The 144,179-nt window shown below is 42.2% G+C and overlaps 1 protein-coding gene across 1 annotated transcript; it reads right to left on the reverse strand.

Moving 5' to 3' along the window:
• Positions 1-9,785: 9,785 nt before the first annotated feature.
• Positions 9,786-85,639, reverse strand: LOC120065905 (low-density lipoprotein receptor class A domain-containing protein 3-like). The gene is made up of 5 exons (XM_039016949.1): positions 85,624-85,639; positions 84,277-84,402; positions 83,291-83,425; positions 13,364-13,757; positions 9,786-13,162 (listed from the first exon to the last, which is right to left on the reverse strand). The coding sequence occupies exons 1-5, from the start codon at positions 85,637-85,639 to the stop codon at positions 12,961-12,963; spliced, it is 873 nt and encodes a 290-aa protein (XP_038872877.1). The 3' UTR covers positions 9,786-12,960.
• Between the last annotated feature and the right edge of the window lie 58,540 nt (positions 85,640-144,179).

The following is a 144,179-nucleotide window of genomic DNA, read 5'->3' on the forward strand; positions in this document are numbered from 1 at the left end:
TCTCTCCCCCAAAATCAAAAGTCTTCTCAGCCCCATTTGACACCAATTCCCTCCCAAACACAAAGAGTGACAGTGGTGAGTGCATTCCCTCCCTACTGCAGTCTATCAGGCCAGCCGGGGGGCTTTGTCTCTCACACAGACCACCCGCTGTAAGACAGCCACCACACGCCACACTCTCACTACCCAGAGACAGCTAACATACCTCTCCTTGCACATCCCGGACAGAAGGGAAAACTAAGACAAACGCCAATTTTACGCCCTTCAGAAATCCATCAGGGCCTAGCAATCCACTGTTTGCAGCCCAGGAGAAACAAGCCTTTAGGATTTGTCAACCTGCTGGCTAAAGCAGGCCCATCCAGGCTGGTGGATGTCACCCAGTGCCCAAAAAGAGACATTGGCGGTGGGTTGTGTGGGGACAAAGGTGGCCTGCCCTGGGGATTAGCTATTAGCATGCTGGTGTATGTTTAGGCCTGGTCTGAATGGGGAGGGCAAGAGGCAGGGACCTGGGCTATTCTTAAGCAGGGAAGTGTTACTGTTTCAGCTGCTAATGCCGTCCCCCTGAGAACTTCTTGAGAATACAGGGGGTGCTGTTTTCGCATTAGCATAATTTGCTCTACAGATTAAACTGCCTCTTATTCAATTATTGCTCTTACTATATGCATATAAATAATACCATTGGAAAGAAAACAATCTCTAGTTTCTAAAACCGTTTCAATTTTGTCTCTGAGTGATACAGAAGTCATTTGACAGCACTTTCCATGACCAAGAAGAAAAAAGCAAGATGTGTATGCCAGCTTCAACGCTCTGCCTATATATGGTCGTGCCCCCTATGACCCGAAACACACCTCATTGGCCTTCCTCTGGGTGTCAAGAGGACGTCAGAGGAAAAATATCTTGTTTATCTGGGACTGACGTGAAATGAGAGCTAATTCTTTGGGGTGACCGACAACTTCCGGTTGTCTAAATCGTGCGACTTGTAGCTGCGATTGTCTTCTGTTGTGCGGCCATTATGGATGAAAACTATCTCCGTCTCGAAGTTTGTTTGATACATGTGACCAGATCATCGTAATGTATGTTTTTTCAATATAGTTTAATCAGATTATTTGAATTTTTTCGGGAGTTTTGTGGTGTTCCGTTGTCTGAATTTATTTACGTTTGAGAAATCCGTGCCACTCGACCAGTACCTGTGCTAAATGGAGTGGGAAAGGAACCATTCTGAACGCAACCAACGACTCATCTTGACAAAGGACACTTTGATCAACATTCTGATGAAAGATCAGCCATAGTAAGACCCAATTTACGATGTTATTTCATATATCTGTCGTGCATGTGAACTGGTCGTGGGCGCCCAGCTGGTTCTGGCTGGCGTGGCTATGCTAATTTAGCGCTACATTTTGTTTTCGCTATAAAACATTTAATAAATCTGAAATATTGTTTGGATTCACCAGATGTTGGGCTTTCAATATCTGTACGCTGTGTATTTTTCTGAAATGTTTTAAGATAAGTAATTAGTTATATGACGTTGGTCTCTGTAATTGTTCTGGCTGCGTCGGCACTATTTCAGATTGCAGCTGCAATGTAGAACTGTGATTTATACCTGAAAAATGCACATTTTTCAAAAAAAAACTATGCTATACCATAAATATGTTATCAGACTGTCATCTTATGAAGTTGTTTCTTGGTTAGTGGCTATATATATTTTTATTTAGTCGAATTAGTGATAGCTACTGACGCAGGAAAAAACTGTTGGAGTAAAAAAATTGTGTCTTATGCTAACGTGGTTAGCTAATAGATTTACATATTGTGTCTTCCCTGTAAAACATTTTAAAAATCTGAAATGGTGGCTTTATTCACAAGATCTGTATCTTTCATCTGGTGTCTTGGACTTGTGATTTAATGATATTTAGATGCTACAATTTACTTGTGACGCTATGCTAGCTATGCTACTCAGTGGGGGGGGAGTGGGGGGTGATCCCGGATCCGGGTTGGTGACTCGTTAAAGTTAAGCATACATCCATATATATGAGAGGATCATGATTATCTATCGGTATGTGGGTTTTGTGCTGCACTGACATTTGGGTTTTAGGAATTACATTTTCTCAAACAGGAAATATGGTGTATAAATGAATTAGTGTATTTGAATGGTATGTATTAAATACTTTTAAAACAAATGACCAATACTTTATTGATGATGAGGATTGACACCTGCAATGTGTAGATCAAATCAAATCAAAATGTATTTGTCACATACACATGGTTAGCAGATGTTAATGCGAGTGTAGCGAAATGCTTGTTGGAGCATTAGAGCATTAGAGCATTAGATGACATGTGAATGATGAAGGGAGGTAGCAGTTGTACTGTCATTGACACAGAACAGTAGCCCTTTTCTTCCTTCAGTAGGTAGTCTTGGGCCATCCACTTTGCACAAAATAGAGTAGGACTGTAGCAGATCCCAAACCTATTGGTACAGAGACCCACCTATAGCTTGTGGACTTTGTTATTTTACACTAAGACACACACATAAAACCAATGACTCTGGCCAGGATGCAATTTTTAGCCCAGACCTAAAACCCAATTAAGCCAGGAGAAACTGCCATAGGGAGATACTGTATTAAGGTCCTGTCAGTAGGCTGGAACTCTCAGATAGACCAGAGCAAACACAGCTAACTGGACCTATACATACACACAGAGACTTAACACTCTGGATTAGACTGGAGCAAGGCACAGATCTTTAAACAAGATATGTCTAACAGTGGCAATTCAGGCTTGTTTTCTACAATCCCAGTCTGTGAAAATCAGTGAATGCTGATAACACCACTTTTGGCAGTCTGGGTGTTTTCCATAATAACTCCGAAACAAATAGAACAGTGGTCTGGCTACTGATCTGCTCTGTGTGAGACCCTGGCACTTAGACTGGGAAAAAATAGACTGCTTGATTTAAAAAACAAATCTGTCTGTGTGTGTTCCTGTGTGTGTTTTGAATGTGAGTGTGCGTGTGTGTGTATACAGTATGTGTGAATGTGATTAACGCGTCTGATGTGTGTAATCATGTGTGTGTGTACTGAGGCATGCTGGTTGGTGGCTGAGCTTGATGCTGGTGTGTGTCAGTGTATGATTGCGTGTACTCCAATATGTGTGATTGAGCTTGTTATTTTGGGATTGTGGTGTGTGTGTGTGCTTAGCCTCGCTGTCCAGAGGCTGATAATAACACGAGACTGTGTGTTTGTGGACTTCTTAGCGTTGGGCTTTCCCATCGTGCTCAGTGTGTCTGAGCTCTGTGTGTTTTGGGGTTGCACGCGTGAGTCCGCCAGCTGTTCTATTCTCCCCTCTCCCAGTCTCCTAGTCCCCCCCACCCTCCCTCAGAGGCCTGCTCTTCATCTGATAAGGGTCCAGCTCGCCAAGCCCTCAGCGAAGCCCATCAGAGCCACGCCACACTAACAACACACCCTCCTTCCCCTCTCCTGGCCCTCTACAATCACTACATTTACATGAGAAAACACAGTCTTATGTCCAGTTCACTGGAGCTATGGATGAGCAGCCCAGTAGAACACTGTGGGCTGTTTTTGAGAGTGTAAGTGAGTGGGAAGAAGAGTGTGTGTGTGAGCGCAAACGGCCGATACTTCTTACCTTCTTACCTTACTCTTTTTAACATGAACACTTTTATATTCATAGATGATGCTGCTTTTAGTGTCTGTGTCGTTTTATAGTGTATTTATTGTTGATGTATGTTTTGGGTGGTGCAATCACATTTAGCCTCTGGGGGATGAGTACATTACTATCTTAATGTGTGAGAACAGAAAAGAGAGAATTTTTAGATAATTTGTTGGTATTTACTGTATGTATATTATTTTGTAATCATGAGATGGAACTACTAGAGTCTCATGACTCAATAATGCATTTTTCCAATTATTTGAAAGGAAATGGGGCATCAGCCAGCTGCATCACACATGTAGTGCATCCAACAGCCATGGGCGGTAATGTAACACAAAGGAGAGTCCAGGAGCGAGGAAGCCCTTGCCCCTTAGCTATTTATCCTGTCAACCTGCCAACTTATTATAGTATCTGCATCATCACACTACCACCACCACAATCATTACCACCACCATCATCACTACCACCACAATTACCACCACCACCATCACACTACCACCACCACAATCATTACCACCATCATCACTACCACCATCATCACACTACCACCACAATTACCACCACCATCATCACACTACCACCATCACAATCATTACCACCACCATCATCACACTACCACCACCATCATCACACTACCACCATCATCACACTACCACCACCACAATCATTACCACCACCATCATCACTACCACCATAATTACCACCACCATCATCACACTACCACCACCACAATCATTACCACCACCATCATCACTACCACCATAATTACCACCACCATCATCACTACCACCATAATTACCACCACCATCATCACACTACCACCACAATTACCACCACCATCATCACACTACCACCACCACAATCATTATCACCACAATCATTACCACCACCATCATCACACTACCACCACCACAATCATTACCACCACCATCATCACTACCACCATCATCACACTACCACCATCATCACTACCACCATAATTACCACCACCATCATCACACTACCACCACCACAATCATTACCACCACCATCATCACACTACCACCACCACAATCATTACCACCATCATCACTACCACCATCATCACCACCACCATCATCACCACCAGCATCATCACTACCACCATCATTACCACCAGCATCATCACACCACCACCACCACCACCACCACAATCATTACCACCACCATCATCACTACCACCATCCTCACACTACCACCACCACCACAATCGTTATCATTACCACCACCACCATCACACTACCACCACCACAATCATTACCACTACCATCATCACTACCACCATCATCACTACCACCATCATCACTACCACCATCATCACCACCACCATCATCACCACCAACATCATCACTACCACCATCATTACCACCAGCATCATCACACCACCACCACCACCACCACAATCATTACCACCACCATCATCACTACCACCATCCTCACACTACCACCACCACCACAATCGTTATCATTACCACCACCACCATCACACTACCACCACCACAATCATTACCACTACCATCATCACTACCACCATCATCACTACCACCATCATCACTACCACCATCATCACTACCACCATCATCCCTACCACCATCATCACTACCACCATCATCACTACCACCATCATTACCACCAGCATCATCACACCACCACCACCACCACCACAATCATTACCACCACCATCATCACTACCACCATCATCACACTACCACCACCACCACCACCACAATCATTATCATTACCACCACCACCATCACACTACCACCACCACAATCATTACCACTACCATCATTACCACTACCACCATCATCACTACCACCATCATCACTACCACCATCATCACTACCACCATCATCACCACCACCATCATCACCACCACCATCATCACTACCACCATCATTACCACCAACATCATCACACCACCACCACCACCACCACAATCATTACCACCACCATCATCACTACCACCATCCTCACACTACCACCACCACCACAATCGTTATCATTACCACCACCACCATCACACTACCACCACCACAATCATTACCACTACCATCATCACTACCACCATCATCACTACCACCATCATCACTACCACCATCATCACTACCACCATCATCACCACCACCATCATCACCACCACCATCATCACTACCACCATCATTACCACCAGCATCATCACACCACCACCACCACCACCACAATCATTACCACCACCATCATCACTACCACCATCCTCACACTACCACCACCACCACAATCGTTATCATTACCACCACCACCATCACACTACCACCACCACAATCATTACCACTACCATCATCACTACCACCATCATCACTACCACCATCATCACTACCACCATCATCACTACCACCATCATCACTACCACCATCATCACTACCACCATCATCCCTACCACCATCATCACTACCACCATCATCACTACCGCCATCATTACCACCAGCATCATCACACCACCACTACCACCATCATCACACTACCACCACCACCACCACCACAATCATTATCATTACCACCACCACCATCACACTACCACCACCACAATCATTACCACTACCATCATTACCACTACCACCATTACCACTACCATCATTACCACTACCACCATCATCACTACCACCATCATCACTACCACCATCATCACTACCACCATCATCACTACCACCAGCATCATCACACCACCACCACCACCACCACCACCACAATTATTACCACCACCATCACTACCACCATCATCACACTACCACCACCACCACAATCATTATCATTACCACCACCACCATCACACTACCACCACCACAATCATTACCACTACCATCATCACTACCACCATCATCACTACCACCATCATCACTACCACCATCATCACACTACCACCACCACCACAATCATTACCACCACCATCACACTACCACCACCACAATCATTACCACCACCATCATCACTACCACCATCATCACACTACCACCACCACCACCACCACAATTATTACCACCACCATCATCACTACCACCATCATCACTACCACCATCATCACTACCACCATCATCACTACCACCATCATTACCACCAGCATCATCACACCACCACCACTACCACCACCACCACAATCATTATCATTACCACCACCACCATCACACTACCACCACCACAATCATTACCACTACCATCATCACTACCACCATCATCACTACCACCATCATCACACTACCACCACCACCACCACAATCATTACCACCACCACCACCACCACCACCACCACCACAATTATTACCACCACCATCATCACTACCACCATCATCACTACCACCATCATCACACTACCACCACCACTATCATCACCCCCCATCCCCTAGCACACCACCTCCATCACCCAACCAACCCCAGCTCCGCCATCATACCCCGGGCCATTAAATCTGAGTTATGGGTTTGCTTTCATTTCCTTGGGGACTCAATGAAGGTCATCAACTCCAGATCACGGGCCACACTGAATCAACACTTCATCTGTGTCTCTGTGTGTTGCCACGCCGCCTCTCATTTCCCTGGGTAGCTATTGGATGGCCGCTCTCCTCCACACCAGCTGTCTGCTAGGCCTGGTCTGCCTAACCCTGATCTACAGATTACAAGGTCCTAGCCGAGATGGAGACACAGGACAGAGAGCGAGAGAGAGTGTCAGAGACAGAGAAGTCCTTTAATTAAGGCTTGTGTGGCTGGGTTGGGGCTACGCAAACAGGGTACCCCGCCATCAGTGTTTGGGTAGAGGGGAGAGAGAGGCAGAGGGTGAGAGAAGGGAGAGGGGGACAAAGAGTTAGACACAAGGACAAAGGGGAGAGGGGGACAGAAAGGGAATAGAGGGTAGAGAAGGGGGGCCAGGGAGTGGGGGAAATAGAAGATTAGGGACAGCCTGATTTAAAGATGTTATGATGCTATCTGTTGTGTCATAATGTGATGGGGAAAGAGGGGTGAGGAAGGCAAGGTGGGGGGCCTGGGTGTTCAAACAATACCTTAATAAGGAGGAATGGGTGACCGGCCCAAAGGCAATATACCCTTTCTCTATGACTTTACCATTTCATCAATGTTTTCTTCAAATTCAAACCCTTGACAAATATTTCATGCTTTTCCTCTTGTGCCCTGATATCGATCAAAGCATAGGTTAGGTTTAACACAGGTTAAAATATCAAAACAAACTCTGAACCAATGACATTAATTTGGGGACAGGTCGAAAAGCATTAAACATGTATGGTAATTTAGCTAGTTAGCTTGCACTTGCTAGCTAACGTTAATTTGTCCTATTTAGCTAGCTTGCTGTTGCTAGCTAATTTGTCCTGGGATATAAACATTGAGTTGTTATTTTACCTGAAATGCACAAGGATCTCTACACCCACAATTAATACACACATAAAACGGCCAACCGAATCGTTTCTAGTCATCTCTCCTCCTTACAGGCTTTTTCATCGTTTAAATTATATGGTGATCGCATCTAAACTTTCATTGTATTACCACGACTACCGGCAAAACAGTTCGTCTTTCTATCCCCCACGTGGGTATAACCAATGAGGAGATGGCACGTGGGTACCTGCTTCTATAAACCAATGAGGAGATGGCACGTGGGTACCTGCTTCTATAAACCAATGAGGAGATGGGAGAGGCAGGACTTGCAGCGCGATCTGCGTCAGAAATAGGAACGACATCTATTTTAGCCCTTGGTGTCGCAGACGCTCGTTGGCGCGCGCAAGCAGTGTGGGTGCAATAATTGAATAACATGGATTTCTAAATTTATTTTGCGACGCTCGCGTACGCGACGTGTCCGGTCTGGTCAGCATGTTAAGCAGCTGATTGGTCGGCCCCATCGCTGATTGGAGCTCTGGTCCTCCCTCACGTCAGGGGAAACAGCTGTCTCGTCAATTACCAACTCCTTCTCTAGCTTGATAAAAGCCAGTGTTCCTCCAACAGAGAGGAGAGCTTCTTCTTATGTCCTGTGTTGGTTAGCCGCTCCTTCAGAGGTATGTCAATAGGACTTAGTGTTTTTGGTTATTGAAATTGTCCATGTAAATTATTCTTTAATTTGTTCCCGGGGGGGAAGGGGAACTCACCTTGGGAGTGTTTAGTCAAGAGGCCTGCGGGCATACATAACCTGTTGTATTTACTCTTCCTATGTACACTAGGTAAGACCTGGGTGGAACACCCCCTATATTTTGGTTAGCGTGCCAGGTGGTACTAAATGTTAGGTAAGAAGTGGGAAGGAAGATAAGGTAGGAGAGGGGACTCTTTCATTTTTACTTATTTGCTTTGGTTCCGTCCAGCCCGTTTTCCCAACTTTACCGTGTTAAGGAATAATAAATTCCCTGTAAACGGTATTTTTCTCTGCCTCTGTCCTTCCCCGCACCTACGATCACAGACTTTTTCACTCCACGGTGAGTTGAGATGTAACAGGGTGTTGCTTTCCCTCCAAGAGGCGTATGTAACAATCATATTTTTTTTTAATGTGATTGTTTTCAGTTAAAATGGTCAGAAAGAAACAAATGGCTTGTTTGCAAAGAGCAATTTCTCAAGGACTGTCTGGGAGTGATGTAAATGGAGAGGGGAACACTGAAAACTATATTTTATTGGCAGAGAGGTTTGTAACTTCTTATTGGTCTAACTAATTACCGCCTGGTGACGTCTCCCATCTGACCAAAACTGAAATGTTAGCTCCTACATGATCATTTTTGCAATTTCAGTGTCGAAATATAAAACAGGAAAATCATGTTTTTAATAAGAGTTGTATGAACTAAGCATTCATCTCATGTTAGTCTCCAGTTTAATGAGAGCCTATAGGGAGAGTTAGCACAAACCTGCCCACACAACAGACATACACTGTAGAGGTGTAGACTTCAGACAAGTTGGTCATCTCAAACCCAGGCCAATTGTATGGAAAGAGGGACATCTGGTGGTAGGATAAGTGAACTGAATCCCAGGCACAACCATGTGAAATAAAACAACAATTACACTTTACATAGACTATGATGGGAAACAAATACTACATTTTATGAGAGAAAAACCCTTGACACATCTTTGAATCAGAAACACTTTATATTACTTTCAATGTACAGAATATATTTCATTAGAAACAAAAAGGTGGTGTCATAAATGATACAAACACGAAACAAGTCTCCAACAGGATGGAACAACAAGTCAGTAATCACTGTCACAAACCAAACGGATATAGTGACGTGAAAAGTGTAACAGTGTGTTGTAACTGAAACGCAACAGACCAGGGCTTTATTCATTAGTGCAAAACGTTTTGCAACGGAAAATAAACACTTTATTGGACAATTTCAGGTAGTCATCCCCGTTTCAGCCTGTTTGCTTCTGATGGTTCCTCGTGAATAAAACCCAGCTGTGAGCAGATTCATCCTGAGACTGAGTATCATTCTCCAGTTATCTAGTGATGAGCAGGATTTCCCCCTTTGTATAAGAGTAATACTACTCTTCATTCTCTAGTCAGCTAGGTATCTGAAACAAAACGAGGCACAAAACTGTTTTTGGATATGACTTTGGAGAGTAAGGCTTATCTTCTGGGTTTTATGGGGATGATGAGTGAAAATCTTTGGTTTCCAGGTTGTTTAATAATGCCACCAGCCTGATGACTGCTGGGGATATGGACAAAAGACAGGGGTACCATCCAAAGTAACACGTTTCATAGTTAAACATTATATTAGTTTAAAGTCTAAATATGCTGCTTTTAAATAAATCTCTCTCTCTCTCTCTCTCATACATGGTCACATGAAACCCTTGACAAGTTCTGAAATTAAATGACACGACAACCACAATACATATGCACAGATCCTTCAGATAGGCGTTTCACCAGTCAGTCAATGAATAATACTAGTTACTGGGCGGGCGGGCGGGTGGACAGACAGAGACAGAGAGACAATGACAGTCTTCTCTCTCACATCATCTGTACAGCCGAGACATCTGTTATGCAACTTACACATTTATAAACATACATGAATTGGGACACTTATAGAAAAAAAAGTGTCATTTTCTTCTTTATCCAAACAAACATTATTGGGTGAACATTATTGGGTGTCAATTGAATCGGTCAGATAGCTATGGTGCAAATTCAGAAAATAATCTGCATAATAGGAATGGCAGTTAGAGAATTTGGGATCCTATGAGTCAGTTGGAATCCTATCAGTAAGTGATTGAGTATGAATCAAAGAAATACAGTAAGAGAGACATTTGAACCAAGGCACTGTAGGTAAATCAGTCACTTCTAGAGCTCCATACAAAAATGCTTGTCTAACTTTATTTACACATGTTTATTTTAGTAAATATTTCCTTAACTCTTATTTTTCTTAAAACTGCATTGTTGGTTAAGGGCTTGTCAGTAAACATTTCATGGTAAGGCGCATGTGACAAATAAAATGTGATTTAATTTGATTTGCCTCAACAACCCAGTAAGGACATTGATCTCATACAATTCTGTTTAAATAAGCACTACAAAGGGTTAACATGTTAATATGTATGGAGTCAAAACTGTATATAATGAATGTATCTGAATGTAATTCATGGAGCAAAAAATACATTTTCTGATTGACATATCGCATTGATTGAAATACACCAATACTATGACCAACCATTTATGTGACTATCAACAATTTCAGTTTGTCAGGAAAAACATGGAGGCAGGTGGTACATGGTGCAGTCAGTAACACATAATTATGGAACCAAGGAGAAAATGGCTGATCTTTTTGTTCAGTGACTACATAAGAGCCAATTGAACAGCTTCTGTAATTAGTTACTGACTTGAATGATGTTTTTAACTTGAGGATCCCAAATGCTTATTTCAATCTACCCATTTGTGTTCCAAGGTACCAAGTGGAAGGGTCTTTGCTCCAGTCATAGGAGAAGCACTTTATGATGTATTCTCTATGGTTAGATATTCTAGCTGTGGGGATGTTCTCGTCATTTGTTTTCCTGCCAATAAAGTTACTACTGATGTATTTCTACACTTCCTCTTTATGCACTAATGAAAATGAATCCTTAAATTTATTTTTATCTTCCCTGCCAAAATGTTTGTCTTGTGCTCTCAGGCAGCAGAGTGTAACATTAATACACATGATAACACTAGTCAGACGAGAAGTTCAATCTGAACATTCTTCTCCTCTGCCAAAGAGTCTGGACAGATATAATATCAAAACAAACCAATATGGAGTGTCCTCATGGGCAGTAGAACATGACCTCAATAAACTTCTGTCAAACTAGACCCCGAGTGGGACAGTAGACAGTCGTTAAACTTATATTTGAGTGCTTTGAAAAGGTCCAGATACCCTGAAAACGAACTTGCTTTGGGACTTTAGTAGGAGTATTTTTTATCCAAACGTTATCTTCCTCAAATAATACTTCCATTTGAGTTCATGGCAAAACATGAATTACTTGTAAACCCAGCCATCATAAGTGCTCTATGACAGAGAAATACAGTTCTCCCTATGAAATGAAAGAGATGGCCAATGAGAACATTGAAGATTGAAGAGAACCAGCATTATGCAATATGGATGGGAGGAAAACCTGCCCCATATCCATGTGTCCACTACCCACATGTTTCTGTGGCTAGCTGGTTGTCCTAATGTGCTAAATTGTAACATTACAGATCTGACCCTGTATCTCTTTCACTATGTTTGCACAGCATATACATCTGCTACTGTAACACCATGTGACATTTGACCCTTTATGAGTACCACAAACAATGTTAGTTACTGTGAGTTCTACTACATTGTTAATGCATGACTGTACTATAAAGGTTGACCATCCATCTAGTCAACACAACCAAGCTACGGGATCTCGCACCAACCAGGGTCTTCACCAGTCCAACAGGAGATGCATAGTGTTGGGAGGCTGTGGTAGTTTTTATTTTGTCTTCAGAAGTTTAGACCCTTGAAGTTGTTAAGCACACTGAGAAATTCATTTATAACAAGCACTATATAGCCACAGATGAAATGCAATTGACTGATGATTGATTGATTGAATAAGTGAGCAACCCAGTCAGGGGATATGTAGATAAATCTCCAGCAGAGGGTGCCAGCATATAATAGCAATAATTCCAAGTGCCTTAGTCAGTTGTAGTTATCGGTAGACTAGAGCCTTGTCTCTCATTCTCACATTAGGCAGGACAATCCATTGGGTCTTCCCAAATTGAACAGCTCCTCTCTCTTCAGCCTTCCACAGCCCTGAGGCTGGGTATTGTAGTCCTATGTACATGCAGTCATCAGAGGAGGACTACAGCTAGTCCCACTCTTCTCTGGAGCTGAAGCTAGGCCAGGACAAGCTGGGGGCCACAGTTCTGGATGTGGGGGGCTCAGAGAGACGTGTGCTGGGCTGAGTGGAGGGCTCTGTGGGAACTTCGTACTGGGGCAGCTCTCCTTCTGACGGCAGCTCCCCGTCTGGGAGGTAGGGAGGCGGGGGAAGGTCGAACCAGGGAGGCCGGCTGGAGGCATGATGGAGAAGGAAAAATAGATACAGGAAGAAGATCACGCATAAATTAACAAATGATGCTCCGAAGTATTCTGAAATCAATTCTAGAGGCAGATCAATCCAAAAAACACATTTAAATAGGCAAAGCTACAGTTGGCAAAACAATTAGCCTCACGCTACTCCCTCCAGGACAGTACATTTACTGTATGTCTACCTGACATCCAGCACGGCCTGGGAGTAGGAGGGTGGCGTGTCCATGGACATGTCAGCAGGGTAGAGGGTCCTAGACAGCATCTGTAGCCCCTGTGGACCTGCACTGAACTGGGCTTCTGCAGACCGGGAGGTGGGGGAGAGGCCAGGGCCAGCTGGGTGGATGTGTCCCCGGTCTAGGATGACCACGCGGGATAGCAGCAGGGGCTGATGGTGGTGGTGGTGGTAGGAGGACCGGACCTCCCGGGGCAGCAGCACGCTGCGCTTCCTCTGGTGGTGCAGAACCAAGGCCAACAGCGCCACCACCAGGACAAAGATGACAGCGCTGCCGATTACTGCGTAGGTGATGCTGGGGTAGTTGCGGTAGTCCAGGGTTACAAAGTCCTGGCCTGGAGCTTCTGGAGGAAGGAGGGAAAATAGAATAAGAATGGTTAAGTTTTATGCTACTGTCATGTTTAATATTATAATGCCACATTCATAATTGTTGAGGAATTTCAGTTGTTCCCAGTGGAGAGAAGAGCAAGATCTAGCTCTAAGGGGGAAATTGGAGAAGCAAAAACTTTGCAGAGTTCAGGAACTTACAGTATCTGAGATGAAAACAGAAAGCAACACTACAGGGAAACTCTGATTACTGCTGTAGAGGAGAGAGCAACACACACACACTCTTGCTTGTCCGCACACACACACACCAGAAAGAGTAACAATTAGGAACTCACAGCTCAGGATGAAAAAGTGAATAGTTGGTGGTCAAAAACGGAACAGAGGGAGTTGCCACACTAATAAGGAGCACTGTGCCTTTTTATTCCAGGGGAGTGGAAGGAATGGCACTTAAACATTTCCTCTAATAGTACTGGCTGAGAATTTCAATCAGCTGCTGGGGGTGAGATAGGAGCCCAGTAAGGCATCCATATAAGGACTTACCGGTACGGAATCTTATTACGATTGACAGGTTCGGTATCCATATTAGGACTGACTGGTATGGCACCCATATTTGGAGTGGCGTAATGCTGCTTTGGTTTGCGGATTACTGCTCTGAGGCAGAGAGAAGAAATCACATTGACTGGCTAGATGAGAATCAAGACCAGTCCCAGTAAGGCTTATACATTTCTGTTACAGTCTGAACAAGACATTAAGGAGTAGGATTACTGGGGTCCTTAAAACTTCTTGTCAATAGGGGGGCGCTGTTTTCACTTTGGAAAAAATCGTGCCCAAATGAAACGGCCTCGTACTCTTTTCTAGATCATACAATATGCATATTATTATTACTATTGTATAGAAAACACTCAAGTTTCTAAAACTGTTTGAATTATATCTGTGAGTAAAACAGAACTCATTTTGCAGCAAACTTCCATACAGGAAGTGAAAAATCTGAAAACGAGGCTCTGTTTCAGGGCCTGCCTATTCAACTGGCTTTTATTTATCGATATGCATGCACTTCATACGCCTTCCACTAGACGTCAACAGGCAGTGGAAGGTGGAATGGGGTGTCTAGCTTGATCTGAGGCCGAACAAGAGCTTTTGGAGTGACAGGTCCGGAATTTTCTTTGTCTTAGAAGGCGGGCGGCGGAGCTCGACACTGTCTTCTGAAAAGCGTTCGGTTTACACAGCGAATATCTCCGGCTCTGATTTTATTTGATACATATGATAATAACATCATAAAGTAGGTTTTTTCAACCGAGTTTTATCAGTTTATTCAACGTTTATTGGGACTTTTGGAGTTTTCCGTTCTTTGCGCCAAGAGAGGATGGGAATGTTAGCAACCTTGGCTAGCATTGTGGCGCGAATTCGACAGAAGAAATGGACATTCTAAAACCAAACAACGATTTATTCTGGACCAAGGACTCCTTGTACAACATTCTGATGGAAGCTCAGCAAAAGTAAGAAAACATTTATGATGTTATTTCGTATTTCTGTGTAAAATGTTGAGTCCTATTCTCTGCCGTTTTGGTGAGCGCTGTCTCGCAATAACGCAAGCTGTATGTTATGGTAAAGTTATTTTTAAAAATCTAACACAGCGGTTGCATTAAGAACCAGTGTATCTTTCATTTGCCATACAACAAGTATTTTTATGTAAAGTTTATGATGAGTTCTTTGGTCAGATTAGGTGAGTGTCCAAAATATCTCCGGAGATTCTGGTGAATCGATGCCACGTATTCACAATGTATAATCAGGATTTGTAGCTCTAAATATGCACATTTTCGAACAAAACATAATTGTATTGTATAACATGATGTTATAAGACTGTCATCTGATGAATTTGTTCAAGGTTAGTGATGAATTTTATCTCTATTTTGTCGGTTTTGTGCAAGCAAATTTTTGAGGGGAGTAAATTGCGTTGTGTGTTTGGCTACTGTAGTGAGCTAATAGAAATATATATTGTGTTTTCGCTGTAAAACACTTAAAATCGGAAATTTGCTTTCACCCTCTGGAGAGCCTTGTGGTTGCGGACAGTGTAATTGTCGTACCAGGCGGTGAACAGCCCGACAGGATGCTCTAAATTGGGGAATGTGTAGAATTCTGTGAGGGTCTTAGGGGCCAAGCCAAATGTCTTCAGCCTCCTGAGGTTGAAGAGGTGCTGTTGCTCCTTCTTCACCACGCTGTCTGTGTGAAGGGACCAGTTCAGGTTGTCAGTGATGTGCACGTCCAGGAACTTAAATCTTTTCACCTTCTCTACTGCGGTCCCGTCGATGTGGATAGGGGTGCACTCTCTCTGCTGTCTCCTGAAGTCCACAATCAGCTCTTTCATTTTGTTGTCGTTGAGGGAGAGGTTATTTTCCTGGCACCACTCCCTGTAGGCCTACCACTGTTGTGTCGTCAGCAAACTTGATGATTGAGTTGGAGACGTGCATGGCCACGCAGTCATGGGTGAACAGAGAGTACAGAAGGGGGCTGAGCGTGCTGCCACTGTGGGGCCCCCGTGTTGAGGATCAGCGTGGCGGAGGTGTTCACCACTTGGGTCGGCCCATCAGGAAGTCAAGGATCCAGTTGCAAAGGGCGGGGTTCCCACCCAGGGCCCTGAGCTTAGTGATGAGCTTGGAGGACACTATGGTGTTGAAGGCTGAGCTGTAGTCGATAAAGAGCATTCTTACATAGGTATTTCTCTTGTCCAGATGGGATAGGCCAGTGTGCAGTGCAATGGCGATTGCATTGTCCTTTGATCTGCCGGGAAATGCGAATTACAATGCGAATTGTAGTGGGTCTAGGGTGTGGGGTAGGGTGGAGGTGATATGGTCCTTAAAAACCTCTTGACGCTAGGGGTCAGATTATTATTTTGTTTTTAAATAACGTTCCCAAGGTAAACGGACTATTTCTCAGGTCCAGATCGTAGAATATGCATATAATTTACAGATTAGGATAGAAAACACTCCAAAGTTTCCAAAACTGTCAAAATATTGTCTGTGAGTATAACAAAACTGATTCTGCAGGCGAAAACCTGAGAAAATCTAACCCGAAAGTGATTTTCTTTAAAAGAAATCTGTGTTTCCTGGCCCGTCTTTCTTCCATTTAAAGGGGTATTAACCAGATTCCTTTTCCAATGGCTTCCTCAGGCTGTGACCAGGCTTTAGACATAGTTTCAGGCTTTTATTTTGAAAAATGAGTGAGATTTTTCAAAACTAGTCAGGTGTCCTGTGATTAGTTCCTGCGCGCGAGAGGGGTAGCTCTCCATTTTATTTTTCTCTCTTATTGAATAGGTTACGGTCCGGTTGAAATATTATCGATTATGTTTGTTAAAAACAACCTGAGGATTGATTATAAAAAAACATTTGACATGTTTCTACGAACATTACGGATACTTTTTGGAATTTTCGTCGAACGGAACGAGGCTTTGGTTTTCTGAACATAACGCGCAACCCAAATGGCGTTTTTTTTGTTATAAAAGTAATATTTATCGAACAAAAATAACATTTGTTGTGTAACTGGGAGTCTTGTGAGTGCAAACATCTGAAGATTATCAAAGGTAAGCGATTAATTTTATTGCTTTTCTGACTTTCGTGAGCATGCTAATTTGGGGCTAGCTGTTGTAGCATTGATTGATACACTCACAAAAGCTTGGATTGCTTTCGCTGCAAAGCATATTTTCCAAATCTGACATGATAGGTGGATTAACAACAAGCTAAGCTGTGTTTTGGTATATTTCACTTGTGATTGCATGATTATGAATATTTTTAGTAATATTTTGCGCCCTGCAATTCAGCGGTTGTTTAGGAAAATGTTCCCGTAAAAGGGATCCGTAGCGCAGAGAAGTTAACCTCTCCAGGGTATGTGAGACGGTAGCGTCCCACCTCTTCAACAGCCAGTGAAACTGCAGGGCGCCAAATTCAAAACAACAGAAATCCCATAATTAAAATTCCTCAAACATACAAGTATTTCACACCATTTTAAAGATACACTTGTTGTAAATCCAGCCACAGTGTCCGATTTCAAAAAGGCTTTACGACGAAAGCACACCAAACGATTATGTTCGGTCAGAGCCAAGTCACAGAAAAACACAGCCATTTTTCCAGCCAAAGAGAGGATTCACAAAAAGCAGAAATATAGATTAAATTAATCACTAACCTTTGATGATCTTCATCAGATGACACTCATAGGACTTCATGTTACACAATACATGTATGTTTTGTTCGGTAAAGTTCATATTTTGTATCCAAAAATCTGAGTTTACATTGGCGCCTTACGTTCAGAAGTTCCTAAACATCCTTTGATTTTGCAGAGAGCCACATCAATTTACAGGAATACTCATAATAAACATTGCTAAAAGATACAACTGTTATGCATGGAATTTTAGATGCACTTCTCCTTAATGCAACCGCTGTGTCAGATTTCAAAAAAGCTTTACGAAAAAAGCAACCCATGCAATAATCTGAGTCGGCGCTCAGAGCCCAATCAAGACACAAATATATCCGCCATATTATGCAGTCAACAAAAATCATAAATAGCATTATAAATCTTCACTTACCTTTGCTGATCTTCGTTGGAATGCACTCCCAGGACTCCCACTTCCACAAGAAATGTTCGTTTTGTTCGGTAATGTCCATCATTTATGTCCAAATAGCTACTTTTGTTAGTGCGTTTGGTAAACAAATCAAAAGTCACGAAGCGCGTTCACTAAAAGCAGACGAAATGTCAAAAAGTTCCATAACAGTCAGTAGAAACATGTCAAACGATGTATTGAATCAATCTTTAGTATGTTTTTAACATAAATCTTAAATAATGTTCCAACCGGAGAATTCCATTGTCTTCCGAAGTGCGATGGAACAGAGCTCGCTCTCACGTGAACGCACATGGTCAGCGCATGTTCAGGTCATGATAGACCTTACTCATTCCCCTTCTCCTTCGGCCCCACTTCACAGTAGAAGCATCAGACAAGGTTAAGAAGACTGTTAACATCTAGTGGAAGGCTTAGGAAGTGTAACATTACCAATATCACATTGTATCTTCAATTGGAGCTGAGTTGAAAATCGACCAACCTCAGATTTGCCACTTCCTGGTTGGATTGTTTCTCAGGTTTTTGCCTGCCATATGAGTTCGGTTATACTCACAGACATCATTCAAACAGTTTTAGAAACTTCAGAGTGTTTTCTATCCAAATCTACTAATAATATACATATTCTATATTCTTTTATGGCTTTGTAGCAGGCCGTTTACTCTGGGCATGCTTTTCATCCGGACGTGAAATTACTGCCCCCTACCCCAAAGAAGTTAAGAATGGTCCATCACCTGAAGGACATCCAGCCATCTTGACACAACTGTGGGAAGCATTGGAGTCCCTGTGGAACGCTTTTGACACCTTGTAGAGTCCATCCCCCGACGGATTGAGGCTGTTCTGAGACGGGAGTATAGAGCACAGAGTATAGAGACTCTGCTAGAGGTGATGATGTCATCTGGGAAGGGGAAAAGCTACCCTATTAGTGGTAGCACAGCTCCTTCCTTTGTGTGAAGAATTTCACGGTATGTAAGGGGTTAAAACACAAGCAAGAGGCTTGGAGCAATCACACACACAGCGGGGGGTAGAGACAAGACACTACCTCCTTCCCCTGACAGCTAGGGAATTGCTGTAGAGTAAAAAATAAACCACCTCTTTCTTTCCCTTTTCTGTCTCTCTCTTTCTCTCACTCTCTTGCGACGAGTTTGTAAAACCCAGCAGGCATTCCAGTTAGGCCCTCTATTGCTAAAATCCCCAAATCCCAACCAGTTGTTTATGCGGGGGCATTATGAGTTCCCTTTGTCTGTGAACTCTGTGAAAGAGGCCATTGAGGCCTGGCGGGCGGGACTGGTGGCAGCGGTGGGATCCTTTTATCAGTTTTTTTATGAGGTAATTACTGTAATAATTTCTCTTTGTTTTGGACCTCTCTCTGCAGAGCTCGGTGCATAATGAATGGAACCAGTGAACTGAGGAAAAGAACAGCCAGGTCCGAGTAAATGAGCATAGTTCTAAGAGAGAAAAGAAACCCATAGCCCTCCTCCTCTCTCACTCTCTCTCACACAGACACACGCACACGCACACGCACACACACACACGCACACACACACACACACACACACACACACACACACACACACACACACACACACACACACACACACACACACAGTTTACCATCTATACAGCTGGAGATACTCTTGATGCAAGCTTTGTCCTCTGTTACAGTAGCTGAAGTGCTTTGAGAGGCTAGTTAATACACACGGGAAACTATTGAGTGTAAAAAAAACAAGCAGTTCTTGACGCAAACCGGTGCGCCTGGCACCTACTACCATACCCCGTTCAAAGGCACTTCAATCTTTGTCTTTCCCATTCACCCTCTGAATGGCACACATACACAATCTCACAGTCTCAATTTTCTCAAGGCTTAAAAATCCTTCTTTAACCTGTCTCCTCTCCTTCATCTACAATGACATCAATAAGGGATCATAGCTTTCAGCTGGATTCACCTGGTCAGTCTATGTCATGGAAAGCGCATGTGTTCTTAACTTCTCTAGGGTAGGGGGCACCATTGGGAATTTTGGATGAAAAGCGTGCCCAAATTAAACTGCCTGCTACTCAGTCATAAAAGCTAGAATATGCATATTTAGTTTGGATAGAAAACACTCTGAAGTTTCTAAAACTGTTTGAATGATGTCTGTGAGTATAACAGAACTCATATGGCAGGCAAAAACCTGAGAAAAAATCCAACCAGGAAGTGGGAAATCTGAGGTTTGTCGTTTTTCAACTCTTTTCCTATCAAATACACCGTGTCTATGGGGTCATATTGCACTTCCAAAGGCTTCCACTAGATGTCAACAGTCTTTAGAACCTTGTTTGAGGCTTCTACTGTGAAGTGGGGGCGAATGAGAGGGGAATGAGTCAGAGGTCTGCCAGAGAGCCACGAGCTGACCATGCGCCTTCACGTGAGAGTTAGCTTGCGTTCAATTGCATTTCTGAAGACAAAGGAATTCTCCGGTTGGAACATTATTGAAGATTTATGTTAAAAACATCCTAAAGATTGATTCTATACATCGTTTGACATGTTTCTACGGACTGTAACGGAACGTTTTGACTTTTCATCTGCACCTAGTGATCGCGCCTCATGTATTTTGATTACTGGGCTAAACGCGCTAACAAAAAGGAGGTATTTGGACATAAATGATGGACATTATCGAACAAAACAAACATTTATTGTGGAACTGGGATTCCTGGGAGTGAATTCCGATGAAGATCATCAAAGGTAAGTGAATATTTATAATGCTATTTCTGACTTCTGTTGACTACACAACATGGCGGATATCTGTTTGGGTTGTTTGGGCTCTGAGCGCTGTACTCAGATTATTGCATGGTGTGCTTTTTCCGGTAAGTAAAAAAAAAATCTGACACAGCGGTTGCATTAAGGAGAAGTGCATCTAAAATTCCTTGCATAACAGTTGTATCTTTTAGCAATGTTTATTATGAGTATTTCTGTGAATTGATGTGGCTCTCTGCAAAATCACCGGATGTTTTGGAACTACTGAACATAACGCACCAATGTAAACTCAGATTTTTGGATATAAATATGAACTTTACCGAACAAAACATACATGTATTGTGTAACATGAAGTCCTATGAGTGTCATCTGATGAAGATCATCAAAGGTTAGTGATTAATTTAATCTCTATTTCTGCTTTTTGTGAATCCTCTCTTTGGCTGGAAAAATGGCTGTGTTTTTCTGTGACTTGGCTCTGACCGAACATAATCGTTTGGTGTGCTTTCGTCGTAAAGCCTTTTTGAAATCGGACACTGTGGCTGGATTTACAACAAGTGTATCTTTAAAATGGTATGAAATACTTGTATGTTTGAGGAATTTTAATTATGGGATTTCTGTTGTTTTGAATTTGGCGCCCTGCAGTTTCACTGGCTGTTGACGAGGTGGGACGCTACCGTCCCACATACCCTAGTGAGTTACACTCAGTACACTCAGTGTATATTATACACTCAATACAATATACAGCCATCTCTCTCTCCCATTTCTCCTCAATTTATGTTTCCCTCTCTCTCTCCCTTTTCTCCTCCATGATTTTTCCCTCTCTCTCTATTGCTCATCCCATTATCTGCTGTCTGCATCCATCTCATTAGCTGTGCTGTGGAAGGAGAGAATTATAGGGAGAAAGGTCAGACAGAGACCAACAGGAGGAGAGAGAAGGATATGGAAGAGAGAGGGGCAGTTAGAGACAGAGGGAGAGAAATAGAAAGAAATATAGATCAAGATAATGCGAGAGTGAGAGGGAGGAAGAGAGGAAGAGACAGGAAGGAGAACCAGGGTGAAATACAAGATGAAAATAGAGATAGATAAAGTATAGAGACAGCGTAAGAGTAAGAGAGAGATTGATAAAGTATAGAGGACAGTGTAAGAGAAAGACAGAGAGATTGATAAAGTATAGAGACAGTGTAGGAGAAAGATGGAGAGGGAGGGATTGCAGGAGGTAGTCATGCCATTGTAAACCCTATTTCCCTCCTACAGCAGAGAGAGACTTTGACTATATACAGACTCAGTGAGCCTTGCTATTGAGAAAGGCCGCCGTAGGCAGACCTGGCTCTCAAGAGAAGACAGGCTATGTGCACACTGCCCACAAAATGAGGTGGAAACTGAGCTGCACTTCCTAACCTCCTGCCAAATGTATGACCATATTAGAGACACATCTTTCCATCAGATTACACAGATCCACAAAGAATTTGAAAACAAGCCCAATTTTGATAAAACTCCCATATCTAATGGGTGAAACATCACAGCAGCAAGATCTGTGACCTGTTGCCACAAGAAAAGGGCAACCAGTGAAGAACAAACACATATTGTAAATACAACCCATATTTATCTTTATGTATTTTCCCTTTTGTACTTTAACTATTGCACATCGTTACAACACTGTATATAGACATAATATTACACTTGAAATGTCTTTATTCTTTTGGAACTTCTGTGAGTGTAATGTTTACTGTTAATTTGTATTTTTTATTTCACTTTTGTTTATTATCTACTTCACTTGCTTTGGCAATGTTAACATATGTTTCCCATGCCAATAACGCCCTTGAATTGAACTGAATTGAGAGAGAGAGATCCATGCCCCCAGCCGCTGTGGCCAGGACCTCAAAATGACAGCAGGACATATTCCCAGGCCGTGAGCAGAGCAACAGGCCCAACCGCCACTATTGCACCCGCCCAAGCCCCATCCTGCAACCTAAGAGGTACGTATCAGATGCTCAACATGCTCTGCTCACACCTACTGTGATGGTCCGGGCCTAAACCACAGAAAAACAACACTAGACACTATGGAACACAAAGCTTTTACTATTCTAAACAAACAACAACGCGAAGAGTAATCTATCCAAAATGGAGATGTATGGATAAACCTCTTCTCCAATCTTTTTGTCTCTATAACAAAGAACAAACAGCAAAAACATATACATGAGTTAAATACACATCTTAGAATCAACTATTATAGACTACCAGAACCCATTGGATTCTCCAATTACATCGAATAAACTACAGGACAAAATACAAACCCTCCAACCCAAAAAGGCCTGTGGGGTTGATGGTATCCTAAATGAAACGATAAAATATACAGACCACAAATTCTAATTGGCCATACTTAAACTCTTTAACTCCATCCTCAGCTCTGGCATCTTCCCCAATATTTGGAACCAAGGACTGATCACCCCAATCCACAAAAGTGGAGACAGATTTGACCCCAATAACTACTGGGGGATATGCGTCAACAGCAACCTTGGGATAATACTCTGCATTATCATTAACAGCAGACTCGGACATTTCCTCAGTGAAAATAATGTACTGAGCAAATGTCAAATTGTCTTTTTGCCAAATTACCGTATGACAGAACACATATTCACCCTGCACACCCTAATTGACAAACAAACCAACCAAAACAAAAGACAAAGTCTTCTCCAGCTTTGTTGACTTCAAAAAAGCTTTCGATTTAATTTGTCATGAGGGTTTGCTATACAAATTGATGGAAAGTGGTGAAAAACCTACGACATTCTAAAATCCATGTACACAAACAACAAGTGTGCGGTCAAAATTGGCAAAAAACACACACATTTCTTTCCACAGTGCTGAGGGGTGAGACAGGGATGCAGGTTAAGCACCACCCTCTTCAACATATACTTCAATGAATTGGCGAGGGCACTAGAACAGTCTGCAGCACCAGGCCTCACCCTACTAGAATCTGAAGTCAAATGTCTACTGTTTGCTGATGAACTGGTGCTACTGTCCCCAACCAAGGAGGGCCTACAGCAGCACCTAGATCTTCTGAATGAATTCTGTCAGACCTGGGCCCTGACAATAAATCTCAGTAAGACAAAAATAATGGTGTTCCAAAAAAGGTCCAGTTGCCAGGATCACAAATACAAATTCCATCTAGACACCGTTGCCCTAGAGCACACAAAAAACGATACATACCTTGGCCTAAACATCAGCGCCACAGGTAACTTCCACAAAGCTGTGAATGATCTGAAAAACAAGGCAAGAAGGGTCTTCTATGCCATCAAAAGGAACATAAAATTCAACATACTAATTAGGATCTGGCTAAAAATACTTTAAATCAGTTACAGAACCCATTGCCCTTCATGCTTGTGAGATCTGGGGTCCACTCACCAACCAATAATTCACAAAATGGGACAAACACCAAATTGAGACTCTGGATGCAGAATTCTGCAAAAATATCCTCAGTTTACAACGTAAAACACCAACTAATGCATGCAGAGCAGAATTAGGCCGATACCCGCTAATATCAAAATCCAAAAAAGAGCCGTTAACTTTTTCATATGTGAGTTCCAAATATCTCTAATGGTTGCCCCAGCGTGAGTTGTTTTATGCAAGTGATGTCAGAATGCCCTCACTGTCGAAAATGTGATTATTACGCAACAGGACAGTTAACACGCACTGCCTGCTAATTATCTATAGGCTATGTTTCAACTTCTCCATTTCAAATTATTTTCCAACAAGTTGTGATTTCTAACAACAGTTTGAATTGAGGTGTGTTCCACATCTCATTAATTCACATAGAAGTAGCTCATTTCAGCATTGCGGACAATTTAGGTTTGAGGCTTTACTGAGCCGGACAAACTTCTCTCTTCCAAGAGAGCCAACACACTTCACCAATGTTTGCGCAGATCAAGTATGCAGACATTTGCGCAGTCTTGCACAAATTGTACAATTTTCTGGCTGGCGCTTGCATTGCCTTCCTTGTTGTTTTCTTTACAAATAATAGCTTTGGAAATGTGTGCGTTCCTTTCAAAGTAAGTTCCTGATTTTCTGTATATCGTGTTTACCGTTTTATTCACGTTTTGTAGTACCAGTTACAAAAAATGCATTCCGATTCTTGCATAGATTGTAATGGACACATATAATGTGTGTAAAATACTTTTTTGAAGGATATACTGATTATAATGAGCTAATGTTAAGCTATTTGACAACTACAGTTGAAGTCGGAAGTTTACATACACCTTGGCCAAATACATTTAAACTCAGTTTTTCACAAATCCTGACATTTAATCCTAGTAAAAATTCCCTGTTTTAGGCCAGTTAGGATCAACACTTTATTTTAAGAATGTGAAATAGTAAAGAGAATGATTTATTTCAGCTTTTATTTCTTTCATCACATTCCCAGTGGGTCAGAAGTTTACATACACTCAATTAGTATTTGGTAGCATTGCCTTTAAATTGTTTAACTTGGGTCAAACGTTCCGGGTAGCCTTCCACAAGCTTCCCACAATAAGTTGGGTGAATTTTGGCCCATTCCTTCTGACAGAGCTGGAGTAACTGAATCAGGTTTGTAGGCCTCCTTGCTCGCACATGCTTTTTCCGTTTTGCCCACATATTTTCTATAGGAATCAACTTTGGAAGTATGCTTGCGGTCATTGTCCATTTGGAAGACCCATTTGCGACCAAGTTTTAACTTCCTGAATGATGTCTTGAGATGTTGCTTTAATATATCCACATCATTTTTCTTCCTCCATGATGCCATCTATTTTGTGAAATGCACCAGTCCCTCCTGCAGCAAAGCACCCCCACAACATGATGCTGCCACCCCCGTGCTTCACGTTTGGGATGGTGTTTTTCGGCTTGCAAGCCTCCCCTTTTTCCTCCAAACATAATGATGGTCATTATGGCCAAACAGTTCTATTTTTGTTTCATCAGATCAGAGGATATTTCTCCAAAAAGTACGATATTTGTCCCCATGTGCAGTTGTAAACCGTAGTCTGGCTTTTTTATGGCGGTTTTGGAGCAGTGGCTTCTTCCTTGCTGAGCGTCCTTTCAGGTTATGTCAATATAGGACTAGTTTTACTGTGGATATAGATGTAGATACTTTTGTACCTGTTTCCTCCATCATCTTCACAAGGTCCTTTGCTGTTGTTCTGGGATTGATTTGCACTTTTAGCACCAAAGTACGTTCATCTCTAGGAGACAGAACGCGTCTCCTTCCTGAGCGGTATGACATCTGCGTGGTCCCATGGTGTTTATACTTGCGTACTTTTGTTTGTACAGATGAACATGGTACCTTCAAGTGTTCGGAAATTGCTCCCAAAGATTAACCAGACTTGTGGAAATCTACAATTCTTTTTCTGAGGTCTTGGCTGATTTCTTTTGATTTTCCCATGATGTCAAGCAAAGAGGCATTGAGTTTGAAGGTAGGCCTTGAAATAGATCCACAGATACACCTCCAATCGACTCAAATGATGTCTATTAGCCTACCAGAAGCTTCTAAAGCCATGACACATTTTTCTGGAATTTTCCAAACTGTTTAAAGGCATAGTCAACTTAGTGTATGTAAACTTCTGACCCATTGGAATTGTGATACAGTGAATTATAACGTGAAATAATCTGTCTGTGAACAATTATTGTAAAAATTACTTGTGTCATGCACAAAGTAGATGTCCTAACCAAGTTGCCAAAACTATAGTTTGTTAACAAGAATTTTGTGGAGTGGTTGAAAAATGAGTTTTAATGACTCCAACCTACGTGTATGTAAACTTCCGTCTTCAACTGTGTGTGTGGCACCATGTTTGTTGACATTATACAATTGCATTCTGGGTGTCACGTAAATGTCTGTCTGACCAAAGATGTTATAATGAGATGGAATGATTCACTCAACTTTCAGGTAAACTTCCGGAAGTTAATGAAGGGAAGTGAATGATGGTAGACGACACACCCCCTTCAACATGCATACTATAAACAGATCAAACTCATCTTGTCTCCTCTTATTATCTTAGGTTGATGCAAAAAACAAACATGGCCGCGCATAAACTGCTCATCTTTGGATTACTTCCGATTTGTAGAAAGTGTATTACTCAATTATTTCGATCAATGGTGAGCTCACCCATGATGTGATTAATTATAAATAGTAATTGCTATTAGCTAATTTATATCGTAGTTTCTGTCAGCCGAGAGTTATAAAAATATGACTGCTTGTGTTACGTCAATCTTTCCTTAGTTAGCGCTAGGACAAATGTAGCCTACATTTTGTGGTTTGGATGCTTGCCTCTTCTGGGAATGTCTGAACATTGCATCCAAAAATAAACTGGTCACATTCAGGACAAAACTTTGTAAGGACTGTGTTTTTGCTAAATGTTTCTGTGAAAAAACAGTGTGGCCAGCTCAAACGCTGATTGTTGCGTCAATCGGAACTGGACGTTCTAAATAAGCATTCTACTCACACCGGTTTGAGCATACGCTGCAGGGACCACTATGGAATGATCACACCCGTTTGTTGGTACATGTGAAAAGGTTAAATTGCATAACTACCTAAAAGGAAGCAATTCCCAAACCTTCTATAACAACGCAGTCACCTACAGAGAAAGGAACCTGGAGAAGAGCACCCTAAGCAAGCTGGTCCTGGGGCTCTGTTCACAAATAGACCCCACAGAGCCCCAGGACAGCAACACAATTAGACCCAACCAAATCAAAACAAAAAGATCATTACTTGACACATTGGAATGAATTTACAAAAAAAAAGCAAACTAGAATGCTATTTGGCCCTAAACAGAGAATACACAATGGCAGAATACCTGACCACAGTGACTGACTCAGTGAGCATAGCCTTGCTATTGAGAAAGGCCCCTGAAGGCAAACCTGGCTCTCAAGAGAAGACTGGCTATGTGCACACTGCCCACAAAATCAGGTGGAAACAGAGCTGCACTTCCTAACCTCCTGCCAAATGTATGACCATATTAGAGACACATATTTCCCTCAGATTACACAGACCCACAAAGAATTTGAAAACAAATCAAATTTTGATAAACTCCCTATTGGGTGAAATATCACAGTGTACAATCACAGCAAGATTTGTGACCTTTTGCCACAAGAAAAGGGCAACCAGTGAAGAACAAACACCATTGTAAATACAACCTATATTTATGTTTATTTATTTAACTATTTGCACATCATTACAACACTGTATATAGACATAGTATGACATTTTAAATGTCATTATTCTTTTGGAACTTTTGTGAGTGTAATGTTTACTGATAATTTTTAATTATTTATTTCACTTTTGTTTATGATCGATTTCACTTGTTTTGGCAATGTACACATATGATTCCCATGCCAATAAAGTCCCTTAAATTAAAATTTAAAATTGAGAGAGAGAGCGAGAGACCAACCAACCACGTCCTCTATGCTTATTGTTATTGTTAAATGTATGGTTATTTTGACCCTTGGTTATTGTTGTTACTGTTGTCCAATTGACAATATTTATTATTATTATTAATTATGTTAATATTGTAAATCTCCAAAGTAAGCTTTGGCAATATGTACATTGTTACGTCATGCCAATAAAGCACATTTTATTTAATTGAGAGAGAGAGAGAAACACGAGTGTGTTCTTGTCATTTCAACAGAGAGGTGGTGGTGTGGGAGGTAGATCCTTTGTGTCATCACAGTGTGTGTGTGTGTGTGTGTATAAAGGATGGAAACACACGTTCACACACCATGGGCAGAAACACACCGGTAGTTACAGTATGACACATAAACCTAAAATCAAAGCCTGAAACTAAAGTAACCTAGTTAATCTCTCTCTAACTCAAGGACCAGATGCATAGATAGGAGGCACAGACAGGAGAGTGAGACACAGTATTGGAGAATGCCTGATGTATTGAGTGACAAACAAACTGAGGGCCAACATTGTAACATAATAGCCTATTGAACATGCAGTGGTTACAGCGAGCAACCCTGAAACTCCTCTTTGTCTGATCATATCAAACTATGCAGCTACATCAATGGAACACTGCAGTTGGTTGCTGGGATACCAGGGCTTTTTTTGAAGCACATTCCTTTATCCTGATTAGACACCTGCCTGCGAGTATTCTAATGAGAAACATGAATGAGAATTGAGAGAAGAGAGAGAGAAAGAAAATAAAAGAGAAAGAGAAAAAAGTAGCACCTCATCCTAATTGCCCCTCTTTATAAAGCCTATCAACAAAAAGAGGGAGCTGGGAATACTGGAAGAGAAACATTTTCCCTGCTTATACTATAGGGGAGGAGGACAGCATCTATACAAATAATGATTCAGAACTTAATATATCCATTTAACTTCTTTGGGGTACCCCCCCCTTCTTCTCAATTTCCGCCTAAAGACATACCCTAATCTAACTGCCAGAAGCAAGGATATGCATATTCTTGGTATCATTTGAAAGGAAACACTCTGAATTTTGTGGAAATGTGAATTGAATGTAGGAGAATATAACACATTAGATCTGGTAGAAGAAAATACAAGAAAATAAACATACGTTTTCTGTTTTTTATTGTTGCTGCATCATCTTTCAAATGACCAAGAACAGCCAAACATACAGATAGGATGCTGTGGATGATTTGAATGAAGAACATAAGATGGCAACAATAGCTGAGCAAAGTTTTAGACATATAACTTCAAAAACGAGCGAGCTACATGACATTGAGCATGAAGTCACCCAGGTGTCCCACACAAATGTACCCAAATGTACCCAAGTGGCCGAATTGGTACAGTGATACATTTTGAAGGAAATAACTATATACAAAATACATAAATGCTATTCTAACACACCCCAAAAAATAAATATATATATATATATGAAAAAAATAATAAAATAAATAAATAATAATAAACGAACAAATAACAAGGGTAACTATTTACACATTTTCTATTTACAATATTGTGAAGACCCTCAGTCCTCTACACAATATTGTGCTGCTGGTGCCATGGCCCATAGCAGTCTCTTTCTGCTGTAAAGCAGAGGCTTACTGAACAGGTGGTGCAGGTGATGGGGCATTTCCTGTGACAAAGGGCACAACGACGTCTCCCTACTGTGCCCTTTTTGCCCTGAGGCACATTCATGCCTGTAGAGATGAATCTGCGCAGGTGAACACCACTGGTTGGAGCAGAAGGTGCTGCAGTGGACTTGCTGTAGCTAGCAAGCTCCTGGATGAGCAGCTCCCTGAAGGCTAGCTGTGAGATGGGGGGCTGTCTCTATCAATTTCCTCTATAATTTGGGTTAAATCTGTGTACCTAGACTTTGTGTTTGAGCTTTTCCTGATTTATTCGCCATAATTTACATATATAAACTTGTTGAAAATGCTATTGAATATGTACTGCTATGCGTAACACTCGTGGCTCCGTCAAGTCAATTTGCAATGGCGAATGAACCTCTTTTACGCCAGAGTTTACGAGAAAGGCTGGTCTTCAAACGTATAACCATTACATATTGCCGTTTACCTCAGGTCATTGGCTATCTTCCAAGCTAGATTTCAAGATGATCAGTGGTCATTGGGCCAAAATACAGTCAATCAACGATAGACCGGTCCTACCATTGGTGCGCAATGAGGTCATTGATTGGTGTCTTCAAATCGGTTTGTTTCGGTCAATACGTCCCGGGAAAAGAATCATCATGTATGGCTGTGTTAGTAACAACCAGAGGATTGCAATGAAACCAACCATGACTGGATAAATGTTTGTTTAGTGTGTGTAATTACCACGAACGCTTCGTCCAAAGTTGAATGAGATGGAAATCACGACGCAACCGGTTTACAAATGTTTCGTGTTAGGCTATAAAAATGTATTTTATCAAACAAAACGAACATTCACTGTGTAGTTAGGACACTTGGCATTGCCACCAGAGGAAGATCTTCAATGGTAAGCAATTTATTTTATTGTTATTTCTGACTTTCGTGACGCTAATGCTTGGTTGGAAAATGCTAGTAATACTTGTGTGTGTGGGGCGCCGTCCTCAGAAAATCACATGTTTGCTTTTGCAGTAAACCTTTTTCAAATCTGACACAGCGGCTGGATTAATAAGACGTTCATCTTTTAAATGATGTAAGATACATGTATTTACAAGAATGTTTAATACAACGAATGGTGTATTTAAAATGTTAGCTCTCTGCAGTTTCACCGGATGTTGGCCTGGTGGGACGTTAGCGTCTCACCTACCCTAGAGAAGTTAAGGGTACGATCATAATTCCACTCTGGCTATCTACTCCGATTTCAGAGCACTCTCATGTGAGTGTGCCAGAGCGTAGAATAACTGATCATTTACAATTTCTCAACACCCGTTGAATAAAATGGTCAGAGTGAGGTGATCTCTCATTTTTGTCTGGAAGTTTCTAGCAAGCTAGCTAACCTTAGCATGTCAGAACGCTCGGATCAACCCTACTCCTCGGCCAGAGTGTCCAGTGTGCACCCTGAACGCTCCGAGAGCGAAACACTCTGAATTTACGGACAGAGAATCTGACAACGCTCTGAAACTATGAATGCTCAGAACGTACTCTGAGGTCACTTTGGTACTCCAGATTGAATTTACGAACAGAAAATAAACAGAAATGGCATTGACAAAATTATTGACACCCTAGACCTAATATTTGGTAACACAGCCTTTTGGTAAAAACAAACCTGCAATGAAGCGTTTACTATAGCCATAAATTAGCTTCCAGGACCTCTGTACTGGCAGTCTGGCCCACTTATCTTGTCCAAACTGCTCATGTTTTCCCATTTTTGAAGGGTGCCTTCTCCCAACTGCTGTTTTCAGATCTCTCCACAAATGTTTAATGGGATTTAGATCTGGATTCATTGCTGGACACTTCAGAACAGTCCAGTGTTTTGTCTTGAGCATTACTGGGTGCTTTTTGAAGAGTGTTTGGGGTCATTGTCCTGCTGGAAGACCCATGACCTTCGACGGAGACCTATCTTTCTGACACTGGGTCCGACATTGCTCTACAAATATGCCTTGGTATTCTCCTGATTTCATGATGCCATTCAAATGTTCAAGACACCCAGTGCCAGAGGCAGCAAAGCAACCCCTAACATCACTGAACCTCCACAATGTTTGACTGTAGAAAAGGTGTTATTTTTTCTGAAGGCTTCATTTTGTTTTCTGTAAACCTAGAGATGGTGTGCTTTACCAAAAAGCTTTAATTTGGTCTCATCTGTCCACAGGACATTATCCCAGAAGGATTTTGGCATGTTCAGGTGTGTTTTGGAAAATTGCAGTCCGCTCTCTTATGTCTCACTCTCTGCAGTGGGGTCGTCCTGGGTCTCCTACCATATAACCCCCTTTCATTGAGTTGGTGACAGATGGTGCGAGTTGAAACTGTCGTACTTTGTGTCTGAAGGTCAGCTTGAATCTGTGTGGCAGTTGATCGAAGTGCTTTCTCCACCATTCAAACAATCCTTCACTGCAATCTTCCATCAAGTTCTCTCTTGCTGCCATGGCCAGTGAGGCTGGCTATAGTGGCATGGGCCTTACATTTCTTGATAACATTACGTACGGTGGAAACGGGAACATCAAGGTCTCTGGTGATGGACTTGCAGCCTTGAGATGGTCCACGCTTGGCTACAATCTTGTGTCGGACCTCCTCAGATAATTATCTGCTTTTCTTTCTTTGCTCCATGCTCATTGCGATACACACAGTGACACAAAACAGGTGAATGAGTCCTTTTCTCTAGTCAAACTAGTTGAATGAGTGATTTTTATATTGCAGGCACCTTCAACTCACCACAGGTGAGCTCAATTCCAAAGTAAAAGAGAATCACCTGCTTGAACTCTAATTATTTCTAACTACTTCTAGAAGGTGCAAATAATATTGTCTGGGCCATTTTAGGATTTCTTTGTGGAATAAGCTAACATTTAGTTCATTTTATATTTGATTTCTAACTGCAAACCAAAGACATACATATGTGGATAGCAAAATATTTTTTAATTTCAACAGTTTTCTGGAAGAAATGGTGCATTATGAGAAAAATTAGGAAACTGGATTGTCTCCTGCTAAAACATTCCACTGCTTGTAGAAGGTGTCTCCAGTTGATTGGTTTGTCTCATTACATGGAGGATGCGGCATGCCTTGTGGCGGTTGATAGTTACAGGTGCTGGCATAGCGTGCGGCCGGCGGCCCGGTTACCATGGATATGGCCATAACAACGAGAGAGGTGCGTGATGTTGGTGCAGCGATGGAGTCATTGACCAAGCTGGCCGCTCCATACATCAACATGTATGGACCTAGAGCAGGGATGGGCAACTCCAGTTCTTGGGGGCCTGATTGGATTCACACTTTTGCCCCACATCATACACCTGACTTCAATAATCATGATCTTCAGTTTATAATGCAATTAGTTTAATCAGCTGTGTTTTCTAGGCATGGGGGAAAAGAATGACACCACTCCGGACCCCGAGAACTGGAGTTTCTTATCCCTGAGCTAGAGTGAAGAAGGGCCATGCTGTGGAGTGGAGCAGTGGTGAGACGTACCACTAGGTGGCAGGCTGTTCCTATCTTTTCACCACATTTGGGGAAATCTGGTTCCCCTCATTGCAGGCCTACAAACTCAAACAAGATTACTCCTCCCATCCATGGTCGACCCCTCTCACCCTATGGGCAGCCCTCCATATCGCCAGCAGAGAGCAGGGTATAACACAGCACAAACAGAGGAACCAGCCATCTGGCTAACAGGCTTCAAACCCACCAACACGCCCGCCCGCACACACACACAACACACACAATTCCAGAATTCCAGAATTCCAACACGTCTTTCATCTTGGTCCAAACTTCACTAATTAAACCCTTCCCACATGGAGGGAAATCAATAAATGCAGGAGAAACTACAAACAAGTTGTAGAGGCCATGCTGTTCATTCTTACGTATGTTAGCTACTCACTGTCACAATCCTCTGTCTGTGGAACAGTGAAGAGCGGGAAAAACACTCTTAAAAATGACTGATGTGGTGGGCAACTTGGTTGAGGGACTGACACCACCTCTTTTCTCCTTTCCTCTCATCTTTTCTCCTTTCCCCCTCTCCTCTCCTCTCATTTCCTCTCTCCTCTCCTCTTTTCTCCTTTCCTCTCTCCTCTCCTCTTTTCTCCTTTCCTCTCATCTTTTCTCCTTTCCCCCTCTCCTCTCTTCTCGTCTCATTTCCTCTCTTTTATCCTTTCCTCTCTCCTCTCCTCTTTCTCCTTTCCTCTCTCCCTCTCAATGCGGAAGGCACATTTCAGTTGAAGGCATGTACAACTGACTAGGTATCCCCCTTTCCTCTTTTCTCATTTCCTCTCTCCTCTCCTCCCTTTTCCTCTTTTCATCTCATCTTTCCTCCCTCTCTCCTGTCCTCTCCGTGATAATATTAACACTGTATTCCAGTTGCTGGCCATGCTGCTCTTCTCAACGGTAATAGAAAAGCGTAGCATGTTAGCTGCTCCCTGACAGACAGACAGACAGGGCCATTCCTTATCACCAGCACATCATTACTCATCCATGCCTGTTGCTGCCCCGCTATTACACACTTCATGTGTGACCCCTCCTGTGAATATGTCCTGAGAGGGGGGGAGAGAGAGAGCGAGAGAGACCAACCAAAAATTCCCTAAATTGGACAAACACCAAATTGACACTGCAAAAACCTCCTCTGTGTACAACGTAAAACCCCAAACAATGAATGCACAGCAGAACTAGGATGATTCCCGCTATCTATCCAAATCCACCAAAGAGCAATTCAATTCTACAACCACCTAAACATAAGTGATTCTCAAATCTAACAAAGGCCTCACCTACGAAATGATTAACCTGGAGAAGAGTCCCCTCTGCCAGCTGGTACGGGGATTCTGCTCACAAACACAAAAAGATCCCACAGAGCCCCAGGACTGCAACACAATCAGACCTAACCAAAACAAAAAGATAATTACTTGACACATTGGGAAGAATCAACAAAAAACTGAGCAAACTGGAATGTTATTTGTCCCTAAACAGAGAGTCCACATTAGTAGAATACCTGACCACTGTGACTGACCCAAAATTAAGAACATCCTTGACTATGTACAGTACAGACTCTGTGATCATTGCTTGCTAGTGAGAGAGGCCGCCATTGGCAGACCTGGCTCTCAAGAGAAGACTGGCTATGTGCACACTGCCCACAAAATGAGGTGGAAACAGAGCTGCACTTCCTGACCTCCTGCCAAATGTATGACCATATTAGAGACACATATTTCCCTCAGATTACACAGACCCACAAAGAATTTGAAAACAAATCCAATCCTGATAAACTTCTATATCTATTAGGTGAAATATCACAGTGTGCCACCACAGCAGCAAGATTTGTGACCTGTTGCCACAAGAAAAGGGCAACCAGTGGAGCACAAACACAATTGTAAATACAACCTATATTTATCTGTGTATTTATTTTACCTTTCATACTTCAACTATTTGCACATTGGTACAATACTGTACATAGCCAATAATATAACATTTGAAATGTCTATATTATTTTAAAATGTTTGTGAGTGTAATGCTTACTGTTAATTTTTGACAGTTTATTTCCCTTGTTTTGGCAATGTAAACATGTTTTTCATGCCAATAAAGCCCTTTGAATGGAATTGAGAGACAGAGAGAGGGAGAGAGAGAGAGAGAGAGGAGAAAGTTAGGATAAGAGACGGATGAGGATGAGCGAGAAACAGAGAGAAAGGGAGGGATCAATGAAGTGAGAGGGAACAACAGAGAGAGAGAGTAAGGCCACAATAGCGAGTGAAAAATAAAAAGGGAGAGAAGGGAAAAAAAGAGAGCGCAGAGGAGGCTGGTGGGAGGACCTATAGGAGGACAGGCTCATTGTAGTGGCTTGAATGGAATCAATGGAACGGAGTCAAACATGTGGTTTCCATATGTTTGATACCGTTCTATTGATACCATTCCAGCCATTACAATGAGCCTGTTCTCCCACCAGCCTCTTCTGAGAGAGAGGTATACATAAAAAAGATAGAGCGAGATGTAGTGAGGAAGGGAGGTAGCCCCGCAGAGATGTGAGGAGAGAAGAGGTTTTCATGCTCTATCAGGTCTCCATTTGCCTGTCCTGTAATAACTTGTCTGCTCCATTGCCTGCCACTATCACAGCAGCCATAACACTCAGTCACACGGTTACAGCAGCATGGCCAGCCATGGAGGGAGGCAGGGTAGTTAACAGACCACGTCACAGATAGCACCACATCCATACACGCTTAGGGAGGAATGGAGAGATGGAGGAATGGAGGGGGGTGAAAGATTGATAGAAAGAATAGAAGTGAAGAAGAAAGAGTGGAGGGATGGAAAGACAAATGGAGGGTGACAGAGTGGATGAATAATTGTATTGCAGTGAGCCAGACTTGGCTGGAACAGTGCAACAAAGATGTCAATAGGGATCCCAGTGAAGAAAAACGGCTGGGTGCTTTGGTGTAACACTGAATGTATCAAAGACGTTCAAATGTAGAATTCTTTGGAGATGAGCAGTGATGGGGTGCGATGTGTGTTTTGTGGTTGGAGGGTCAGAACCTTCTGGAGGAATGGTAATAAAAAGGAGGGGCCAAAGGTCAGAGAGCGCTTTGACTACAGGCCACTCCCACTGAACCTGAGGGGGCCAATCTCCATGGTAACTGTGTGCTTTGGGCCAAGAATTGACACACACACACACACACACACACACACACACACTGAAGCCCCCTAGGTCTAAGCCTGAGATGAGTGATAACTGATCATAAGTCCTATTCATATCTGTCTGTCTGTCTGTCTGTCTGTCTGTCTGTCTGTCTGTCGGGAAGGATCCACTGTAGAGGTCGACCGATTTAAGATTTTTCAACGCCGATACCGATACCGATTATTGGAGGACCAAAAAAAGCCGATACCGATTAATCGGACGATTTTTTTAAATTTATTTGTAGTAATGACAATTACAACAAGACTGAATGAACATTTATTTTAACTTAATATAATACATCAATAAAATCAATTTAGCCTCAAATAAATAATGAAACATGTTCAATTTGGTTTAAATAATGCAAAAACAAAGTGTTGGAGAAGAAACTAAAAGTGCAATATGTGCCATGTAAGAAAGCTAATGTTTAAGTTCCTTGCTCAGAACATGAGGACATATGAAAGCTGGTGGTTCCTTTTAACATGAGTCTTCCATATTCCCAGGTAAGAAGTTTTAGGTTGTAGTTATTATAGGAATTATAGGACTATTTCTCTCTATACGATTTGTATTTCATATACCTTTGACTACTATTGGATGTTCTTATAGGCACTTTAGTATTGCCAGTGTAACAGTATAGCTTCCATCCCTCTCCTCGCCGCTACCTGGGCTCGAACCAGGAACACGTCGACAACAGCCCCCCTCGAAGCAGCGTTACCCATGCAGAGCAAGGGGAACAACTACTCCAAGTCTCAGAGCGAGTGACGTTTGAAACGCTATTAGTGCGCACCCTGCTAACTAGCTAGCCATTTCACATCGGTTACACCAGCCTAATCTCGGGAGTTGATAGGCTTGAAGTCATAAACAGCGCAATGCTTGAAGCATTGCAAAGAGCTGCTGGCTAAACGCACGAAAGTGCTGTTTGAATGAATGCTTACGAGCCTGCTGGTGTCTACCATCGCTCAGTCAGACTGCTCTATCAAATCATAGACTTAATTATAACATAATAACACATAGAAATACGAGCCTTAGGTCATTAATATGGTCGAATCCGGAAACTATCATCTCGAAAACAAAACGTTTATTCTTTCAGTGAAATACGGAACCATTCCGTATTTTATCTAACGGGTGGCATCCATAAGTCTAAATATTCCTGTTACATTGCACAACCTTCAATGTTATGTCATAATTACGTACAATTCTGGAAAATTAGTTTGCAATGAGCCAGGCAGCCCAAACTGTTGCATATACCCTGACTCTGCGTGCAATGAACGCAAGAGAAGTGACACAATTTCACCTGGTTAATATTGCCTGCTAACATGGATTTCTTTTAGCTAAATATGTAGGTTTAAAAATATATACTTCTGTGTATTGATTTTAAGAAAGGCATTGATGTTTAAATAAAGGTGTAAAAAACTAAAAACAATTATAATAATTAAAAAAAAATTAAAACGGCAAAATCGGCGTCCAAAATTACCGATTTCCGATTGTTATGAAAACTTGAAATCGGCCCTAATTAATCGGCCATTCCGATTAATTGGTCGACCTCCAATCCACAGGATTAGGAGCCATCACAAAACACCAGGTTGCAGCTGGACACAATGGGTGTTTCTCAGTATGCATACTACTACTGAGTGTAATCTCAGAGGACGTTCTCTTGAGTACATTCTTGTGAGGACGAGAGTGTGGAGAACACATAAAACATTACATTTCAGAAGCACTCGCACCACCCCTACTGTATTACCTCACGCTGCTCCTTCCCTTACTGTATTACCTCATGCTGCACCTCCCCATTCAATTAACCTTCTTCAGCCAGGACAATGGCAACAATAGAGACCAAACAAGAAAGCAAACATTTTACTTCATAACTATTAGCAGCGTTGGGGAGTAACGGTTTATATGCAAGCGACTTAAAAAAAACGGTAACTGTAATCAGTTACGTTACCAGCAAAAAATTATGTAATCCGATTACAGATACTTTTGAAAAACTAGAGGATTACTTCAAGGATTACTTTTAAATTCAAAAAGGAGTTTTGTGGAAAAAAATATTTGACATTTTCGCAAAGACATTCAAATCATCATTGAAAAAAGGCGCAAGTTAAAATTTCTCTTGATGGATTGTGGGAAAAGAGCAGAAATATGCTTTTATAGGCTACAGTCCAAGCTATGTCTTCCAATGCTGCGACTGCTGTCGGCATCCAAAGATGATCCAACTTGAATAAACGCTTGGAGGTAATGATGACAGCAGCATTGTAGTCTACGGTGATACGGATATCACTTATTATTGATTTCTACATTGCGCATTGATGTGAATCCCACTGCTGCTCTCTCATTTAGCTATTTGCGCCTTAAGGATTGTGGTTGTTGTGGATGGCTGTTCACAAATCTAAATGTGTGTTTGAACCCAATAATGGTTGAATTCAACAAGTTTAAGCTGCCTATCAACCATTGTTTTTGAAACCAGTGGACAGCCAGTGAAAAATGCACTCTTGCAACAGCTGCATAGTGCGGATCCCAGCCTATGGAATAAAAGTGGGGCTTTTATTGCTCAATCTAATTCATGCTGATGGACACATGCTCAAACTCGCACACTTTTGATAGACTTAAAGGGGCAATCTTTAGATACTACATACATTTTTTGACTTATAAATATATATATCCCTTGATTCTTGAAGAATATGACTTATAAATGCCTCATGAGCTTAGTTCAACTGTCACACTCCATGAGAACCCAAAATATAAGCTTGTTTTTCTCCAATGTTCGTAAACATTGTAAATGTAAACAAACACTGTGTAACCTCATAACATGGATAAAACAATAACGTTTGATATCAAGATGGTCAGTCCTTGCATCCATAGCACTGTCTATTAATCTGAGAGTGGTTACATTTCTGCAGGCCCATCCCTCAGCTTTTTACCAACAGAGGTGGGCGTTTTGTTATTGTTTCATCTGTGAATTTGCCCTTTAACAGCTGCATATTATCAAGATATCAAAGTGCCACTAACAAAAAGGCCTATAAACATAGATGTGAATAGGCAACATTTCATTCCAAAGTCGCTTCAGCTCAAATAATGGCCGACATTATCCAGGTTTCCATCCAACCTTTTATTGCGAGTAAAATACATGTCAGATAACAATTAATGACAGGCCTGATGAAAACAGATCATTTATCAGTAAACTTTCCAAATGTTGTCAAACTTTCCAAATGTTGTAAATGACTTTATACGCAAATATTGATATAATAACCGTCATATCGAAGTGAACTTGGAGACGTGTGATGACATCTTGTGTGGTCCTCCCACTACAACTCGTCAGGAAAGCATGGAGTTCATTAGGCTACAGATGAAATAAGTTATGATGAATTTGTGCAAGGTGATGAACTTGATGCTCCTTTCCAATAAATAATGAGGGTTTTATTCTGGTGACAGGATCATCGACGCCTGGTTGCATTTGACAAATAAAAATAATCTCGCTCTTTTGTCCATAATAATATCATCCTGTAGGCTATATGTGCACTCTAGCCAACAGCGAAGATACTGTACTATATCTGTGTGCTGCTGGCTACTATATAACCCATTTTTGTTGTGAGAAAACCAGCAGTAGAGTTGAAAATGCATGGGAATTTAACCGAAAAAGGTATTTTTATGTGCACTACGTCAACACGCACAGCCTTTTATCTGCAACAAGTCCATTTTAAGGAAACATATCTATGGTGGGAAAATACAGAATTTAGAATATTCGCAGGAAAATCTGTCGCCAATTGGATGGAAACCTAGCTATTGATTTCAATACATTTTTCGTTGTTTTTGCGTGGTTGCGTCACATTTCTGTGCATACTTTCCGTTGAAGCTTGCATCGATACATGCTTCAAAATATGTACAAATGGAGTACGCATTTGAGAAGTGCCTCCATGCTCTGTTTCACGTACTTTGATTTGCACTCATACTCCGACCCTCCCGTGCTTGATTTGCGGGCTTGAAGAAGGGTAGTATGCATTTTGAGAAACACGGTGTGAGAGAGATACAGAGCCATGTCCACAGCCAAATCTAGGAAACACATTTATTTGATTGTGTCTTTATTTATGCAGGTGATGCTCTTTGAGATTAAAAACAGCGAAAATCAGACTCATTAATAGTTCAAAGTACAGACACAAACATATTCAGCTCCACAGCCAGGGCAGAGCTGAATAACTACCACTAACTTCATGACAGGAACATGAAATTAGACCATTCTTATTTTCCACATAACTGCCAAAAAAATGATGTTTAAAAAAATGGATGAATGGCATGGAGGGAGCGGCTGTGTTTGAAGTCAGGGGCTAATGGGACGAGCTAATGATGCTGTCATGGGGAGAATGGACGCCATCGGTGGGGGTGTTTGAAGCTAAACGAGATCATTATTTTCAGTGGCGCGCACACGCACACACACACACACACACAGAGAGAGAGAGACAGAGCGGAGAGAGAGATAGATACTGGGTCTGGGTAAGAGAACGCTGTATGGAGCAAGTTTGTGAGAGAGGGTGGGAGCAGTGGAGGTCCTCTGAATGCATAACTGTCCCCCAATCCTTTCTTCTTTTGTTCTGTTGGTACTATCTCGCTTCTGTCTTTACTCTTTCTTTCAACATCCAATTCATCCCCCAAAAGATGATTAAATGTATCTTATTTGAGGATATTGCCAGGAGAAGTAGTGTCTTTCCATTCTGTTCTGACTGTCATCTACTGGTTTTAGTAGTCAACTTTCTGAAGATATGTTTATGACGGGCGCACACACACACACACACACACACACACACACACACACACACACACACACACACACACACACACACACACACACACACACACACACACACACACACACACACACACACACACGTATAATAATCCAACAGGTCCTTTGGCACTCATTCTTACAGCAACAAATCCCCCTCTACAGTACCCCATGCCCCAGGGATCTGGTTATGAAAACTAGCAGAGTTAAGGATATGTTCCCCTTCAAATGTACACAGCTTATACAGTATCAAATCCCATTATAAGAGACTCAGTTAGCGCTGGGTACTTATCCAACTTAATACCTTTCCTTGGGGTTTCTATCCTAACATTCACAGGCTTTGAACAGGGAAATGTTAAATGTCAGCCATATTTCAAGCTACCTTTAGAGCACTTTATATTGCTCCCCTTAGATCCTATAGAGCAGAATATGGCTCAAATTAACGATCCTAGGAGAATTGTAACTACAGGATGTTAACTCAAAGTGCTCCCCCTCTGGCCAGGGAGGTATATCACAGCTGCTGGAGAAAACATATTCAAGTGTTAAGATTTAGATTTTATTATGATGCATTGCTGATGCAATGACAACTGCTACTCTCCCCGGGGTCCAAAACATAACAAAAAAGACATTACAGACAAAAAGACTTTGGAGCATAGATGGGGAACTGATCTAGAAATGAGGTTGGGGGCTGAGACACACACAAACACACACCGAGCATTCCTCATTGTAACTCTAGCCACATGGGAACTGGTGGAGACTGGAGTCTTTGTGAGCGTTTGAAGATCAGGTTGAAGGTATGTGATATGTGCTCAGCACAGGAAATCATGTGTCAGGGTTAATGAAAAGACCACACGTGTGGGGCCCTCCATATCTCACACACGCACCCTCCTTATGATAACAGAGAGAGTGTGTGTATGTGTAGAAGGTCATTGCATGCTGGACCAGACAAGGACATAGAGATTCTGGCCATGGCTTATCTGCTATAGTAACAGAGACCAGTGGATTTTCTCTTAGATCCAGTTTATCCAGCCATGCCATGAAAGATGAGTCCAGAGTGGACTGGGAAAGAGAAAGAGAGAGAGAGTCTCAGACTCTGGCTCTACAGTATGTGAGGCGATCAGAGTAACATACCATACATCCACCCTACTAAGTTAATACAAACACATGCAGACACTACCCTTACACACACATGGCTCTGAAATGCACAAAGGCTCATGATGCTGATCACAGCATCTAATCCCCTCTCCTCAAACAATAGTCCTGTCCAGCACTGTGTATGGAAGAGGGCCTTGGTCTCCTTATCACTGTTCACAACACAGCCCACGTTTATGGACCACACCACTGCAGCTATATGGCTCTCTACTCAGCTCTGCCTGGGTGGAAGAGAAGGCAAGGGGGGTCTTTCCCAGAGATAAGGAATGGGATGAAGCAAGATTCCCTCCTTGCATTGTCAAGTCCCTTTCTCTCTCTCTCCCTCTCCCTCCCTCCCTGCTAATTTGCATATGATTGTTCATCAAGTGCGTCTGGAAATAGCACCTCCCCCCACTCCCCTCCAAGAGAACAAAAAGTTCTGCAATGTTCAATCAGGCACCGCAACACAGAGACAATTCACTCGAACACAGCTCTCCTGGCTATTAAGAGCCCAGGGTGCTGCCTGCTTACTAGGAAAATCTGTCCCTGGAGAGTCAAAACGAAACAAATTAAGATCAATACTTACACAATTAATTATATATGGATGTACTGCAAGGGGCCTTAGTGTGTTTGGCCATGTCAGTGGGGTACCCTTAGTTCTTCTATAACATCCATTTGTCTGCTGACATCTAATTATCTCCCTTACTCTCTTATTTACCCCACCCCATTCTCTGTCCCCCTATCCCCCCCTCCCTGCTCTGTCTATGTCATCTGCAAGAGAATCTCAATTTGGGTGAGAACTGGGACTGGTTCACTCAATCAGTAAAAAAGACAGCCCAGCACATATCAAGACATACACAGCTGCACCACTTTCACTCTTATTGATGGCTCTGCATATCAAAACACCCCCCCCACACACACACACTCAGAGAACACACTCACTCTCTGTGTCCATACCTCTGGCATGTGAGAGTCCATAGAATTGTACCCTACAGAGACACTAGAGAAAAAAAGAGAAAGAGAGAGGAGAAAAAAGAGAGTGAGAGGGGAGGATAAAATAAAAACCTCCACAGGAGCCGAGCTGAATTACAATTTCAAGCGCTGTACTCAAGTTTTCCCTGTGAACAAGAGCAACCATGAGAGTGCTAGAGGAGTGGAGAGGAGCATAGGAGAGAGGGGGGAAGGGGAGCAGAGGTGAGAGAAGGAGAGGGGGAAGGAGGAGGAGAGAGAAGGAGAGGGGGAAGGAGGAGCAAAAGGAGAGAGGAGGAGAGGGGGAAGGAGGAGCAGAGGAGAGAGGAGGAGAGGGGGGAAAGAGGAGCAGAGGAGAGAGGAGGAGAGGGGGGAAGGAGGAGGGGGGAAGGAGGAGCAGAGGAGAGAGGAGCAGCAGAGGAGAGAGGAGGAGCAGAGGAGAGAGGAGGAGAGGGGGGAAGGGGGAGCAGAGGAGAGAGGAGGAGAGGGGGGAAGGAGGAGCAGAGGCATGAGGAGGAGAGGGGGAAGGAGGAGCAGAGGAGTGAGGAGGAGAGGGGGAGCAGAGGAATGAGGAGGAGAGGGGGGAAGGAGGAGCAGAGGAGAGAGAAGGAGAGGGGGGAAGGAGGAGCAGAGGAGTGAGGAGGAGAAGGGGGAGCAGAGGAGTGAGGAGGAGAGGGGGAGCAGAGGAATGAGGATGAGAGGGAGGAGAGGGGGAGCAGAGGAATGAGGATGAGAGGGGGGAAGGAGGAGCAGAGGAGAGAGGACGAGAGGGGGGAAGGAGGAGCAGAGGAGAGAGGAGGAGAGGAAGGAAGGAGGAGGAGAGGCGAGAGGAGGAGAGGGGGGAAGGAGGAGCAGATGAGAGGGGAGGAGAGGGGGGAAGGAGGAGGAGAGGGGGTGAGGTAGGAGCAGAGGATTGCGGAGGAGAGGGGGGAAGGAGGAGCAGAGGAGTGAGGAGGAGAGGAGGGAAGGGGGGAAGGAGGAGCAGAGGAGTGAGAAGGAGAGGGGGGAAGGAGGAGGGGAGGAGTGAGGAGGAGAGGGGGGAAAGAGGAGCAGAGGAGAGAGGAGGAGAGGGGGGAAGGAGGAGAGAGGAGGAGAGGGGGGAAGGAGGAGCAGAGGGGGGAAGGGGGGAAGGAGGAGGAGAGGGGGGAAGGAGGAGCAGAGGAGAGAGGAGAAGGGTGAAGGAGGAGCAGAGGCATGAGGAGGAGAGGGGGAAGGAGGAGCAGAGGAGAGAGGATGAAGAGTGAGTCAGGATGCACACATGCCTCTGCTGTCAAACAGGGATTAGAGCATAAGTGTGTGTGTGTGCGTGCATGTTTATACTGTGTGCATACTGCACATTATATATTCATGTGCGGTCACACTTTATTTGGATAGCCTCGATATTCCATCTGTAGATGCTCTACAAATTATCTGTTGAACAACTGCTTGCTAAGGTTACGGTTAGGTTTAGAATAAGGGTCAGGGTAAGGATTAAGGTTAGGTTTAGAATAAGGGTTAGGGTTAGGGTTAGTAGATAGTTAGTTGAAATGTTAATGATTGTCTTGTCTGTAGAGCAAATAAAGTTTTACCAAACGTACAGAGAGAAACACATGAATGCCCTCTGAAGCTGTGCATTTTTAACCTTGTCCACAGAGAAAAAGAGGGGAAGAGAGAGAGATAAGTACAGAGAGAGTGAGAGACACAGAGAGAGAGAAGAGAATGAGAGAGAGGTAGAGAGGGCAGTTGAGCTCAGTAATGACCATTAATGAAACTTCTCTGCACTACGGATACCGAATACGGGTTCACTTTCCTAAACAACCGCTAGAATTGCAGGGCGCCAAATGCAAAAATATTACTACAAATATTTATAATCATGCAATCACAAGTGAAATATACCAAAACACACCTTAGCTTGTTGTTAATCGACCTATCGTGTCAGATTTTGAAAATATACTTTACAGCGAAAGAAATCCAAGCTTTTGTGAGTGTAGCTTTCAATGCTACAACAAGCTAGCCTTATATTAGCTTGATTAGCTTGGTCACGAAAGTCAGAAAAGCAATGAAATTAATCGCTTACCTTTGATAATCTTCGGATGTTTCCACTCACGAGACTCCCAGTTACACAACAAATGTTATTTTTGTTCGATATATATTACTTTTATCACCAAAAACCGCCATTTGGGTTGCGCATTATGCTGAGAAAATCAAAGCCATGTTCCGTTTGACAAATTCCAAAAAGTATCAGTAATGGTCGTAGAAACATGTCAAATGTTTTTTTATAATCAATCCTCAGGTTGTTTTTAACAAACATAATCAATAATATTTCAACCGGACCATAACCTATTCATTCAGAGATGAAAGGAAAATGGTGAGCTCCTCTTGCGCGCGCAGGAAATATTCGGGGACACTTGACTAGTTTTGAAAAAACTCGTTCATTTTTCAAAATAAAAGCCTGAAACTATGTCTAAAGCCTGGTCACAGCCTGAGGAAGCCATTGGAAAAGGAATCTGGTTGATACCCCTTTAAATGGAGGATAGGCGGGCCAGGAAACACCGATTTAAAAAAAAATATATCACTTCCGGGTTACTTTTTCTCAGGTTTTTGCATGCAGAAAAAGTATTGTTTTACTCACAGACAATATTTTGACAGTTTTGGAAACTTTGGAGTGTTTTCTATCCTAATATGTAAATTATATGCATATTCTACGATCTGGGCCAGAGAAAATGTCCGTTTACGTTGGGCACATTATAAAAAATAAAAAAACTATTCTGACCCCTAGCGCTAAGAGGATAATGAAAGCAGTGTTGCATGCAGGGACGAATCCTCCTCTTCTATTCACTCTCTGGGCCTCAGGGACACAGCCCAAAATCTACTCCGCTTTCCCACCTCTCTCTCCCTCCTTTTCACCCTATACTCCCTGTCACTCTCCCGTTTCCCTTAAATCTCTTTGGGAAAATCTCAATTGCATACTCCTTGCATCCTCTCTCCTCGCCTCCTTCTCAAAACCCATTGGAGGAGAAGGTCAGAGGGGAGGAACCTCTGGCCTTCTCCTCCAATGTGTTTTGAGAAGGAGGTGAGGAGAGAGAACGAGAGGAGTATGCAATTTTAATTCTCTCATTGTCTCCCTCTATCTTGTCATCCAGGTTCTCCAGCCCCTCCTAAATCCCTCCCATGCCAGTCCCTTCCTTTATCCCTTTAATCTTATTCTTGCTCTTCACTATCTCCTCCTTCCATTTTCAGTTGTCTCTCTTCTATCTCCTTCCCCCTCTTTGTTTGTTGTACCCATCAACTCTATCAGTCCCTCCTCATTCTCTCTCCTTCCTCCTTTCTTCAACTTCCCTCCCTCTCTCCTTCGCTCTCTCCCTGGCCACTTTTCCTAATCTCCCATCTCCATAAACTCCCGATTCTCTCTCTCTGCCGCTCCCATTCCACAATTTTTCATCCCATATTCTATCTCATTTCCTCCTCCTCTCGCATTTCAATCTCTCTCCGACACACAATCACTCCTATCTCGCCTGGGCACTCAGTCTCACTCTACTCAAGGCTCTTTCCCTGCTGCATTTCCCTGACGAATACACACACACACACACACACACACACACACACACACACACACACACACACACACACACACACACACACACACACACACACACACACACACACACACACACACACACACACACACACACACACACACACACACGTATAATAATCCAAAAGGTCCTTTGGCACTCATTCTTACAGCAACAAATCCAGGTGACACAGGTACAAAATTATCTATATCCACAGTAAAACGAGTCCTATATCGACATAACCTGAAAGGACGCTCAGCAAGGAAGAAGCCACTGCTCCAAAACCGCCATTAAAAACCCAGACTACGGTTTTCATCTGCACATGGGGACAAAGATCGTACTTTTTGGAGAAATGCCCTCTGGTCTGATGAAACAAGAATAGAACTGTTTGGCCATAATGACCATCGTTATGTTTGGAGGAAAAAGGAGGAGGCTTGCAAGCCGAAGAAGAACACAAAGAACCATGAAGCACGGGGGTGGCAGCATCATGTTGTGGGGGTGTTTTGCTGCAGGAGGGACTGGTGCACTTCACAAAATAGATGGCTTCATGAGGATGTAAAATTATGTGGATATATTGAAGCCACATCTCAAGACATCAGTCAGGAAGTTAAAGCTCGGTCGCAAATGGGTCTTCCAAATGGACAATGACTCCCAAGCATACTCCCAAAGTTGTGGCAAAATGGCTTAAGGACAACAAAGTCAAGGTATTGGAGTGGCCATCACAAAGACCTGACCTCAATCCTATAGAAAATGTGTGGGCATAACTGAAAAAGCGTTTGTGAGCAAGGAGGCCTACAAACCTGACTCAGTTACACCAGCTCTGCAGGAGGAATGGGCCAAAATTCACCCAACTTATTGTGGGAAGCTTGTGGAAGGCTACCCGAAACGTTTGACCCAAGTTAAACACTTTAAAGGCAATGCTACCAAATACTAATTGAGTACATCTAAACTTGTGACCCACTGGGAATAAAGAGGTGATCCTAACTGACCTAAGACAGGCACTTTTTACTAGGATTAAATGTCAGGAATTGTGGAAATCAGAGTTTAAATGAATTTGGCTAAGGTGTATGTAGACTTCCGACTTCAACTGTATATCGTATGATCTTAGTATCAATTTGTTGGAAGGATACCATGAGTAGTAGCCCATTAACAGTAATCCAACTCTGCCAGTCCTAATGCCAATGGATCAATACAAACATATTCACATCAGAGAGAGAAAGAGAGACAAACACATATATTAACTCATATGCATTAAGGTTGACGGATTCACTAGCTCCTCTCTATGCTGTCCATTCGACTGTTGTGGCACTGATGGATAAAGGCTGCATCTCAAATGGCACCCTGTTCCCTATATAGTGCACTACTCTTGACCAATGGCAGTAAATAGGGTGCCATTTGGGACGGGCCCAAAGAGTACAGTAGCATTAGCATGGGACACACATATACATCATGTCTCATGAGTAGATAATTGACAGATGAAGCGTGTAATGGTAACGGTAATGTTGTTCTCAGAACTGAATGGAGCCAGAGACCTTTAATGGATCCCCTGCAGACAGCTAATGTCTAGTGCTACAGATTGGTTCCATTAGAACTATTCCTAATAGATCCATATGACCACACAACCAATCAGAGGAGGTTACTCTGCTGTAAGTCAATAGAGATGAAGCTTAGAGGTCAAAGGTGAGGGTAAGTGTTTTGACAAGACACATGATAAAACTCGTGTCAGAAGTGATGCTCTTTACTCATAAAAGCTCTTATTTCCACCATCAATAAAGTGGCCCTATAGTCATAGAAACAGCTTTGGCACAAACTCTGGCATTAGCTCCCAATGATGAACAGTTCGTTGAGCTGCCCTATATGACCTTGCCTAGCTATCTGCTTCGCTCTGCTGCTTATGGATGAGAGCATTAGGCATGTCAGCCAGGTAAAGTAATGATATGATAATTAAATGGGCTTCTGGGCACATCACCACCTCAGAGTAGGTCTATTTCTCATACATTCATCATCAACCCTGCTGCCCAGAAGGATGAAGTCATTTGCTGCATTGACTTCCAAGATGGCGTAGCAGTGTAGGCGTGTTTTGTTCGTCCTCTCGTGTACTTTTGTATTTTTCGTATTTTTTGTATATATTTTAATTTTTTTTCTATCTCTTTTCGATTTTTAACCCTTTCATGCGTGAGTTCCAAATATTTCTAACGGTCGCCCCAGCGTGAGTTTTTTTATGCACGTGATGTTAGAACGTTCTCTCCATTCAAGAATGTGATTGTTATGTAACAGTACATTTAATCTGCGCTGCCCTCAAACCAAAGCACGCAGCCTGTTTTATTTGTCAATTTTAAATTATTTTCTAACAAGTTTTTTATTTTCTAATAACAGTTTGAAATGAGGTGTGTTCCGCCTCATTCATTCACATAAAAGTAGTCATTTTTACTTTTGCGGACCAATTAATTTTTTTGACATTTCTGACCCGGACAAAATTCCCCAAACACTTCTCAATTGTTTGTGCAGGACATTTACTCATCTGCCGTCCTGCATACACGTGTTCATATTTTCCACCTGTCGCCTGCATCGAAATCAAAGTTGTTTTCGTTACCAATAATACCTTTGGAAATGTGTGCGTTTCTATCAAAGTGCCTTAATACGTTATAATAGTTTCTGCATGTCGTGTTATGTCGTTTCTACTGTAACGTCATGTTTTTGTGTATATTCCTTATAACCGCGGACACGCGATGTAACGTTACTCATTTCATAACATTTATGGTGTTATACTCAATGCTTAGGTATCTAGCTACATTCTCCTATTAGCTCTGGAAAACAATGCTAATTGCGTCAGGGAAGTATTAGCATGTGTTGTATTTCGAAGCTACCCTGGCCTTATGACTCCCAAGTGGCACAGCGTCTCAGTGCTAGAAGCGTCACTACAGAGACCCATCTTCAAATCAAGATTGCGTTTCTATCAAAGTAAGTGCCTAATTACGTTATTGTGTCGTGTTATACCGTTTCTACTGTAGCTCACTGTGTGAATGGAGCATAATATATTTGTGTATATTCCTTATAACCGCGGACACGCTAGGTAACGTTACTCATGTTACTCACCTTTTATGGTGTTATATTCAATCGTGCTTATGTAGCTAGTTACATTATTCTATTAGTTCTGTAAAACAATGCTAAATGCGTCAGAAGTATTGGCATGTTGTATTTTGACGCTACCCTGGAAAAATATCTTATACCACTTGGTCGTTTTCTGAGTGCATTCCACAAAGCTGTTTATCATGTCAGCCTTATCCACTGCCCCCATTTTGAGGTAATAGTCAAGTACGCAGTCTGGTTTGATGGTTCTCTGTCTGGTTTGTTTCTCTCTCCCGTCAGGTGGTCCACCTTCCCTGTGGCCGACATGGTTGCTGTATGGACAGTGGAGATGACATGGACGTTTGTTTCTCTCTCCCGTCAGGTGGTCCACCTTCCCTGTGGCCGACATGGTTGCTGTATGGACAGTGGAGATGACATGGACGTTTGTTTCTCTCTCCCGTCAGGTGGTCCACCTTCCCTGTGGCCGACATGGTTGCTGTATGGACAGTGGAGAGGACATGGACGTCTCGTTTGTCATGCCACTTTACTGCCAGCTGTTAACATTTCTTATTTTGTATAACGGGTCATTTAGGATGGTAGTAGCGTTGATGAAATGCAGTCATAGCAGCAGAACTAGAAAGCAGTCTTTACTGTCACCAGGAATGTATACATTTCACTAATTGTGGTTGTCCCCCACTCCTGGCTCTCTCTTATCCTGTAGCTCCAAGGCATAGCGATTGGTCTCTACTATGTCTCCCACCAGCTCCTCTGTCAGAAACAACTTGAAGCACTCTACCTCAGTTGGAAATGGCAAGGGGCGTTGCACTCCAGACTGGGACTTGCCAAAGCAAACAGCAGGGCCAGGAGGGGTGAAATGACTGGTGGCCTTCCAGCTACCACAGAACTCCTGTACTTCATCCACTGTTGGTATGCCTCCATCACCACCAGCATCTTCAAAGGGACCTGGGACTTCGTCAGTGGACAAGGGAAATTCAGATTCAGGGTTCTCAATGGCTACAAGGTTGGGGGCAGCTCCTCACTCAGTCAGAATCTGATTCCTGACTTTCATACTGACTCATTGTCAGAATTTTAAAAAAATCTCCAGAATTTCCACATTTGTTTGTTGTCTCCTTTTGAAAGACATTGCTAATGCTTCAGCTTAGCTCACTAGCTACATACATAAACAACAACACTGAATGGTTTACAGTGAGAGGGTACGTGGTTGACTGCCGGCACGCGCCACTTGTATCAATAAATCACTATCAGAAAATGTTTTGTGTGGCAATTATTTGTGTATTTACGGTTTTATTCACATGTTTTCAAATCTAGGTGACAAATCATGCATTCCGATTCTTGCACAGATTGTAATGGGCACATATTATGTGTGTAAAATACTTTTTTGAAGGTTGTACTGATTATGATGAGCTAAGCTAATTCCAGCTGTGTAGCCATGTTTGTTGACATTCAATGCATTCTGGGTTCACGTAATCGTCTGTTTGACCAAAGATGTTATAACAAAATGAGGTGAGTAAGAGTTCACTTATTTTTTGAGGACTTCCGGAAATGAATGGTGGGATGTGAACGACGGTAGATGACACACCCCTTCAACATGCATACTATAAACAGACCAAACTCATCTCGTCTTCTCTTATTGTCTTCGGTTTCTGTGAGGAAAAAATGCATGGGTGCGCGCTGAAACTAATCGTCGGATTACTTTCGATTTCTAAAAAGTGCTTTACCTAATTATTTTGATCAATGGTGAGCTCACCCGTGATGTGATTAATTATACATAGTAATTGCTATTAGCTAATTCATATTGTAGTTTGTCAGCCGAGAGTTAGAAAATATGACTGCGTGTGTTGGGTCAATCTTTCCTCAGTTAGCGCTAGGACAAATGTAGCCTACATTTTTCCGGTTAGGATGATTGTGTTATGCTATATATTCTTCTGTGAATATCTGAACATTGAATCCAAAAATAAACTGCTCACATTCTGGACATAACTTTGTAAGGACTGTGTTTGTGTAAATAGTTTCTGAAAAAAGTGTGGCCAACTCAAACGCTGATTGTTGCGTCATTCGAAACTGGCCGTTCTAAACGAGCGTTCTAAATGAGTGTTCTAATCACACGGGTGTGATCGTACGCTTCAGGGACCACTGTAGAACGATCACACCCGTGTGATGGTACGTGTGAAAGGGTTAATTCGATTATACCTTCCGCTAACCTGCCTCACCCAATGTGATACGGAATCGCTATTATTTTTAACTTTGGAACACATTCAAGAACCTCCAGTAGCTAACCAGCTAATCAGCTACAAGCTATTTGGTCATTTTTGGCCACTGCTAGCGGCTTTTACCTTCTGCACAGACACCAGCCCTGTTCTTAGCCTGGATATTACTCGCCAATCTACCAGCATCGGACTGTCTCTCCACAACAACGCCAGATTCCTGCCGTAATCCCTGAGCCACTACTTCTGATCCTCACAGCTAGCTTGCAGCTAGCTAGCTCACAGCTAGCAGCTAGCTAGCTCACAGCTAGCTTGCACCCTCCGTGGCACCCAGTACCGAAGCTATCCCTGAGGCCCACCCCCGGCCTACTCAGCTGTTTACCCGAACCCCACTCATACACGACTAGAGCCCAATACTCCACCGGATCCTTGCTGTTAACTCTGGACCTTGGCACCGGATCACCACTGCTACCGATTGGCTATAGTGGCTAACGCCACTGCCACGAAGCTAGCACCAGTTAGCAAAGAAAATTCTACAATACCTCTTTCGCCATCTGGCTTGGATTCTCTGTCGACACGGTGCCCCGCCGCACCACCACGTCTGGTCTGCCGACGAATACTCCGCTGTGCCCTCAACCGGCCTCCGTCTGAGCAGACCACCCCCGGGCTACTAACTTTAAACGCCGCGTGCTAGCGTAGTGACGGCCTCCCTGTTCCATCTACTGCTGCCCCCTGGACACTATGATCACTTGGCTACATAGCTGATGCCTGCTGGACCGTCCATTAATCACGGTACTCCATTCTGTTTATTTGTGTTTTATCTGTCGGCCCCAGACGCGAACTCAGGCTCTGTGTGTAGTTAATCCGACCCTCTCTGCCTAGTCATCGCCATTTTACCTGCTGTTGTTGTGTTAGCTGACTAGCTGCTGCTGTCTCACCTGTTGTTTTAGCTAGCTCTCCCAATCAAGACCTGCGATTACTTTATGCCTTACTATGTCTCTCTCAAATATCAATATGCCTTGTATACTGTTGTTCGGGTTAGTTATCATTGTTTCAGTTTACAATGGAGCCCGTAGTTCCACTCCTAATACCTCTGATACCTCCTTTGTCCCACCTCCCACACTTGCGGTGACCTCACCCATTATAACAAGCATGTCCAGAGATACAACCTCTCTTATCATCACCCAGTGCCTGGGCTTACCTCCGCTGTACCCGCACCCCACCATACCCCTGTCTGCACATTATGCCCTGAATATATTCTACCACGCCCATAAATCTGCTCCTTTTATTCCTTGTCCCCAACGCTCTAGGCGACCAGTTTTGATAGCCTTTAGCCGCACCCTCATCCTACTACTCCTCTGTTCCTCGGGGGATGTGGAGGTAAATCCAGGCCCTGCATGTCCCCAGGCACCCTCATTTGTTGACTTCTGTGATCGAAAAAGCCTTGGTTTCATGCATGTCAACATCAGAAGCCTCCTTGTCTGTGTCTGAATCCTGGCTTAGGAAGGCCACCAAAAATTCTGAGATTTCCATACCCAACTATAACACTTTCCGTCAAGATAGAACTGCCAAAGGGGGAGGAGTTGCAATCTACTGCAGAGATAGCCTGCAAAGTTCTGTCATACTTTCCAGGTCTATGCCCAAACAGTTCGAACTTCTAATTTTAAAAATTAATCTCTCCAGAAATAAGTCTCTCACTGTTGCCGCCTGCTACCGACCCCCCTCAGCTCCCAGCTGTGCCCTGGACACCATCTGTGAATTGATCGCCCTCCATCTAGCTTCAGAGTTTGTTCTGTTAGGTGACCTAAACTGGGATATGCTTAACACCCCGGCAGTCCTACAATCTAAGCTAGATGCCCTCAATCTCACACAAATCATCAAGGAACCCACCAGGTACAACCCTAAATCCGTAAACATGGGCACCCTAATAGACATTATCCTGACCAACTTGCCCTCCAAATACACCTCTGCTGTCTTCAATCAGGATCTCAGCGATCACTGCCTCATTGCCTGTATCCGCTACGGGTCCGCGGTCAAACGACCACCCCTCATCACTGTCAAACGCTCCCTAAAACACTTCTGCGAGCAGGCCTTTCTAATCGACCTGGCCCGGGTATCCTGGAAGGATATTGACCTCATCCCGTCAGTTGAGGATGCCTGGTCATTCTTTAAAAGTAACTTCCTCACCATCTTAGACAAGCATGCTCCGTTCAAAAAATGCAGAACTAAGAACAGATATAGCCCTTGGTTCACTCCAGACCTGACTGCCCTCGACCAGCACAAAAACATCCTGTGGCGAACTGCAATAGCATCGAATAGTCCCCGCGATATGCAACTGTTCAGGGAAGTCAGGAACCAATACACGCAGTCAGTCAGGAAAGCAAAGGCCAGCTTTTTCAAGCAGAAATTTGCATCCTGTAGCTCTAACTCCAAAAAGTTCTGGGACACTGTAAAGTCCATGGAGAACAAGAGCACCTCCTCCCAGCTGCCCACTGCACTGAGGATAGGTAACACGGTCACCACCGATAAATCCGTGATAATCGAAGACTTCAACAAGCATTTCTCAACGGCTGGCCATGCCTTCCTCCTGGCTACTCCAACCTTGGCCAACAGCTCCGCCCCCCCCCCCCCCCCCCCCCCCCCGCTGCTACTCGCCCAAGCCTCCCCAGCTTCTCCTTTACCCAAATCCAGATAGCAGATGTTCTGAAAGAGCTGCAAAACCTGGACCCATACAAATCAGCTGGGCTTGATAATCTGGACACTCTGAAACTGTCCGCCGCCATTGTCGCACCCCCTATTACCAGCCTGTTCAACCTCTCCTTCGTATCATCTGAGATCCCCAAGGATTGGAAAGCTGCCGCGGTCATCCCCCTCTTCAAAGGGGGAGACACCCTGGACCCAAACTGTTACAGACCGATATCCATCCTGCCCTGCCTATCTAAGGTCTTCGAATGCCAAGTCAACAAACAGATCACTGACCATCTCGAATCCCACCGTACCTTCTCCGCTGTGCAATCCGGTTTCCGAGCCGGTCACGGGTGCACCTCAGCCACGCTCAAGGTACTAAACGATATCATAACCGCCATCGATAAAAGACAGTACTGTGCAGCCGTCTTCATCGACCTGGCCAAGGCTTTCGACTCTGTCAATCACCATATTCTTATCGGCAGACTCAGTAGCCTCGGTTTTTCTAATGACTGCCTTGCCTGGTTCACCAACTACTTCGCAGATAGAGTTCAGTGTGTCAAATCGGAGGGCATGTTGTCCGGTCCTCTGGCAGTCTCTATGAGGGTACCACAGGGTTCAATTCTCGGGCCGACTCTTTTCTCTGTATATATCAATGATGTTGCTCTTGCTGCGGGCGATTCCCTGATCCACCTCTACGCAGACGACACCATTCTGTATACTTCTGGCCCTTCCTTGGACACTGTGCTATCTAACCTCCAAACGAGCTTCAATGCCATACAACACTCCTTCCGTGGCCTCAACTGCTCTTAAACGCTAGTAAAACCAAATGCATGCTTTTCAACCGTTCGCTGCCTGCACCCGCACGCCCGACTAGCATCACCACCCTGGATGGTTCCGACCTAGAATATGTGGACATCTATAAGTACCTAGGTGTCTGGCTAGACTGCAAACTCTCCTTCCAGACTCATATCAAACATCTCCAATCCAAAATAAAATCTAGAGTCGGCTTTCTATTTCGCAACAAAGCCTCCTTCACTCACACCGCCAAACTTACCCTAGTAAAACTGACTATCCTACCGATCCTCGACTTCGGCGATGTCATCTACAAAATAGCTTCCAATACTCTACTCAGCAAACTGGATGCAGTTTATCACAGTGCCATCCGTTTTGTTACTAAAGCACCTTATACCACCCACCACTGCGACCTGTATGCTCTAGTCGGCTGGCCCTCGCTACATGTTCGTCGTCAGACCCACTGGCTCCAGGTCATCTACAAGGCTATGCTAGGTAAAGCGCCGCCTTATCTCAGTTCACTGGTCACGATGGCAACACCCACCCGTAGCACGCGCTCCAGCAGGTGTATCTCACTGATCATCCCTAAAGCCAAAACCTAATTTGGCCGCCTTTCCTTCCAGTTCTCTGCTGCCTGCGACTGACACCAAAAATGACACCTACGCCAATTTTCGGTATGTTGTGCTCGTCTTGTCATGAACCCAGTGACCAAAGCATTGAGGAAGTTCTGTGTGAAGCTCCAGAATGTTTTAAAGGAGTTTTGGGTACGAGTGAGGGACATATGTCTTACATATTCCAGCCGGAGGATTCTACGGTAAAGATATTCAACGCCCTTGGCCCCAAACCCCTTTATCAGGCAAAACCTGATATCAGGCAAAACCTTTATCAGGCAAAACCAAAACTGGAACGAATTGCAAAAATCGCTGAAGTTGGAGACTTTTATCTCCCTCAACAACTTTAAACATCTGCTATCTGAGCAGCTAACCAATCGCTGCAGCTGTACATAGTCCATCGGTATATAGCCCACCCAATTTACCTACCTCATCCCCATACTGTTTTTATTTATTTACTTTTCTGCTCTTTTGCACACCAGTATCTCTATTTGCACATGATCATCTGATGATTTATCACCCCAGTGTTAACCTGCTAAATTGTAATTATTCGCTCCTATGGCCTATTTATTGCCTACCTCCTCATGCCTTTTGCACACATTGTATATAGATTCTCTTTTTCTTTTTTTTTCTACTATGTTATTGACTTGTTTATTGTTTACTCCATGTGTAACTCTGTGTTGTTGTCTGTTCACACTGCTATGCTTTATCTTGGCCAGGTCGCAGTTGCAAATGAGAACTTGTTCTCAACTAGCCTACCTGGTTAAATAAAGGTGAAATAAAAATAAAATAAAAAACCTCTTCACTCATATCTATGAATTCCTCTTAGTTCTCAATTTGATTAAACAACAGAAAATGGGTTTGCACACCTCCTAGGCTAAAGAGGTCTGGACTATTAACTAGCTTAATTTATATGCATGCAGCAGTGTTTTGACATTATAACAGGTCAGGCAAGTGTAGGCCTAATTATTCAAACGCCTCTTTTGAGTTACTTGATAACACATTCTCTTCAGCAATTACGTCCTGGCCAAGAGGTTGAGATGGTTATGCAAAAACTTGCTGAAAGGAGAGGAGGTACAGTGGAGTGGTTTCTATTCAGGAAAGAGTGAGAGAGCGGGAAAGAGAGGTTGGAGTGAAAAAAAGAGACCCTCAACTGTTCAACAAAAGACCTGACCCTATGAGTGTCATCAATGTTTGCAACAGAAGCACAATGCAGCTGAATGTTAATGCTATAATAGCCTCCACTCTACTCTGGCAGGAGAGCTAGTGTATTGTGAGCAGAGTGGAGCTAGATGACTGAATGTTAATGCAAGTGTAGAGTGCTTGACGTTGGCACAGAGAGGGACGCCGTTCCTGAGCCCTATTCAAACACACATATACTGGGTAGAAGAGTAGGCTCTACACACGTACGTGCACATGCACACATCACACACACACTAGAGAAGAGGGGCATTGGGTATTAGGAACAGTAGACCCTTTGTCCCGACTGGAATTCCTCTTCACATCCGTTGGTGCTGGTTGTCAGTTGACCACCATCGTCATGGTGACTAAATGGGGTTAGATGTAGCAGAAAAAAGTTAGTTAATTTCGGGGATCTCAGACAGAGTGGAATGGCTGGCCCTGGTTCAAGGACAGAGGGATTCACACAGACACAAGTCCAGGGGGGAGTGCTCTTTCTGGGCATGGCCAAGACTGTTAGGCCCTAACACAAGGATCTCCATAAACACTGACACTCAGCCATGGTCGAGGTTAGAGTGCTACTTGCAATGGAGAGGAACATGGAAAGGGGGCAAGAGGAGAACAACAGAGGGAAGAGAAACTTGGGTCCACACACACACACAAATTAAACGTTTCTCCAAGTTGAACTCCCTGGGCAGTAGCGTGTCCAACATCTTATTTTTGGCTCTGTCCAGTGACTGTTGACTCTGATAAACTAGCACCATTATATTCCACTCCCCCACCTCGCACTGCAGCCATCAAATTGCCTTCCACTCCCACGCCATTCTCCCTCTGCCTTCACTCTCTGTGTTAATGACAGGACAAGACAGACCCACACCTCACACACATCGACAGACTCACACCTCACACACAAAGACAGAAGCATGCACACACACCTCCAAAACACCCTTGAATTAACATGTCATTTTAAACTACTGTGCCTATTTTCTGGCTCAAACTTCTGCAGAAATCAATGTGGAATATGGAGGCTGAAAAGCCATTAAAAGCAGAGTGATACCACCAACGGTGAATACAACCCAGGAATCTGTAATCACTGACATTCTCCATTCATTCTATATATCAGTGTGATTGCAGGCCCTAATGGGTGCTTTACTGTGGACTCTAATGGTGAGGTGGAAATGAGTATTATGTATGTATCTGTTTATGAGCTGGTGTAAGCGGTTGGCCCGGAATCCAGATTTCTGATGCATAACGTCTATGCAAAGCAGCAGATGCAGCCGTGAATCTCCTTTCACACTGAGGAAGGATCTATTAAATATAGAGCTGTAGATTATACTCTGTAGACTGAGTGCTTCTCCGGAGTTCAAAAGAGGCTCTCTGGAGTTTTACTGAGAGAAAATTGTGTGTCACAATCATTTGAACCCAAGGATTCAGAAGCCAGCTTCAACGGGTTCATATAGACCAATCTGTAATGGCAGATTAATTGTTCTGTACCAAGCAGTTCCTATTCAGTTTAATGATGATCTACACGCTAAAAGCCTACATTCCTTCATTGCCAATAACTTAGAAGAGTGGCGATCACCATTCAAACACATAGGCGAAGCAATGAGAACAGATATTGTAGATTAGCTAACACACACACACACACGCACACACACACACACACACACGCACGCACACGCACACGCACAGGCCTTAGGTTCTCCCACACTTCCAACCACCCAGAGATGATCTTTAATCAGTGATTTCCAGCAAGTCTGTTCATGTGCTGACAGGCTAGTCATGTAGCAGGCTAATGCATTATGTCAGCCTACCTGCCTGCTTCCTCAGTTTCTCTGCTTAGATGTAATTGGCTATCTGACAGTCCTCTATGGACCTGTAGGCCACTGATTACACTGATGGGGTTGGTGGCAGGAACCGTAATGTGACCAAATACATGTTGTGACAGAACAAATCAGTTGGACGGGCATTTGATTTCCAGAGGCGGGCCTGTTTTTTCATGGGACCTCCTATGTGTACACGCGCTTGCACTTATTTTTTAAATGGGAGTACTAGTAAAGACCACAGGCAGCTCATGAGTTTTAAGTTAGGGGAAGCTTACAATTTATCCTACCATTTCTACCGATCTGCATGCCAGTTATGAATATATATTTATGCACATTTTTGTGGAACAGTTACATTTCAATAATAACGTTTTCATTTCTCAAAATCATTGTCACGTGGTTAATCATAACAATCTGAAGTAAAATGATACAAATCTAAAAGTTAAAATTCAACTATGGCGAGAGCACTAGCATCTGCTATATAGACACATTAGAGAGAGAATAAAGTAGATGTCACACGTCAAAATGTTGATTTATGACCCTATGTCCTGCTGAAGTGTGCATGCCCATATTTGGGCTTCCTGTCAGGACATCCTGGTGGTTTGGGGGGCGGGGTTTAGGAAGTGACCATATGTTTGGTCATCCTGTTCCTGTTTCTCACGGTTTAGAGTGTGAAAAGAGTTTTATGATGTTTTTGAAGTTGTCATGATGTTTGATGTCTAGTGTCCTGTTTGGAGCGGGTTGGGGGTAATGAACATTTCAAAGAGTAAGGCCCCCCCCCTATTTTATTGCCCTCCTGGTTGTTGTCTATGAAACACGAATGTCCTGGGGTATTGGGCTTTGCAGACGTCTTATAAAGCCCCAGAACAATACATGCTTAAGACTGTACATGATAACCCCCGGAATATTAAACAAAAATGACACCTACGCCAATTTTCGGTATGTTGTGCTCGTCTTGTCATGAACCCAGTGACCAAAGCATTGAGGAAGTTCTGTGTGAAGCTCCAGAATGTTTTAAAGGAGTTTTGGGTACGAGTGAGGGACATATGTCTTACATATTCCAGCCGGAGGATTCTACGGTAAAGATATTCAACGCCCTTGGCCCCAAACCCCTTTATCAGGCAAAACCTGGGAGTTTTTCTCCTGCTCTGGGGATGAGAGAATGGCTAAAGATCAGGCTGGCGCTCTGTAAAATTGAACAGGCCCTGAGTGGTACAAATGTGCCAGGATATGCGTTGGAAGAACAGGTCTGCGGCCGCAGTGATCTGAAGGCCCTAAGAATCGCTTCAATGGCCTATAGCCCTGACACCAAAGTGACAATTTTAGCCTGTGAACTTTATGATGGTGCTAATGCTACAAAGTCTGTCAATTCTCCTGTATCTTCCAGAGCATGCAAAGATGTAAACTTTTTTATTCCTGTGTTTAGTTTTAAATGGTTGGATTATCCGATTTTCATAACACTTATGAATAAGCTGGACAGTCTTTTCCAAAATCGTGAACAGTTAAAGCGCTGGCCTCGGCTGTCCTTGAGACATAGCCAGGACCTAAAGGCCCGACGTATTATCTACCCCTGGAGTGAAAACTTACGGCGTTTTGAAGGACCTTGCAAGAGAGCCAGGCAGTTTGATGGTGACTTGGACACTGATAATGGTGGTTGGCTACATCAGGCCCCTGGATCTGTAAGAAAGGCATCGTAAAAGACCTTAATTATGAACGGCTATAAAATGTATGTACTAAATATTTTGAATGAAATAAAATATGTTTTTAAAAGCCGAATCTCACCACGTCATGAACTCTCTCGTTTGTTCACTCTTAGCGCAGTCTGTCCCTGAGAAAAAAAACCATGTGCTCGCGTGTGCGTGTGCTGGAGTGTATGTGTATTTCAAAACAAAAGAAAAAGCTGAGGGGTGTGTGTTCAAAAAAGCCCTTGCGGCTGCGCTCAAGTCTCTCTCTCTCTCTCTCTCTCTCTCTCTCTCTCTCTCTCTCTCTCTCTCTCTCTCTCTCTCTCTCTCTCTCTCTCTCTCTCTCTCTCTCTCTCTCTCTCTCTCTCTCTCTCTCTCTCTCTCTCTCTCTCTCTCTCTCTCTCTCTCTCTCTCTCTCTCTCTCTCTCTCTCTCTCTCTCTCTCTCTCTCTCTCTCTCTCTCGTTTGAAACCAAGGTTTACAATATCCTACAAAACAGATGCCTCCCCCCAACAAAAAGGTTGTCTGTGTCTTACGCATCCTAAACACAAAGGCCTTTCAAAACTTAATTTAGATCACCCCCCCAGAGGATGTAGGGTCTAAAACGTCAAACAGCCCCGCGATGTCTAGACCGCCCCCCCAGCATCGAGGTGCTAGCCCCCCGGAGGTTGTAGAATATCAAAAGGGTAATAATGTTTAGCCACCCCAATCCCATTGTTTGAACCAAATACCTTAGGAGTCAAATATACCTGGGTATAGCCCGAAAAAACGTCAACCCCAATGCTCTGTAAAATCATTCCGTACTTTCTCTAGTTAGGGGCACAAAACGCTATTGACAACAGGTCCACTGTTAGCCTCGTTTTAGCTCCGCTACAAACCTACCCTACAGCATCCCCAGAATAGTTATCGGACTGACCCGTTAAAAAGATCATCTGGGAAAACCTCCTAATGGATCTTTCTGAAGGTGAGTTCTTGAAATAAATATATATATATATGCTGTATATTAGATTTGGTTGTTGTGGAATTGTTTGAACATTGTGTATGTTATAGCAATATTAAACATGCATTAGGGCCAGTATTCTTAACGTATAACATGTCAATATTAGCTAAAGTGATTATAGCTTTAATATTATCTAATGTTTTGTAGATTCTCAAACATTCACGCAGATTCTCAGAGGTATAACTGAGCTCGAACCGTCCATTGGTTCTCCGGAACAAATTGCCTACATCCAAACGGCATCCCATAATTGTAGACGTGAGTAAGGTCCAAAAATTCCATACATAAGAATATTTATACCTTAAAAACAAAAAGTGTGGGCATTTTATATTAAAAGTTATTTTATGTGTTTACAGCTGACATACAGCCTAGAAGGATAACGGACGCCATATGGACCCTGAACGGTTTCGGCGGAGCAGATGACTCCGATGCAATTCTACCATTCTCCCCTGATGTTTTTTCAAACACGCCGAGAACAGATGCTTTAACTTTTAGTTCCTCCCAAACCCGGATCCGGGAGCACCCCCATCAGTAAAAAAGCTGACTAGCATAGCCTAGCATAGCGTCACAAGTAAATACTAGCATCTAAATATCATTAAATCACAAGTCCAAGACACCAGATGAAAGATACACATCTTGTGAATCCAGCCATCATTTCTGATTTTTACAGAATGTTTTACAGGGAAGACACAATATGTAAATCTATTAGCTAACCACGTTAGCAAAAGACACCACTTTTTTTACTCCACCATTTTTTTACTGCATCAGTAGCTATCACAAATTCGACCAAATAAAGATATAAATAGCCACTAACCAAGAAACAACTTCATCAGATGACAGTCTGATAACATATTTATTGTATAGCATATGTTTTGTTAGAAAAATGTGCATATTTCAGGTATAAATCATAGTTTACCATTGCAGCCACCATCACAACTCTCACCAAAGCAACTAGAATAACTACAGAGACCATCGTGTATTACCTAATTACTCATCATAAAACATTTCTTAAAAATACACAGCGTACAGCAAATGAAAGACACAGATCTTGTGAATCCAGCCAATATTTCAGATTTTCTAAGTGTTTTACAGCAAAAACACAATATAGCATTATATTAGCTTACCACAATAGCCAGAAACACAACACCATTTACCAGCAGCAAAGGCTAGCGATCGTAACAAACAGGCAAAAGATATATAATTTTTGACTAACCTTGATATTCTTCATCAGATGACAGTCCTGTAACATCATATTACACAATGCATATAGGGTTTGTTCGAAAATGTGCATATTTAGCGGCACAAATCGTGGTTATACAATGTGATTAGTGGCCAAAACTTCAAGCAATCTGTCCGGCGCCATCTTGGAGAGGCACCTATTCTAATCGATAAGTAATCATAAACTTGACTAAAAAAATACAGGTTGGACAGCAAATGAAAGATACATTAGTTCTTAATGCAACCGCTGTGTTAGATTTTTAAAATTAACGTTACTGCGCAATACAGCGTGCGCTAAAGCGAGACCGCACCGAAATTCATGGCGGAATTATTATTTGACATTTGTCAACATAAATATGAATTAACAGCATAAAGACTGCTTACTATTTGCTGAGCTTCCATCAGAATCTTGGGCAAGGTGTCCTTTCTCCAGAACAATCGTCTTTTGGTTGAAAGATGTCCTCTTCTCCTGTAGAAATAGCAGCTAACGATAGCCACCCACTGGAGAGGTGTCCAACTCGTGATAGCGCGTCACAAAGAAATCCCAGAAAATCGCAATAAACTGATATAAACTGCTATAAGTCGGTTTAAATTAACTACCTTATGATGTCTTTAACACCTATAACGAATAAAAACATGACCGGAGATATAGAACTGCTAAAACGAAAGCTTTTGCAGGACGCCATTGTGATGTCCCTCTTGCGCCAGGCGCCCCGTTGAAAAGAACGGTACTTCCGTTCCATGAGCTTTTATAGTGGCCCAGATGGTGCAATCCACTCCATTTAAATTCTCACCGCTTACTGACATCTAGAGGAAGGCGTATGCAGTGCATGTAGCCCCATAGCTTACATGGGGACTTATAAACTGACCCTAGAACAGGGACCTCGATTTCAGAAATCTCACTTCCTGACAGGAAATGTGCTGCAGAATGAGTTCTGTTTCACTCAGAGAAATAATTCAAACGGTTTTAGAAACTAGAGAGTGTTTTCTATCCAATAGTAATAATAATATGCATATTGTACGAGCAAGAATTGAGTACGAGGCAGTTTAATTTGGGAACGAAATTATTACAAAGTGCAAATAGCACCCCCTATTGACAAAAGGTTAACAAGAATTTAAGCTTTAACCTTAAGCTTCTTACCCATGAGATTGGCTCAATTGCCAGAGGCCTTGGGTTTTGAAAACTCTGTCAAAGGATATTTCCCACACTTCTTCACATCCGAGGAGAATCTACATTATATAGGATCTTATCCCTCCCCCGAAATGTACGGGTGTGATCAAATGTCTCCCAAAGAGCGTGAGAGATTCATGACGTGGTACGAGACAGTAAGACATGGCACTTTTGATTTCCATAAAGAGATGGAATCATACTGTGACAATGACGTGGTTATACTTCGTGAAGGATGCCTCAGATTCAGAGAAGAGGTAATCAAAGATGCGGGCATTGACCCCTGGAGCTGTACAACTATTGCATCCGCGTGCATGAAAACCTATCGTACACACTATCTAACTCCAGCATCTATAGCTATCCCATCGCCAGACAACTACCGACGCCAATTCAAGGCCTACTCTAGTGGTTCCATTCAATGGTTGGAGTACTTGGCCCAGGATAAAGATATTTTTATCCAACATGCTTTGAATCGGGGGGAGAAGTCGTTTGGCTCTTACCATGTAGATGGATACACACAGATTGACGGGGTTGAGACAGTGTATGAGTACAACTGTTGTTTCTTCCACGGTTGTAAATTATGCTTTGTTCCCCAGGCCATGTGTGTCCTAACCCAAAATACTTTTGGGGAAATGTACCAAGAGTTTCAAGACAAATTGAATTCTTTACAGGCTACTTACGGGTTAAAAGTTGTGGTTTTGTGGGAGCACGAATGGACAGCCCTCAAAAAGGCGGATCCTCATGTTCAGGCCTTCCTTACCCAATATGACCCTCCAGAGCCCCTGGAACCGCGACAGGCCTTGTTTGGAGGCCGGACCAATGCTTTGACATTGCGTTATGTAGCTCAACCCGACGAGACAATAGGCTATGTAGATTTTACATCCCTATATCCTCATGTAATGAGTTCCTCATGCTATCCTATAGGGCATCCGGAAATTATTCATCGCGACTTTGACGTACCCCAAAACTATTTTGGTTTAATCAAAGCGACTGTCTACCCGCCTGTCTACCCGCTTTTTATACCTGTGTTGCCTTACAAGGGTCCTAAAGGAAAACTTTTCTTTCCCCTTTGTTGCACATGCAGTGAAAACAACAACCAGGAAAACCCTTGTGATCACACAGATCAAGAAAGAGCCCTGACCGGTGTATGGGTCACCGTTGAATTCTCTAAGGCTTTAGAGAAGGGGTATCGTGTGGCCAAAATCTTTGGAGTGTGGAACTTTTCCAGGAAATCAGACACACTTTTTAAAGAGTACATCAAGACCTTCTTGAGATGTAAGCAGATGGCTTCAGGTTATCCTGCATCGGTCACAGATCAAGAGAGTAAAGACAAGTACATTCAAGACTACCATGACAGAGAAGGCATACTTCTTGACCCTGACAGAATAGAGGTCAACAAAACCAAAAGAAATGTGTCGAAATTGTACTTGAACTCCCTTTGGGGGAAATTAGCGCAGAGATGCAATATGCTAACAACTTCGATCATTAAAGACCCCGAAGAATTTTTGGAATTTGTTTTTTCGGACCAATACGAAATTTCACATTTTTCCTTCTTGAGTCAAGACATTGCATTGGTGCAATGGCGGTGCCACAAAAAGTGGGTTCTACCCCCAGGTAATGTAAATGTGTTTCTTGCAGCATTTACCACAGCCTATGGCCGACTTGAACTGTACACCCTCATGGAACAGCTTCAGAGGCGGGTTCTTTACCACGACACAGACTCTGTGGTCTATGTAAGCAAACAGGGGGATTGGAACCCCCCACTTAGCAACTATCTTGGGGGTTTAACGAGTGAACTCGAAGAGGGTGACCATATTACAGAATGGTCCTCATGTGGCCCCAAAAGCTATGCTTTTAGGACTAAAGACAATCACGTGGTGTTGAAAGCCAAAGGCGTGACTCAAAACTACAAAAATGCCCCGCGTGTAAACTTGGAATCAATCACGTGCTTGGTCGAGGGGTTCGTAAATGACAGGAATAGTGACTTGGAGATTTTGAGCTCCTACAAAAAAATAGTGAGGGATAAAAAGGGGTTCCATCTAAGAAACGCCCCACTCACTAAAAGATTCAGGGTAGTCTATGACAAGAGACAGCTATTGCCTGACGGTACCACATTGCCCTTTGGCTACTGACTTATGCTACAAGCCCCAGTGTGTCTTAAAGCTTAAGATATAATGACGGCTGTCGAGGATTTTGACCCACGTTTAAAACTGCCCTTTTCGGCCTTAATTGCAGGCCCCTCAAACAGTGGTAAAACTTTTTTTGTAAAAAGTATTTTAGAGAATTCTGAACATGTGTTATCTCAAAAGCCTGACAATATTGTATGGTGTTATTCCTGTTACCAACCTCTGTATGATGAATTATTGAAGACAATAAAAATCAAGTTTGTTGAAGGAATACCAGAATCTCTGTCTGATGATGAACTTCTCCCACCACATAAAAACAATCTGCTGGTTTTGGACGATATGCTATTTGCGGGTAGCGAACACCCCGAAATTGCACGAGCTTTTACCCAATATACTCATCATAGAAACCTGTCCGTGCTTTACTTGGTCCAGAATGTGTTTCACCAAGGTAAAAATAGCCGTACCATTAGCTTGAACGCCAACTACATGGTATTGTTTAAAAATCCTAGAGACAAACTGCAAATTAGCACTCTAGCTCAGCAGATGTACCCTGGAAGGAAATCATACTTTATGGAGAGCTATGAGGATGCTACCAAAGAGCCATTTTCTTATTTAATCGTGGATTTAAAAGCAAATACTCCAGAACACCTTAGGCTACGTACAGGTCTGTTTCCGTGGGAGTGGCCTGCTGCATACCTTCCTAAAAAGTAAACGTTATGTCTCTGCGTTTAAAAAGAAACCTGCCCCTCTTGAGAAGGCTAGTTGGGTCTACAGCTAAAGAACGGAAGGCCATCTTGGGTCGCTGTTCTTCAGATCTCATAGTAGCCCTATGTGAGATTGCTTTGAATCTTCTCAAAGGACGCATTCCACTCACCCTGAACCAATTGAAAAAATTAAAGAGACAAAAGACCGCGATCAAACTCTTTGCCAATAAAAGGGCCAGTCTTCAAAAGAAAAGACATAGCATACAACAGTCTGGGGGTTTTCTTCTGCCTTTACTAAGTATAGCCCTGCCCTTCATCACCAGCCTTATTGCTGCCAGACGTGGGGGTTGAACACAGAGTGTGATGGCCAATAAAATGTACTTGGTGCCTCAACAAGAGTTGGATAGACTTAAAAAACAAATGCAGGGTCCTGAAAATATCCGACAAACAGCGGAAAATGATTTGGATACGGCCATGAAGGCTATTTTGAACCGAAAAGGATTGAACCCCTATGATAAGATTAAAAAATACACAAACATAATGCAAAGGTATTTGACTCTGGTAAAACAAGGGGAGAGAGAGACTAACCATTTAACACTTTCCCTACCGGACCCTTTAACCGATGTCGAACCTAGCGATAGCCATGCCCCTGTAAGGCCTGTACCTGCGATCTTACCTATTGAAGATCATATGTCTGTTGAAGCTCAAATGCCAATTGAAGATAAAGTTATGCATGACCTACTGACACATGTTCCGTTACGTAACAGGAAGAATGTTAAATACATTATGAACAAGATAAAAGACTCAAAGGGGATAGCTGCTTGGAACGACTCTGGAGAGTTTATCCTTCAGGGCTCTGTTGTCAGGGGTTCACATATGCTTGACTTGCTTAAAAGTACCACGGCTGCCCACAAGGTTGCTGATGACAGAAGGCCTCCCGGCTGGCGTCAGTTTCTTAAGGCCCTGGCAATCCTCAACATTCCCCTCTCGGGTGTACCCAACCATAAGCTTCGTCAACAGATTCAAGCTTTAAAACAAAAACCTTCAACGAGATACAGCACCCCTAAAGATGCCCCAACGACCCCGCCCCCCTATGAAAGGGATGATGATAACTAATTTACTCCCCTGAACGTCTCAGGACCTTTTCCTAATCCCGATCTCTCGGGGTGGTTAGACTTTTGAAAATGACTTTTGAATGACTATGATTAAATTCAATAAATTTTTATTTGAAAAATAAGCAATTTAACATTTGTGGCATTCTTGAAACATATGACGTGAGCATACGCCTTGATTACACGGTCTTAAAGGACACACATTTGAACACTTTTGATATTTTCTAACAAAACAAGATACAAGGGTATCATTACTTCTTAAATCATCCTTATAAAGAGACATAACATCTTCAAAAGAAACTCCCCGGGCTCTTTGGCACAGGTAAAATACACAGTGTTGACCGCATGTAGTGGAAAGGTTATCTTGCACTTGTTTGATGCTGTAGTAGATCTTTGAACCGTTTATGGTCAAAAAATCTTTAATAGATTTAGGGAAATGTGAAAAACCGGGGGGAAAGCCATAGGAATCAAAAAAAGTTGAGATTTTTCTTCCACCTTCCTCTTCTAATGTCATAGCTAGCCAATGTTCACCAGGCATGTGTTTAGGATGGGTATTGACAATAAACATTGCAGGCCTCTCAGGCCATTTCTCAATAGGTAATTCATCACAAGCCAACACTCCACAAAATTGTTTTCCAATCAAGCGGCTCATGAGCCCTTCCAACTCTTGGGTATTCATGTCTTTGCTCAAAGGTTCTTAATAATAATCCACTAAGACCTGTCTTCGGGCATTCACTTCCAAGATTGAATCAGAGCATGCGTAAACAATCATGCTAACCGTACAGGCTAAAGGTGTACGGAAACGCATTTCAAGCCTGAGGTTACCTTGGGACAACACAGACAGATTTCCTGAGGTGTCATCATCAGGGGATAAATTGAAAGCATACAACGTGTAACCCTCTGCAAAATAATTTCTGTCAATAGGTAAAGAGAGATCTTTTTGATGCCTCCCTGTAGCCAGGAATAGATTGTAAAATTCTCGCACAGATATGTTGTTATTAAATTGGGGTTGGAAAGCCTTAGCAGGGACCTGACGTCCGTCCTGACAGAGAGCTACATACTCTGCATTGAAGTGTTGAAAATTAAAGTTTTTTTAAATCTAAACTGCCCGTATTAGAGGCGTGATCAACCAGACCTATAACCACATATCTAGGTAAAGGGCCTAGAAATAGGTTTTCTTGACTGCAGATTCTACTGCCCACAGGTATGCTAAAGGTTTTCATGGTAATTCTTTGGAGAGGGTAAAGGGCATTTCCTTTCATCAAAGCATGTGAGTGACCCAGACGTACTGCCGGAGATACAGACACTTTTTTAATAAAAAGGGTGGCCCCCAACACTTTCAAACTAAAATCCCCGTCTTGGGGAGACATCAGGCAAAACTCATCCTTGGCCCTGGTTAATTTTAATCTTAAATCAACCGAATTTAAGAGTAACCGTTCTTGAAAGAAAATGTCAGAGTGTATAGGGCCTAGCAAATGAAACTCTCGAGATTCGGCGCAGTAGCGAGCGCGTGCCGCCAGTCCTTTGTTTGCACCAGTGGAAGGGTCTGTCGATTCCATAGAGGCTCCTGCAGTATCCTTGCTAAACAGCCCGGCGCTAAATTGTGTCTTCGGAGTAGTTTAGTAAACACTCCATGATGGCTCTATAAGGGTATGTGGCGCTGCTTTGACTGATTAGGCGTTCACCCAAAGTCACGTCCACTTGGGAGAAGATGGTGGCCAAGGGGTAATTAATGAGACTCACTTTGGCATCGCCTGCAATATTTGTGCCATCTCTTTTGGTCACTTTTAGACGTAAATGCACCAAGGTGTTGTTGAGGTCCAGATAGTTGTCACCGTGGCCTGGTATGAAAAATTCGATAGGCCCGTTATCGGTAATAGCCGAGAGGGGGGCTATCTCCACATAACTGGACCTATCTATTGAATGCTGCGTTAACGGTGCCGTGAAAAGATCGAGTCCTGTCTTTATAGCTTCAGAGGACATTCGGTGTAAAAGAGCCATGTCACTTATTCTTTTAGAAAATACTTCCGAGTATTCTTTTTGTCGTTTTTGGTCCAGACCTCCTCACTTTACCCCGTCTTTGACTTACTGAGGTTCTTTTAACCGTTAACCTCCGCTTTTTAGGTGCCGGCCTGCGCCTTAAACCTGGGGGTCTCTTTTTTGGTCTTCGAGACAATATCATAAGCCCCGAGCCTTCTTGATGCTCCGCATCTGGTGACGCCCTTCGGGTCATAGCATTGGCTACAACCTCACTTACTATATTTTTAGCCGCTGATTTTAAATGTGGTTTGGCTATGCTGAAGCCTCTCTTCATAAACGGTAAAACCATCCTAAAGAGGTTACGGAATATACCGCCTATCCCCGAACCATACATGGTCGGTGATCCATAATAGCCGGGTAGTCCATTACCAACTTGATCCACATAGTATGAAACATAACGGTTAGGGTCGAGATGATGGTGCTCCATAACCCTTTATTTGTATGATGTTTATAAATATAATACAAATATTATATATGTAGAGAGGTTTTGGTGGGTCTAAAGTGGAGTTTTACAATCGTTTTACCATAAGTAAATTCAATGTTTTCGTTCTGATCCGTTTTAAGCTCAACCAGAATGTTTTCAATATATTTCTTGCTGACATGTACGTAGTGCGGCTTGGCATAATTGACAGTGACGATGTCCCCATCCTTTCCGTCTATATGAACTGTTCGCAGGAGGGGCACACAGGTGTCTCCGACCCTTTGATAGGTTATGATGTCGGTATACACAAATATGTTGTAAAATCCTGCATGTATATCCGCAGGGAATGGGAATAATTTATCGTTCACATACGTCCATTTATTGGGACCCATCCCCAACATGTAGGCTAAATTACCGCTGGTCTTTATACCACCGTTAGCAGGCCCTGAGATTTGTATCCTTTTATGGATAGGGTTGTAGAATAGGAATATTTCCATCTTGTTCAGGGTTAGGTGTTCATTCAACTCTGAGACGATCCTGTCGACGGTTCTATAGAACCCTTTTTTAAGCTTAATAAGTTTCGCAGGTTTCCCGATAACTTTTTGCAATAAAAATCACGGTCCTTATCTTTGATATTATACCAACTATGTGGGTATGTAATCTCGCTGAGACCTACTTCCCAAGCCTCTGATAACTCTATAGGCTTTGGAAAATTGGTTGTATAATTAGAACTCTGATTATTACGATATATATGTGCAGACGCATTACTGGGGAGCGTCAGGTAGAAGCCGCTGTGTTCCATGATGCACTACTGTGTACACGCGAATGATGCGCTAGTTATCATGCATGAGGGTTTAAGTTAACCCCCGTTGCCTCCACCACATCGTGCTCCAATACCCAACTGTTGAACTTTTGGGGCCAGTTTTTCCAGCGGACGAGCAACCATTTTTTACCCTTTTCTCTCTTCTGATCTAGAATCTCCTCCACGTGAAAGACTTTGTCTTTACCCAACTGGACCTTCTGTAATTCCTTCTCATAAAAAGATCCCTCTATAATCTCCCCGTCATAATCTTTTAACTTGTAGACCGGGGGTATGCGGGGCAGACACTCTGTAACTGTAAACAACTCATCGCTGTAACCTTGCTCATATTTTTTGTCGAAAACCCCCCTCAACTTCGATATACGCACCAAGTCACCCACGATGAATTTAAGTAATTATTTTCTAACGGCGAAGGGGGAACAAACTATACAGATTTTTAAAGACTTGAAAAGAGTTTTCAGAAGAGACCTCCGAGGGCTTCATACGTATACTCTTATGGTAGCTGTTGTTGTAACCCTTTACTAAATCCTGAACTATATCGATATATCTATGCGTGTTGTGAGCTGTAAAATATCTCCACATCCGCTCCTTCAAAGTTCTGTTAAAGCGTTCAACAACTGAAGCTTTCAAATCAGAGCCTGTAGCAAAATGTACTATATTATGCTTCTTCATGAGCTTCTGAAATGTATTATTAAAAAATTATTTTCCGCCATCAGTCTGCACTTTCTTGGGTGCGCCTCCTGCCTTCAAGATCGAGTCAAAGGCCCTGGTCACCTCTGCCCCGCTCTTATTTTTTAACACCCTTACAAAGGCTAATTTAGAGAAAATATCTATAACCGTTAGCATGTAGCGATTTCCATCATTTTTATCGGCAAGGGCCTGCATGTCACATAGATCCGCCTGAAATTGGGACAAGGGATGCGTAGAAAAAACTCTATTTCTTGGAAATTGTTTTCTTACAGGTTTATGGAGAGTATAGGCATCCTGCTCTGATAACCACTCATTCATTTTAGCATCGCTTAACAGGCTACCTGTTTCTTCGGCTATAGCTCTCTGTAAACGCTCTTTACCCCCATAAGACCCGGGGTTAGCGGGATTATAGTAAATGTTTTTCAACAGCTGCTCAGCCATCCTTCTTGCCTCTCTGAGGTACAATAACTTTAATGAGCCACTTTCAAATAACGACAACATTTCAGTTTGAGAATTTTTATTTTTTAAGAATGCACCAAGTATTACGTATACAGACAATTCAGGATTCGTTGCAAGATACAAGTCCCAGTTTTCTCAACAATCACAGCATGCAACACCCTATATATTGGGTTTAGATTTACAGGTTTGTGTCGCAGAATTTTTAAAACACACACGTCTGATATATAAGCATATAAACAACAAATATGATACACGTTCACATTAAATGGTGGTTCAAACAAATAATGTAAAATCTTAGACAAAGTTATTTCTAGTTCTTCAGAATCATCAACAAGCCTTGATACCATTTGTGTCCATTGCAAACTCTCGCCCGTATGTCGTACATGATTCATGATTTGCTCCATTTTTAGCACACGCTCTACAATAACACCTGTATTGGTGGTCGTGTAGAACGTTACATTGTTCACATTATTTTCAATAATTTGATGCATAACATTTGTAAGTTCTCTCAAAAGAAAAAAGGTATTTATTCGCTCCAACATCGTAGACACATAGTTACCCATAGCTTTACGTCTAAATAACAAAATGTCACTCGGTCTCTTGGGATTTATTGAGCCAGAAAAGCATCACATCAGCCACCACAGCTTCCCTGTATTTGTTGTCGTCCACCAGGGTGTGTCGGATTTCTTTGAGTTTCTCGTGGATGAAGATTGCCTCCTTCAGTTCATGTAGGAAGGCCTCGGTTACCCCGTAAACTCTAGGGATAGACGGCACAAGACCCATAGACTCCAGGGCGATGACCAGCGCTGGTATAAACCTGTAGGACCACAGTCTTTTCACCAGCTCCTCAAAATGATTGAAAAAGTAGTATCTAGGAGGGTCGTATAGGCAAGGATGACGACGCTGGCTGGGATGATTGATCTCACAGCCGATGCATTTTTCTCATATATATTCTCCAATCACCACGTCTAAAAGTGTAGCTACAGAGGCCTTGATGGTATCCACAAAAATAGTACTGGCCACCCCATCAAACACATCCTCAGGCTGTGTAAAGGTAGGGGGTGTCTCGGGTCTTGCCAGGGGGGAGTAGAGTGTAGGGCTGCGAGGCATAGTGTCCTTAGTGTCGGGGCCCCATGACGTAGCGGAGTCGTCGTAGATGGTACGGATATCCATGGTATATGATGAAATGAAGTACTGGTTGCTTTTTTCCTTTTATTGTAGAACCAGGCCTTTGGGTATCTGGGCGTGGTTAACCGAGGCCGCATACTTAGGTTTCTTCTGAAGCTGTATCTTCTTGAGACTCTTTTGAATCGTAATCTTCACGATTCGTATAGATTATGCACTTCTTTAAATGAACAAGGCTCTGCCGCTGTAGGCTCTGTACAAAGAGAGCATCCAACACCTGCAACATGTTCAATTCCATTACATCCCAACTTTTAAAAGGAATAAGCATACGTAGCCTGGAATCACCAGTCAGGCCACCCTCCCGGATGTTTTGATTGCGGATTTCCTCGGTGCCGATATAGAACTCCACGCAGCCGCACGGACGTCCATTCTTTCTTTGTATTTTCACCCTGTGAAATATTCTTCCTGAGGAGTCAGGGGTACCTTCCCAACGGGTCTCGTAGCCCGTGAACACACTATACCCCTTGGTGATAAGGCCCAGTTCAGGACACACAACCTTGCGAAAAACCGACCAGTCTTCAACACCATATTCCACTCCTAAAGTCAGGTCTGTATATTCTTCTCCTTCAGCTACCGTATAGAGGGTCACTCTACAGGCCAGGTAATCAAACCGATACCCCCACAGCTGTCCATTAGACATCAACACTTGATCTTTCAGCGCATTTGCGGGCGGTATTTGGGTTCTATACACATTTAAAAAACGTTTTTTTGGCGCATCATATATTGCGGCTTGATACTTCGCCCTTGCTCTATGGGCCACCCGAAGGCCTGCTTCAGTTGTTACAGTCATCACTGCTTTGCCACTGATCACAAAATCCATGGTTATTTTTAAAATCTTGTACAGTCTTAAGCATGTATTGTTCTGGGGCTTTATAAGGCGTCTGCAAAGCCCAATACCCCAGGACATTCGTGTTTCATAGACAACAACCAGGAGGGCAATAAAATAGGGGGGGGCCTTACTCTTTGAAATGTTCATTACCCCCAACCCGCTCCAAACAGGACACTAGACATCAAACATCATGACAACTTCAGAAACATCATAAAACTCTTTTCACACTCTAAACCGTGAGAAACAGGAACAGGATGACCAAACATATGGTCACTTCCTAAACCCCGCCCCCCAAACCACCAGGATGTCCTGACAGGAAGCCCAAATATGGGCATGCACACTTCAGCAGGACATAGGGTCATAAATCAACATTTTGACGTGTGATCTACTTTATTCTCTCTCACATTGATACACTGTGATCCATTGGCAGCTAAAGAAATGATTGTCTAGAACTCAGTGATAGCCTATGGACTAATGCAGCAGTAGGCCTATAACCTCCATCACCAACTAAGTAAAATACATAGGCCTAAAGCCAACAAATAAAAGTAGAAAATATACTGATGAAAATTCTGGTTCTTTTAATCACATTAATCTCTCTTCTCCGCCTGTCTGCCTCCCTTTCTAGCTGTCTTGACTTGAGCTATTGCTAGTGAAGTTCAACATTGTACCATATTATCACAGGGTCCGGCCCGAAGCCGTCGCTAACAAACTCTCAACAGTGTATCAACTAGCCTATTCCGGGACCTCAAAGCTTCCTGCGCCAGTGCGCTCGGGACAAAAAACTGTTTTTTATGAAATCATCAGATCATGATATTTTGCTCATTCACACAGAGGCTTGGTGATTATTGAGGTCAGGAGTGTTGGAAAGATTTTTCAAATACTGAGGAATGATCTTTCACAATGGATGTTAGAAACAGATTTTGTTGACTTGTGTGAGGCAAAGAAAAAAATGGTGGTGTACGTGGTGAGTTAAGACAATTAGAAAGAAGACATTGCCAAATGGGCACATATGGAGGCATTCTGGAGACAGACCATATCTTCACCACACCCCCCTCCCCTTCTTCTTGATGCAACATTTTATATTATACTCAAAACACATTATCTTCACACATATTTTAGATGCTTTCACTGACAGCCGCTACAATCAGCTAGACCTATTGCCATGCCTAATAACCAAATTGTGGGCTTCCCAAACACACTTATGATTTGAAACAATCCACAGCTATTTTTATTAAAGAAGCTTATGATCATCTGTGGCTAAGTCATGCTCCCTGTTGAAGTATATTGAATGATTTTATTTAGACAGGAGTAATTACATAATTTTGATTAAAATTAATTTACTTTAGTGCAATGTCTTCTTTCCAATTCGTAAGAGCATCAGATACATGTTCTACACATACTGAGACAGAGGGGCGCTGTTTCCCTTGCTCGGATGGTTTAACTGAGATTGATGCGTCTTTCTGTCGGCGCGTGTTGCGGTCAAATAAATGATCTATATTTCAATAGTTTATTTGGCAAGGAGGTGCGGTAGGACGGGCTAAGGCCCTCCCATAATATCGACCCTGGTTACTGAAGCAGCAAAGTCCCACTAAGCGCAAACCAGATGAGATGGCATATCGCTGCTGATTGCTGTAGCAGCCATGCTGGTTAAGTGTTCCTTTCAATTCTAAATAAATCACAGACATTGTCACCAGCAAAGCACCCCCACACCATCACAACTCCTTCTACATTCTTCATGGTGGGAACCACACTCACAGAGATCATTCGTTCACCTACTTTGTGTCTCACCAAGACATGGCGTTTGGAACCAAAAATCTCAAATTTGGACTCATCAGACCAAAGGTCAGATTTCCACCGGTCTCATGTTCATTGCTCGTGTTTCTTGGCCCAAGCAAGTCTCTTCTTCTTATTGGTGTCCTTTAGTAGTGGTTTCTTTGCAGCAATTAGACCATGAAGGCCTGATTCACGCAGTCTCCTCTGAACAGTTGATGTTGTGATGTGTCTGTTACTTGAACTCTGTGAAGCATTTATTTGGGCTGCAATTTCTGAGGCTGGTAACTCTAATGAACTTATCCTCTGCAGCAGAGGTAACTCTGGGTCTTCCTTTCCTGTGGCGGTTATCATGAGAGCCAGTTTCATCATAGTGCCTGATGATTTTTGCGACTGCACTTGAAGAAAATGTGAAAGTTCTTGACATTTTCCAGATTGACTGACCTTAACTTCTTCTGGCTGCAAGCCCGAGGCCGGCCACAATATGACAACAGCCACTTCAAGTGCAGGGCGCGAAATTCAAAATATATTTTTTTGAAATATTTAACTTTCACACATTAACAAGTCCAATACAGCAAATGAAAGGTACACATCTTGTGAATCCAGCCAACATGTCCGATTTTTAAAATGTTTTACAGCGAAAACAGCACGTATATTTATGTTAGCTCACCACCAAATACAAAAAAGGACAGACATTTTTCACAGCACAGGTAGCATGCACAAAGCCAACCTAACTAACCAAGAACCAACCAAACTAACCAACAAACAACTTCATCAGATGACAGTCTTATAACATGTTATTCAATAAATCTATGTTTTGTTCGAAAAATGTGCATATTTCAGGTATAAATCATAGTTTACATTGCAGCTACAATCAGAAATTGCACCGAAAGCAGACAGAACAATTACAGACACCAACGCCAAATACCTAAATACTCATCATAAAACATTTCTGAAAAATACATAGTGTACAGCAAATGAAAGACAGGCATCTTGTGATTCCAGCCAATATTTCCGATTTATTAAGTGTTTTACAGCGAAAACACAATATAGCGTTATATTAGCTTACCACAATAGCCAGAAACACAAGCCATTTCCCAGCAGCAAAAGTTAGCGATCGTAACAAACCAGCAAAAGATATATAATTTTTGACTAACCTTGATATGCTTCATCAGATGACAGTCCTATAACATCAGGTTATACATACACTTATGTTTTGTTCGAAAATGTGCATATTTAGAGCTGAAATCAGTGGTTATACATTGTGCTAACGTAGCTACTTTTTCCCACAACGTCCGGATTTTTTTCTGACACTTTTTCTGACACACATATTCTGACCAAATAGCTATTCATAAACATAACTAAAAAATACATGTTGTATAGGAAATGATAGATACACTAGTTCTTAATGCAATCGCCGTGTTAGAATTCTAAAAATAACTTCATTACGACATAAGGCTTACGTTATGGCGACCGAGTGCCCAAAACCTGGGCGCAAAACTAATAGTACACAGTTCGACAGATATATGAAATAGCATCATAAAATGGGTCCTACTTTTGCTGATCTTCCATCAGAATGTTGTACAAGGTGTCCTTTGTCAAGAACAATCGTTGTTTGGATTTAGAACGTCCTTTTTCCCTCTTGAATTAGCAAGCGCACTAGCCAAGTGGCGTGAAGCTCTCCTTTCTGAACAAAGGCACACAACGCAACACGCCTAACGTCCCGAATAAATTTCAAAAATCTAATAAAACTATATTGAAAAAACATACTTTACGATGATATTGTCACATGTATCAAATAAAATCAAAGCCGGACATAGTAGTCGCCTATAACGACAGCTTTTCAAAAGGCAATCCCCGGTTCCTCCTTGCGCCTTCCTGAAAACAGGAAATGGGTGACACGTCATTCCAAGAGGATTTATTCCATCTCAGACCAAGATAAACACTCCATTTCTTCTCTCACTGCCTCTTGACATCCAGGGGAAGGTGTATGACGTGCACGTATACTAATACGTATCATTCCCATTTATAGGCAGGACCTAGAAGAGAGCATCGATTTCAGATTTTCCACTTCCTGGTCAGGAAGTTTGTGCCAAATGAGTTCTGTTTTACTCACAGATATAATTCAAACGGTTTTAGAAATTAGAGAGTGTTTTCTATCCAATAGTAATAATAATATGCATATTGTACGAGCAAGAATTGAGTACGAGGCCGTTTGAAATGGGCACCTTTTATCTGGCTACTCAATACTGCCCCTGCAGCCCAAACAGGTTAATGTCTTAGAGTAATGATGGACTGTCATTTCTCTTTGCTTTTTTGAGCTGTTCTTGCCATAATATGGACTTGGTCTTTTACCAAATAGGGCTATCTTCTGTATACCACCCCTACATTGTCACAACACAACTGATTGGCTCAAACGCATTAAGAAGGAAAGAAATTCCACAAATTAACTTTAAAGAGAGGCACACTTGTTAATTGAAATGCATTCCAGGTGACTACCTCATGAAGCTGGTTGAGAGAATGCCAATAGTGTGCAAAGCTGTCATCAAGGCAAAGGGTGGCTACTTTGAAGAGTCTCAAATATAAAATATATTTTGATTTGTTTAACACTTTTTTGGGTACTACATGATTCCATATGTGTTATTTCATAGTTTTGATGTCTTCACTATTATTCTACAATGTAGAAAATAGTAAAAATAAAGAAAAACCCTTGAATGAGTAGGTGTGTCCAAACTTTTGACTGGTACTGTATATGTGAGGGGGAGTGGTAAACAAAGGAAGTCACTGTAGTTCGTTCCTCTTCAAGGAATGCTGCAGGATACCCTTGAGGAGGACACTTGGTTTTGTTGTGAAGGGATATGAATGTAAATGTTTCTGTCCATCCTCAACTCTACCCTGCACTTGAGAGATGGCTACCCTATGTAGAGTACATAGTCATTGAACACTGGTCACTTTACTAATGATTACATGCTGTTTTACCCACTTGATATGTATATACTGTGTTCTAGTCATGACTTATCCTCTATAACTACTGGTATACATAACTTTTCTATTCCTACTGTCTATACACACCATTACCACATGTATGTGTAGATATGTATAGATTGTATTTGGATTAGTGTTACAGTGCTATTTGGGTTGTTAATTGGTTTCGTTCCAAACATCTCTTGACTTCTTAAAATTATTATTTGTGTACTTGTTTGACATTTTACTGCATTGTTAGGTGCATAAACATTTAGCTAAACTGTGTACACGACCAATAAACTTTCATTTGACAAACATTGCATCTGTATTCAAATGCTCATTGGATGCTGAAATAGGAGTACGATTTGGGACTAGGGACATGAAACAGAGCTTTGGTAGAAAGTGGATGTGAACAATAATGAAGATGTTTTCAGAGCCTTTGTGCACTATACTCTACATGAAGTAAATATTTTATGACAATCTCTATTTGAAAATGTTTATGTTGAATGTCCACAGTTTACTATGAAGGGAGGTGTTGAGTATTCAAACACACAGAGTGCCAAAACAAAAAAAAAAAAAATCTCTCTCTCTCTCTCTCTCTCTCTCTCTCTCTCTCTCTCTCTCTCTCTCTCTCTCTCTCTCTCTCTCTCTCTCTCTCTCTCTCTCTCTCTCTCTCTCTCTCTCTCTCTCTCTCTCTCTCTCTCTCTCTCTCTCTCTCTCTCTCTCTCTCTCTCTCTCTCTCACTCACTCACTCACTCACTCACTCACTCGCTCACTCGCTCACACTCTCTCTCACACTCTCTCTCACACTCTCTCTCACACTCTCTCTCACACACACAAAGACAATTCAATGGCTATACTTTCAAAAAATGTCCCTTCCTAGCAGATTTGAAATAACTTTCATTCTGTGAATTAATATTACTGTCTCCAACTTTCCATCTAACAGAGAACACTTCATCTACAGCTCTCTGCATGGCTCATACTATTTCACATTCACAAACTTCTCATTCTGATATTAGACTGCTGAAGGTCAGGGAGTTATACTGGGTGTATTATTGCTTTAGTGTGTGTGTGTATGTGTTTGGTGCTTGGGCATGCAGAGTGTGTCTCTGGTCTTCAGTGTGTTTGTGTGTGTGTCTGGGACGTCTGTGCCCCCGGGCTCTTCTCCTGCTGTGATGAGGCAAAGGGGGGGTCAAACACACAACCCGCCCCCAACCCCCTCTGACACCGTACACCCAAACACAGATTTGTGAGGAAAAGGAAACGCTGCTTTGCCGAATGGGCTTTAATGTTATTTCTGCTTCCTGAATTACAGAGCCCTCCCCCTCCCTCGCTCTGCCTCGGGGCTCGACTCTAGACTACTGCTATCCCTCTCTCACTCTTACTATCCCCTCTCACTCACTTCTATCTATTCAATCATCTTCTGGCTCCCATTTCGCCCTGCCTCTCTCTCTCTCTCTCTCCCTCTCTATCCCTCTCCTTCTATTGATCTCAAATCCCACCTTAGCCTCTCATGCCTTTTATTCCAATTGTTTCTATTGCACTTTATTCTCTATCTTCCCATGCTCTTCCTAGATTACAACGCAATACGTTTTTCCACCAACTTTACTACACTGCCAACTTTTTTCCAGCTTTTCTTTATATCTGAAAGGTATTGCCGGTATCAAAGCCAAAACTTTTATTTCCAGCAAACAACGTAGTAATCATTTTGGTAAAGTTCTGCCTCTATTTAACAAATTACAATAATTGTAATTCGTACAATATGTTATGAATTTGCAATACGTATGAATTACACATTTTTTCTGGCTAACGTTAGTTAGGTGGCTAAGGTTAGCTAGGCTAGGGGTTAGGTTTAGGGGTTAGGAGTTAGGTTAAAGGGTTAAGGTTAGGGGAAGGGTTAGCTAAAAAGTGAAGTAGTTGCAAAGTTGCTAAAATACTAAAGTTGTCTGTGATGAGATTGGAACACGGAACCTTTGGGTGGCTAGACGTTTACATTTTATGCCCACCCATCCACGCGCATTTTGTTTTTACCTTAGGTAACCTTCTGTCTTATGTAACCATACCAAACGTAACATATCATACTAAATTGAGTGTCCTGGATTCTCGGTTTGATCAGTCATGGAAATAAAATGGCTGAAAACATAGATGGAGAACAAGCTATAGGATGAAAAATACCTGCATTTTTGCTCAGGTACAGCTGAGTAGTGCTAGCGAAACTGTAAATCATAGTCCATAGATGCTGATAAGTGATTGTCCTGTATTCCATTGTGACATAGCTCCGCGGCTCTGATACCACCATCTGCGGGGGACGCATAGCACCTCCCCACAATTCCCAACCAACGTGTCTCTGGTATGTATCCTCTGTTCATTTGAATGTGTTGACAGTTGGAGAAATTGTTTGAGCTTTGTTAAAATTCTAAAAGGTATGAAAGCTAACAGTCCAATATTCCACTGTTGTGCATACGTGTACACACATTTTGGTAAACATGTACGGGTATGATAAACCCTTAACGCCACTTGGCAAAAAATAAAATAAATGCTCCCACTTTTTATTATTTTTATTTTATTTTATTTTATTTCAATCAAAGTATCAATATAATATCGTCCAAAATAATATTTAGATATGTAACTGTATCCATTTTTCCCTCACCACTATTTTATATTGCTACATTGCATTGTTCGCCACTTTGTCACTTCCCCCTCCAAAAACCCATTACCCAATGAATAAATACATAAAAAACATAAAGGCCATCCTCTGCGGCTTTCTAACAAATGGCCCAAATCAGACTGCAGGAATAAAACAATGGAAGGTTAAACAATGAGAGCAAGCTAGATGTAATTATCAGACACGTCAGAGGCAGGTAACCCAAACAGCATTCTAACTACATGAGATGGGGAGTGTAGAGAGGAAGAAGGGAGTGTGGGATGACTTCAGGTGGCTTAAAACGGATATTGTGTGTCTTATCTGTCATCTGCAGCACCTCTGCTCTTATTCTAGAGAGAGGCAAAGTCAGAGGGGGGGGGGGGGGGGGGGGGGGCGGCATAGATTGTGTGTTTGTGTCTCTGTGTGTGTGTGTGCCTGTGGGTGTGTGTTATGCAGTTTAATTTCCCCCTCCTCTTCCTCAGCTCAGAGGGATAATAAACCCTGAGCTTCTCCTCTCTGCGTGCTGCAATTTGTCTTGATGGCAGACCTCTACACGGTTCCCACCTGATGGATCCTGACTCCGGCCTATATCAGGATGGCCACGGAGGTCTGGGAGATGTGTATTGAGGCACATGTGCATGTTAACTTCCTCTGCAGGAACAACAAGCTAGCTTCTTGCTTCTGACTTAAAGTTTACAAAGTTGGCTTGGATTGCAATTGGTAGCAAAGTATTGAATCCTAGTGAGCAATGTTGGATGCTAGTATGGTGCCTTGTGACTGTGAAACCATTAGCATGTAGCCATGTTAGTGTATCGCTAGCACGTAGCTAGCATGTAGCTGGTGTGTAGCTAGTGGGTAGTTACTATGTAGTGTGTAGCTCCTTACCTGCGGTAGTGAGACAGTGTTCCTCGTCACTGTTGTCCTGACAGTTGTCCTGTCCGTTACACAGGAAACTGCGGTCCACACAGCGCCCGTTACGACACTTGAAGCGGGCCTCCAGGCACACCAGAGGGTTACCTGCTGTGAGAGGATCACAACACAGCTTAGAGGTCAGGGGTTAGGTATGAGATAAACAAACTGTAGGCATTCTTTTGTTTCATTTTTATAACCACCAGCTCCTTAAATTGAAGAGCGGGAGAAACCTAAAAAAAACTAGAGAAACCTCAAACCTTGACCACGGTCCAATTGATCAATTTATCAAAGAAATAGAGGGAATTAATGAAAAAATGAAATGCATCACACTGCAGAGATACAGTAAAACCATTTGATCTCGGTTTTTGATTAGATACACAAATCCAACTAGCATGAGAGACCTCAGAACACTTCTGAATCCTCTTTGCACTCTTGTGCTGCTTGGCCTTTGTTCCAAGCCTGAGCAGAATGAGGCTGAATTATCTTGTAAGAATATCCAGACAATTAGGCAGTAGAGACATAGTGGTCGGTTCTCAGAGCGCGGCATTCGTAGCACAGAGCACGCGGAAGGAGTGCAGTTCCATTTAAATGGCTAGATTAGATGTGCATCAGCGTGGGGGCCTGCAGGCTAGGCACAGTGTCTCTGACGATGGAGAGTGATTGGCTCGTTAGAAGCTGCTCTGCCGAGATGGAGAGAAACAGGAACAGAGGGATCCATGTGAGCCCACTCACAAATCCACCACTTCTACATACTACAGCTAAAGCTGGCTCCCAAATTATCCTTACAAGAGGACAAGTTGCACTGATCATACAGTAGGTCCACAAGACCAACCTGTGTTTAAATACAGTATGTGGTTAAATAGAGAGTGGCTTCCATGACATACTGTACATTAAGGTCATGATGGGGTATTATGCCAGGGTTATTATGGGATGGGAGGTGGTTGCTGTGGGATACTCACTGCATTTCTTCTCGTCGCTCCCGTCAGGACAGTCGCTGAAGCCATTGCAACGGAACCGCCCGATGATACAGTGTATCCCGTTGGCACAGGCGAAGAACGTCAGAGCACACTTGGACTTTATCTTGGCTGTGGGGAGGAGAGGAGAGGAGGGGGAGAAGGGTCTATTATTAGGATGATGGCAGAAATGACTATGGATGGATGATGCTGCAGTTGTAAATGTCTCATAATAGAGTTGAGCTGTGGGGAAAAGAGAAAAATATGAGAAAGAAGAAAGAATGAGAAGAAGGGAAAGAAGTAGAGGGAGAGAAAGGGAAGGAAGGAGAGAGAGAGAGATGAAGAACAGGACAGTGAGAGAGGGGGAGACAAAGAGTGAGAGGCGAGTTTGAGGGATAGAGGGATGTGGGTCCTACCAGACAATCACTGTATATTACAGGCTGCTGCTCGCATTTCATTCATGGCCTTAAAGGATCCTTCTTATTGACATTCTGGCAATGGTGAGTTCTAATACAGAATGTTACAAATGTAGTTCTGTTATACTAAAGGTCAGTGAATTTAGCAGTTCTACTTGTCCTGCAGTACTTCTTTGCACTTTTTCTATAGACCTACCCCCCACCTTAAGAGCTACATGTTGGAAACTGAATGGAAAGCAGTTAGGAAGGAGAGCAGACAGAAAGCAGACAGAGACAAAGAGAGAACAAAGTGGAGGGAAGCGTTAGTATAGATCCACCATCGATCAATCTAATGGAGGGTAGACGGAGGGAGGGCCAGATCGCAGTGGCTAGCCAGGAGATTGACGAGCCTCCACCCCTATCACCCAGGCCTGTTTAACCCCAGCAGCACCTAACTTTAGCAGCCTGCTTTAGACACATTGATCCCCTCTCTGGAGGAGGAAACACTGTGGAGAAAGTAGCTACACCAGGCAGAGGACAGACAGGGAGACGCGTGGGGAGAAGTCAGACCGGAAAGAACTAGGTTACTTTGGATGCTTTTCAGTCCAGAGCAGATAATTACTTTACAGGGCCTGGATAGGCGTTTTGAGAAGTGCATTGGATTTGCATAGACCCATGGAGTCCGTCCCATAGTGTGACCCAAGCCTGCTATGGCAAGATGATTCCATCTGGGACACTCTGCCGTGCAAATCAAAGAACCTCAGAGCATTATCTAGATTAGAAATCCACTATCTGGGGGGACAGAGAGAGAGAAGAGAGAGAGCTAAAACCACTTATCCTTCAGAACTTCTACTTCTTAATCTGTACTTTATAATTTATTCAATATTCAAAGTTCCCTCTGGAAAATGTATGCAACACAAAAGCTTAGTAAATCAGACGCTATAGGAAGAGATCTAACCTTCTGTAGGTGGCATGGTCAACTCAGCAGTCAGTTGAGCAACCACCAGTAACCAGTTAGCCACCAGTATGTGGGCATAGACACTGCATACATAACCGGCGGCTCTAGTAAAACCCAGCATTACAAAGCAAGGCCTCAACCCTCTGAATCACTGACACAGGAAAGCGGGGTAGTGAGTGCGTACGCAGTATATCTCTTAGCCAGCCAACAGCCAAACATCTCCCTGTGTTTTCGCCACTTTGAATAACAAAGATAATTATTATTGGCCTGTCCATGGCTTGGCACTGCGCCATTTAAAATGCCAGGGGCACACATTTCTCCCCCTACAATCCATTGTGGTAGGCTGATTTATGAGCTCTTTCAAGCTGCAGCGATTATGTGTGGAAGAAGGAGGGGTACGCAGAGTACCCGCATACTCTCTCCTCTCCTCGCTGAAATACAATCCCTCAACACTGGAGCGTCTGGTCTGCCTGTGTGTGTGTGTGTATGCGTGTGCACGTTTGTGTGTGTGTGTGTGTGTGTGTGTGTACAGCCTTTGTTTACAGCCACAGCGGAGGCCCTGAGTGCTTAAAGCCCATTCTGCATGGATGGTATATCACATTCATTAAACTCTGCGGAGAAAAAAGACATGGCTCTGAGTTGTTGTTTTTCTTCATATTTTCTCACTCTCTCTCACTTTGCTGTAGAAAACAATCAAAACAGATTGCCGTCTGTTTCTCACATATCATGTCTTTCTTGCATTTCTTTTGGCCTCCTAAGAAAGTGAGAATTCGAGCAGAGAATGGTTTGTGGCTACATGATTCTGAAGTCTCAATCCACTTCTTTTATCTGCTCGTTTCCTTCATCATCTACTCATACGAAGGACAGGAGATGAGGATGCACCCCTGGAAAGGGGCCCCTTTCCTTTTTCCCTTTATCCCGGACCCGGGGTGCATCCTCGTCAGTAGTCCAACTAAATGTATTCAACTGAATACTGAATGTGTCTTCCACATTTAGCCCAACCCCTCTAAATCAGAGAGGTGCAGGGGGCTGCCTTAATCAACATCCACGTCTTTGGCTTCCAGAGAACAGTGGGTTAACTGCCTTGCTCAGGGGCAGAACGACAGATTTGTACCTTGTCAGCTCGGGGATTCAATCCAGCAACCTTCCGGTTACTGGCCCAATGCTCTAACCTCTAGGCTACTTGTCGCCCCATGCCATGTCATGGCTACCTTTCCTCCTTCTCCCCCAGCAACCCAGTAGCACCAGTATGGATAGCCACTGTCTGATCCAAGCTTATATTGTCAGAATTAGTTCAAAAATTCGCATTAATGGTAATTTCAAGGCGGTCGCACAGAAACTGGATTGGTGGGGGTGTGTGGGTGGAGGGGTGTGGAAGGGGGAAGTTACTGTGCTTATAGCTGCATTCACATCTCTTTGGGGTCACCTCGTCCTTCACAGGCAGAGCGCAGCTCTCAGGACATAAAAAAACTATCAAAGTTAATTAGAGAAGCTACATAGTTTTGGGTAAAAAAGAGGGGGAGCGGAGAGGGGAGAGACTTTACAAAATAAAAAATCAGACCCTGTTATTAAATGTCCCTTGTTTATTCCTCTGTGAAGGTGTTCTCTTTGTTTTTGTTGCCTGGAATCCCTTGCTCTCCACCTCTCTAAATTTAAGTACTTTCTTGTTTCTTTTCCAGAGCATTGTCCTTCAACCTCTCCCACTCCCTCCCCCCACTCCTATCACGCGCTCCCTCTTAGTTGAACTTCTCTAATTCTGGGCCAAGTTTTTCCCCTTCCCCTCTGAGCCTAAATAGAAGTTATTTACAAAAAACAGCCCCAGCATTTTTTGTGTGGTTTCCAAAGTCAGTGGGGGTGTTCAGCTCAGCAGTACAAAATAAAACGAATGCACCTGCAGTCAAGTAAGGCCAATACCAGCAGGAAAATAAAATTGAAGCGTATTTACTGCATTTCTACACAATTTAAAAACTCAAAAATAAAATTTTGAGAACAGCAAAAAATAAGCTAAATTTACTTCAGACGTTTTTCAGACATTTTACCTTGTTGCTGTAGCTCCATTTACAGTGCATTCGGAAAGTATTCAGACCCCTAGACTTTTTCCACATGTTGTTATGTTACAGCCTTATTCTAAAATGCATTAAATAGATGTTTTCTCTCATCAATCTACACACAATACCCCACAATGACAAAGCGAAAACAGGTTTCTAGAAATGTTTGCAAATGTATAAAAAAAAAAAAAACTGAAATACTTTATTTACATAAGTATTCAGACCCTATGCTATGAGACTCAAAATTGAACTCAGGTGCATCCTGTTCCCATTGATCATCCTTGAGATGTTTCTACAACTTGATTGGAGTCCACCTGGGGTAAAAACACTATGCACTATCTACATAAGCACCGTGATTAAAACTCTAGCTTAGTTTCATGTCAAATCAAACAGCAGTTACAGTACCTAGCCCAAGTCATCTACACAGGGGTGGGAAACTCCAGTCCTCGATTGGTGTCACACTTTTTCTCCATCCCTAGCAAACACAGCTGATTAATCAAATTGCATTGTAAACTGAAGGTCATGATTAGGTGATTATTGGAGTCAGGTGTGTTAGCTGGGGGAAAAAAGGCACTCAAGGACTGGAATTACAGCCATCTTTACCTGCCAATTGATGCCGCTGGCGCAAAGGCACACACACACGCACCCACACACACTTGATGGGTGCTTTTCCTTTCAAATCCTTCCTAAACCTTATACTAGAGAACATTCTTAATTGCAAATATGTTTGCCATAAAAGCCTCTAAGCACCGAAGAGCATGATAGTTTTAGCTTTATTAAATACTTTAGATTTTTTCCTAACAGCATCCCTCCTACCTTCTCCTCTCCTTCTGCAGCCAATACTTTCCCTCTTTATTTTCCTTCCCCCTCAGCACATCCCCCTCAGCCCCTCCTTCCTTCCTTCTCTTCCTCGCTCCATAAGAAAATACGTCTCTGAGCACAGGTGGACCAGGTCGTGACGAGCATGCATGAGCGAGAGTGAGGAGTGACATGGAGCGGAGGGGAATAAAATAAAATAGAGAAAAGAGAAAAGAGAGAAGAGAGAGAGAGAGAGAGAGAGAGAGAGAGAGAGAGAGAGAGAGAGAGAGAGAGAGAGAGGAAAAGGCTGAGGAGTTGAAAGGATATTCTCTGACCTTGCCTGTGCGTTTGTGTGGGAAGGAAAATCGATGGGTAATGGAGTCTAGGTGAAAGCAAGGAGGGCACACAGAGACAGAGGCAGTCTGCTAGGAGGTTGGGAGATCAAACTAATCAATCTGGCTCCTTCAGAGTCCTGGCCCAGTCTGACGTTGTACAATGCAATAAACATCTGAGGGAGAACAATGTACAGTAGGTTGGCACTAAAGAGCACCCTTCGGCCTTGCTCTCTCTTGGCCCTGAAACGTTAATGGAACTTTTCGATCACGCCCAGGCCAGCAACGTTCAGGCGATATTAGAAGGGGAGCAGTGACTCCTGGACACTGTATGTCTTTGCAATGATTGAAAATCAGTCTACATCATAAACTGTCAAGGCACTATGTGCAACCTTCTGTCAAGAAAAGTGTGTGCTATATCAAATATGTGGCGCCGAAGGAGCTGCTGTTTTACAATCCCGTAACCAATTGTGCTATTGTGTATGTTTTGTCGTGTTATTTGTAACTTATTTTGTACATAATGTTTCTGCCACCGTGTCTTATGACCGAAAAGAGCTTATTGATATCAGGGCAGCGATTACTCACCCCGTACTGGAGAAATTCTTCTTCCTCACGAGTCGGGCGGGAAGGATTTACTCCAGACACGTGACAAGGCCCTCATCCCCGTCATTCGCAGGAAGAAAAGACGGAGGTATCGTGGACGACGGTCCGGGTGCCTTGTAAGGATCCATCGCCGAGAGGGTAATCTACCTTTACCATCGGTCCTATTAGCCAACGTAGAATCAATCAATCAATAATAAAATAGATGAACTACGAGCACGTATATCCTATCAACGGGACATTAAAAACGGTAATATCTTATGCTTCACCGAGTCGTGGCTGAACGACAACATGAATAACATACAGTTGGTGGGTTTTAAGCTTTTTCGGCAGGATAGAACAGCGGCCTCTGGTAAGACAAGTGGCGGCGGCCTATGCATATTTGTAAACAACAGATGGTACACGAAATCTAAGGAAGTCTCCAGGTTTTGCTCGCCTGAGGTAGAGTATCTCATGATAAGCTGCAGACCACACTATTTACCAAGAGAGTTTACATCTATATTTTTCGTAGCTGTCTATATACGACCGCAGACCGATGCTGGCACCAAAACCGCACTCAACGAGCTGAATACGGCCATAAGCAAACAGGAAAACTCTCATCCAGAGGCGGCGCTCCTAGTGGCCGGGGACTTTAATGCAGGGAAACTCAAATCAGTTTAACCGAATTTCTATCAGCATGTTCAATGTGCAACCAGAGGGAAAAAAACTAGACCACCTTTACTCCAGACACAGAGACGCGTACAAAGCTCTCCTTCCATTTGGCAAATCTGACCATAATTATATCCTTCTGATTCCTGCTTACAAGCAAAAACCAGGAAGCACCAGTGACTCGGTCAACAAGAAAGTGGTCAGATAAAGCAGATGCTAAGCTACAGGACTGTTTTGCAAGCACAGACTGGAATATGTTCCGGGATTCTTCCGATGGCATTGAGGAGTACACCACATCTGTCGCTGGCTTCATCAATAAGCGCATCGATGACGTCATCCCCACAGTGACCGTACGTACATACGCCAACCAGAAGCCAACCAGAAGCCAATGATTACAGGCAACATCCGCACTGAGCTAAAAGGTAGAGCTGCCGCTTCCAGGAGGGGGACTCTAATCCGGGAGCTTATAAGAAATCCTGCTAGGCCCTCCGATGAACCATCAAACAGGCAACGCATCAATACAAGGCTAAGATTGAATCGTACTACACCGGCTCCGATGCTCGCGGATGTGGCAGGGCTTGCAAACTATTACAGTCTACAACGGGAAGCACAGCCACGAGCTGCCCAGTGACACAAACCTACCAGACGAGCTAAATTACTTCTATGCTCGCTTCAAGGTAAGTAGCACTGAAACATGCATGAGAGCACCAGCTGTTCCAGACGACTGTGTGATCTACGCTGTCCGTAGTTTTTAAACAGGTCAACATTCACAAGGCCGCAGGGCCAAACGGATTACCAGGACGTGTACTCCGAGCATGCGCTGACCAACTGGCAAGTGTCTTCACTGACATTTTCAACCTGTCCCTGATTGAGTCTGTAATACCAACATGTTTCAAGCAGACCACCATAGTCCCTGTGTCCAAGAACACTAAGGTAACCTGCTTAAATGACTACCGACCCGTAGCACTCACGTCTGTAGCCATGAAGTGCTCTGAAAGGCTGGTCATGGCTCACGTCAACACCATTATCCCAGAAACCCTAGACCCACTCCAATTTGCATAACGCCCCAACAGATCCACAGATAATGCCATCTCTATTGCACTCAACACTGCTCTTTTCCACCTGGACAAAAGGAACACCTATGTGAGAATGCTATTCATTGCCTACAGCTCAGTGTTCAACACCATAGTGCTCTCAAAAATCATCACTAAGCTAAGGACCCTGCAACTAAACACCTCCCTCTGCAACTGGATCCTGGACTTCCTGACGGGATGCCCCCAGGTGGTAAGGATAGGTAACAACACATCCGCCACACTGATCCTCAACACGGGGGCCCCTCAGGGGTGCGTGCTCAGTCCCCTCCTGCACTCCCTGTGCACTCATGACTGCATGGCCATGCACGACTCCAAAACCATCATCAAGTTTTCTGATGACACAACAGTGGTATGCCTGATCACTGACAATGATGAGACAGCCTATAGGGAGGAGGTCAGAGACCTGGCCGTGTGGTGCCAGTACAACCACCTCTCCCTCAATGTGATCAAGACAAAGGAGATGATTGTGGACTACAGGAAAAGGAGGACCGAGCACACTGCCATTATCATCGACGGGGCTGCAGTGGAGCAGGTTGAGAGCTTCAAGTTCCTTGGTGTCCACATCACCAACAAACTATCATGGTCCAAACACACTAACATGCTGACCAGACTGGACACGTCGCGTGCGCGAGCATCGCAAAATAAATTAAGAAATCCATGTTATTCAATTATTGCACCCACACTGCTGTCTGCGATGCCAAGGGCTAAAATAGAACTCCTTTCTATTTCTGACGCAGATCATGCTGCAAGTCATGCCTCTCCCATCTCCTCATTGGTTTATAGAAGCAGGTTGAAAGACGAAATGTTTTGCAGGTTGTTGTGTTAATACTATGAAAGTGTAGATGCCAAACGCCATATAAGTTCAAAGATGAAAAAGCCTGGAAGGAGGAGAGATGACTAGAAACAATTCGGTTGGCCGTTTTATGTGTGGATTAACTTCTCTAGGATAGGGGGCAGCATTTTCACTTTGGATGAATAGCGTGCCCAGAGTGAACTGCCTCCTACTCTGTCCCAGATGCTAATATATGCATATTATTATTACTATTGGATATAAAACACTCTGAAGTTTCTAAAACTGTTTGAATGATGTCTGTGAGTATAACAGAACTCATATGGCAGGCAAAAACCTGAGAAAAAATCCAAACAGGAAGTGAGAATTCTGAGGCTGGTCGATTTTCAACTCATCGCCTATTCAAATCCCAGTAAGATATGGATCTGTTCGCACTTCCTACGCCTTCCACTAGATGTCAACAGTCTGTAGAACGTTGAATGAAGTCTCTACTGTGATGTGGGGCCGGATGGGAGGTGTCTGAGTCAGTGGTCTGGCAGAGTGCCAGTTCCTGGTCATGCGCATTCCACATGATATCGCCTTGCGTTCCATTACTTCTGTAGACACAAAGGAAATCTCCGGTTGGAACGTTATTGAATATTTATGATAACAACATCCTGAAGATTGATTCTCTACTTAGTTTGACAAGTTTATTCGACCTGTAATATAACTTTTTGAAGTTTTCGTCCGACGTTCGCCTGGACCTGCGCGAGCGTTTGGACATGTGTACTAAACGTGTTAGCAAAATTAGCTACTTGGACATAATTAATGGACATTATCGAACAAAACAACAATTTATTGTGGAACTAGGATTCCTGGGAGTGCATTCTGATGAAGATCATCAAAGGTAAGGGAATATTTATGATGTAATTTCGTATTTCTGTTGAGTCCAACATGGCGGAGAAATGTTGTTTATATCTGAGCGCCGTCTCAGACTATTGCATGGTTTGCTTTTTCCGTGAAGTTTTTTTGAAATTTGACACAGCGGTTGCATTAAGAACAAGTGTATCTTTAATTCTATGTAAAACATGTATCTTTCATCAAAGTTTATGATGAGTATTTCTGTTATTTGATGTGGCTCTGCAATTTCTCCTGTTATTTTGGAGGCATTTCTGAAAATGGCGCCAATGTAAACTGAGATTTGTGGATATAAATGTGCACATTATCGAACAAAACATACATGTATTGTGTAACATGATGTCCTATGAGTGTCATCTGATGAAGATCATCAAAGGTTAGTGATTAATTTTATCTCTATTTCTGCTTTTTGTGACTCCTATCTTTGGCTGGGAAAATGGCTGTCTTTTTCTGTGGCTATGTACTGACCTAACATAATCGTTTGGTGTGCTTTCGCCGTAAATCCTTTTTGAAATAAGAAATGTCAGCTGGATTCACAACATGTGTAGCTTTAATTTGGTGTCTTTCATGTGTGATTCCATGAAAGATTGATTTTATAGTCATTTATTTAAATTTGGCGCGCTGCATTTTTACTGGCTTTTGGCCAAGTGGGACGTTGGCGTCCCATATATCCCTGAGAAGTTAATTGTCGGAGTAGAGGACCTTGTGAATTTCAGGTAAAATAACAACTCAATGTTTATATCCTAGGACAAATTAGCTAGCAACAGCAAGATAGCTAAATAGGAGTTTGGTTCAGAGTTTGTTTTGATATTTTAACCTGCGTGTCGTGATTGCGTTTGGTGTAGGGGTACAAAATAAATGTATGCACGATAGCACACGATGGCGCATGCATTCCGTGTAAGACAGTCGTGAAGAGGGCACAACAAAGCCTATTTCCCCTCAGGAGACTGAAAAGATTTGGCATGCATCCTCAGATCCTCAAAAGGTTCTACAGCTGCACCATCGAGAGCATCCTGACTGGTTGCATCACTGCCTGGTATGGCAACTGCTCGGCCTCCAACCACAAAGCACTACAGAAGGGTAGTGCATACGGCCCAGTACATCACTGGGGCCAAGCTTCCTGCCATCCAGGACCTCTATACCAGGCGGTGTCAGAGGAAGGCCCTAAAAATTGTCGAAGACTCCAGCCACCCTAGTCATAGACTGTTCTCTCTGCTACCGCACACCAAGCGCCAAGAATAGGTCCAAAAGGCTTCTTAACAGCTTCTACCCCCAAGCCATAAGACTCCTGAACAGCTAATCAAAGGGCTACCCACACTCCTCTTTTACGCTGCTGCTACTCTCTGTTTATAATCTATGCATAGTCACTTTAACTCTACCTACATGTACGTATTACCTCAATTACCTTGACTAACTGGTGCCCCCGCACATTGATTCTGTACCGGTACCCCCTGTATATAGCCTCGCTATTGTTATTTTACTGTTGGTGTTTATTATTTGTTACTTTTAATTTCAATTTTTTACTCAACATTTATTTGTATTTGTTTTCTTAACTTCTTAAAGCACTGTTGGTTTAAGGGCTTGTAAATATGCATTTCACTGTTACACCTGTTGTATTCGGCGCATGTGACAAATACAAATTTGATTTGATGAAAATTGAATGCATCTTCCTTTAGAAAGCTGGCTTTGACTGGCGCAGCGGTCTAAGGCAATGTATCTCAGTGCAAGAGGCGTCACTATAGTACGTGGTTCGAATCCAGGCTGTATCAAATCCGGCCGCCATGATTGGGAGTCCCATAGGGCAGCGCACAATCGGCCCAGCATCGTCCGGATTTCCCTCTGGGAAAGGCCTTCCCCTCTGGGATTTACTGATGGCCACATTTTTTTACACCTCGTACTTTTTCTGCCTCTATATATTCTCATCTCTCCCTCACTCTGTCCTTTGTATATCTCTACCTCCTCTCTTCTTCTCTCACCATCCTCCTTCTCTCCGTGCCCCCTTCATTAAGGCTGGGGGTTAATCTCAACTATGAGGGCCAGGTCCAGTATGCCCAGTCACCCCCTTATCTCTTCTTGCAACCCAGGCAATACATAAAACACACATACAGTACCAGTGAAAAGTTAGGACAACTCATTCCAGGGTTTTTATTTATTTTTACTATTTTCTACATTGTTGAATAATAGTGAAGACATCAAAACTATGAAATAACACATATGGAATCATGTAGTAACCAAAAAAGTGCTAAACAAATCAAAATATATTTTATATTTGAGATTCTTCAAAGTAGCCACCCTTTGCCTTGATGACAGCTTTGTAAATTCTTGGCATTCTCTCAACCAGCTTCAGGCGTTAGTCATCTGGAATGCATTTCAATTAACAGGTGTGCCTTGTTAAAAGATAATTTGTGGAATTTCTTTCCTTCTTAATGCGTTTGAGCCAATCAGTTGTCTTGTGACAAGATATACTTGTGTAGTATGCTAGCCCCGTAAAGGGAGAGCATACAACACAAGGAAATTCTCAAAGCTGCTAATGAGAACCTTGACTACCTTGTACCTAGCCGGTGGGGATTCCGGTGGGGTGCCCCCACCCAGGCAGTGGCAGTGCTGGCAACACTAGCTGCAGTAACCCATGGGGAGGGGGGTCACACTCGGACATTCAGAGAGGGGGTATATTATTGTGACCTTGGTGGCGCAAAATCAAAAGTCTGACTGCATGGAGATGCTTGGGAATATGGTCAATACGGGTGACCGTATTGTGGGTGTTTCAGGGAAAAGGTGTACATTTGACCTCCATCATCTAGGATGTGACAATGGTTAATAAAATCTCTCAATTTCTGCCCATTTTTTGAGCGGTCTTGCAGGCCTTCTCATGCAGCTGCAACTGTAAGTGCATTTGTAAATCAAGACCTTTCTTGAGTTGGGCTCTGGGATGGTGCAATTGTTGAGAATGTGAGCTTATGGTTGTGTGGGGGGAAAGGGTTGAGTGTGTGTGGGTGTATGTGTGTATCCCACAACTGTTGCGAAGGAGTAAAAGATGTTAGGGACAATAGAGGATGATCCACAGCTATATATAATACAAATCGAGGTGAGGGCGATGGAAATGCATTTGGCAGTTGATCTACTTCAATTCGGTAAATGGCACTGTGTGCTGTTTCAGAAGGATGGATCCCAGTCTGTTCAGGGCTATGGGATACAGGGGGTCGAGGGTGGTCTGCCGGGCATTGGGATGACAACCCAACTCGGGATGAGGAGGGCTTTTAGCGGGTGGAATAGTAGGGACCAATTGGAGGTTTACTTAGTAGCAATGCAAATATCATGGTACAGCTATATAGACACTCAATCATCATGTTACTTTTTAAATGGTACGTTTACAAACATATATTTTGATAAAAATAATTGAAAGTTGTGTCTCATTATGGTAAGTGGTGAAATAATTATAGCCAGTTACAATTGTAATGGCTTAGCAGATAATAAGAAGACGATCAGTATTTACCTGGCTAAAAGAGAAGGAATATAATATCTATTGTTTACAGGAAACCCATTCAACAATTTTAGATGAAGTTGTGGAAAAAGAACTGGGGGGCGTAAAATATTTCTCCCATGGGCAAAGAAATTCAAAAGAGGTGATGGTTTTAATTAACAGTAATTTTGATCCAAATGTGCAAATTGTCCAAACAGAATATCAAGGTAGATGGAATATTTTAAATATGTTATTGGACAATTAACAGATATGGCTTATTAACCTATACGGTCTGAATAATGATGATCCAAGCTTTTGAAAATATAAGAATTTATGAACTCTACAAGCAACACTAGACTCTATTATTATGGTGGGAGATTTTAATACGGTCTTAAATACCTCTATGGACCGGAAAGGAAATCACACTACAAACTATCACCCTCAGGCACTTAAGGAAATCACAAATGTCATGGATATATTGGAATTAGTGGATATATGGAAACTTAAATACCCTGACCTAGTGAGATATACATGGCGGAGGCTTAATCAAGCCTCAAGCATCCCAATGCCCGGCAGACCACCCCCGACCCCCTTGACTACTTTCTTATGCCATTCTCTCTGGCACCAAAAGTTTAAAAAGTTTTGATAGGGGCCAGAATGCGGTCGGATCTTCACATAATTGGCATACAGTGGGGAGAACAAGTATTTGATACACTGCCGATTTTACAGGTTTTCCTTCTTACAAAGCATGTAGAGGTCTGTCATTTTTTATCATAGGTACACTTCAACTGTGCGAGACGGAATCTAAAACAAATCACATTGTATGATTTTTAAGTAATTAATTAGCATTTTATTGCATGACATAAGTATTTGATCACCTACCAACCAGTAAGAATTCCAGCTCTCACAGACCTGTTAGTTTTTCTTTAAGAAGCCCTCCTGTTCTCCACTCATTACCTGTATTAACTGCACCTGTTTGAACTCGTTACCTGAATAAAAGACACCTGTCCACACACTCAATCAAACAGACTCCAACCTCTCCACAATGGCCAAGACCAGAGAGCTGTGTAAGGACATCAGGGATAAAATTGTAGACCTGCACAAGGCTGGGATGGGCTACAAGACAATAGGCAAGCAGCTTGGTGAGAAGGCAACAACTGTTGGCGCAATTATTAGAAAATGGAAGAAGTTCAAGATGACGGTCAATCACCCTCGGTCTGAGGCTCCATGCAAGATCTCACTTCGTGGGGCATTAATGATCATGAGGAAGGTGAGGGATCAGCCCAGAACTACACGGCAGGACCTGGTCAATGACCTGAAGAGAGCTGGGACCACAGTCTCAAAGAAAACCATTAGTAACACACTACGCCATCATGGATTAAAATCCTGCAACGCACGCAAGGTCCCCCTGCTCAAGCCAGCGCATGTCCAGGCCCGTCTGAAGTTTGCCAATGACCATCTGGATGATCCAGAGGAGGAATGGGAGAAGGTCATGTGGTCTGATGAGACAAAAATAGAGCTTTTTGGTCTAAACTCCACTCGCCGTGTTTGGAGGAAGAAGGATGAGTACAACCAAGAACACCATCCCAACCGTGAAGCATGGAGGTGGAAACATCATTCTTTGGGGATACTTTTCTGCAAAGGGGACAAGACGACTGCACCGTATTGAGAGGAGGATGGATGGGGCCATGTATCCCGAGATCTTGGCCTACAACCTCCTTCCCTCAGTAAGAGCATTGAAGATGGGTCGTGGCTGGGTCTTCCAGCATGACAATGACCCGAAACACACAGCCAGGGCAACTAAGGAGTGGCTCCGTAAGAAGCATCTCAAGGTCCTGGAGTGGCCTAGCCCGTCTCCAGACCTGAACCCAAAAGAAAATCTTTGGAGGGAGCTGAAAGTCCGTATTGCCCAGCGACAGCCCCGAAACCTGAAGGATCTGGAGAAGGTCTGTATGGAGGAGTGGGCCAAAATCCCTGCTGCAGTGTGTGCAAACCTGGTCAAGAACTACAGGAAACGTATGATCTCTGTAATTGCAAACAAAGGTTTCTGTACCAAATATTAAGTTCTGCTTTTCTGATGTATCAAATACTTATGTCATGCAATAAAATGCAAATTAATTACTTAAAAATCATACAATGTGATTTTCTGGATTTTTTATTTAGATTCCGTCTCTCACATTTGAAGTGTACCTATGATACAAATTACAGACCTCTACATGCTTTGTAAGTAGGAAAACCTGCAAAATCGGCAGTGTATCAAATACTTGTTCTCCCCACTGTATATATTACTCTTACATAATTTCCACGTGGGCAAGGATATTGGAAATTTAATCAAAGCCTACTAGATGATACATTGTTTAGAACTAGGACAGAAGAATTTATAACTGACTTTTCCAGACATAACATAGGTACAGCAGATCCCCTTATTGGATGGAACACTTAAGTGTGCCTTTAGAGGCCATGCAATTCAGTTCTCATCTATAAAACAAAAGCAATTTACATCAAAAGAGTCCATATTAACAAAGGAAATTGAAGGACTAACAGTACAGATAGATAGCAATAAAAACGGTACCATAGAGGCACAGAATAAGTTAGAGGAAAAACAAAAATAAATGGAGGAACTTATTCAAGAAAGATCCAGTGTAATATACACTGCTCAAAAAAATAAAGGGAACACTTAAACAACACAATGTAACTCCAAGTCAATCACACTTCTGTGAAATCAAACTGTCCACTTAGGAAGCAACACTGATTGACAATACATTTCACATGCTGTTGTGCAAATGGAATAGACAAAAGGTGGAAATTATAGGCAATTAGCAAGACACCCCCAATAAAGGAGTGATTCTGCAGGTGGTGACCACAGACCACTTCTCAGTTCCTATGCTTCCTGGCTGATGTTTTGGTTACTTTTGAATGCTGGCGGTGCTCTCACTCTAGTGGTAGCATGAGACGGAGTCTACAACCCACACAAGTGGCTCAGGTAGTGCAGCTCATCCAGGATGGCACATCAATGCGAGCTGTGGCAAGAAGGTTTGCTGTGTCTGTCAGCGTAGTGTCCAGAGCATAGAGGCGCTACCAGGAGACAGGCCAGTACATCAGGAGACGTGGAGGAGGCCGTAGGAGGGCAACAACCCAGCAGCAGGACCGCTACCTCCGCCTTTGAGCAGGAGGAGCACTGCCAGAGCCCTGCAAAATGACCTCCAGCAGGCCACAAATGTCCAAATTCTTTTTCAATCTTCAACATAGAAATGCTACCAAAAAAATGTATTCAAACTTGTTACAAATGGCGTCACGCATGATTCACCAAATTATATTTTGAAAGGAGGAAGTAAAGTACTTTATGAATATGTTTTCATTTCAGGCTCCTCCATCTCCACTAACTGAAACTAATTGTATGGATTTTTTTCCTAATAATAATGTAAAATGAACAGCTGTACAGAAAGACTCATGTGAAGTCCAAATTACAGAGGAGGAACTGCTTGATGCAATTGGGGCGTTTAAGGCTGGGAAAACTCCAGGGCTGGATGGCATACCAGTGGAAATATACAAAACTTTTGTTGATATACTCAAAGGACCATTATTAGCATGTTTTAACCACTCCTATATAAATGGTAGATTATCAGACACGCAACAAGAAGGTCTGATATCATTATTACTGAAACAGGACCCAAGTGGTATATATACAGATCCCGTCCATTTAAAAAACTGGAGACCTCTTACACTTCAGTGTTGTGATGCAAAAATCCTAGCAAAATGCTTGGCGCATAATAAAAAAGTATTGTCAGATATTATTCATCCTAATCAGACAGGATTTTACATGGACGATACATTGGAGATAATAAGACAAGTACTGGAAACAATAGAATACTATGAAATATCGGGGACATCAGGCTTGGTTTTCATAGCTGATTTTGAAAAGTCTTTTGATAAAGTACAACTGGATTTTATATATAAATGCCTAGAATATTTCAATTTTGGGGAATCTCTTATAAAGTGGGTTAACCCTAGGTGTAAAATAGTAAATAATGGCTACATCTCAGAAAGTTTTAAACTATCTAGAGGAGTAAAACAAGGTTGTCCACTATCGGCATATCTATTTATTATTGCCATCGAAATGTTAGCTGTTAAGATTAGATCAAACAATAATATTAAGGGATTAGAAATCCGTGGCTTAAAAACTTAGGTGTTATTGTACGCTGATGATTCATGTTTTCTTTTAAAACAACAATTAGAGTCTCTCCACAGCCTCATAGAGGATCTAGATACTTTTGCTATCCTCTCTGGATTAAAACTAAATTATGGATCACTAAAAATTTCAAATTTTACCAATTAAATGGTCTGATGGAGATGTGGACATACTCAGTATACAAAACCCAAAAGAAAGAAATGATCTCACTCCAATACATTTTTATAGAAAGTTAGCAAAAACAGATAAGATCTTGCTACCATGGAAAGGAAAATACCGGTCTATTTGTGGGGGGGGGGGGAAATCACCCTGATTAAAACTTCTTTGGGATAGGGGGGCGCTGTTTTCACTTTGTAAAAAATCGTTCCCAAATTAAACTGCCTCGTACTCAATTCTTGCTCGTACAATATGCATATTATTATTACTATTGGATAGAAAACACTCTCAAGTTTCTAAAACCGTTTGAATTATATCTGTGAGTAAAACAGAACTAATTTTGCAGCAAACTTCCTGTTAGGAAGTGAAAAATCTGAAATCGAGGCTCTGTTCCAGGGCCTTCCTATTCATTTGCTAGAAATCTATGGATATACATGCACTTCATACGCCTTCCACTAGATGTCAAGAGGCAGTGAGAGGTGGAATGGGGTGTCTAGCTTGATCTGAGGTTGAACAAGAGCTCTTGGGAATGACGTGACCACTATTTCCTTTGTTCAGCAAGGCGCGGGAAGGAACCCTGGATTGCGTTCTGAAAAGCTTTCGTTATAGACGGCTAATATCTCCGGCTTTGATTTTATTTGATACATGTGATAATATCATCGTAAAGTATGTTTTTTCAATATAGTTTTATCAGATTATTGAAAGTTTATCGGGAGTTTTGGCAGTTTCTGTTCTCTGCGTTTGGTGAAGATGGACAGCTTCGTGCCACTTGGCTAGCTTTGGTTGCTAATTCGACAGGAGAAAAGGACATTCTAAAACCAAACAACGATTGTTCTGGACAAAGGACCCCTTGTACAAGATTCTGATGGAAGCTCAGCAAAAGTAGGAACCATTTATGATGTTATTTCGTATTTCTGTGGAAAATGTTTAGTACTATTTTCCGCCCTCATTGCAGGCGCTGTCTCGCTATAACGTAAGCTGTATGTCGTACTAAAGTTATTTTTAGAATTCTAACACGCCGATTGCATTAAGAACTAGTGTATCTTTCATTTGCTGTACAACATGTATTTTTTAGTAAAGTTTATGATGAGTTCTTTGATTAGATTAAGTGAGTGTCAGAAATATATCCGGATAATTTTGTGCAGTTTGGCTACGTATTCACATTGTAAAACCACAATTTGTACCGCTAAATATGCACATTTTCGAACAAAACATATCTGTATTGTGTAATGTGATGTTATAGGACTGTCATCTGATGAAGTTTGTCAAGGTTAGTGAATAAATGTATATCTTTTGCTGTTTTTTTCGCTATCGCTACCTTTGCGGTGAATGAATGTGGTTGTGTGTTTGGCTATTGTGGTAAGCTAATATAATGCTATATTGTGTTTTCGCTGTAAAACACTTAAAAAATCTGAAATATTGGCTGGATTCACAAGATGCTTGTCTTTCATTTGCTGTACACCATGTATTTTTAATAAATGTTTTATGATGAGTATTTAGGTATTTCACGTTGGTCTCTGTAATTGTTCTAGCTGCTTCAGTGCTATTTGTGATTGTAGCTGCAATGTAAAACTATGATTTATACCTGAAATATGCACATTTTTTTAACAAAACATAGATTTATTGTATAACATGTTATAAGACTGTCATCTGATGAAGTTGTTTCTTGGTTAGTGACTAATTCTATCTCTATTTGGGGGTTTTGTGCAAGCTACCTGTGCTGTGAAAGAAATGTCTGTGCTTTTTTGTATTTGGTGGTGAGCTAACATAAATATACGTGGTGTTTTCGCTGTAAAACATTAAAAAATCGGACATGTTGGCTGGATTCACAAGATGTGTATCTTTCATTTGCTGTATTGGACTTGTTAATGTGTGAAAGTTAAATATTTCGAAAAAATATTTTTTGAATTTCGCGCGCTGCCTTTTCAGTGGAATGTGGGGGGGGGGGTTCCGCTAGCAGACAGGTTAACTCTTTAGTCATATCACAGTTTACCTATTTGCTTATGGTTTTGCCCACACCTAGTGACCTGCTTTTTAAATTATATGAACAAAAAAATATTCAATTTAATTGGAACGGCAAGCCAGATAAAATTAAAAGGGCCTATTTATATAACGAATATGAATTCGGAGGGCAGAAATTATTAAATATTAAAGCATTAGACCTCTCACTAAAGGCATCAGTCATACAAAAGTTATACTTAAATCCAAACTGGTTCTCTGGTAAATTGGTACGAATGTTTCATCCTATGTTCAAGAAGGGCCTTTTTCCCTTTATTCAGATTAAACCTGCCCACTTTTGGTTGTTTGAAAAGGAAATAATCTCCAAAATATCTTTATTTTTTAAACAAGCCTTAGAAAGTTGGTTGCGATTTCAGTTTAATCCACCTAAAAGGACAGAACAAATATGGTGGTAAAACTCAACTATACTAATTGATTAAAATAAATGTTGGGGAAAGAAATGTTTAAAAAAGGTATACTTTTAGTGAATGATATCATAAATAGGACTGGTGGAGTTATGTCACACATGCAGCTAACACAGACATATGGAAATGTCTGCTCTACCCAAAATTACAACCAATTAATTGCAGCATTACCACAAAAATGGAAGAGGCAAGTAGAAGGGGAAAAAAGTAAGGAACTTGTATGCCGGCCCACTATTAAAGAACATAGATGGTTAAAGAAAAATGTGAGAAATAAAAACATACCAATTTAATTTAAGGACCAAAAAACTGACAGCTGTGCCATATACAGTGGGGCAAAAAAGTATTTAGTTAGCCACCAATTGTGCAAGTTCTCCCACTTAAAAAGATGAGAGAGGCCTGTAATTTTCATCATAGGTACACTTCAACTATGACAGACAAAATGAGACATTTTTTTCTCCAGAAAATCACATTGTAGGATTTTTAATGAATTTATTTGCAAATTATGGTGGAAAATAAGTATTTGGTCAATAACAAAAGTTTCTCAATACTTTGTTATATACCCTTTGTTGGCAATGACAGAGGTCAAACATTTTCTGTAAGTCTTCACAAGGTTTTCACACACTGTTGCAGGTATTTTGGCCCATTCCTCCATGCAGATCTCCTCTAGAGCAGTTTTGGGGCTGTTGCTGGGCAACACGGACTTTCAACTCCCTCCAAAGATTTTCTATGGGGTTGAGATCTGGAGACTGGCTAGGCCACTCCAGGACCTTGAAATGCTTCTTACGAAGCCACTCCTTCGATGCCCGGGCGGTGTGTTTGGGATCATTGTCATGCTGAAAGACCCAGCCACGTTTCATCTTCAATGCCTTTGCTGATGGAAGGAGGTTTTCACTCAAAATCTCACGATACATGGCCCCATTCATTCTTTCCTTTACACGGATCAGTCGTCCTGGTCCCTTTGCAGAAAAACAGCCCCAAAGCATGATGTTTCCACCCCCATGCTTCACAGTAGGTATGGTGTTCTTTGGATGCAACTCAGCATTCTTTGTCCTCCCAACACGACGAGTTGAGTTTTTACCAAAAAGTTCTATTTTGGTTTCATCTGACCATATGACATTCTCCCAATCTTCTTCTGGATCATCCAAATGCTCTCTAGCAAACTTCAGACGGGCCTGGACATGTACTGGCTTAAGCAGTCTGGCACTGCAGGATTTGAGTCCCTGGCGGCGTAGTGTGTTACTGATGGTAGGCTTTGTTACTTTGGTCCCAGCTCTCTGCAGGTCATTCACTAGGTCCCCCCGTGTGGTTCTGGGATTTTTGCTCACCGTTTTTGTGATCATTTTGACCCCACAGGGTGAGATCTTGCGTGGAGCCCCAGATCGAGGGAGATTATCAGTGGTCTTGTATGTCTTCCATTTCCTAATAATTGCTCCCACAGTTGATTTCTTCAAACCAAGCTGCTTACCTATTGCAGATTCAGTCTTCCCAGCCTGGTGCAGGTCTACAATTTTGTTTCTGGTGTCCTTTGACAACGAGACCCGTAACATAACTCATGCAAAGTACACTAGTGAAAAAGGAACAGTGGGAACGAATAACCACGGACAACTAAATTACCGTCAAACACTCATGGTTTATTTGTAAACACACGGTAATGGGGAGCGGGAAAAGGGGCTGAGCTGGACCCAAGGAAAGAAATAATAAGCATTCAATAACACCCCTTAACTAGACTACTTCAACAACAGTGAACTAACTAACCACAAATACAGTGGGTGGTCCGCCCAGTTCTAACTAGTGTTCTTAGACAAAGTATTCCTACGGGTAGTGTATGCCCATGGGCGACTTGTCTTGGTACCACCATCAAACAAACAGTCAAACACCATAACAAAACAATACTCACAGGGTAACAGACAAAGTGACATGTAGTTGCTAAACCAAACACGAGATCTACAGACAGATGGCATTGACAGAGAGATTGCGCTCCAGAGAGAACAACTGACAGGGATTTTAAACCAAGGGAAAGGGAATGTGATAGGGTAAGAGAAAAGGAGCAGGTGTCTTCACTGATTGGTGACTGATTAGGGAATGATGATTGCCACCTGTGAGGGGAGAAGGAGAGAAAAGAAATACACAAAGAATACACACAGGATACCTGTATCCGTAACAGTTGGGAAGAGAATTTCGATGTGCCCATTTCATGGCACATGGTTTATGAATTGATACGCAAAACAACGCCAGATTCAAAACTTCAAATTTTTCAATTTAAATTACTATACAAAATTCTTGCAACTAATAGAATGTTATATATATGGGGGATACAATCTTCCCAGCTCTGCAGATTCTGCTGTGAGGATAATTTATTTTGGTATTGTCCATATGTAGCTCATTTTTGGTCACAGGTCCAGGAATGGCTGAAGAATTGCAACATTTGCCTAGAACTAACGCTACAGATAGCAATACTGGGTGATTCGAAAAGCCATAGTCAATCACAATAAATAATATAATTATTTTAGCAAAAATGTTTATTTTTAATTTACAATCTGTAGAAGCTATGAGAATAGAAAGGTTCAATTATTTTGTGAAGCATCACAGCACAGTTTAAAAATATATGGCAAATAGAAATCCGAAATGGATGATGTTGAGAGATAGATGGGAGGGGTTGAATGGAGCTGAAGGGTGGGACTAATAACAAGATAAACAATGTAAAACATACGGGATCTGTAAAATGTATATAGGTTCGGAACTTTTGTGAAATAGCACAGTTACAAATAGAAATCAAACTGGATGGACATCAGAAATAGAGGAAGGACTAAAAACAAACAAGAGATAACTATTGTAAAGTAGACTGTGTCTGTAAAATGTGTATAAAATGAAGGCAAAAGCCGAAGTGTTTATTACTTTACTCCAATTGGGGGATCGGTGGTAGGGTTTGTGGGGAATAATAATACAGATATATTCTTTAAAAAAGTATGTATGTCTATATAGGTATGTGTATGTATATATGTGTATATGTATGCATGCGTGTATGGATATATATATTTACCCCAAAAATATATGGGGGATTGGAAATTATGCAGACAATTACATTGATGGAAGCAACATTCTTTCCGCAATATTAAGCTGATCCACCCCTTATTTTATTTTTTTTAAAGATAGGGGTGGTATACAGAAGACAGCCCTATTTGGTAAAAGACCAAGTCCATATTATGGCAAGAACAGCACAAATAAGCAAAGAGAAATGACAGTCCATCATTACTTTAAGACATGAAGGTCAGTCAATTTTAGAAAATTTCAAGCACTATGATGAAATTGGCTGTCATGAGGACCGCCACAGGAAAGGAAGACCCCAGAGTTACCTCTGCTGCTGAGGATAAGTTCATTAGAGTTACCAACCTCAGAAATTGCAGCCCAAATAAATGCTTCAGAGTTCACGTAACAGACAAATCTTAACATCAACTGTTCAGAGGAGACTCCGTGAATCAGGCCTTTATGGTCGAATTTCTGCAAAGAAACCACTACTAAATAATACCAATAAGAAGAGACTTGCTTGGGCCAAGAAACACGAGCAATGAACATTAGACCGGTGGAAATCTGTCCTTTGGTCTGATGAGTCCAAATTTGAGACGCAGAGTAGGTGAATGGATGATCTCTGCATGTGTGGTTCCCACCGTGAAGCATGGAGGAGGTGTGATGGTGTGGAGGTGCTTTGCTGGTAACACTGTTGATGATTTATTTAGAATTCAAGGCACACTTAACCAGCATGGCTACCACATCATTCTGGGACTATAATCTGTTTTTCAACAGGACAATGACCTAATACACTTCCAAGCTGTGTAAGGGCTACTTGACCATGAAGGAGAGTTATGGAGTGCTGCATCAGATGACCTGGCGTCCACAATCACCCAACCTCAACCCAATTGAGATGGTTTGGGATGAATTGGACCGCAGAGTTCACAGCCAACAAGTCTTCATTATATGTGGGAACTCCATCAATACTGTTGGAAAAGCATTCCAGGGGAAGGAAGCTGGTTGAGAGAATGCCATGAGTGTGCAAAGCCGTCGTTAAGGCATAGGGTGGCTACTTTTAAGACTCTAAAATATAAAATACCGGTTTTTGGTTACTACATGATTCCGTATGTGTTCTTTCATCATTTTTATGTCTTCACTATTATTCTACAATGTAGAAAATAGTAAAAATAAAAAAAAACTTGAATGAGTAGGCGTGTCCAAACTTTTGACTGGTACTGTACATGCACATGCATAAACTTGCAGATGTTTGCATGCACGTATGCAGACATATACTACCAAACTACTGAGACATGCACAAAATCTCACTTAACCCAGTACAAGATATCCCTCTAGTGGTGCGGGGGCTGTGCTTTGGCAAAGTGGGTGGGGTTATATCCTTCCTGTTTGGCCCTGTCCGGGGGTATCATCGGATGGGGCCACAGTGTCTCCTGACCCCTCCTGTCTCAGCCTCCAGTATTTATGCTGCAGTAGTTTGTGTCGGGGGGCTAGGGGCAGTTGGTTATATCTGGAGTACTTCTCCTGTCTTATCCAGTGTCCTGTGTGAATTTAAGTATGCTCTCTCTAATTCTCTCCTTCTCTCTTTCTTTCTCTCTCTCGGAGGACCTGAGCCCTAGGACCATACGTCAGGACTACCGGGCACGATAACTCCTTGCTGTCCCCAGTCCACCTGGCCTTGCTGCTGTTCCAGTTTCAACTGTTCTGCCTACGGTTATGGAACCCCTACCTGTCCCAGACCTGCTGTTTTCAACTCTTAATGATCGGCTATGAAAAGCCAACTGACATTTATTCCTGATTATTATTTGACCATGCTTGTTATTTATGAACATTTTGAACATATTGGCCATGTTCTGTTATAATCTCCACCCGGCACAGCCAGAAGAGGACTGGCCACCCCTCATAGCCTGGTTCCTCTCTAGGTTTCTTCCTAGGTTTTGGCCTTTCTAGGGAGTTTTTCCTAGCCACCATGCTTCTACACCTGCATTACTTGCTGTTTGGGGTTTTAGGCTGGATTTCTGTACAGCACTTCGAGATATTAGCTGATGTACGAAGGGCTATATAAAATAAACTTGATTTGATTTGACTTGATACACAGTAGACACATATGCTGCCAAAACACAGAATCACTGAAGTTCTGTGATATACATGTTTTCATTCAACACACGCTTTGTGAAGGAAAGGGTAGTTCATGAGTTAAGTTTTAGAGGGCATTGACTTTGCACTGCCTTTGGAATACAGTAAAACAATAACTTATATGTGTAATGTAATAAGATATTGCAAGGGTATGTTTTATTTCCATGCTTAGAGAAGAGAAGAAGTAAACTGAGATATTGTATTTTTTGTTCTGTGTGCTGTAGAATGCTATTTTAAAGTGAGTGGCAGTATTTGAATGACTCTGGCTGACCCTGCAACAGAGATGAGATAGAAAACACACACAGAGAGAGACCGAGAGAGAGAGAGAGAGAGACAGAGAGAGAAGTGCCCTCAGCTCTATCAGGAAGAACAGATGGAAAGAGAAGCAGAGAGAAATCAGAGACAGCAGAGAAGCAGAGAGAAATCAGAGCGAGATCAGATAAGCAGAGAGGAATCAGAGAGAGAGAGCAGAGAAGCAGAGAGAAATCAGAGCGACAGCAGAGAAGCAGAGAGGAATCAGAGACAGCAGAGAGAAATCAGAGACAGCAGAGAAATACAGGTCAGATTGGTATGACTCTCTGAGATTAACTGTTCAACTGGTTGTCGTGGAGATAGGATGCAAGGAAGAGGATAGCCTGGGGCAACATAAGCACCACATTTCATTTTTATGGTCGAGATGTGTGTGTCACCGTGTGTTTGTGTAAAAATGTTTGATCTATCATAGTGTATCTGAGGTGTGTGTACTACAAGTAGCTGAACGTGTTTACTTCTGACTATCTGTGTGTGTATATATATATTTTTGAGTGTGTGGTTGTGTGTGTGAGCTTTGTGTCAAGAGCTACGTCATCATGCAACAGATGCAACAGCCTACACTCGGATTTGTTTTTATTAAATAATTTTCATTAAATCGTTTTTAATCTTAACTAAAAGGTTGTAATGCTATTGATTCCCCAACACAGTTAGCCTTTACGGCTGGGACCGCACGTTTGTGTTCCGGACTCCTGTTAAGTAGCAGTCAGTTGCTAGCCATCATGAAAATGGAGCACGTTAATGCTAGCAGTGCTAGCCCACCGGTGTGTTTATCCTCAGCTGGGCACAAATGGTTCAGGTTCGAGATGATTCCCACAAAAGATAAAGATAAGGTGGAACTGGAAAATGGACAGGGAATTGTCTGCTCTAAATGCACCACCATCAAGAATCTTAGGGACGTGATCCTCCGGCTGTTAGCTTGGCTGTGAGAAAAGGAAAACCTGCTTCCTAAGTACACTGACCTTGCTGTAACCCAGGCAAACTGAATCTCAGTTTTTAATGCCTCCTATACCAAAGCTGTTGATGAGTCGGGGGGCGTTGATCTGTCCCAATCCAAAGGACAGATGTAAAGCTCAACTACGCGGCCCATGGGAGACTGAACACTCACAAGGCGTAGGAGATCGGGGAGGCAGTCTGGCCACCCATCTATCCGAGAAGATCCGATCCTGCTATCAAACAGCTTTTCCCCACTTGAGACCAACCTATCAGCCCCGGGAGTCAGCATGGATCCTGGGTGTATACCAAAAGCCGGCGGCCGCCCAGTGGCACCCTCTCCCACGGCCACCACAGTTCAGCAGGTCGTTTCCCCATTGGATTCCATCACTACCACCATCATTGTGGGCAGCTTGATGGTGAGAGATTTTGGCCTGCCTACGGTCTGTGGACCAACCAAGGTTCACTGTCACCCAGGAGCCCGTGTCCATGACATCAACTCTCTTGTGCCTATGGTTCTGGCCATCTACTCCAATATTGACACCATCGTCACTAACGTAGGTTTTAACAAACTTTGTTTTAGGCGATATGAGGAACTGAGGGAGGACTACAATTCTTTTTAAAGACCCTCGATAGCACAGGAAAGAGAATAATTATCTCTGGCCCCCTCCCGTGCTACCAAAGGGGTTCGGAACATTTCAGTCGACTCTTTGCCCTAAACATGTACCCGAAGAAACTTTGCAAAGGCATGAATGTCAAATTTTTGTGACAACTTTGATTTGTTTGTTAGCAACCAGTACTTTTTAAAAGACAAGGGATTCACCTTAACCACAGGGTTTCCAGGACTATTTCCAGCAACATTGCAAACTGTTTTAGAGACTGAGAGACAGGGTCTGGTAGTGCTCCAGTTCTCCCTGTCAGAATAAGCAACAGAGGACTTGGAAACCATTTCAACTCCTGTAGAAATGGCACTATGGTTATTGTGAGTAACCTACATGTATGTTCCTTTAACTCTGCCTTCTAGTGATTTTATAAAACCTGTCATCTCCTACCATTCTGATTGGAAACTGTCAGAAAACGTGGTTGTAACGTTAATAATTTGCTTGTTATTCCATTGGTTACCTCTAGGCAGATGCCCCAGGGAAAGAGTGGTCCACACTCGTTTAATATGACACTTTCAAATGTTAGGGCAATCACTAGTAAAACCTTTCTCAAGAATGACCTCATTACTGAGTGCAAAGTTGATTGCATGTTTCTCACTGAAACATGGCTGCCTTCAGACTGTAGTGTGGCTCTTACTCAAGCCTCCCCCGTGGACTACAGCTTCTCATACTCTATCAGAAAAGGGAAAAAGGGTGGGGGACAGCCTCTATTTTTAATAATACTCTCAACTGTAAGAACATTTCATTTGGCAACTTTGGGTCTTTTGGGCATCATGCTACACTGTTTAAATGTCAGCCACCAGTGCTGGCCATAACCCTGTATAGGCCACCAAAGCACTGCCCCACTTTCTTTACTGATTTCTCTGAACTATTGTCTATTGTCCTTGAGAACTATTATAAAGTCATTGTGTTGGGTGATTTCAACAACTATGTTGACAATTTTCTTTCTGAATGTTTTGAGCTCTATGGACTTTATCCAACATGTTACTGGGACCACCCATAACTGCAGCCATACTATAGACCTGGTTATTACCAAGGGGCTTTCTATTGGCATAAAGCAACATCAACAATAGAGGTTATCTGATCACCACTGTGTATTTTACTACCTTGTTGCCCATAGCACAGGGTAATACTGAACGCATTATTAAGAAACACTAGCTTACCTCTGAAGTTGCTACAGATTTTATTGAGTGTATGAACAATACTACATCACCTATTCTGCCTTCCTCTTGTGATGATTTAGTTAATAACTTTAATAGCAAATTAAGGGCAACAATTGATGCCATAGCGCCAGTAAAGTTGAAAACGGTGACATCCAAATGGAGAGCCCCTTGGGTGAGTGAGGAAACTAATACATTAAAGAGAAATTGCAGAGCGGAAGCAGAGAAAGTCAAAGTTGCAGGTCCATTATGACATTCTGAGAGAGCAACTTGGCATATATAACAAGGCAATTAGAAATACCAGACGGGCTCATTTTTCTAACTTGATCACTAATAATCAGAATAATTAGAGAGTGCTCTTCTCGACCATTGATGGCCTGATAATTCTTACCTCCACAAACGTATGTCAACTGTACCCAAAGGCACTTTGAATTTATTTTCCCTGGTTGACACAGACATGCTCAGGAAAGTGATATCACAACTCAAGCCATCTACCTACCTTCTTGATCCTATCCCCACCACCTTCTTCAAAACAGTTTTAATTCCATATCTGAAGAAATGCAAGCTATTGCTAATCACTCCTTGTTCACAGGCACTTTCCCCTCTGCACTTAAAACTGCTATGGTGAAACCCCTTCTGTAGAAAAGTAATCTAGATTCTTCAGCTCTTAGCAATTTCGGCCAATCTCCAACCTTACATTTTTAAGCAAAATACTGGAGAAATTGGTTTTCAAACAGCTAAATTATTTTTTAAATGCCACCTTTATTTAAAAAAAAAAAATCCAATCTGGTTTTTGGGCCCACCACAGCACAGTCTTAGTTAAAGTGGTAAATAATCTTAGAGCCAACACAGATGCCAAACAGCTCTCTGTCCTTGTATTCTTGGATTTAAGTGCTGCATTCAACACTGTTCACCATGATGTCCTTCTGGACAGACTGCAGAGGTGGGTTGGCCTCTCAGGTCCAGTTCTAAATTGGTTTAGGACCTATTTAACCGGTTAATAATTTTTTTGTCACTCTTGGTGAACATAACTCAGAGAAAATACATATCACATGTGGCGTTCCACAAAGTTAGATTTTTGGTCCGGTACTAATCAGTTTATATATGTTACCCCTTGGCAACGTTATCAGAAAGCACAGCATTGATTTTCACTGCTACGCAGACAGTACTGTTGTGTCACCGGAAGATTTTAGTTCCATGGATAAATTATTAAACTGTATTTGGATTTAAATACTTGGATGGCTGACAACTTCCTCCAGCTAAATCAAGACAAGACCGAGGTAGTTATTGTTGGAGCCAAAACAGAGAGAGAATCTGACCAGTCAAGTTCTTCCACACCAATCTCGACAAACCATTTCTGTATGGACCTCGCTTTGTGCACAGGGGCATTGTAACATGCGGACATGCGTCTGCATGCATCATCGCTCGCATGTCCCCCCGTCTGGTGTGTCCCCCCACACCAGACGCGATCGGGACACACAGATTGAAATACCAAAACAAACTCTGAACCAACTATATTAATTTGGGGACAGGTCGAAAAGCATTAAACATTTATGGCAATTTAAATAGCTAGCTTGCTGTTGCTAGCTAATTTGTCCTGGGATATAAACATTGGGTTGTTCTTTTACCTGGCATGCACAAGGTCCTCTACTCCGACAATTCATCTACAGATAAATGGGTAAAAGTTTGTTTTCCAGTAATCTCTCCTCCTTCAGGCTTCTTCTTCTTTGGACTTTAGTTGGCAACCAACTTTAAGGTGCATTACCACAACCAACTGGACTGGAGTGTAGACCTCAGTTCATCTTTCAATCACCCACGTGGGTATTTGCTCCTAAAAACCAATGAGGAGATGGGAGAGACAGGACTTGCAGCGCGTTGAGTGTCACAAATAGAACCAAGTTCTATTTTAGTGCCTGGCTACGCAGACGCTCATTGACGAGCGCATCAGTGTGGATGCAATGATTGAATAACATGTATGTGCACATTTATTTTGCAACACGAGCGGTGTGGTCACCGGAAAGGGCTTTCCCCAAATTGTTGCCACAAAGTCGGAAGCACAGAATCGTCTACAATGTCATTGTATGATGAAGCAATAATATTTCCCTTCATCAAATCTAAGGGGCCTAGCCCGAAAAATAGCCACAGACCATTATTCCTCCACCAAACTTTACAATTGGCACTATGAATTGGGACAGGTAGCGTTCTCCTAGCATCCGACAAACCCAGATTAGTCCGTCGGACTGCCAGGTGGTGAAGCGTGATTCATTACTTCAGAGAGAGAATCTGGCCTTTCATTTTAATCCACGAGCAAAAAGATAAAACACCTGGTAAAAAACCCTAGGTGTTATTTTAGATTCTGAAATCAATTTCGAATCCCACATTAGGAATGTAACCAAAACACACAGCTTTTTACCAGCTGATGACCATTGCCAAGGTGTGGTAATTTCTCTTTCAGGCTGATACAGCGAGACTCCATGCTTTTGTTAAAAGCAGGCTTGACTACTTTAATGCTATCCTGTATGGTCTACCCAAGAAAGCCATTGGTCAACTGAAAAACATACAGAATGCTGCAGCACTGGTACTGACCAAGGTCAGATGGAGAGCACACATTACACCGGTTTTAAGGTCTCTGCGCTGGCTGTCTGTGAGTTTTATAATTACATTTAAGCTGCTTCTATTGGTTATTAAATCAATACGCAATTGTTCACCCCAATACATGTCAGGTCTCTCAGGTCCTCTGGTCCTCTGGCAATGAATGGCCTTTTAACAATCCCAAAGCCTAGGATCAAGAGGCATGGAGAGGCAGCCTTCAGTTACTATGCCCCCAGCCTCTGGAACAGCCTGACAGAGAACCTGAGGGGGGCAGAAACACCTTTTTCGCTTTCCTTAGTGTTTTTTAGATTTTGTTATTCTTTAGTTTTCATCCTCTTATGTTTGTTGTGTAGTAAATATTTCAGTTTATTTTCATTGTTTTTATAATTTTTTTCCTGTATAGCACATTGTGTTGCATTCCATGTCTGAAATGTGCTGTATAAATAAAGCTTGATTATGTGAGTTTATACATATGGGTCTCAGTGTGTACAAATCAGTCATTTGTAAGTCCAGTTCAGCCAGCAAGCCAGCGCTCCAGCCCATTCATTCCCGCTCAGTTACATCATTTCCAAAAACAAATTCTCATTAATGGGACATGGGGGAGATCCCATTGAATATGACCTTTACTTCCAGCTCTGCATGAAAAACCCAATTTGTGTGAAGTCCGCCCACATCAGTGCTAACCGCTGGCTAAGTAGCCCTGTCTCTGGGGGGTTAGGAGAGAGAACCAGATAAATGATTCCCATCCACAAGACAGAGGCAGAGCAGGTAGCTGAAAGGTTACTGCACTGCCTGGTACAACGTTCTGGTACAACACAGCTGCCATGGCCTCACTTACAAGGGTGATACATGGTAGTAGAGAGATGAGTTCCTAACGTTCTACCTTTACTATGTAAAGCACTTAGAGCACCTGGGAAATAGGCTATATCCACATAAAATAGTGATTACTATTCAGGACACAGAGGTAGGGCAGCTAGATAGCTGAAGGCTAATGGAATAACAGGCTAGTCCAGGCTTTAACGTCTACAGTAGACATACTGTAGATATGGCCTCACAACTGGAGATATGAAAATGTAAGCTGGCAAACATACCATCAAACTAGTTGCAGCTCATCTGACAAGTGACACATAAATGTCCTGTTGCTGCTGCTGCGATGGCAGGAAGGAAGCAAGGTTAACACTAATGGTAGTATTGATAATAGGTGTTGCCATGCATACAGGTAAGCAAGCAGCCAGACAAGAAACAAGAGATGCATAAATGGCAAGTATGTATACTACTGGTATGGAGGTGGATAAACAGTTCCTCATCCAAAATATTGAGTAAAGGCACAGCTCTAAACCACAGGTTTGTAGTAGAAAACAAAGACACAAAGTTGTTTCAGGTCTCATAGGCATAATATAAACATCAATGTTTTGAAACTAAACAAAATTAATAGAAGTTAGTAGGCTTATTTAATAAGTACACAATATGAATTGAACTTCAATTTTCTGAGATAGATACACTACATGGTAGTATGTGGACACCTGCTCGTCGAACATCTCATTCCAAAATCACGAGCATTAATATGGAGTTGGTCCACCTTTGCTGCCTTAATAGCCTCCACACTTCTGGGAAGGCTTTCCACTAGATGATGGAACATTGCTGCGGGGACTTGCTTCCATTCAGCCACAAGAGCACTAGTGAGGTTGGGCACTGATGCTGGGTGATTAGGCCTGGCTCGCAGTCGGCATCCAATTCAACCCAAAAGTGTTCGATGGGGTTGAGGTCAGGGCTTCGTGCATGTCAGTCAAGTTCTTCCATACTGATCTCGACAAACCATTTCTGTACGTGCCTCGCTTTGTGCACGGGGCATTGTCATGCTGATACAGGAAAGGGCCTTCCCCAAACTGTTGACACAAAGTTGGAAGCACAGAATTGTCTAGAATGTCATTGAATGCTGCAGTGTTAAGATTTCCCTTCACTGGAACTAAGGGGCCTAGCACGAACCATGAAAAACAGTCCCAGACCATTATTCCTCCTCCACCAAACTTTACAGATGGCACTATGCATTGGGGCGGGTAGTGTTCTCCTGGTATCCGCCACACTCAGATTTGTCCGTCAGACTGCCAGATGGTGAAGCGTGATTCAGCACTTCAGAGAACGCGTTTATACTGCTCCAGAGTCCAATGGCGGCGAGTTTTACACCACTCCAGCCGACGCTTGGCATTGCGCATGGTGATCTTAGACTTGTGTGTGGCTGCTCGGCCATGGAAACCCATTTCATGAAGCTCCGGACGAACATTGAGCCGACCTTGCTTCCAGAGGCAATTTGGAAGCGCTATGCACTTCAGCACTTGGTAGTCCCGTTCTTTGAGCTTGTGTGGCCTACCACTTCGTGACTGAGCCATTGTTGCTCCTAGAAGTTTCCACTTCACAATAACGGCACTTACAGTTGACCGGGGCAGCTCTAGCAGGGAAGAAATTTGACGAACTGACTTGTTGAAAAGTCAAAGAGCTCTTCAGTACGGGCCATTCTACTGCCAAAGTTTGTCTATGGAGATAGCATGGCTATGTGCTTGATTTTATCCACCTGTCAGCAACAGGTGTGGCTGAAATAACCAAATCCACAAATTTGAAGGGATGTCCACATAATTTTGTATGTAGTGTAAATGTCTATTAGCGAAGTTCCACACTATAGTAGCCTATATAAATAGTGCCAACATCATAGCCCTAGACAGTAGGAATCTTTGTATAGCAGCCCCAGCTGCAGGCCCAGCAGCTGTAATGAAGCTCTCCTCTCCTACTCCCCACTCAGAGGGCCAGCTGTACAGCCACACAGCCTCTAATAGAGCAGGGAGATTTGCTGGGGATTTGGAGAAATTAATGGAATAATTTCTCTAAAACTGTCTGTCTAGCTAATTCTTCACATGCATTGTTTTACACAATATCTTATCACAGCACTGGCAAACCATGGTTGACCAACTACCTGACCATCATTGCTGACCTAATACTATGGCTTTGATACTGTCTCTGACTGCACCCACTCCCCTCCACCGCCCAAAGAGGACCATTAAATTACGCAACTTAAAACTTCTTCTCAATAGGGGGTGCTGTTTGCACTTTGTAATAATTTCGTTCCCAAATTAAACTGCCTCGTACTCAATTCTTGCTCGTACAATATGCATATTATTATTACTATTGGATAGAAAACACTCTCTAGTTTCTAAAACCGTTTGAATTATATCTGTGAGTGAAACAGAACTGGACTTAGAGCAATTTTCCTATGTGGATGTGAGAATGCAGAATTCTGCAAGCTGTTCCCAGATCAGTTTATTAATTTGCCTGTCTTCTATTGGTTGAGATGCACTGCATACGCCTTCCCCTGGATGTCAGCGAATAGTGAGACTTGAAATGGAGTCTCTAGGCAGATCTGAAAGGTTATAAATGGCTTGGGAAGGAAAGGTCCGGTCTTTGCCCTCTTCGCTCTGACGCAGGAAGGAGCTTGGCATATCGTACTAGAAGCTCCGGTTATAGCTCTTAGATAATTCCGGCTTTGTTTTTATTCGATATAGGCGTTAAAGACATCATAATGTTGTTATTTTAAACCGAGTTATATCAGTTTATGTCAGTATATTGCGATTTTCGGGTATTTATTTGTGTGGCGTTCTAGGGAGTTGGGTATCTCTGGCTCACATGGCTAATGTTTACTGCTAATTGCAACGTTGAAGACTACATTCTACAACCGAGCAACGATTCTTTTGGACAAAGGACACCTTTCCCAAGATTCTGATGGAAGCACATCAAAAAGTAAGAACTATTTATGCTGTTAATTCGTTGTTCTGTTGAAAAATGTAAAATGCATAAGCCGCCATTAATTTCAGTGCGGTCTCGCTTTAACGCACGCTGTATGTTGTAGTAACGTTAATTTTAAAAATGTAACACAGCGATTGCATTAAGAACTAATGTATCTTTCATTTGCTGTCCAACCTGTATTTTTTAGTCAAGTTTATGATTAGTTATCGATTAGAATAGGTGCCTCTCCCAAGATTTCTCCCGACATTTTGTTGGCAGCTTGGCTACTTTTCTCATTGTATAACCACGATTTGTGCCGCTAAATATGCACATTTTCGAACAAACTCTATATGTATTGTGTAATATGATGTTATAGGACTGTCATCTGAAGAATTCTGAGCAGGTCTGTGAAAAAATTAATATATTTTGGTGGTTTATACGTTATCGCTATTTTTGGCTTGAATCAATGCTGTTGTGTGGTTTGCTATTGTGGTAAGCTAATATAACGCTATATTGTGTTTTCGCTGTAAAACACTTAGAAAATCTGAAATATTGGCTGGATTCACAAGATCTGTGTCTTTCATTTGCTGTACGCTGTGTATTTTTCAGAAATGTTTTATGATGAGTATTTAGGTAATACACAATGGTCTCTGTAGTTATTCTAGTTGCTTTGGTGAGAGTTGTGATGGTGGCTGCAATGGTAAACTATTTTTCTAACAAAACATATGCTATACAATAAATATGTTATCAGACTGTCATCTGATGAAGTTGTTTCTTGGTTAGTGGCTATTTATATCTTTATTTGGTCGAATTTGTGATAGCTACCTATGCAGGAAAAAAATGGTGGAGTAAAAAAAGTGGTGTCTTTTGCTAACGTGGTTAGCTAATAGATTTACATATTGTGTCTTCCCTGTAAAACATTTTAAAAATCAGAAATGATGGCTGGATTCACAAGATGTGTATCTTTCATCTGGTGTCTTGGACTTGTGATTTAATGATATTTAGATGCTAGTATTTACTTGTGACGCTATGCTAGGCTATGCTAGTCAGCTTTTTTACTGATGGGGGTGCTCCCGGATCCGAGATTGGGAGGAATTAGAGGCTAAGGAAACAACCCATCCCTCATTCTGGAACACATTGATCTCACCTTAGAGTCTGACTGCAGTGAGCTGGCCATCAATGACATGGTCAACCTGTATGAGAACTCTGAGTACAACCCTGGACATAATGATCCCGAATTTTTTTTAACCTTCCAATGCTCTTCACCCTGGTTCACTGCTGAACTGCACAGAATGAAGAATCATTGACGTACGCTTAAGAGGTGTTGGAGCAAGGATGGCCTCACTGTCCATCTACTGGTCTATAAAGACCACCATGCAAGCTACTCTGCTGCCCTAAAAGCAGCATGATCAGCCTTCAACTCCACCACGATTGAAAACAACAAAGCTAATCCAAGAACCCTGTTCTTAACCATCAACCGCCTTCTCAATCCTGCAAACGTATGCCCTCCTGCAGCCTCATCTGAGCAGTGCAATCACTTCCGATTTTTTTCAAGAGTAAGTTGGACACCATCTGAACAAACATCATGGCCTCTAAAATGACCTGCACCCCACCTCAAGAAACTTCACAGAAGTCATATCCACCGCAAAATGAAGGCCACTACGTACTCCCTTGACCCTATCACTACAGACTTTTGGAGACTTTTATCTCCCTCAACAACTTTAAACATCTGCTATCTGAGCAGCTAACCGATCGCTGCAGCTGTACATAGTCCATCGGTATATAGCCCACCCAATTTACCTACCTCACCCCCATACTGCTTTTATTTATTTACTTTTCTGCTCTTTTGCACACCAGTATCTCTACTTGCACATAATCATCTGATGATTTATCACTCCAGTGTTAATCTGCTAAATTGTAATTATTCGATTTATTGCCTACCTCCTCATGCCTTTTGCACACATTGTATATAGATTCTCTTTTTTTCTACCATGTTATTGACTTGTTTATTGTTTACTCCATGTGTAACTCTGTGTTGTTGTCTGTTCACACTGCTATGCTTTATCTTGGCCAGGTCGCAGTTGCAAATGAGAACTTGTTCTCAACTAGCCTACCTGGTTAAATAAAGGTGAAATAAAAATAAAATAAAAACATCCCTACTCAAAACCTGCTTATCTAGCCTTCTTCAGTTTGTCATTATCCTCAGCAACAAGTCCCTGCTGACCGGGGATGTACCATCACTCTTCAAAACAGCTGCTGTCACCCCCAAACTTGATCAGGACATCCTATCCAACTACAGGCCCATCCTCAAACTCCCCTTCCTATCAAAAGTCCTGGAGAAGGTGGTTGCAAACCAGCTTCAATCTGTCTTCCAATCAGCTCTACAAAGCTTTTCAGCCTGGCTTCCAGCCCTTGCACAGCAGTGAAACAGCTCTGGTGAAAGTTACCAACGACCTACTGATGGCTGCAGAATCTGGATCACCTAGCCTCCTCCTCCTCTTAGATCTCAGTGCTTCTTTTGACCTCAGTTGACCTCAACATCCGTCTGCGGCGTCTCAAAGAGCACACTGCAGTCTCTGGAACTGCTCTTAACTGGTTCTCCTCCTACCTCTCCAATAGGAAGCAATACATCATGATTGGAGAGTCCAGCTCGGAGGAGTCTACAGTCACATGCGGTGTTCCTCAGAGGGGTGTTTTGGGGCCTATTCGGTTCCTAATCTCAGAACTTCCACTGCCAAGTATATATTAACACCAAACCAGACACCATCTCAGCCCTAGCAAAACTTGGCAGCTGCCTAGATGATATCATGGCATGGATGAGCAATAACATCCTCCAGCTGAACAACAGTAAGACTGAGGCTATACTTATTTGGACACCCAAGCAGGTCACCAGTGCTGGAAACATCTGCCCTACAATTGATGGTCAAGCCATCCCTCTGTCCTCTGTCATTTCTAACCTGGGAGTCAAGTTTGATTCTTTGCTGTTCTTAAATGCCCATATAAAACATATCTGCAGAACATATTTTTTCCATCTCAGAAACATTGCCATGATCTAACGTTCCCTCTCCCAGCCAGATGCAGAGAAAGTTGTCCACGCCTTCATCTTCTCCCGGATCGACAACGGCAACGCTCTGTTTGGAGGCCTTCCAGCCAAATCACTTCAAAGGCTACAAGTTCTCCAGAATAGTGCTGCCAGAGTCCTGACCAGGACCAAGAATTCAGCCCACAACACCCCCATCCTTTCTGAACTCCACTGGCTACCGGTCAACTATAGGATAGACTTTAAAATCCTCTTCCTAGGGTTTAAAGCCTTTAACGGATTGAGTCCCACCTACATCAGCAACCTAATTTCTATCAATGAGCCACCTCGCACTCTCCACTGCAACAAGTCTCTGTACTATGGGGGACTGAGCCTTCTGCTCCCTTACCTTTTATGCCAGTGCACATTGCTTCTAAAAACACATCGTTCAGTATTTGACTACAGTGCGCACAGCCCTCCATCCAGGCAATGCTAGGATTCCTACTTCCTTGTGCATTATCAGACATGAAAAAAAAACGGAATAAATACTTTGAGAACAGCTACTGTAGCATTTATTTTACTATAAATCACTACTTGACTTAACTATTTTTATGAAACACTCGCACTGTAGTGACTTGAGTGATAACCATGTACCAACGTGGCTAGTGAATTAGACATTCTTATCCGCCAATGCCAAAATCTACCCGCATTTGGCGGGTGGTAATTTTAGGCCCTGAACACATTTCTAAAGACTGTCTTTGTTATAGTCCTAATCTGAAAGTCCTTTTAGCACCTAGCCTACTATTTTCTACCTTGATTCTAAATGTATGATGTTTTAGTTGTATTTTTATCATCATTATTAACTTTTTACCTATGTAGAGCTTTGACATAACACTGTAATGAAAAGTGCTATGCAAATTAAATGTATTATTTGTATTATTTATTTATTACTGCACATTAGCGTCAGTGATCTGGTGAGGTGAAAACACCTGACAGAGCAGGGAGCTGTCTGAAGAACCAAGTCTAACCTAACCTGTCTGCTCTGCCAAGACCAGGAAGTGAAGTGATGGAAGTGAAGGGGATGGCTTGGATGGATTACAGAGACCTCAGGCTGAGAAAGGAGAGGAGAAGTCTGCCCAAAAAAGTTGTACTGAAATGAACAAGACATCTCAGGCTGAGAGTGAGTGAGAGCGAGAATGAGAGAAAGAGAGAAAGAGAGAGGCAGACAAAAAGAGATGCAGACATAGAGAGAGAGAGACTTTGAGTTGTCTGGTGACTCCCTGAGCTGCCACAGCAAACAGCAGAGTGTTTGTGAAGGGACAGAAGGAGAGGACAAGGGGAAGGACTGTGTGTGTGTGTGTGTGTGTGTGTGTGTGTGTGTGTGTGTGTGTGTGTGTGTGTGTGTGTGTGTGTGTGTGTGTGTGTGTGTGTGTGTGTGTATGTGTGTGTGTGTGTGTGTGGTGTGTGTGTGTAGTGTTATAAGTGTTAGGAAGTTGTGTAAACTGTGGCTGAGCAACATGTACATTTCCCCAGAGACGGCTAACAGTCTCAGGAGCGGGTTGAAGGGAGAGGGGAGAGGGTTGAGGGGCAGGGCTGTTGCGGTGACCATATTACCGCTACACCGGCGGTCACGAGTCATGAAGGCAGTCAAATTCTACGTGACCGCTTAGTCACGGTATTTAGGCTTCTCCAAGCTCTAATGCTGCTGATGGTCATTAGTAGCCTACCAAACTTGCTAACTGTCTGGTACTCAGCACTCTATTGTCCCTCTAATCACTCTGACATCAATGCAAATGTATTTGAAAAGCTATTCAAACACTTCATGAGAGCCCATGAGCTCATGTTGCGCAATATTTCTACACGCTATGCAATTACGCGAGAAAACAGAGTGATTGCCTCTATTAAAAAGAGGAGGATCTCATCAGCTTTCTTTAGGCTTTCTATATTAATTTCTCAACTTTCTTAATATTAAGCACATTGCTTCTCTTTACAACAGGAGTATAGCCTACCTGGCTGGCATGAAAATTAACCACAGGAAAAGCGTCCTCCATTCGCTATTTATGTGCAGAGATAACATGTATTTTTTCCCCTGCCCCATGTTTTGAGACAGGTGAATGATAACTGTCCATTCTCAATCAAAACTAATTTCACACACTATGTTTGGAATATTTATTTCTCGCACAGAATAGGGCAACTTTTGTATTATGAGGGATAGTAGATTGACATAGGCTAGTGCTTTTGCTGTTCGCTAGGCCTACTCATCTTGTTGGCTGATGAAAAGTAAATGTGGACAGTTCTTCCAATATCTTCAATATGCACCTCGGAATTAGATAAGGATGCACGCAGTTGTGTCCCCGATCGGTCGGTCTTCACTTGTAGCCTGTGAAAAAGACCCGATCACATGGAGAACCGTGTGAGTGAGAGGTGCTTCGGAGCAGGCAGCACTCAGGGAGAAGGGCTGCAAAAGGCCTGATTTTTTTTAGGGTGCATTATGGCCACACAAAGGGGATGTCGCTGGGAAATTCAAGTCATTATGAAGTGCTTGTCAAATTGTGAATGAGAGACTGACGAAGTGTCTACAGCCTGCGCAAAAAAACAATACAGAATTCATGCCTTTAAAGCAACTTTTTTAAAATCATCATTAGTCGCATCATGCAACCTTACAATTTATTAAAAATCAAAACATATAGCCCAACGTTTGTACAACTAAGATTACATGAATAACTCTAAATTAAGCATATAAGAGTACATATTTTTTTGTCAACCGCTCAACACAGAATAGCCGCATGTGCGCACTCCCTCAAATAATTTGGAGAAAATATCCTGTCTCTTTTATTCAGCTTTGTTCAATTGTATTCTTCATACTATAAAATAATATAAAACAATGCCACGGAATTCTAAGCAAATCTTGTCTGCTAAATTGTTTTATTTTACCTTTATTTAACTAGGCAAGTCAGTTAAGAACAAATTCTTATTCACAATGAAAGCCTATACCGGCCAGTGCCTTAGACCGCTGTGCTACTCGGGACCCTACAAGCCACCGATGCAGAAGTTTGGAACATCTACATTTTAAAAAGTCAAATAAATCCATGTGAAATAGCTTACACCTTCACAATAAATTCAATATTTATTTTAGACAGGTCTAAAGAAACATGATATGAAGAAAGTGTAGTCTATTTCAGAAGAACAGAATAGCATATTCTGAGTTGTCCTTATGTTAGGTCCTGATCTGGCTATACCATATGGCTGTGGGCAAAAAAAAAAAAAAAAAAATCGCTGAAGTTGGAGACTTTTATTTCCCTCACCAACTTTAAACATCAGATATCTGAGCAGCTAACCGATCGCTGCAGCTGTACATAGTCCATCTGTAAATAGCCCACCCAATCTACCTACCTCATCCTCATATTGTTTTTATTTACTTTTCTGCTCTTTTGCACACCTGTATTTCTACTTGCACATCATCATCTGCTCATGTGTCACTCCAGTGTTAATCTGCTAAATTGTAATTATTTGATCCTATGGCCTATTTTTTCTACTGTGTCATTGACTTGTTTATTGTGTTATTGGCTTGTTTATTGTTTATTCCATGTGTTGTTGTCTGTGTCACACTGCTTTGCTTTATCTTGGCCAGGTCGCAGTTGTAAATGAGAACTTGTTCTCAACTAGCCTACCTGGTTAAATAAAAGTGTTTGGAAGCCAGGAGATGCTAAATGTGTTTATATTAATTAACGGTCAATTACAGTTAGATCGACAGTTATTTGCTTGACAATCACCGGCTGATTAAATTTTGTGACCACCACAGCCCTATTGAGGGGAGTGAGTAGATGGGTGAGAGGGACCTAAAACCCTCCCACCCAACATGAGTAGGCGACATATTCCTCAATTGAAATCAAACCTTTGGTAAGAAATCAAAGATGTGTCAAATAAATTATATCCAGCATAGGGCTCCAGCTATGCATTTGGTTTGCTATCTTGCTAGCTAAGTGGGTAGATATCAAGCTTCTTGGTAACATCAGAGACATCCAAACACCTCCTGGATCAAGATTCCTGTTTCCTAAATTGTTTTCTTGCTTACAAATAATATTTTAAAATTTTTGGAAATAGCGCCCCTTGTGTGCACTTCCGTTAATACCGTATACCCCGGGATGGAACAGAAATGGTATGGAAATCGGGAAATGGCCCAACCCTAGGTGACAGGGAACGAGAGAGGGAGAGAGAATTAGCCAGCGGAGAAAGGGATCTGTACTCACGGCAGCCTTTCTCGTCGCTCTTGTCGAAGCAGTCGGACAGTCCGTCACACTGCCACGCCCCTGGGATACACTTCCCGTTCCCACACATGAAGTTCCCTGGGTTGTTACAGTCTGTGGTGAAGTTGTTCCCCGGAAGGAGCTGGCTCTCTGTGGGAGAGGAGAGATGGAGGAGGAGAGGAGCAGAATGAGAGGGCAAGAGGAGGGGAGGAGAGAGGAGCATGAGAAGGACAAGAAAGAGGGGATGAGGCAAGGAAGAAGGATGGGGAAGATAGGGAAGAGAGTGGGGTGGGGGGGTGGGAAGAGGAAAATAATATATAATAATAATAATAGTCCAAACAGAACTAGGACGATAAAATTATATTGCATTCAAAAGATAATAATCACAGTCAAAAGGCAGGCTATTATTATCTACAAATGGAACATTTTTAAAGGCAGTGGCTCCATTCCTATATCAGTATCCAGGCAGATCATACAAACAGAGGATAGCATCATGAATACCAATACGAGAGGTACGAAAGGGTCATATGGTGATAACAGTCAGTCTCTGAGTCACTCTATTGCTGGCTAATATAACGAAAGGCAGATAAGGGCATGCACTCACTAGGGATGGGAATGGTTATATGAATACTAAAATATCCAAACTGACAGTATTCGATTACTTGGGAGAGTATTCATTCATTTATTTCATTTTTTATTTATTTATTAAGGTGCAATATACAGAAATCGCTCCGGCCATTTCCTGGTTGCTAAAATTCTAATAGTTTGCCTAATTTCAGTTTAACAAACAGTAATTGTGTAGAGAATCAGTGTACCATCTAAACCGCTGTGAAATATATTTTCCATAAGCAAAAATATTGTATTTTCAGCAGTTTGAAGCTGGTGTATAAAAGCAAAAAACAAAACTTAAGAACGAGAAGTATAGAAATAGCACACATAGAGCAGATCTACCGCATCTTAAACTTGCTTTCAATGATAATGACAGATGTATAACTCATATTTCTACGTGAATTTGATCAGTTCCATATCGCACCTTTTAAGGCTTTGTCTAAAATTAAATAAAATGATCTATGTGACATTGCTACATAGCCTACAATGATAGATTATTACATTCAAATAAAAAAAATTAAACAACAGTTATATGACAGTTTTTATAAGTGTGCCCCATCAAAAAGATACACTGGTAGCCTACAAACGTTTCACACATGTAGTTTGTTGTTATTGTTGGACAATCAAAGAAGTGGGAGATTTCTAATCAATGCCAAATGGAATTAAGTTTGATAATAAAACGAGTAGGCTACAATGATCAACCAACACGTAGGCTATTGTTTCATATGAATGGAGTTGTTGTAGACTAAGCAAATCATTGTATTTGTCACATGCGCCGAATACAACAGGTGTACACCTTACTGTGAAATGCTTACTTACAAGCCCTTAACCAACAATGCAGTTAAGAAAATAGAGTTAAGAAACAAAAGTTTTAAAAAAGTAACACAATAAAATAACAACAACGAGGCTATATTTTTAAATGTATTTAACCTTTATTTAGTCAGTTAACCTGTTTGGCGTGCAAGCCCGACACCGGTACACTTATGACAACAGCCAGCTCAAAGTGCAGGGCGCGAAATTCAAAAGATATATTTTTTAAATATTTAACTTTCACACATTAACAAGTCCAAGACACCAGATGAAAGGTACACATCTTGTGAATCAAGCCAACATGTCCGATTTTTAAAATGTTTTACAGGGAAGACACAATATGTAAATCTATTAGCTAACCACGTTAGCAAAAGACACCACTATTTTTACTCCATCCGTTTTTTACTACATCAGTAGCTATCACAAATTCGACCAAATAAAGATATAAATAGCCACTAACCAAAAAACAACCTCATCAGATGACAGTCTGATAACATATTTATTGTATAGCATATGTTTTGTTAGAAAAATGTGCATATTTCAGGTATAAATCATAGTTTACATTGCAGCTACAGTCAGAAATTGCACCGAAAGCAGACAGAAAAATTACAGACACCAACGCCAAATAACTAAATACTCATCATAAAACATTTCTGAAAAATACATAGTGTACAGCAATTGAAAGACAGGCATCTTGTGATTCCAGACAATATTTCCGATTTATCAAGTGTTTTACAGCGAAAACACAATATAGCGTTATATTAGCTTAGCACAATAGCAAACATAACAACAGCATTGATTCAAGGCAAAAATAGCTATAACGTATAAACCACCAAAATATATTAATTGTTTCACTAACCTTCTCAGAATTCTTCAGATGACAGTCCTGTAACATCATATTACACAATGCATATAGAGTTTGTTCGAAAATGTGCATATTTAGCGGCACAAATTGTGCTTATACAATGAGAATAGTGTCCATAACGTCAAGCAATCTGTCCGGCGCCATCTTGGAAAGCCACCTACTCTTATCGAAAACTATTCATAAACTTGACTAAAAAAATACAGGTTGGACAGCAATTGAAAGACAAATTAGTTCTTTATGCAATCGCCGAATTACATTTTTAAAATTAACCTTACTGCGCAATACAGGCTGCGATAACACAATGCTACACTGCAAGCAATGGCGTTTCATGCATTTGACATTTTTCAACAGAACAATGAATTATCAGCATAAAGACTGCTTACTATTAGCTGAGCTTCCATCAGAATCTTGGGCAAGGTGTCCTTTCTTCAAAACAATCGTCTTTGGGTTGAAAGATGTCCTCTTGTCTGGTCGAATTAGCCGCTAAACGTTAGCCGCCAACTGGAGTGGTGTCCAACTCGTGAAAGCGCATGGCAAAGAAATCCCAGAAAATCGCAATAAACTGCTATAAACTGCTATAAGTCGGTTTAAATTAACTACCTTATGACGTCTTTAACACCTATAACGAATAAAAACATGACCGGAGATATAGAAATACTAAAACGAAAGCGTTTGCAGGACGCCATTCTGATGTCTTCATGCGTCAAGCGCACTGTTGAAAAGAACGGTACTTCCTGTTCCACGGTCTAATATAAGGTCCCAGATTGCGCAATCGACTCCATTCAAAGTCTCACCGCTTACTGACATCTAGAGGAAGGTGTATGCAGTGCATGTACCCTCATAGCTTGCATGGGGACTTATAAACTGATCTCAGAACAGGGACCTGGATTTCTGAAATCTCACTCCCTGACAGGAAAAGTGCTGCAGAATGAGTTCTGTTTCACTCAGAGAAATAATTCAAACGGTTTTAGAAACTAGAGAGTGTTTTCTATCCAATAGTAATAATAATATGCATATTGTACGAGCAAGAATTGAGTACGAGGCCTTTTTGAAATGGGCACCTTTTATCTGGCTACTCAATACTGCCCCTTGAGCCCAAAGAGGTTAAATACAAATTCTTATTTATATTGACAGCCTAGGAACAGTGGGTTAACTGCCTTGTTCATTGGCATAACGACAGATTTGTACCTTGACAGCTCGGGGATTCGATCTAGCAACCTTTTGGTTACTGGCCCAATGCTCTAACCACTAGGCTACCTGCCACCCCTATATAAAGGGGTACCGAGTCAATGTGCGGAGGTACAGGTTAGTCGAGGTAATTTGTACATGTAGGTAGGGGTAAAGTGACTATGCATAGATAATAAACAGCTAGTAGCAGCAGTGTAAAAACAAAGGGAGGGGGGGGGGGGGGGGGGTTATTAATTGTTCAGCAGTCTTATGGTTTGAGGGTAGAAGCTGTTAAAGAGCCTTTTGGACCTAGACCTGGCACTCTGCTATTGCTTGCCATGTGGTGGCAATGAGAACAGTCTATGACTTGGATGACTGGAGTTTTTCCTCTGACACCGCCTAGTATAGAGGTCCTGGCAGGAAGCTTGGCCCCAGTGATGAATTGGGTTATACGCACTAACCTCTGTAGCGCCTTACGGTCAGATGCTGAGCCGTTGCCATACCAGGCGGTGATGCAACTGGTCCGGATGCTCTCGATGGTGCAGCTGTATAACTTTTTGAGGATCTGGGGACCCATACTAAATCTTTTCAATCTCCTGAGGGGGAATAGGCATGTCTTGGTGTGTGAGGATCATGATAGTTTGCTGGTGATGTGGATACCAAGGAACTTGAAGCTCTCGACCAGCTCCAAGGATGGGTAGCTAGCTAACTTCTTTACAATGATTTGATGCAGTCAAGATGGGCACTACCAGATGGTAGATAACCTATGGCAGCAACAAGTTTGTCAAACTAGTGCAAGTTGGTTTAGCTATTTTTGCACTCTCTCTTCCTCTGTCACACACACACCAGCCCCTGCACCTCTCTCACCCCTCCCCCACCTTTCTGCTGAAACAAGCAGAGCGCAGCGCACTGACTCTCTCTCTGGTGAGCAAGTTTTCATTGAAGATTTCCCCCAAATGTTTCTTTCAAACACTATCCAGATATCCGAAAAAAATAGCATGATTATTTGAATACTGAAATTATTTTAAATGTCCATCCCTAACACGCAGGCACAGTCGTAAACACACACACACACACACACACAATTTATCCTCTGATTTCTCTGTCGCTCAATACGACAAGAGTCTGCGGAATGCAGCATTGCGTGAAGCCTCCTTTCTAGAGTCCTGTGTAGATTATAGACCTAGAAGACAATATGGATGGCTATATTTGTATGGCATCAAGTACATCCATAAAGCTCTCCCATTGTATGATCCATTGACCCCCAAGCAGAGCAGCAGAGAAGCACAGTGGCCTGTCTGATCTTTAGTAAGTGGGACATGATGAGGTAAAACTTGTTGATGCACTCCAGCAGTATAGACTAATGGAGTTGGAATGTAAACCATGTGCTGCTCGGCTGGCTGGCTGGGCTCTGGCACTGCTCATGAGTACGCACTAACAAACACCACTACACTATAGTCGGCCTAATTATGACTTAAAGAGATAATTCCCCTGAGTAAAACGAACTTGTGGATACCATTTTTATGTCTTTGTGTCCAGTATGAATGAAGTTAGAGGTAGTTTTGTTAGCAAACGCTCGCGTTAGCGCAATGACTGGAAGTCTATGGGTATCTGCTAGCAAGTAGATAAAAGGGCCACATTGCCAAAATCCAGAATTATCCCTTTAAGGATAACAAGGCACAGGGTGTGTCCCAAATGGAACCCTATTTCCTATACTGTACCCATAGGGCTCTGGTCAAAAGTAGTGCACTAAATAGGGATAAGTTTGGACCCATACACCTTTTCATTCTGTATCTGCATCCCAAACTGGACCAAGCTAGGGGAGGAATACCTCATGACAAGAGTCCAGTGTCAATATATAAATAATAGGCCTACATGCATTATAATTCAAGTTGACAAACTGGAACTAGTAGTAGATTGTGAGATGTGTTAGATAGCTCCTGCTTGTAGTAACGGTGATTTTGTTATTGTTATCGACGCACAACAGGCAACACAGTATTTTAAACACGTTGTATTATTAAGTAACTAGCAACAGAACCAACATGTTTTCCTCTATTTTCATCATCACACAGAAACAATGAAAACATTAACCTACGTGTTCTGGATGGCAGATCACAATGTTAGCACATTGCTCAATACAGTTAAAGGTTATCTCAAGTCACCTTGGGGGATTTAAGTAAGAACGATGCACTAAGGTATACAGTTAAGTGTTACTGATGAAAACCCTACAGTAAGCTGATTCCAGACAGTGAAATGAGATTGTCACGCCCTGACCTTGGAGTTACTTATTATTTTTTTGGAGTTACTTATTACTTTTATTTTCTATGTTTGGTTAGGTCAGGGTGTGACTCGGGTGGGAAAGTCTATGTTTTCTATTTATTTGTTTTTGGCCGTGTGTGTTTCCCAATCAGAGGCAGCTGTCTATCGTTGTCTCTGATTGGGGATCATATATAAGTTGTCATTTCCTTTTGGGTTTTGTGGGATCTTGTTTTCTGTTTAGTGTCTGTGCCTGACAGAACTGTTCGCTTTCGTTTTCGCTTTGTTATTTTGTTTCAGTGTTTTTTTAAATAAAATGAATCATGAACACTTTCCACGCTGCGCGTTGGTCAACTCTTCCTTCTACAAACGAGAGCCGTAACAGAGATTGCCTTTTTATTACAAAAGGAGCCAGTGAACTGGGATGCATAGATTGTGTGTCCTTGTGTAGGAAGACATCATATGTAGTGAAGGACACGCATCTCAGAGTGAATGAATGAATGAATGCATGATGGACTGAGTGAGGTGTAGAAGAGTGAGTGAGTAAGTGTAGGCCAATATCCTGGTGTAGTGCTAGTGCACACACACGTACAGTCCAAGAGCAGCTCTCTAATTAACCCATTGCCCCTCACAAACAGCCCTGTTCTCTCAAGTCAATATTCACGGCTCCCTCATACACATTTCCAGTGTGTGTGCACCCATGTGAATTTATGTGTTCGAGCATTCGCGTGTGGGTGTGTGCGTGTCACTGCTACTGGAGGCTGGTTGAAGCAGCTCAGTGTAGCCATCCTACAAACCCGCTGGCACGTCCTCCTGCCAATTAGAGAAATAACTATTAGAATGCTACAAATAAAATACCTGGCAACAGCCCCTTTTCTCCCTTTCTGTCTCTCCCTCAGTCCCTTTCTCCTTTTATTGCAAGAGACAAAAGTGAGACTTACATCACCCACTCTAGGGATCAGGAGAGGGCTGCCGTGTAACATTCTGATGGGATGTTATGTAGACGTTTTCAGAACCTCAAGGTTTATGCCTCGATCACACCGACAGCGTCATTGCATTTTGGTTGCAGAGGCATTTTTGCGTTGCAGAGGCAATTGTAGTGCGTTCTGTGTGGTGCATACTTTGGATTTATCGAGCTTATGCGTCACACTGTATGTGTAGACAGCTTGACAGAAATGGTAGCAGAAGGTGAATGTTGAGCTTTGTTGCACACATATCCAGATGATGCTGCGTACCATTTTGCACAATGATTCTGTAGGTGTGATCAAGGCATTAAATGGCCAGGGTGATAATGAAACACTTCTCATACACCTGTAATACCTCTATGACTCATACCAGCTGTCAATCACTCAGATGAAGCACTGGGAGTGGCTGGATCAGAGGAGGTTCAAAACAAGTGGGCGGGACTCAACCTCTGGAGCAGGAGATCTGATGGTTGGGTGGAAAGCACAGTTGTACTTGGCTTGCAGGCTTTCTGGCTATCTGTGTGTAGGTGAGTTTGATGTACTCTCATCAGATACAGTCTGGGTTAAAACCTTTTCTCAATAGGGGGGCGCCATTTCGACTTTGTAAAAATTTGTTCCCAAATTAAACTGCCTCGTACTCAATTCTTGCTCGTACAATATGCATATTATTATTACTATTGGATAGAAAACACTCTCTAGTTTCTAAAACCGTTTGAATTATATCTGTGAGTAAAACAGAACTCATTTTGCAGCAAACTTCCTGTCAGGAAGTGAGAAATCTGAAATTGGGCACTCTGTTCCAGGGTCAGTTTATTAATTTGCATGTAATCTATGGGTCGACATGCACAGCATACGCCTTCCCCTAGATGTCAGTAAGCAGTGAGAATTGGAATGGGGTGTCTAGGTAGATCTGAGGCCGTACAAAAGCTCTTGGAACCGGGTGTGCAGTCTTTTCAACGTTCGTCATGGCGCAAGACAGACCTCAGGATTGCATTCTGAAAAGCTCTCGTTATAGGCGTTAGATATATCCGGCTCTGATTTTATTCGATATAGGTGTTAAAAACATCATAATGTAGTTATTTTAAACCGAGTTATATCAGTTTATATCAGTATATTGCGATTTTCGGTATTTTATTTGTGCTGCGTTATGGTGAGTTGGACACGTCTTCGCCACATGGCTAATGTTTGCTGCTAATTCCAAAGTTGAAGACGACAATCTACAACCGAGCAACAATTATTCTGGACAAAGGACAACTTGCACAAGATTCTGATGGAAGCTCATCAAATAGTAAGAACTATTTATGATGTTAATTCGTATTTCTGTTGAAAAATGTTAAACTATTATTCCGCCATTAATTTCGGTGCGGTCTCGCTTTAACCTCTAATTCCTCCCAAACCCGGATCCGGGAGCACCCCCATCAGTAAAAAAGCTGACTAGCATAGCCTAGCATAGCGTCACAAGTAAATACTAGCATCTAAATATCATTAAATCACAAGTCCAAGACACCAGATGAAAGATACACATCTTGTGAATCCAGCCATCATTTCTGATTTTTAAAATGTTTTACAGGGAAGACACAATATGTAAATCTATTAGCTAACCACGTTAGCAAAAGACACCACTTTTCTTACTCCACCATTTTTTTACTGCATCAGTAGCCATCACAAATTCGACCAAATAAAGATATAAATAGCCACTAACCAAGAAACAACTTCATCAGATGACAGTCTGATAACATACTTATTGTATAGCATATGTTTTGTTAGAAAAATGTGCATATTTCAGGTATAAATCATAGTTTACCATTGCAGCCACCATCACAACTCTCACCAAAGCAACTAGAATAACTACAGAGACCATCGTGTATTACCTAATTACTCATCATAAAACATTTCTTAAAAATACACAGCGTACAGCAAATGAAAGACACAGATCTTGTGAATCCAGCCAATATTTCAGATTTTCTAAGTGTTTTACAGCGAAAACACAATATAGCATTATATTAGCTTACCACAATAGCCAGAAACACAACACCATTTACCAGCAGCAAAGGTTAGCGATCGTAACAAACAGGCAAAAGATATATAATTTTTGACTAACCTTGATATTCTTCATCAGATGACAGTCCTGTAACATCATATTACACAATGCATATAGGGTTTGTTCGAAAATTTGCATATTTAGCGGCACAAATCGTGGTTATACAATGTGATTAGTGGCCAAAACTTCAAGCAATCTGTCCGGCGCCATCTTGGAGAGGCACCTAATCTAATCGAAAACTATTCATAAACTTGACAAAAAAATACAGATTGGACAGCAAATGAAAGATAAATTAGTTCTTAATGCAATCGCTGTGTTAGATTTTTAAAATTAACGTTACTGCGCAATACAGCGTGCGCTAAAGCGAGACCGCACCGAAATTCATGGCGGAATTATTATTTGACATTTGTCAACATAAATACGAATTAACAGCATAAAGACTGCTTACTATTTGCTGAGCTTCCATCAGAATCTTGGGCAAGGTGTCCTTTCTCCAGAACAATCGTCTTTTGGTTGAAAGATGTCCTCTTCTCCTGTCGAAATAGCCGCTAACGTTAGCTATGTGCCGGAAAGGTGTCCAACTCCTGATAGCGCGTGACAAAGAAATCCCAGAAAATCGCAATAAACTGATATAAACTGCTATAAGTCGGTTTAAATTAACTACCTTGTGATGTCTTTAACAACTATAACGAATAAAAACATGACCGGAGATATAGAACTGGTAAAACGAAAGCTTTTGCAGGGCGCCATTGTGATGTCCCTCTTGCGCCAGGCGCCCCGTTGAAAAGAACGGTACTTCCGTTCCACGGTCTTATATAGGGCCCCAGATGGTGCAATCCACTCCATTCAAATTCTCACCGCTTACTGACATCTAGAGGAAGGCGTATGCAGTGCATGTAGCCCCATAGCTTGCATGGGGACTTATAAACTGACCTCAGAACAGGGACCTCGATTTCAGAAATCTCACTTCCTGACAGGAAATGTGCTGCAGAATGAGTTCTGTTTCACTCAGAGAAATAATTCAAACGGTTTTAGAAACTAGAGAGTGTTTTCTATCCAATAGTAATAATAATATGCATATTGTACGAGCAAGAATTGAGTACGAGGCAGTTTAATTTGGGAACGAATTTTTACAAAGTCGAAATGGCGCCCCCCTATTGACAAGAAGTTAACGCACGCTGTATGTCGTAGTAACGTTAATTTTAAAAATCTAACACAGCGGTTGCATTAAGAACTAATGTATCTTTCATTTGCTGTCCAACCTGTATTTTTTAGTGAAGTTTATGATTAGTTATTGATTAGATTAGGTGCCTCTCCCAAGATTTCTCCCGACATTTTGTTTGCAGTTTGGCTACTATTCTCATTGTATAACCACGATTTGTGCCGCTAAATATGCACATTTTCGAACAAACCATATATGTATTGTGTAATATGATGTTATAGGACTGTCATCTGATGAAGTTTTGAGAAGGTTAGTGAAAAATTTAATATCTTTTGCTGGTTTATTCGCTATCGCTAACGTGCATGAATCAATGCTGCTGTGTGGTTGGCTATTGTAGTAAGCTAATATAATGCTATATCGTGTTTTCGCTGTAAAACACTTAAAAAATCTGAAATATTGGCTGGATTCACAAGATGTTTGTCTTTCATTTGCTGTACGCTGTGTATTTTTCAGAAATGTTTTATGATGAGTATTTAGGTAATTCACGTTGGTCTCTGTAGTTATTCTAGCTGCTTTGGTGAGATTTTGTGATGGTGGCTGCAATGTAAAACTATGATTTATACCTGAAATATGCACATTTTTCGAACAAAACATATGCTATACAATAAATATGTTATCAGACTGTCATCTGATGAAGTTGTTTCTTGGTTAGTGACTATTTATATCTTTATTTGGTCGAATTTGTGATAGCTACCTATGCAGTAAAAAAATGGTGGAGAAAAAAAAGTTGGGTCTTTTGCTATCGTGGTTAGCTAATAGAAATACATATTGTGTCTTCCCTGTAAAACATTTTAAAAATCAGAAATGATGGCTGGATTCACAAGATGTGTATCTTTCATCTGGTGTCTTGGACTTGTGATTTCATGATATTTAGATGCTAGTATTTACTTGTGGCGCTATGCTAGGCTATGCTAGTCAGCTTTTTTACTGATGAGGGTGCTCCCGAATGAGTACCAAGTAAAAGTTAATTGATTTGGCAATGCATTTACCCTTTCAGCATGAAACACACCGCATATGCATGCAGGCACACACACGCGCACCCGCCCCAGCACTCTACTACTCTTCACCTATTTCACTTCATTTTTACTCCATATAAAATCATCAGAAAGTAAGATACCTGTAGCGAGTCTCTAAACGAAGCATACCTGGGACTATGTGTTAACAGTAATACGAATATGAAAGCAATTGCCCTGAGCCAATATTGACTAGACCCCGCTCCCCTCTTCCTGTCAGCCCCCCGCTCCCTCACCCGCCGTCAGCCCCCCTGCTTCCCTCACCCTCTGTCAACTAGAATCCTTGGGCTATAAGCCTCCACAGAGACACAGTAGGCACGCCTGGACCAGTCTACGCATAATCCCTACTGTCACACACACCTCAGCTGTAGACACAGGGAAAGAGAGGGATGGAGAGAGAGCGAGAGACAGGGATGAGAGAGAGGGACAGAGAGAGAGAGAGATAGAGAGAGAGAGAAGATGTAAGAGAGTAGGATGGAGCAGACACTGCATACTCAATACAGCTATCTCCATAGGGGGAATAGAGAGTGGAGTGGAGTGGAGAAGAAAAGGCAACAGCCCATCTGGAGGAGAGGCTGCATAATCCCCACTTCCACTGGAGCTACAGCCTCACAAGGAGGGGGACAGGTGGGGACAGAGGGATGGGGGGAGCAAGGAATACAAGGGGAGAAATGACAGGTTGGGGATAGACTAATGGGGGGGGGGGGGGGGGGGGGGGTGGGGGGGGGGGGCAGAGGAGAGACAGAGGGGAAGGAGAGATAGGGGGTATGGAGAGAGAGGGGAAGAAGAGAGAGGGGATAGAGAGAAGTCCTGGCCTGAACCTTCCTGCCTCCACATTCCCCAGTAATACCATAATTCCTCAGCATGTTGATCCCTGTACCCTGGACTGTACACCCTTGGCTGTATCAATCTATAGCTTCAATCTATAATCTGACATTAAAGTGGGCTCTTTGACCCAGCCAGGGTATCATATCTCACCTACATTGATCAGGAGGGAGGAAGAGGTGAGACATAGATTCGAATGGTACATAATTGATGAGGGGATTATATACACAGGGTGTATATACTGTACAGTAGCACTGATGTTAGTATGACATCCACTGTCTACAAGCAAAACCACCCAGTTCCCATGGTCACTGCAGAAAATGGTCCACAATAAACCTCTACATAATGTCACACACCCCATTACGAATGAAAACTTGAGTTTGAAGCAGAAAAAATACAGACAGTTACATTTTCAGGACTACAAATCCAATTCAAATACGGAAGGGCTTTTTATGTTTGAGGAAGGTAAAAATAAGGGAGGGGACGGATCAATATTAGACAGCTCTGAATAAGCCTGTCTTTTTTTATGGCTAGAGGTAGGAATTTATTTTCCAATTACAGACTGACTTTAATGGGTTGGCTGTATCAGGAGCTTCTGAAGCACAGCGAGTGGTGGAGGGAAATTGGAGCCGTGTGTGTGTGTGTGTGTGTGTGTCTGTCAGAGTCTGTATGCGCTTGTGTGTGTTAGGGCTATGATGGTTATGGAATTTTGGATTATGGTCATTTGCCAGGCAAATAACCCCCTACCCCCCCCTTAAAAAAAAGTATATATTTTTGTACCCAAAAATATATTAGACATACATTTTCCCCTCTCCGCCGCTCCTGACTGCATGTGCTGACATAGCAATAGAATAGAACGGACGTCCCCATTCAAGTCACTGATTGCATAATGGGTGGACTGGAGACCATTGTGAGTGTACCCATTGCAAAGAGGAAGATGCTAAACTAATCTTTGTCCATAGGAGCAACACAGGAAGTAAAAATAGGATTATTGCATCACAATGCCAGGCAGCCATTGTGAGTGTACCCATGAGTTTACCAGTCAAATTGCCAGGGTTAGAGGTTCCAAGCACGTTCTATTCATTCTATTTCTATGTGTGCCGCTGCTGCATTGTGGGGGTCTCGTTTGCTACAACATCTTGCATGTTTTACAGTGGAGTCTTTGTTGGGGACATCAAGGTCACAGAGGAAGACTGTCCAGTCATCCCTCTCCTCTGTCCTCCTCGGCTCCTTTCCTTCCGTCTCCCTCTCTTTTCCCTATCTGCTGTGTCTTATTGTTCAGTCTCTAGATGGGAACAGCGCAGAGGGCAGGGAGCACAGGGCAAAAGTCACATAGCATTACATATTACACACACAAGGCAGGGGCACAGGGCACCGGTCATCCAATATAAATGAACAGTCTGTTTGAATTCCCTGTACAGGCCTGAGGCTAGGCCTCTGAAGGTCTCCTACATGCAGAGTTAGCTAGCCTGTAGCATTGACCAGTGTAATAACATACAGACTTTACTGGAAGTTTTCAGGCGTCACTGCTCTTTGTGCATTTCTCCCCATTCAGGACAGGTTAGATGTATGTGTTGCAGCCTGCTGTTATATCTCTGTCTATGGTGTCTTCAATTGATCTAAACCAGGCCAAAGGGTGTCGGATCTTTTCTATGATTCGTTCCATTGAATGCTACAGATGTCTCAAGTTTTGAGCAGTGGTGTGTATCATGGGTGCCAAGGAAAGCCAGGCTTCCTCCAAAAATGTACCAATAAAAAAAAAAAATATATATATATTTCGTCTCTGTGTTTCATAATGTTCCTTCCATTTGTAAGAGGCTGAATGTATCTCACAGGAGAAAGCATCCGAGCGAGCGAAACAGCACCCCCCTGTCTCTCTACACGTCGGTCTTCTATCTGATGCTGTCTGGTCCAAACAACTCAAAGGAGGCTTGCAGAAAAGTTTTTAACAAACACACGCATGCGCAAACAGCCTTCACCAGAGAGATCTATCAACTAAACAAATATGGCTGGACCCCCTCCCTAGCCACCTGAACACATGTACTACACCATGTGTACTAAACGAGCTGCCCCACATGGGTCTAGGCTCTAGGTGGAGTGTACTAACGATACATGCAGTCCATTGTGCCCAATAGAGTCAGTGCCTCACTCTCTTTTCTCTTGTTCCCTCTGCATACAAAGTACACACACAAAACTAACACACACAAAAATACAAAGACACCCGCTTCACTGAGTTAAAAAAAAACACACTTTGCATAATGTGAATAAATTAGGGATGTGACAAATGGACAATTTTGCTTAACGTTTAAACTGAAATTTTATCATTAGTTTTCCATAAAACAATTTTTTTTTAAATCCTACTGCCAAATAATGGTCCTATTATATATGTATGACTGCTAGGGCCGGGCAATGAAGCTACAGTATATCTACCGCAGTCATATGCCCTTGAAAGTGCAGAAGGGTGATTCTGCAACTTCGGGCTCTTTGGCCCTGCAAGCTTTCAGAAATTAAAATGCATTGAAAAACCATTTTACCAGTATTATAATTGTCTTTGATTTGTCTAGAAATAATATCTGATAATGACTGCGATCGTACTATTCAGGAATTTATATATTTCTGTCATATTTCTCAGACAGCCATAGACAAATGTCATATACATCACATCATGAAATATAAATTTTAGTTGAACATGAAATATCATGCAATTAATTTATAACACATTTCTTATACATTTGTACATTAACTTGCATTGAGTATTATTTTAAGTGCTTTTTAAGGTTTTACTAAATTTAATAAATCAACACAACGCCTGAATGTATAAACTTGCCTTTGTGACAGCTGAAAACATGTATTTATCATAAAAAATAAGATATTTCCACCCAACCTTTTTCTGAGACTATGAAAACAACCATATGATTTCCCAATCTAAAACAAATCAATCAATGTAATTATACATAATATACCAATTCGCCTAAAAAAATATGGATGTGGTGGAATTGACATCTATGTAAAAAAACAAAAATCGTATGGAAACAATATTTTATTGCAAACATTTTGAACAACAACCATTGTTAAACATTTAAATATTTTTAGACAAAGTAAGATTCCAAAAGTAGCCGATGGGCAGAGCTCAAGGAAGTAGGCCAGTGCTTTTGAAAGATGAGCCCAGATTGCAGAGGGGTCATCCCCATAGAAGAGCTCAGTGAGCAGAGTGAAACTGTATCATTTGTGGTATACCCAAAACAGGTGTGGAGGGTCACCTGCTTGTGAGAATTACCAAAGTGAACTGCCTGGATTTCACTGGTGTATTTACACAGGTAGTTTCTCAGGGGCGCAACTTTGGTTTTAGAAGTGGAGGGGGGGGGGAATAATTATTATAATTCGTTTTCGGATTAACACCCCAAAACAGCCTACCCGACCGCTCGGAGTTGTCTGCAGCATGGTCCTAAAGCACACCTTTGCCTCATTTTGAATCACATTCCAATGATAAAACTGGGGGGGACAGAAATGCAATTTCAGAATGTGGTGGTGGAAAGGGGGGGGGGGGGGGGGGGTGGAAGTCCCCCCCGTCCCCAGTGAAAGTTGCGTCCCTGAGTTCTCTGCGAAGTCAATATACACGATGATCACTTTCTGCAGATTCTCTTTTAATTCTTTCAGTTTGGAATATTGGTGTTGAATGTTGTACACGTGTTTCCCCAACTTCTCTTTCAATCCTGTGGAGAAGTCCTCCAGTAGAATATGCAGTGTGCCACACACCTTTTCTTTTACTATCAAATGTACAGGGAACTTCTCCATGTTTGCCTCTGTTTTTACTTTTCTCTCTCTTTAGCTTTGTTTTTCCACTCAAACCACCATGTCTGCTCACCAGCATCAAAGTCAGATGTTTTAAGCTCTTTGGCTTGGCAAAGGGAGCACTCTGTGTACATGCACTCTTTCTTCAGGTTCTCACAGCACAAAGACTCAACTAGGTTCTCATTGTTGCTGCAGCTGATCACTTTGTGATGCTGTAGTTTGTCCCCCATGAACTGGAGGTTGGCGTGGGTTTTGCAGAGACATGTGTCCTTATCCTGGACTGTTGGCTTGACAACCCAAAAAGGACATATTTTGCAGAATTCATAGTAGGACATTTTTAATCACTGAATATTCCCTCTTAAAATTCTGATAAAGGTTCTGAATTGTGCCATTCAAGAAGCGCTTCTGGGTTTTTTTCTTGTGTGTCCTTTTTCCCTGTTGTTGCTCTACTGTTGACATCACGTTCATAGAATCTAGTGATTTTCTCTTCTGTGGCTGTACTAATTATGTGCCATTGCTTTTTCCTGGGGTATTGCATACTTGTTGGCCTGTTTTCATTTGCCCTCGTTGCTTTTGCTGAAAATCCAAATTCTCTGTGTCCGGCTTTGACCAGGCCATACTTTCTCAGGATGTTGCCTCTGAGCATTTTTGAAGCCACTTGTTTGTCCTTGGCACTGCTCATTTTTTTATACTTTTGCTTTAACTCTGCAAGGATGGCATTTTGAAACAATAAAATCCTTCAAGTTCTTTGGAGTTCTCTTCATTTTCTGTCTTGTATTTGTCTTCGGGGAATATCGTCTCTACATTTTCTTCATCAGTTGATCATACCTTTTTTTGTATTTCTCAGTTTTCCGTTAAACTTTATCAAGTTTGACATTTGTCATGCAAAGATCCATATGTTTTTAAGTGACCTCTTCCAACCTTTTTCCTTCCAGCAAGTATTCAACTTCTCATTCCTGTTGCAGATGATGAGGAAGGGGTAACAGGGCGTGCATCAGGGGCAGGTAAGCTAGGGGCAGGTATGATGGCCTCATGTTCTGGCTGCAAGTCATCTGGTGACTAAGGTGTTGTGTTGCCCGATAGGTAGGTCACAATTGCAACTGTTCTCTTTAAAGTCTGTCTTCTATTCTTTTGGTTGCATTTCCATTGCCATCTCTTGCTTCTTTGTTCTCGCTTTGTAATCTCAGAGATAGATTTCACTTCTCCCTTGCCTTTTTTCTTCCAGTATCTCTCGCTATCTTTTTGCAGATGTTCCTGGTATCGTATAGGATACATGTTTATTTTGTTTCTACGTCTATGACCTCTGTGCTGTTTTATGTGGTATCGTCTAAAAACAAAGAAAAATACTATTTAAGTTTTCCAATTGTGCACACCTTGGAGCATTTTCTAGATTAAAGGAATTTAAAACATGATTAAATAAACCTAAAGTAAAAAAAAAAAAGTAAAAAGTAATAACAATAGATTTTTGTCATATCCACCACGTTCTGTCATTTCCACCACAGTTAAATTTGTGATGGAAATGACTGTGATGGAAATGACGCTTCTACTGTTTTTGGAGAAAAATGACAGACTGCTTAGCATGCTTTGGCTAGTTGTACAGCTAGCATATAGTTAACACTAAATACATAAAATATATTTAAAACAAATCAAAATTCTACAACAAATTAAAGAATTTATAGCCTGTTTGTAAATTACTGACAATAACAATATTCTCTACACAAGTAATATTTACCTATATTTTTCTTCAACTTCTGGACATCACTTCTGGAACAACTGTCTGCTGCAGCCATGTGCTTTAGTGTCACAATACTTTTCCATGGTAACTAAGTTAACATTCTCTTGACAAAACTTTATTCATGAGGAATTTGCCCCCAGTGTTGGAAATGACACCATTACCAAAGGACATCTATGTTTTGTGTAAATAACAATATAAAAGGGCATACTCTCAATAAATATTGACATGGATTTTATTTAATTGACTCTTTCTCTAGAAGATAACATTACATAATGTGTAATAATTAATGTTTCCCATAGAAAAACATAGTAGAAGCTCAAAAGTCTGGGTCAGGGATAAGGTCAAAACGGTGAAATTGAGGTATAAAATGCATCTGAAAAGTAGCTAACACTTGACAGAGGTGTTAAAAAAATCTGGGGTGATTGTAGTGTGAACTTAACATAAAGAATAAAAACATATTTTTAAAAAAATTAAAAAATCCCCAAAATTTAGCTGAGGACATATTTCTCGTAGTTGCAGAATCACCCAGAAACGTTCAGCTAACCCTACGCTAATGTCCAATGAAGCCGGTGGATTTCCAAACTGAACTTGGATCCGCGTTAAGTAAGTAGCAATGATATCATTCGCCACCGTCATCTTACGACAGATAACTCAAACAGGTCATGACTACTCAATAAAACAATAAAGAATTTTCTAGTTAATTTCCAGCTAATTTCTTACTTACATGATTGTTTAACTAGTAAAATAGTTCTGAAGTTGGGGTTGCATTATTTATGACGAAAACTAGAATAGTTCAGCTAACAAGCTAGATTTACCAAGGGAAAACAAGCTTGGGCCTAGTGCACATCAAATCAAATGTTATTAGTGTCACGCCCTGGCTATAGAGGGTTTTTATTCTCTATTTCTGTTAGGCCAGGGTGTGACTAGGGTGGGCAGTCTATGTTCTTTTTTCTAGGTTATTGGTTTTCTATGTGTTTGGCCTGGTGTGGTTCCCAATCAGAGGCAGCTGTCTATCGTTGTCTCTGATTGGGAGCCATATTTAGGTAGCCTGTTTTCCATTGTGTGTTGTGGGTGATTAATTTCTGTTTAGTGTGTGTTGCACCTGACGGAACTGTTTTCGGTTGTCACTTTGTTATTTTGCTTTGTAGTGTTCAGTTTACCATTAAAATGACGAACACTTACCACGCTGCGTTTTGGTCCTCCTCTCCTTCCACCAACGAGAATCGTGACAATTAGTCACATGTGCCGAATACAACAGGCGTAGTAGACCTTACAGTGAAATACTTACTTACGAGCCCCTAACCAACAATGCAGTTTCAAAAAATACAGATAAGAATAAGAAATAAAAGTAACAGGTAATTAAAGAGCAGCAGTAAAACAACAATAGCGAGACTATATACATGGGGGTACCGGTACAGAGTCTATGTGTGGGGGCACAGGTTAGTTGAGGTAATATGTACATGTAGGTAGAGTTATTAAAGTTACTATGAATAGATAACAACAGAGAGTAGCAGCGGTGTAAAAGAGTGAGAGAAATGCAAATAGTCTGTGTAGCCATTTGATTAGATGTTCAGGAGTCTTATGGCTTGGGGGTAGAAGCTATTTAGAAGCCTCTTGGACCTTGACTTGGCACTCCGGTACAGCTTGCCGTGCGGTAGCAGGGAGAACAGTCTATGACTAGGGTGGCTGGAGTCTTTGACAACTTTTAGGGCCTTCCTCCGACCCCGCCTAATATAGGAGGTCCTGGATGGCAGGAAGCTTGGCCCCATTGATGTACTGGGCTGTACGCACTATCCTCTGTAGTGCCTTGCGGTTGGAGGCCGAGCAGTTTCCATACCAGGCTGTGATGCAACCAGTCAGGATGCTCTCGATGGTGCAGCTGTAGAACATTTTGAGGACCTGCGGACCCATGCCAAATCTTTTCAGTCTCCAGAGGGGGAATAGGTTTTGTTGTGCCCTCTTCACGACTGT

Source organism: Salvelinus namaycush, chromosome 21, assembly GCF_016432855.1.
Source record: "Salvelinus namaycush isolate Seneca chromosome 21, SaNama_1.0, whole genome shotgun sequence".
Taxonomy (NCBI): Eukaryota; Metazoa; Chordata; class Actinopteri; order Salmoniformes; family Salmonidae; genus Salvelinus; species Salvelinus namaycush.

What these genes read in the sequence shown, in the direction of transcription:
- LOC120065905 (XM_039016949.1), bottom strand. An exon ending in GAGCGACGAGAAGAAATGCA is followed by an intron (nt 83,426 to 84,276) that starts GTGAGTATCCCA and finishes ATCCTCTCACAG; the next exon opens with CAGGTAACCCTCTGGTGTGC. An exon ending in CAGGCCGTGCTGGATGTCAG is followed by an intron (nt 13,163 to 13,363) that starts GTAGACATACAG and finishes TCATGCCTCCAG; the next exon opens with CCGGCCTCCCTGGTTCGACC.